This window comes from Choloepus didactylus, chromosome 20 (genome assembly GCF_015220235.1).
Source record: "Choloepus didactylus isolate mChoDid1 chromosome 20, mChoDid1.pri, whole genome shotgun sequence".
Classification (NCBI taxonomy): Eukaryota; Metazoa; Chordata; class Mammalia; order Pilosa; family Megalonychidae; genus Choloepus; species Choloepus didactylus.
In genome coordinates this window covers 23,047,551-23,191,729 of record NC_051326.1, presented here as the reverse complement: position 1 = coordinate 23,191,729, position 144,179 = coordinate 23,047,551, and the positions used below count along the sequence as shown (strand labels likewise).

Sequence of the window (144,179 nt, the reverse complement as noted above, 5' to 3'; positions counted from 1 at the left end):
AATGGATTTGCTTCTTTGGTCATTTGCTTTACTGTTCAGTCATATACCATGTTTTCACTCTAACCGAGGTGGTATCATCTATGTATTTTCAATTTATTAAGCCAGAAGCTAGACTCATACTAACAGTGTGTGCATGGCTAACTAGAGAAGCTGTTCTGTTTATTCTTTTCCTTCCCACAGAACAGATATTTCTCCCACCCCCAACTTTTTTTACTGGTGTCTTGGAAGACTACCAGTCTCAGGATCTATAAACAAGTGCTTTCCTTCAGATAGAGCTTTTATCTCAATTGGACAGAGAAAGATAGATTACTCCCTCGCTGATAAAGGGCTTTTTCAAGATTTTTATGTAACTTCTGCTACGAGTTGGAGAATACTACTCTGGAAAAGGGGGGAAAATATTAAGTCCTTATTGCTGGATATAGAGTTCTATTTTTTCTGAGTAACATGGTGATTACAGATAAAATAACTGAATAAGAAATAATTTGACATCACCACATTGTAGTTGAATTTCATCAAAGGAGAACTGGGCAATCTTCCATGAACCCATGGGATAATCTGCACATGTTGCTTCTTTCCCTAGGGAAGAAAGAGGCTGCTGGAACCAGCTATTCCCGGAAAGTCTATCTGAAGCTGCTGTTTGCTTAAGCATTAGCTTGGCTTATCCTCTCTTCCAACACTGCCACCAACCAATCTGCTTAGAGAAAATCTGAGAAATAACACATCCTGAAGGCCAACTGATTAGCTGTCAAACTGAAACAGGAAAATGTTTTCTAGCCAGGGTTCCCTGTGCTCATCTCTATGCAAAAGCACTGGCACAGCTCTTAATTTCCAGTTACAATGAACAGGATATTAACTGTAGCCATGTTATTTTACATTGGGGTTTTTGCAAGGTCTAGTTATATAATAATAACATACCTAGTCTTGGCTTTTAGATTCTCTTTCTTCAGAGGCCAGATAAATTGAGAGGCAAGGCAGGCAGCTTCCTAGAGCAACAAGCTGTAAGAGGTGACTAACATATCATGAAAATAAGCCATACATATAGTCCCAGTTAGCCTGGGTATAATGTGATTGGTCTCACTAATCTTGAAATAGACAACATTCTGGAGTGGGAAAATACACACACATTTACCCATCTCTTCTGAATATTTTGGCAATGTCTTTGTGCAAAAAAGTAATTAGTTGCCCCAACCAAAATTCTAAAATCAAATAACGTATGGCATAATGATTACTGAAATGAATGGGTTTTTTAATTATCCAAATTTAAACCATTTAAAATACTGCCTAAGATGTCTGATTCAGAAAATCATACACAAGGGCAAATAAGAACTGCAGAATCAAAAAAATTCATCTGCCAATGAAATAAATTAAATAAATGGCTCTAATTCTATGCAATTTTCATTACTGTAAACTAGTTTTTTCCTCTCCCACTAAATAAATGTTAAGAATTGATTTAAAGAATATCAGTTTGATGTGGTATTGAATCACTAGCTTGCTTGGAGTGTTCACATGGTAGTCTTGAGCTAATGTCAGAGCCACTCAAAATTTTTCAGCAGAAAAAAAGAAAAGAAAGGAAGAAAGGAAGGGAGGGAAAGGGAGGGGAGGGGAGGGGACAGAGGGAGGTGGGGAGGAAGGAAACGTAAATGGACCATGTGACCTAGCCATTCCACTCCTGGGTATTTACTCAACAGATTCATACACAAATGTTCATAGCCAGAAACTGGGAACGCCACAACTGTCCATCAGCAGGTGAATGAATAAAGCAATCGTGCCACATCCACACAATGGAATGCTACTCAGCGATAAAAAGGAAAGCACTACTGAGACACACAACAACCTGGATGAGTTTCACAACAATTACGCCAAGTGAAAGAAACCAAACAAAAAGACTACATACTGTAAGATTCTATTTATATAAAATTCTAGAGAATGCAAAACGATTTCTAGTGGCAGAAAGCAGATCAGTGGTTGCTTGAGTAAGGAGTAGGCATGAAGGGATGGAAGGGAAGGATTTACAGGGGGCACAAAGAAAATATCTTGTTCTTCAATAAAACATTCACTTTGAGATTTTTACATACACTGATGATTTTTGCCTGAATCAATTATTACTGTGATGGCTATGAAACGATATGTATTCATTTTATTTTCACTGTCCTCAAGCTCTGCTGAACTCTAGATCCTGACTGAGTCAGTAGTGCTCTGGAGTGCCTCTTGGACCTGTCTTTGCCTCCTGAAGTCTTACTTACCATTTGCAAAAGGCTCAACTTGTAGTTTCAGAGGAAGGGGGCATTCCCAGGAAGAGTGAGAAAGATGTGGGGCTCAGGATGATGCTATCAGATACATTGAACTAATTTCTGTGCCCCCTTATTCTGGTTCCAGAGAAATAAAACAGTTACTAGTGAGACTGATGATATTTTGTGTCACTTGCATCTCAGAGATTTTGTACCTTGTCTTGTATTTGTTCCAAGATCTTATCAGGTTCTCTTTTTCTCTGGACAAATCTAGATCTTCAGCTCTGAAACCAAATTTGGACTCTTGGTTCTGGAACCCCAATTTCTTTAGCAAGTCATTCTCTGGAATCAATCCCAGGGTAAGTGTTGTACTTGAATGCTTTGATGGAAGAGCATAATTGGGAAAAGGTATAGGAGGTCCAGCACCACCTGGCTTCTCTATCTTGAATCTCTGCAGGAGGGTTTTGCCTGTGAGCTTGGCTTGATTCTAAAGCCCGTTCGAGTTCTGTTCTTTTCCGGAATGAGTGTTGAGCTCTTCAATTCTGAAATGAAATCTGGATTCTAAACTCTACAAAATTAATTTCTAAAGCAAGTTTTCGTTTGGTAGCATAACCCGGGTGTTCTAGTTTGCTAATGCTGCCAGAATGCAAAACACCAGAGATAGATTGGCTTTTATAAAAGGGGTTTATTTGGTTACAAAGTTACAGTCTTAAGGCCATAAAACATCCATCAACAAAGGGTACCTTCACTGGAGGATGGCCAGTGGTGTCTGGAAAACCTCTGTTAGCTGGGAAGGCATGTGGCTGGTGTCTGCTCCAAAGTTCTGGGTTCAAAATGGCTTTCTCCCAGGACGTTCCTCTCTAGGCTGCAGTTCCTCAAAAATGTCACTCCTGGTTGCACTTGGGATATTTGTCCTCTCTCAGCTTCTCCAGAGCAAGAGTCTGCTTTCAACGGCCTTCTTCAAAATGTCTCTCATCCACAGCTCCTGTGCTTTCTTCAAAGTGTCCCTCTTGGCTATGGCTCCTCTTCAAAATATCACTCACAGCTGCACTGAGTTCCCTCTGCCCATCAGCTCATTTACATGGCTCCACTGACAAGGCCCACCCTGAATGGGCGGGGCCACGCCTCCATGGAAATTATCTCATCAGAGTTATCACCTACAGTTGGGTGGGGCACATTTCCATGGAATCACTCAAAGAATTACAATCTAATCAACACTGATAACATCTGCCCACACAAGATTACATCAAAGATAATGGCGTTTGGGGGACACAATATATTCAAACTGGCACACAGGGTAAGGATTTTGGTTGAAAGTGTCAATGAGGATTTTCAACTGATCCTCTGTAAATCTGGTGCTTCTGCACCTTTGATGTGCAGCAATCATCTTGTTTGGGGTTGTTCTAGGCCATGTTGAAAGAGATTCCTGGTTGTTCAAACATGTGACTAGGAGTCACAAATAATCCTTTAAGCAGATTCTGGGCTGTTGAGAAACTGCTTATATCACCCTCATCTCCATCTATCATTTCAGAATGAACATAGGTAAGAAAGGGTAAAGTAGTACAAGTCAACAGAGCCTTTTCGTTTGTTTGTTTCAACTAGGCTGGCACCTAGTACAGAGCTTAGCAAATACTAAACATTCAATAAATATGTTTGGCTAAATCTAGGTAACCCTAAACATTTTCAGCTATTCTTGCAATAAATATTTTTAAGTATCTACTAGGTGCCTAGGAACATTTAGAACTTTGATATTATGGATTAATTTAGTAATTTTGATGTATCTAATTGTTAATAAACTATTATATCAATAAATGGTATTCAAAAGTTTTCAGTTTGGGAATCTTGAGGTCCCTTCTCTAAAATGTCATACAACAAAAATAACTCTATCGGCATCACTGGAATAAATTCTTACAACTGCTGTCACAAGAATCGCTGTCACTTTTATTGCCATCACTGCTGGTGCAACAAAAGTGGAGGCATGTAAACATCCCATCCACTCATTTCCCTTTCCAACAGCGTGGCTGGCTCAGAAGAAACTTCCCACCACAAAAATAACTAAACCTTACATAGTTTTTAAATGGATTGCTGGGATTTGTTCTTCCACTTGGATAAAGAAAGCTGAAAAGAATATCATGCCTACTCTTACAGTAAGAAAAAAACGATGAACTATCCATCAAATCATAGCTTTTCTTGAATACATCAAAGAAATGAGGCCACAGGGACACCAATTAACCTGAATTCTAAGGAAAAACAAGACACCTCCAAGGAGAGATGGAATGTGAGCACCGGCTTACTTGTGGCAGAACACAGGAAGAGTGTGGCAAGAAGGGTTCAACTAAAAATTTTAATGAATTATTAAAGGTAGAATGTAGACTAGCATGAGGACACAACCCTGAGTTCACAGCCACAAAGGGAGTTCACATCTACTTGTAGACTCTACGCAGACTCCCTCCAGGTGCTAATAAGAAAGCTGGGGACAGGGCTGAGGCCGTAGAAAACCTCTCTATGAGCACAGGAGGAGACCTAGTGCACCTGGAGAAAGGTAAAAGAAAGTACCTATGCTTGTAGCCAGAGATAGGAGATCATCCTAGACCCAGATCATTAAGCATTACCTCCCACTAAGGGAGAAGCCGGATCCCTGAGAAAGCCTGTCCCTAAAACCAACAGATGGATACAGGCCCTATCACAACGGAGGCAGGATCAGAACAAAGAAATCCCTGTCCCACCACCACCACCAGGATAGCAACCATTAATAATGATTTTTAAAAGAGGTATAAATAATGAACCAATAGTGGAGATAAAGTGATATCATAAAAAAACTTAATTATTCCAAAATCAGGCAGAAATTGAGGTAGGAAAAAAACAAAGAACAGATGGAATAAATGGAAAACAACTAATGATTGAAGAATTTTAATTCAAACATATCAATAACTACATTAATTATAAATGGGCAAAACATATCAGTTAAAATACAGATCATAAGATTAGCATAATTAAAAAGTAAAACCTAACAATTTACTATTCTATAAGAAGCCAACTTGAAACATAAAGACATGGATAGGTTAAAAGTAAAAGGATGGAAAAAGGTGTAGCATGCAAACTTTAATCAAAAGAAAGCTGAAGGGGCTATAATAATATCAGACAACATAGATTTTAGAACAAAGAATATTACCAAGGATAAAGAGGGAAGTTGCATAACGATAAAGGGGTCCATCAGCCAAGAAGTCACAGCATTCCTAAATGTATAGGCACTTAACAACAGAGTTTCAAAATACACAAAGCAAAACTGATAGAACTGAAAGACAAAATAGAAAAATCCACAACTCTTGAGCTCACCCCAAGGTCTAGGAGCTAAACCTGAGATTCTCACATTTAGCTGGGCCTACTGTAGGGGCTGAAGTGGTTCCAGATAAGTAGCACCCCTGGCACATACCTGAAGGTAAAACCAATTCTTTTTGGAGGAAAGCAGACTTGATTTAGACCCTGAGGATTCCAACTGATTGAGATCAATAAAATATGAGCTCACAGTGCAAGACTGTCAAACACATAGATATAAGCTACTATGAATAAAATTGCAGAAACAACAAACAATAACTTAGAATCCCAAGGACTTTAGTATTGGAATTATCAGACACAGAATATAAAATAAATTTATATGAAGAAGGACAAAAATTTGTATAAAAGAGAGATAAAAATGAGCAATGAGCAAGAAACAAAACATATCAAAAATGGGCAAATATTTTTTTAATAAGCAAATATATCTTTAATATTGGATCATTGACAGTAAAGGCTCAATAGATGAGTTAATGGCAGATTCTGTGTAGTTGAAAGAGAATTGGCAAACTCGAGGTTAGATTAGAAAAGGTAACCCTGCTGCAAAGAGAGACAGGGAAGAATGTGCCATGTACCAAGTGGCATGAATGAAAATAAATCTAATTCTAGACACATTTTAGTGAAACTTAAGAACACAAAAGAGAAAAAGATCTTAAATGCTGAAGTAACCGTATTATCTATTGTTCAAACCGAGGAACTTTTTTGGAGTGAAAGAGGACACTCTTAACAATTACCCTAAGACAGCAGACTTATACCCAGATGCAAAGGCACCCTATTAAACACAGTCCATGAGAAATGAAGGTCACCTACAAAGAATGATAATTAGATTGATAGTGGGCTTCTCAGCTTCAGCAATGGAAGCCAAAGGGCTGTTGAATAATATCTAGAAAGTGGTGAGAATAAACAACAATGGACCTAGTATTATGAACTCAGCAAAATTATGTTTCAAGAATAAAGCTGATTGCAGTGGATGGAGGTGGCCTAAGGGAACATCAATTGATGAACGGAATGGTGAACTGTGGTGTAGGCATATAATAGAATATTGAGCAGCTACAAGAAGGGAGAGGTTGTGAGGCATGCAACTAGGTGAATGGATCTTGAGAGCAGCATTTTGAGTGAAATAAGCCAGAAATGAAAAGACAAACATCACAATGCCTCACTAATACAGATTAACTATAATGTGTAAACTCTGAGAATTAGTCTTAGAGCACAGGTTTTCAGGAGAAGGCTTTATTGTAAAGTTCCCTAGATTGTAAGCTCTTACAGCAGTCACATCTGTCCCTGAGTTGTAATGGTTATCTCTAAATTCTGAGATGCTGGGCTCTTTGTGTATAACCTGGATGGTCCTTGGAACTTCGAGTATCTGTGTGACACCTGAGACTCAGAGCTAGGTTCAGCAGCTATGAATGTCAGTATTACCGCACACTGCAGCTGCTAAAAAGGCTGCAAAAGAGTTCAGATTTCAGTTAGAGGTATGAATGAAGCAGATCTGGTTAGGACTAAGGCAAATCAGACTAAAGAGTGAAGGATGATATTGGTTGTGTTTTAAAACTTCAACTTCTGTGTGAGACCAAAGCAAGAGATGTTTATTTGGTGCAAAATCTATATTTTCTGTAGCACGCTAAATAATTTAACTTTGTGGTCAGTTTATTCAAACACTATAATTACAGGGAACTTTGAATAGGGAGTGAGATCTGGTTGGTTTGTACAGGTTAGTGTGAAATCCCAATACGTCCCAAAGTAATTTGGGCAGAGAATAAACACGTATTTGCAAAGCCTCCCTGAGGGACTGAAGGAAACTATGGAAATATTAAACTTCCCCACCTGGGGAATTACTGATATTCTCACAAGCATTGGAAACTACCAATTTAGAAGGTCAAGCCCTTGATCTTGGGGCTTGCCCTTATGAAGCTTCTCACTGCAAAGGAGAGGCCAAGCCTACTTATAATTGCACCTAAGAATCTCCCCCAGAGAACCTCTTTGTCGCTCAGACGTGGCCCCTCTCTCTCTCTCTAAGCCAACTCAGCAGCTAAACTCACTGCTCCCCCCCCCCCAATGTGGGACATGACTCCCAAGGGTGTAAATCTCCCTGGCAATCAATGTGGGACATGACTCCCGGGAATGAGCCTGGACCTGGCATCATGAGATTGAGAAAGCCGTCTTGACCAAAAGGGGGAAGAGAAATGAAACAAAATAAACTTTCAGTGGCTGAGAGATTTCAAATGGAGTCAAGAGGTCATTCTGGAGATTATTCTAACGTGTTAGATATCATTTTTTAGTTTTCAGTGTATTGGAATAGCTAGAAGGAAATACCTGAAACTGTTGAACTGCAACCCAGTAGCCTTGATTTTTGAAGATGACTGTATAACTATGTAGCTTACACGGTGTGACTGTGTGATTGTAGAAACCCTGTGGCTCACACTCCCTTTATCCAGTGTATGGACAGATGGGTAGAAAAATAGGAACAAAAAATTAAATGAATGGGGGAATGGGGGGGATCGTGTGTTTTGGGTGTTCTTCTTTACTTGTATTTTTAATGCATATTTTTATTTTATTTTGGAGTAATGAAAATGCTCAAAAGTTGATTTTGGTGATGAATGCACAACTATATGATGGTATTGTGAACAACTGATTGTACACTGTGGATGACTGTAGGGTATGTGAATATATTTCAATAAAATTCAATTTAAAATAAAATAAAATAAACGAGGCAAAATAGAAAAAAAGAATAAAGCTGAAATTAACACTTTCAGATAAGCAAAAACTGAAACTTTATCTCTAGTGCATCTTCACTAAAGGAACTTCTGAAGGAATTTCGGGGACAGGGGGGAATACCACAGGCACAAAGTGTGGAATATAAGATGGAATGAGTGAACAAAGAAACCAAGAAATGGTAAACATGTGAGTCTAACTAAACATATATCATCTATATCATCTTTATAAAATAATAATGTCTAGCCGAGAGATCACTCTGGTGGGCACTCTTACGCACACTTTAGACAACCTTTTTTAGGTTCTAAAGAATTGGGGTAGCTGGTGGTGGATACCTGAAACTATTAAACTACAACCCAGAACCCATGAATCTCGAAGACAGTTGTATAAAAATGTAGCTTATGAGGGGTGACAGTGGGATTGGGAATGCCATAAGGACCAAACTCCACTTTGTCTAGTTTATGGATCGATGTGTAGAAAAGTAGGGGAAGCAAACAAACAGACAAAGGTACCTAGTGTTCTTTTTTACTTCAATTGCTCTTTTTCACTCTAATTATTATTCTTGTTATTTTTGTGTGTGTGCTAATGTAGGTGTCAGGGATTGATTTAGGTGATGAATGTACAACTATGTAATGGTACTGTAAACAATCGAAAGTACAATTTGTTTTGTATGACTGCGTGGTATGTGAATATATCTCAATAAAATGATGATTAAAAAAAAATAATAATAATAATAATGTCTAACTTGGGTTAAAAAAAAAAGACAAAACTAAATCCAGGACAACAGTATATAAGTGGGAGGAAGTGATCACAAGGAAATGTTCTAAAGCTCTTCTATGATCTTAGAAAGGAAAGAGGCTGATTAACATTAGATGAAATACGTATGGTAAAATACTAAGGGTAACTACTAAAATAAAAGAAATAAAGGGTATAATTCCCAAATCAGTAGAAGAAGTAAAATGGAATAAGAAGAAATTTCAATTAAAAAAAAAGGGACAACAATTAAGGAGTCTGACCATACCAAGTATTAGCAAGATTGTAGAGTTATGGAATTATGAATACATACATTGGGAAAGTATTTGGCATTTTGAGATATGCATTCTAAACAACCCAGCAGTTCCACTCAGGCCTGTACAGTAGAAAAACTTATGTACATATGTAAAGAAACAAGAATGATTTTAGCAGCATTTGTTCATAATATTAAAAATTGGAAATGACCTAAATGTATATCAACTGGAGAATGAATAAATAAATTTTGGATTACCCAAAGGAGTCTTACATAGCAGTAAATGAATGAAAAACAATGACATGCAATAAGATAATATGGATAATGTTAAGGGAAAACAGCAAATCACAAAAGACTACCTCATTGTGATGCCATTTTTATACAGCAACAAAAAAGCAAAACTCAAAAGCAAATTATCTAGGGATATATCCATATTTTTAAAAAGCAAAGATATGGTAAAGATAAGATTCAAGATAATGGTCACCTCTTGGGGAGAAGCAGGGCAATGGGACTACAAAGAAGGCCACAGTTACCTCCCAATTTTGGTGATGTTCTAATTCATAAGTCGGGTCATGGGCATATGAGCCTTCATTTAATGCATCATTACTTATAGATACTTGTATAATCATATATAATATCATACGTAATATATATACATAATTACTTATACATATTCTTTTTATTTATCAGATGTTACCTAAGAATTTTAGGTATTACAAATGCCTCATAAGATTATTTTCATGTAGATTTATTTGGGGTTGAGTGCTAACTCACTTACACCACTTCATAGTTGACTTAATTTCTTGTTATATTCTTAGAGTAATTTAGTTGAGGGTGTAGAATTATAGGAAGTCTTTGTAGAGAAAAGAATGTGTCTCAGGTACTTGACCAACCCTGTGCCAGTCTTCTCCCCAATCCACTGCAGTTTGAAATCTGTGATTTTTTTTTTATCCCATGATCATGGCAACAGTGTAGGCAAGAATTGCCTTTTCTTTTCATCTCCTTATCCTTGTAAATTAATGATTTGATAGTATAATCAGACGGACTACTTTCTTTAGAGTAGGAGCTCTCATTCTTGGCGTGATTGACATTTTGGGTGGGACAATTCTTTGATGTAGGCACTGTCCTGTACAGCGTTAAGATGCTTAGCGGCATCCCTGGCATTTACCACTAGATGTCAGTAGCACGCCCTACCCTCCCACCCCATTCAGAACAATCAAAATGTAGCAGACATTGCAGATGTCCCCTGGGGGTGGCAAAGTCATCCCCTGTGGAGAACCAGTGCTTCAGAGTATTCCTGATGCAGATGACAACTTTAGGTAACCCACGTTAAAATTGTTTTTCATATCTTACTCCACTTTTCTTATCTTCCCAAATAAATTCCTGTTTTGCTCCTTAACGTGAGATCTTAGTTGGCCACCAAAACATGGTTGACTGTATCATCACATTAAAACACTAGCGATAAATGAATCTGGTTTCTTTTGTAAAAGTTTCATTTCATGCAAGAGTTGTGAGTGCAGAGTGAAGAGAAGGCACTGGAACTTCTCTGCATTGTCCTGGTAACAAACCTTAATCTATAGCTGTGGACCAATTCGGGCTTTTGTTAAAACTTTCCCAATTATGGTGTAAATCTCCCTGGCAATCCAGAATATGACTCCCGGGGATGAATCTGGACCCGGCATCGTGGGACTGAGAGCATCTTCTTGACCAAAAGGGGGATGGAAAATGAGACGAAATAGTTTCAGTGGCTGAGAGATTTCAAATGGAGTCGAGAGGTCGCTCTGGTGGACATTCTTATGCACTAGATAGATAACACGTCTTAGGTTTTAATGCATTGGAATAGCTAGAAGTAAATAACTGAAACTACCAAACTCCAACCCAGCAGTCTGGACTCCTGAAGACAATTATATAATAATGTAGATTACAAGGGGTGACAGAGTGATTGTGAAGACCTTGTGGATCAAAGCCCCTTTATCTAGTGTATGGATGAGTAGAAAAATGGGGATAAAAACTAAAGGACAAATGGGGTGGGATGGGGGGATGATTTGGGTGTTCTTTTTTCACTTTTATTTTTTATTCTTGTTCTGGGTCTTTCTGATGTAAGGAAAATGTTCAGAGATAGATTGTGGTGATGAACGCATAACTATGTTATCATACTGTGGACAGTGGATTGTATACCATGGATGATTGTATGGTGTGTGAATGTATTCCAATAAAACTGAATTTAATAAAAAAAAAAAAAAAAAACTTTCCCAATTATATCATGGGGCTTTCAAATAGTATACAGGAAAATTTTTTCCACTTTATCATATAAAACTCTTTGTATATTTAAAATTATTTCTTGGAATGAATGTATCAGAAATGAAATTACTGGCTCAAATTATGAAGAGTATTAGTTCTTGGATGAATTGCCAAATTGTTTTATCAGAAGGTTGTACTAATTCATACATTCATGATCTCTAGTTTGAATTAATACCACTGACTAGAGAACTATACTAAAACAATGAGACTTTTTCCAACTGCTTTGCAGAAATTGGCTTTCTCGATTTTTTGGCATGCTTTCCAATTTCTAGAAACCCTTACTGCTATGATCAAAAGTGAAAAGCTTGTTTTATGGTTTTTGAACTTACACTCTATTAATTGACAGTTATCTGTTGTCTAGGCTTTAAAGTGCTACCAAAAAAAATTGAATCAGATGTATTTATAGAGAGGCATGAGAGTTGTAGTTAAGTTCAGAAATAGAACACTGGTGTAAAGAATCAGTTAAAATATGACATATGCAAATATTATCATTCTTAGTCCACTGTCAGTAGGGTGATGTCAACCAGGGATGTGGCACATCTGATATCATTCCCAAGACAGGAGTGCCACATCTGGATGCTATTGCACCAAAGTCTAAGTAGATCTTACCGTGATGCCTGGAAACTCTCATTCTAAAAACACTGCACATTTCAACCTAAAATCATAGCCTTTTCTCCCGACTCAAGCCACCAATTAAGGCACTTTGGCTCTTTGTTTTCCAAATTCCCTAGAACACATTTGAGAGTTTTGATTCCAAAACTTGGGTTCCAAAGAGTACCCTCCTGAGACACAAGCTACATGAATTAGGAATAATTAGGTTTATAAGAATTTTTAATTCAATAAAGTTCTCCCTTTAAAAAATTATTTTATACAATAAAAAATAAAAATAATAAAATTTTTATTTCATGCCTTCATGATATTCATACAATTATAAGAGAAAAATGAACAGAGAGTTTGAGGTGTCAGCTAAGCCATTAGGCAGAATTAAAACCAAGTCAAAAAAAGCTGAAATCAAGTTTTCAATGGATGAGCCAAATTTTGAAAATCTACACACCCATAATTCAGTTTAATATAGTTAATCCCTGGCTTTACATGACTTAACTAGATACTCCACACCATATTCTTTAAAAACCTTCAGATAGCAATATTTAGGTATAGTGTAAGAGGACTTAATTCTCAAACTTAAAAAAGAAGGGTTGACAAAATTGAGGGGTGGGTTGGAGAGGAGAAAAACACACAACTTTAAAAAAGCACTCAACCATGTATAAGAAACAAACCCAAGAAAAGTCCTTAGATTCTTCATCTGTAAAATGGGGTAGCAATATGTGTTCTGAACCACCTTCTCCACCTGCTTGACCCCATCCCCAACATTTATACACTCAGTAGACCTCAGACTCTAAACTGAAAACAAGAAAACAGATCATCTTGTTTTTTTAAAAACATTAATCCATGTTTAAAATACATCTTCCAAGATATATAGTACTTTTTATAAGAAGGCAAATTCTGGGGGTAAAAAATAGCTGTACCAGCTAACATATTTATGAGCTTTTTCCAGGCATGCATAAATAAATCTTACTGTATTTTTCATGAAGAGAAAATCTGGTCTTATTGAAGTATAGAACCTATTTTTAACACTTTTTAAAAATAGCATTAAATGACACACAAATCAATAAAACAAGATATACCAGAAAGAGGCCCCCTTATACTTCAGAATTTAACACGTGATAATGGAGGCATTGTGAATCATGAGAGAAGCGGGGAATTATTCAGCCCATGGTTTGTGGACACCTGACTTGCAGCTTGGGGAATAAAAATAATTTAGATCATCATCTCACAATACATGCCAAAATAAATTTCTTGAAAAACTAAATTACATTTAGATCATCACCTTACAACATATGTGTGCTGGTTTGAATCTATTATGTACCCCAGAAAAAGCCATGTTCTTTAAAGCAGTCCTGTGGGGGCTGGCCTATTATGGGTGGAATTTTTTGATTAGGTTGCTTCCATGGAGATGTGACCCACCCAACTTTGGGTGAGACCTTTTCATTAGATTATTTCCATGGAGGTGTGACCCCACCCATTCAGGGTGGGTGTTTATTAGTTTATTAGAGTCCTTAAGAGAGCTCAGGGGTCTACACAGTCCCAGACGCTTGGAGGTGCAGAGTGAAAAATGGTTGGAGAGGCTAAGCTAAGAGATGAAGCCCAGAGTTTGCCCCAGAGAAGCTGAGAGGACCCCCAGACACTTAGAGAGAAATGCCCTTGGGAGAACAAGCATGGATACACAGGAGCTGAGAGAGAGAATCTAAGAGAGACAGAATCCCAGAGACATTTTGGAGAAAGCCATTTTGAAACCAGAACCTGGGAGCAAAGGATCAGCAGATACCAACCACGTGCTTTCCCAGCTGACAGAGGTATTCCGGATGTTGCCAGCCTTTCTTCAGTGAAGGTAGCCTTTTGTTGATGCCTTAGTCTGGACACTTCTATGGCCTTAAAACTGTAAATCTGTAACCTAATAAATCCCCTTTATAAAATCCCCTTTATTTAGCATAACAGCAGTTTTAGCAAACCAGAACAATATGCCAAATGAAAATCATAATGAAAACTAGCAGAAAAGGTAAGTTAATATTTATTGAACCTTTCTAAGCTAGAAAGAATGAAAAGGAAAAAACAAAGCCCAAAAGCAAAAATCAGCACATTTGACTGCAATAACAAAACCCAAAATTAAAAGGCAAAGAATAAACAAGAAAAAAAATATTTCTAGCAAGTACAAAAAACAAGAGTAAATATCTTTGCTTGATATAGAACTCATACCCAGCCCATCCCCGTCTACCACCACCACCAAGATAATGCTTAACAGTAAAGCTCAGAGAGAGCTCTGGAGATGTACAATACCAAATCACTAGTAATGGTTCTTATGGGAGCAAGAGTAAGGAGATGCCATGAAGGAGAAAGCTTTCTGTTTTTAATTATATTTTATATGTTTTAATATTTTACAATTAGCATATATTGCTCTTATAATTTTAAAAACATACATTTTTGAGGATAAAATGCAATATCACAATAGATAAATATTCAAAGAACCTAAGGACACAATTCATCAAAAATGAAATATTATTAGTAAACATGGGTAAATGTTTAAACAGTCATAAACAAGGAGAAGCTAATTAAAAACACACTATCATTTTACTTCTATCAAATTAAAGAGTAGTGAAACATAATTCCCAGTGCCGTTATGTAATGATGATGGCGGTAAGGCAACTTGGCAATATATTCAAGAGCTCTATAACTCGTCATTACCTTGACCCAATAATTCCATTTCTGATAAAAACCATTCCAAGAAATAATATTAAATATATAAAGAACTTTATGTAAAAAAAAATAGAAATCATAAATGTCCAACAATATGGGAGTGGTTAAATGCATTATATACATCCATTCAATAAAATACTGGAGAGCCAGTAAAATAATACTTTTTTTAAAAGACTAGCTATCTTGAAGACAATTGCATAACTATGTAGTTTACACAGTGTGACTGTGTGATTGTGAAAACCTTGTGCCTCACAGTCCCTTTATCCAGTGTATGGACAGATGAGTAGAAAAATGGGAACAAAAATTAAATGAAAAATAGGGTGGGATGAGGGGGGTTGGAACGCTTTAAGTGTTCTTTTTTACTTTTATTTTTATTTTTATTTTTATTGTATTTATTTTTTTGGTGTAAGGAAAATGTTCAAAAACTGATTGTGGTGTTGAATGCACAACTATATGATGGTACTGTGAACAGTTGCTTGTATACTGTGGATGATTTTATGGTATGTGAATATGTCTCAACAAAACTAAATTTAAAACAAATAAACCAAAACAAAAAAGATTATCTAACATACTACAGAAATGATCTAGAAGCTGAAATTATGAAAGGAGGAGATCAAGAAGTCAATCTTTTGATTCCAGCTATAGAAGATCTTATAGTCCTGGAAACAGTAGACAGACTGGAAGACTACAGCATAGCAGAAGCCATTCTGACAATGACAGACGAAACTGCAGGTGGAATACCCAGTACAGTTCTGCTCACTACCCTTCAAGAAACATCTGAGAAAGCAGAAAAAGAACCAAAGAAGGGCAGTTCAAGCAACCAAAGGCTGGGTGGAAGGTGCTGCAGTATGAATACTGTACGAATATTTTGGTTCTGGTTTGAAAAGATAAAAGAATGTTATCGAAAACTACATGGAATAATTGAAGTCCCTTCAAGTTTGAAAGTAAGCATTTTAGGACAAATAAAAGGAAGTTCAACTTTGTACTTGTGAAAACTAATCCCTAAATATGAATAGGTTTATATTGATTCATGGGTAATAGGTCCATAATAAATTACTGAAAACTAGGATGTCTGAATATCAAGGAAGACAGCCATCGTCTCTTACAGTGCTTCTGTTGGACTGTCTCAAAATGAATTGGTGGAAAAAGACATGGTTCAATATAAACTTTCTCTTTGGTTGTCTTTTAAAGTCAGTTCCAGTTTTGCTATTATTGGCAAACCTTGCCTATGTTTATTCTCATGCCAGTGCTTTCCATTTAATTGTTTGCTTTGTTGGATTCTGAGTTTATTTACTTGTACACCGCATGTGACTTACACCTTCTTTCCCAGGTAAATTTCAAATATGATTCTTGATATCCAGCTAAGAGGGTCCATCTCTTCTCACCTCTTACCTAGTCAGTATATTCAGCAAACATTTATTGCACTCTTACTGTTGGGCAAAACATTTTACTGGATAATTGGGGAGAGAAAAATAGACATAATTCACTTACTCAATAAATGTCTACTGAGAGCACAATCTAGTGAATCATTACAGTAAGGCCTCATTGTGTTGTTTGAGGTATATTTGTAACAATTATTTTACACCAGTCATATCCTAATGTAATTATAGAACCCAATGTATACTATTGAAGATAAGTAATTTTGTAGGTATCTGCCATTTTTAAGTATCCAGTGTTTCTGTTTGCATCCCATTAATATAAATAATGAAAAATGAGTTGTTTTAATCTGTAATAAACAGATTTATTGTGTAGTGACTATAATATACTAGATTTATATTAAATTGTTAACTGCCTCTTCAAACACGTATTAGAAAGTAATCCTAAAATAAGTATTCAACCTTGCATTAGATATAAAGGAGACTCTCTGGGTGCTGAAATTACTATTTTGAGGCAGACAGAGCCATTATCCCAACTGCCTTAGTATGTTCTATAATTGAGAAAATGTGCACCAGATTATACCTTTTAGGTATTTACATGTACATTTTATAGCGAACATGTTCTGTGTATAGTGAATAAATAACTTTTCTAGTATCACACAAAAAAAGAAAATATAACACCACAGAAAAACTTTTTATGAAAAATCAGAATAAAAACTGTTTGTATACTACAATTATAGCCACATACTTTTAAAAATGACTATATACAGAAGCAAAGAGAGGAACTGATATTAATATGCCAAATGTTACCCAAAAAATTATTGTTCATTTATGTGTGTAAGCTCTAACCATATACCTGACACATAGGAAGTGTTCAATGAACAGTAGTCATTATTATTGTTTTGTTATCATTATTCATGGAACAGAGTGTTTCTTTAATTTTTCTATTTTTTTATTTAATGAGTATGTGTTACTTTAAAATAAAAACTAGTCCTTTTGAAAGATATTAAAAGCTACATGTTAAATGGTGCCTGCATCTGGATATTGGAATTACGAGTAATTTATATATTCTTTTTCTCTTGCCTCCTGTATTTTCTTCTGAATTTCATACAAGAAACACATATTACTCAGAAATTTTAAAGGACTTTTAAGCTTTTTCATTGTGAACACATATATTTAATACATGTGGTTACTTACTGACCTGCATACATTGCTGTTCTTAAATTGACTCTGAGCCAATTTAATGAAATCATATTTACTACAATATGTTAACATTGGTCGAGATAAATGTCCAGGGAAACAAGACACATTTTTGACACTACAGTCTTCTGTCGAGTTTGACATTCTTGTACTAAGCATGCATAAATGTATTGCTTGTGTAATTTTTAAATAATTTAAAAGAAAACCTGAAAAGAAAACAAAAACTGCTTTGTTCTCTGACTAAAATCAGGGCATCCAATACTCTGGTATTAATTCAATAACTACTCAACTACAGTAATCTCAAACTGGTGCAGAGATATGTAGCCTTTAGGATGGAAATTACTGTAGTTGGAAGGTAGTTCAGAAAAAGAGGGGAAAGCCAAGTAGCCAGTTATTTCTTCGTTTTGTTGTCTTGGTAACTAAAGCAGCTGCATGAACTGCTTTCTATTATTTTCCAATCCTGTCACAGAAAGAAAATTTTCAAAGGAGAAAGCAGATGTGCCAAGGGTATAAATAATCTCCATGAACAGACCCAATTAAGATAACATTAGTGGACATGAGGATAAAAACAAATCCAAACAAACAAAAAAAAATAGAAAAATAGAAACCTAAAGCCAAAGATATCATACATTTTGCTCCCTTTATAGAGTAATATGAAAGATTGCAACAGGAAAAAATTCTCTGCAGCTGGAATCTAAGGAGATCCAGGCAATCATGACTTACTCAGAAACCAGTCAGAGTGGGAAAAAGTTTGCTCGGGCCAAAATCACTAATAGAAAGGGAAAAAACCTACATTGGTGAAAGCTCCAAAGAGGAAAGAATATGACTTTATGGGATAAATCCTTCTAGATGGAGTCTGTTTTCAACACCGTGTGTAAATATGAGAGATTAATTCTACCATAAATAACCCAATCAAGAAAACAAACCCTTTGAGCAACATATGCACCTAATATTTCAGAGCCATATCACTATAAGGACACATCACAGAGCACTTGCAAGTATGTACTTTTCTAAAACCAGTCAATTACAATCAATCACATACATTCTATCAATGTCTGTGAAGTGGAAATTTAACTAGAAATAGATTGCTCTCCTTTGAATTAGATATTCAGTTAGTTTCAAGTCAGCTCGACTTGACACAATTGTAAATGTTAACTTTTTTTATTAGACTTTAAGAGGATCTCATTTTCTACTCTTTTTTTCCACTCTCCACATTGTCCAGCACAAATGAATGATTTCTCTTTTAGTAAATCAATAAACTGGCTGGAGAAATGTCAGGGAAGTCTGTTAGTAATTGAAAAGAGACACCCTCAGATTCAAGCAATTCATAGATAGAATTGTTTTCTGGGTAGGCTGTCTTCAAACAAATTTTTTGTTTAAGCTTAGAAAAAAACTCAGGTCATTCTAAGAACAATACTGTTTGATTTACCCTTTCCCTAGGAAGGAGAAGTTTTTGAATTTAATTATAGACTTCTATTTTTCATATTTTTAAAAATAAAGTTTCATTCTGGGAATGCTCAGGAATGACTATGGTTTGTTAATTTCTGGGGGGTATGGTAGGAACAAGTTTGCAGAAATGTAGTTATTTTAGGTTTTTTGTTTTTCTTATTCCCTTATTGGGTTATAGTCTTTATTTCTTTGGGGTAGGGCAGGAACATGTTAGAAGCAATGTAGTTATTTTAGGTTATTTGTTTTTTCTTATTCTTTTGTTTTGGTTTTGTTTGAAATGTTTTTTATTGTTTGTTTTTTAATTTTTTATAAAGTTAAAAAAACAATGAATGAGTGTGAAAAAAAGTAAATGAACAATGGGGGGAGGAGGGATATGGAATGTTTTGGATGTTCTTTTTTATCTAATTTTTATTTTATTTTTTTGGAGTAATGAAAATGTTCAGAGATTGTGGCAATCAATGCACAACTATGAACAACTGTGCACTTTGAAGTTGTATGTTGTGTGGATATATCTCAATAAAATTGCTTTAAAAAAAATAAAGTTTCCAGTTGTTTTCCTTATTACAAAAATATATTATGCTCATTGACTTTTCCTCCCTAAAGAAGGAGGAGGAGGGGAAGAAGGAAGAGAAGGAGGGGAAGGGGAGGAAAGGAGAAAAGAGGAAAAGAGAAATATGAGTTGTGCCAGTCTGAATGTATTATGTCCCCCAAAACGCCATTCTCTTTCATGCAATCGTGTGTGGGCAGACGTATTAGTGTTGATTAGACTGTAATTCTTTGAGTATTTCCATGGAGATGTGACCCACCCAACTGTAGGTGATAATTCTGATTGGATAATTTCCATGGAGGTGTGGCCCTGCCCATTCATCATGGGCCTTGATTAGTTTTCTAGAGCCCTATATAGGCTCAGACAGAAGGAGCAATCTTGCTACAGCCAAGAGGGACGCTTTGAAGAACGCACAGGAGCTGAGAGAGGAGCTGCAGCTTACAGAGACGTCCTGGGAGAAAGGCATTTTGAAACCAGAACTTGGAGCAGACGCCAGCCTCATGCCTTCCCAGCTAACAGAGGTTTTCCGGACGCCATTCGCCATCCTTCAGTGAAGGTACCCCTTTATCTTGGACACTTTATGGCCTTAAGACTGTAACTTTGTAACCAAATAAATCCCCTTTATAAAAGCCAATCCATTTCTGGTATTTTGCTTAATGGCAGCATTAGCAAACTGGAACATGAGTCAAGAAGAAAAAGAAAAGAAAATGAGTACAAGTTTCCAATTGCCAGTTGCCAAGTGACCAATCTTGGCATATGTATATCTAGAGTCTTTTCTTTGCATGTGCAAATTTTTTCACCTAATCATATTATTTTATAACTTTTTGCTCACTTAAATGTATATAGTGTCTTCCTCTTCCTTTTCCGTTTTCTCTTTCTTCTTCTTCATTTGGTTTACAAGTTATTAGATAACTACAAGGGACAGAGCAAAACAAACGTCCATATGGTTTGTATGAGGGGATGGGTTGGGGCAGGGGAAGCTGTGACAGCCCAGCATGCAAGGTGTGACAATCTGAGCAGAATGACGCAGGCACAGGGGGAATGAGGAGCAAACACCAGTTTGGGGTATCAGAACCCAAGCGGTGAGGATGATGTCATCATGCAGAACAGTCTAACGCACCGGGACTCGTGCAGGGAGTTAAATCCCAAGCAGGATGAGGAAGGCATCTTGCAGGGGGTTGGGGCAGCAGAGGTGATGAGAGACGGTCTACATACACAGAGGGGATTAAAATCAAACAAATAAATATGCTGAGGATAATGAGAAACAGTTTTCTTACTGCTAAAGAAGGGAAGTACTAATATGGAAAGGGAGAAGGCTAGAAAGAAACTTTGGGTTTGGGGTTGAAATTGGAGACAGTGTGAATTCATGGTTTTTAATACATATTTGTATTTACAGTTATATATGTATTCCTTAGCTCCAAGAATATCATCTCCCAAAAACAATGAGCACATATCTTGGTTTCTACATAGCATTCTCCCCTAAGAAGTACCGGGGCTCCTTGGAGAAATGGCTTATTCTAGGGCTAGAACAGGAAAAGGACATGATGATCCTGGAACATCTTATTATGCCAGAAAGTAAGGAAGAGCTCAAAGAATGATGGGGATATATCAAAAGAACACAGGGGCCAGTTTGAAAAGGCTCCCACTGGCCAAATATGGGACAAGTGGAATGTCAAATAAATAATGACAGGAGCAGATTATAACCCAATGAATAAAATAGGAATCCATGTGTCCATGTAGATATAAATAAAATATGAACAAATTGAGAGTTTGACAAGAACAAGAAGTCTACATAGTCTCAATGTACATCCCCACAAAGTACTTAAAAATTACAAAACACTAATCAAGTGTCCCAGTAATGAGACAAATCAAAGTTTTATACCACATGATAGGATGCAATGCATCACTTCTGAGATATTCTTGCCAAAGATACATTACCTGAATCCAATCATGAGAAAACACCAGACAAACCCAAAGTGAGAAACATTCTACAAAATAACTGGCCTATAATCCGAAAGTGTCAAAGTCACGAAGACAGGAAAGACTGAGGAAATGTTCCAGAATGAAGGAGACTAACGAGATAAGACATATAACTACAATATGTAATTCTGAAATGGATCCTCTTGCGATAAAGAACCATTATTGGGACAATCAGAAAAAATGATTGAGGTCTGAGGCTTAGATGGTAGTAAGACAGAAATGTTAGTTTCTTGGTTTGATAGTTGTATTGTTGTCGTATAGAAGAGTAGCCTATAACTAACCATGAAACACAAATATGCAGGGATGACAAGACATCACATTGGTAACTTACTCTCAAATGTCCATGGAAAAAGTTTTTATTGTTCTTACAAGTTTTCTATAAGTTTGGGATTGTTTCATAATAAAAAGTTTTTAAAAATTTCAACAGTGCAGTACAAAAAACAGTATTTTCCCAATCAGCAGATATATTAATAATAATGATTGTAAATGGTTTTATACATTGTATGTATATATCATAATTTATTAGACAAATCTATTGTTCAATATTTATAGCCTTTCCAACTTTGCATTATTTCAAACAGTGGTTCATTTATTTTTACTATAGTAACATGTCTGGACATTCCTTAATTATTACCTTAACACAAATTTCTAGAAGTGGAATTACTGGCTCAAAGACATCATTAGATACTTTTGGATACATAAATTGCCAAACTGTTTTCTGAAACACCAAATTCCCTTGCCACAGCAAACCTAGACTGTTATTTTAGGTAAAATGATAGGCCAGTACTCAGTCAAAATTCCCAACTCCTTAAAATGCCCTAGCGGAGCATTTAGCCTCGCGTTTTAGCATTAGACTAGTTGGGGCCATAATCTGGAGAGTTTTTCTCACATTAAATACCTCTTCCTAATATGGAGTTTCCAGGCCAGTCAGATGGTGCTGCTAGTTAGTGCCCTTCAAAATGAAAACTACACATGTGGGCTGAGAATGGACTTGGGAGTCAGACGTATATTTGAATACCAGTTCAACCACTTATTAGCTATTCTACTTTGGAAAAATAACTTATCTGATACATAGCTTTAACCATACTATATGCTTTTTTAAAAATTCTAAGATTAAAATAATTTTTAAAATACAAAATTACTACAGTGTTAGTCCAAGTCCTCTGAGAAGTGGACACTAAAATGGTACTAAATATGCAAAGATTACATCAGGGAAAATACCTGTTAAAGAAAATGGGGAGGGGTCAGTAGAGGCTGGGAAAGTCAACAGACTGTGATGCAAGTCTGACCCCAAGCAAAAGAAAGAGAGAAGGAAAGTTGAGTGGAAATATCCTAGACAGCCATGGCTAAAGTCTAAGGAAACTTTGACAAGGCCTTTAAGGAGCACTCAAGGCACAGTCAGTTGGTAGAGGAGTCCTGCCTTAGTCTACCTGCCTCACTCAGTCATTGACTTGGGGCAGCCTGTGGGAAGCTTGGCTTGGTATAAACGTAGTGATAGATGATAGAGCACAGCACTTTCAGCCCTTGGTCACTTACACTCCCTGAAGTTAGAGGGCTATAGGCACAAGTGCCTGTCCATCACAACCTGGTTTAGTTCCTGCCCTTGCAGGTTTCCAACTGGTAACTGGTAAGCACTGCAAATTTAACCCCATTTGGGGAGTCAGCAGCCGTACTCCGAAGCCAATCCTGCTTCTCAGAAGAAGGAGATAAGGGAATATATTTTTCTTGTCAAGAAAAGATTTGAAAGACTTATAAGAAGAAATTGACAGAATGTTACTGAGGACCAAAAGTGAAGACTAGAATAAATGAAGAAATATACTCTTTCCCTGAATGAAAAAATTCCAATATATGAAAATATCATTTACCCTCAAATTATCTGTCATTCCAATAAAAATACCCATAGAATTGACAAAATTATTCTAATATTCATCTTAAAGAATAAATGGGAAGCAAGAGTTAAGAAAATGTTGAAAATGTTAAATAACAAGGTTCTTGCACTTACAGATACTGAAAATTATAAAATTCTGGTAATTAAAATAGTGTGGTACAGTCACAGAAATAGAGAGATGGAAGTGATTCGAGAGATTAGCAACAGACCTTTGTAAAAAAGAATATTTTGTTTATGATAACCAAGGTTTTCAAATCAGTAATGAGGTAATTGAGTAAATGACATGTAAATCATTACTTGGAAAAATAAAACCAGTTCCTAAATCTCACCAAACACCAAAATAAACTGCAGATGGATTAAAATATTTAATGCAAGGAAAAACACAATAAAATAAAAAATATGTTAGACTACTTCTCTGAAACTAGAATGAATGAAGCCAATCTAAACACTAAAAAAGCAGGAAACCATAACATTAAAGATTGAAATTTATGACTTTGGCAAGTCAAAATAAAAAACACCATAAATGATTCTTGGAAGTTTACATGCACCAGCAATGAACAATCACAAAAGAATTCAAGAAAACAATTCCATTTACAATAGCAACTAAAAGAATCAAATATCTAGGAATAAATTTAACCAAGTAGGAAGTGGACTTATGCATGGAAAATTATAAAATATGTCTTAGGAACTGGTCAAGTAACAGAAAAAAATATAGACAAGGTCCCTGCTCTGGTGCAGTTTACTGTCTGGTAAACCATCAGTGATAAAATAGGGACATTAGGACTCTGGGAACAGAGTGGGGTGGAGTCAGGGAAGGCTTCCCTGAGAAGTGCTACTCAAGTAGCCCGGTGAAGCTGGCAATGGGGAATGCTGAGGCGGAGCAGAGGCAACAGTATACATGAATGCATGAAAATGACAGAAAACAAACCACACTGAGAAAGTGAAAGAATTCAGGGGCAGGGGGAGGTGGCAAAAGATGGGGCCAGGGAGATAGCTGTAAGCCAGGTAACAGCACAAGCAGAAGCCATCAAAAGGTTTTAGGGAGGGAGTGACTACAGTCTTGAAAGATAAATAGGGCCACGATATCAAAAATATGAAGGAGTTTAAGCCTCATGGCTCCATCTTCTCCGTAAAGGGCAATATAATCTGCTCAAAGTGAAGAGAAGGGAGATTAGGTGGGGCACTTGAAAAAAATGACAAAGACTTGAAATAACTGTTGAAAGAAAGGGAAGTGGAGTAGGTGAGAGCCCAAATTGATACTAGCACTTGGAATCTGTTACAACATCAATCTACATATTGCTGTGCTATTCTCCAGCAGTCACCACAATATGCACTGAATAAAAATTATTGAACACCCATTACAAGTTAGTCACAATATCCATACATGGATCCAGGGTTGGTAAATTGTGGAATGGATACAGAGGTAGGAAAAGAGAACAAAGATGTTGAACATCCTTAGAGAGTCTTGTCCCAGGCTTTAACATGGTAAGCAAAGAGTAAGCCCAAGAGAAGGCACATACACTAGGAGAAAAGTGTAGGTGTCAAGCAAATAAAAGGTCTGGGAAGCTAAAAATACAGAGAAGAAAAATGAGGATATTACTGAAAAGAACCAAGAGGGAGTAAGGGCAGTGAAGTTAGGAGGCTGTGTTCAGAGACTGCTATAAAGAGTTTTAAGAATATTGACGTGGAAAGTAGAAAGCAATATAAGGTTGAGTAGAAATCACTGAACTGTGTTCACAGAACTTGAGGCTAGAGTGCTGGAAGATGGGTGTTTTTCTAGACTTCGAAATTGTGATGGAAAACATGAGCTAAGTACCCAGGTTGCCAGTGAGACTTTGAGTTCAGGCCATGGAAGAAAAAGATGGTAAACTCACTTGGTGTGGTACTGCCCTTCTCTACTTTGAGATGCCAACATGATACACTGGGAGAAATATTTAGCTAGAGACCATTCAGAATTAAGAGAAAATAGCCACAAACCCTAATGTTACCTTCTGGCAAAATGTCAGAGGCAATTTCAATTGGCTGGCATCTAAGATAGAGCCAGAGTTCTCTTATTTAGCCACCAGATTTCAAAATTTGGTTTACAATTGTTACCCAATAGAACACCAGAGAACTAAAGACTGGAACAAGTGTACAGATCCTTTTTTATAATGTTGAGACCCAAAGGAGAAAGTGTAACAGCCAAATCAGTCATTTTTGCCAGCTGAAAATTCTTACTTAAAGCTTCACATATTAAAATCAGTGAAATAATGAAAAAAGATATTTAAACCAGCAATCTGTTTATGACCTACACTTTATAAGACAAAAATCATTCTGATCTGTTTAGATTAAATTTTCTACCTTCTTCTGTTCTACAAAGCCAAAAAGAACTCTGTCACTGAGCAATCCTGGCCTACAAAATCACACAATTAGGATGCTACTTTGCATAATTAGGGGACATTAAACAGCACCTTTGGATTTAATGCTCTCTGGAATGCTAATATGGTGCCAATATATCACAGAATGACTGAGGTAAAAGCAGTGAATCTTGGCTAAGGATATCATTGAGGAAATGAATGAAATCAAATTTTGAAAAATTTGAGTATTGGAGAAGGTTTTAAAAATTACCGTTGCCCTTAAAGAATAGCAAAGTAAAAGAACTTGGACATTAATAGATTTTATAGCATTGGTGCCTCATACAGTGTTCTTTGTGACTGCCTTTCTCGTTACTATCTCTAAAACTAGTGCACTAGCTCACCACTAACTTTAAAATTATTCATTTATTCCTAAGTGATTGCGTGTATATTTTACATATACCATAAACAGTAATGTATATAAATTATTCATACTTAACATATTTTTAATTTTCTCCTGTATATAAGTGCATAGTTATAATTTTTTGCGAACAAATCAGCTTTGAATGCTTACTTTCTTAGTTTTAAATGGAAGATATCATGGGTAATAGAAGTTTGCTAAAATTTTTGAAAATAAAACTTGGATTAAAATCTCCTGTGGGCTATTCAGAACCCACTTTTTGGTACATTCTTCCTATTATTGGCAAATAAATACTGCTTTCTCCAGATCTTAAGTGTATCCCCTTTTCACCAGAGCAGGGAGATCATTTTGTTTTCCTTCTCTCAAATGGAAAACAAATCTAGACTTTTGGTGAAAATGACACTGATTCTGGTTGGAGGAGATAATTAAAATAGGATAGTTCTTTCTCTGTAGTCATCCGTCCACAATAGTATAAAACCCTTGCTGGGATAGTGACCTAGTCATCTTTGTAGCTCCCAAGCATTCAGTACTAATTACTGCAAGAGTTCAACGAGTGTTTGTTGGAGAAACTAGTGACTACAGGCGAAACAACAATGTATTTAGGAAAGATAAAAGGCACCAGACTAAACATTAGGCATTATCATTCCCCACTAGGCCGAGAACCGTAATCGAACCCCCTATTTTTTTTTTTTTCTCTTATAAATTTAAGACTGGAGAGTGACTCCCAAGCAGAGCAACCCCGGGATAAGTTTCCTCAAACTCTCCCCGTCCGAGAGGGCTTCCCGCGCACACCCTTAGCCCCTCTTCTTCCCGCCGCTTCCCGAGAGCCCTCCGGAGGCATACAAGAGCGCCCTCTCAAACTTCCTCCCAGCTGGGTCCAGGCACCAGACCTAGGGGAACACCCAGGGACCACCTGCCTTCCCCGGGAACACCCGCCAACCCCGCAACTTCCGAGCACTGTGCGGCGCACCGGCTGCGGCGGTAAACAAGCAGAAAGGCTACTTGCTGCCACGCATGCTCACTGGCTTGACCACGGTCACACTGGAGCGCTCAAGAGTGCAAATCCACTTCTCCACAGTTTTGAGGTGACCTGGAAGAATTGGTGCAAAAACGCCAGCTCCTCAAAGGAGGAAGCGGCCTGGCGATTATTGAGATCAGACCGGAGGCGGCTACTCACAAAACAGGGAAAAATCCTTCCCGATCCACTTGTGTGTGCACCCGTGTGATCTCAGACATGCGCAGTCGCCTCCCCCGCGGCGGCGGCGCTGCCTAAGCCGGAAGGTTCGACGGAGTGAAGCCGGGGCTCCACATCTCCCGGGTCATGTCGGCCCAGGGTGACTGCGAGTTCCTAGTGCAGCGAGCCCGGGAGTTGGTGCAGCAGGACCTGTGGGCAGCGAAGGCATGGCTGATCACGGCCCGCAGCCTCTACCCGGCCGACTTTAACATCCAGGTGAGGTCAGGGCCTTGCGTGCGGCCGCCCTGCGAGGAGTGAGGACCTTCCAGCGCCCGTGCTGCGGCCGGGCTGGCAACTGTGCTAGCCTCTGGGGCTCGGCTGCCGCCGGCCCGGAGCCGCCCTTCTCTTTTTCCCTATTTCTCTCTACCTCCGCCGCCCCTGTTCTCCTACACCTTTGCAAGGCCAACACCTTGAGAGACAGCGGACTCCCCTTATGGTCTCATCTGGTTGGATCGGTGGGGGGGGAGGGGTATGTTCTTAGCTAGCCCAGACAGCACATCGTCGCCACTAGAAAAACGCCATTCGCTCGTTCATTTATAATGGCAGCCATTTGTGAAGCGTCTGCTACTTTTTATACATTATCCCACTTAATCCCGAGGGTCACACAGCCAGCCCTTGCGGGAAGGCTGCCTTGTACGTAGCACTGTGTCACCCTGGTGCTGTACTCTCGGGCCCTCTATTTCACACGGGAGGGTGCTTGGTGAATGCCTGCAGTGTACTAGGACCACCCCCGGGCGAAGGTTAAAGACCCATGGCCCGACTTGTGTTGCAGTACGAGATGTACACCATCGAGCGGAATGCAGAGCGGACGGCCACTGCCGGGAGACTGCTGTACGACATGTGAGTGATGAGGCTTCCCTTCAGCACTTACTGCACTGGATTTCTCAGTGAGGTGTTGTTGCTGTGTGTGGAACTGGGAATTGGGGGAAGATCTTCAAGTTCATCTCCATCTCTGGTACCTCAAGTTTACTTAGTAATAAGTCTAGGCCCTCCATTAACAGCTGACATGCCTTCTGCAGAGGAGTCTTATAATTCTTATGTTTTTTTCTTGTTAAAACTTTTCTATCCATTTTTTTTTCTTTTAGAAATAATCTATGCTTATTGTAAATCAAACAGTAGTGAAGTATAGAGAATAAAAAGTGAAAGTCCCTCCTAAACTTACCAGAATTGAAGTTTTGTGCTTATGTGTATACATATAAACACAATATATGTAAAAGGGTTTGGGAGGGAGTTACAAAAATGAGATTATACTATTCATATTTTTCTGCAGCTTTCTTCACCTACTCTGATAGATCTCTTTCCATGTTAGTATGTAGGTATGTACTTCATTCTTTTTGATTCTGCACAGCATTTTATAACCATGCTTTTTCTTGTAGACATTTAGATGGTTTCCACTTATTTGAAATTACGTTCAGAGTATCAGTAAACAATTTTGTCCTCATATTTGGGTGTTTTTCTCTAGAATAGATAATTTGACATAAATTTGTATAGTCAAAAGGTATGCACATTTAAAATGCTGATTTTAAATTTTGATGCTATCAAGTTGCTCTCCAAAAAAATACTTTTCCAATGTACATTTCTACCACCAGTGTATGAGCTCCCTTTTTCCTACACTCTTGCCAATATTACAGCCTTTTTAAAATTTTCACCAGTGTGTCAGGAAAAACTGACATACTGAGTTTTTAAAATTTGTATTATATTACTAATAAAGTTGAATACCTTTTTATATATTTTCTTTGGCCATTTATATTTTTCTGCGATTTGCCTTTGTTCATTTTTTCTTTTGGGTAATTTGGTTTTTTTTTTTCTTGTTGACTTTTAGGAGTTCTTAACATACTATGGTGGCTTATCTTTTCACTTATAAAAACCTTTAAAGACTTATGAGTACTTTCATTTTTCTTAGTTTTGATTTTTATATCTTTGTTTTGTTTGGGCACATCTAAATTTTCACTTTGAATAAAGAAATATGTGTTTTTCTCCAAATGCTAATGTTCTTACTTTATTTTTTGGATACTGTATAGAATCTGACATTTTAATTTACTGCATTCATTTTAAAAATAGGTTTGTGAATTTCCCAGACCAGCCGGTGGTGTGGAGAGAAATCAGCATTATCACATCAGCATTAAGAAATGACTCACAGGATAAACAAACCCAATTTTTAAGAAGTAAGAATGGAGTGATGTCTTAATGGTCTATAAAATTATCATTTCTGGAATACCAAATTATATACAGTAATTTCACAAAAAAGTCTCTTCTGTGATGTTGGTACCCATATGTATATTTTTGGCAACTAAAGTCTGTACAAATGATGTTGTTTCATCTCAAGCATTTGCTTAGAACCCTTTGAGCTTCCTTATAGGATGTGGAGGAAACTGAAAATATTTTTAACGGGCCTTAGAGTAATCAGAAAGCATCTATAGATTTGGCAGATCTCCATAAAGCAGGATAAAAACTTTGATAAATTTATTGTCTCCTTTCTCTTTAACATTCTTTCTGTGTTGGTTGCTGAAGCCAAAGATTTCAAATTCTGGATCAAAAAGAAAGTGGATGGTTTAGATCATTTCAACTTAAACAAGCACATGCTCTTTATCTCACCCCTGCAGCAAGCAGTGCTGTGACCCTTCAAGTACATCATTCTTGTCTTCTGGATCTAATAAAGCCTCCAAATGTTTAATGGTCATTCAGCAAACATCTTGTGTGAACTATTTCCTGACCCCAAAACCTGCCAGGTTGTAGATGAAACCCAACCACAGTGATTCTTCATGTAATGTTTATAATTCTATACATGAAAATGCCTTACATATACTTTGGTTTCAGGATTTTCTTTCACCTTCCAAAAACTTTAAAAAGTGAAACGTGTTGTGTACAGGTTTATTTGAAACTCTCCCTGGTCGGGTGCAGTGTGAAATGTTACTAAAGGTCACAGAACAATGCTTCAACACGCTGGAACGTTCAGAAATGTTGCTTCTACTTTTGAGGCGCTTCCCCGAAACAGTGGTGCAACATGGGGTAAGATTCGATCCTTTCCTTTCTCTGAAGAGCAAACTGATCATCAACACATCTAACAGTATGGCTAGGAGCCTTGGTGTGGATTATACTAAAGCAGAGATTTTGAGGAGCACTTGATAAGACTGAACTTAAATCAAGAAATCTGTCAATAATGCAAAAAGGACATCACTGTTAAAATGTTTTTAAATTTTTTGTCGTATCAGCAGTAAGAAAACAGTTGCCAAGCTTTGATAGTACTATTTATTCACAACTTGTACAGTGAAGTTTGAAAAAAATCCTTATTCCATTGTGTTCAACAATGCATTTTAATTTAAGTAAGAGCAATATATAGTCTGAAGTCTTAACACATGTTTTTCATGTACATCTGCCCTAAGGACACTTTTTCCTCTACTCCTGCCTCTTCCCTATATCTGTAATAATTACTGAAGGCTGTTGGTAGGATTGTTAAGTGCTAGGTGTCTCTTTTTTACTCCCCAGACATGCTGAGGTTAATAGTTTCCCACTTTACAGATGAGAAAACTGAGTCTTAAATGTATTCAGTAACTTCCCGTAGCCAATAAGTGGTACAGTGAGGATTCAGACCATTAACTCGATTAATTCAAACTCTTTGTCATTCTTTCTCATGCCATTTTTCTGACTTCTGGCATGGCTTCACCTTCTCCAAATCTCCTTATTCGTTACTCTAACATCTAACTTTCTGTGTTACATAATCTTTCACATTGTTTCCCCCTACCTTAAAGCATCCTGTGTAGTTGCAAGGAAGATAATGCGAATGTCTTGGTAGATTTTGATAAGCAGACATTCTACTATGTTAGGGCATAGAGTTTTCAGGAAAGTAGTCCTTAAAACTCATAGTTCTACCCAGCCCAACCCAGGTTGTATATGACCGTCTACTCTTAAGAACTCTCGAAAGGGATAATTTTTGTCTAATACATTTTGATGTAGAGAATAAAGTTAGTTTCTACATTTCTTAGAAAATCTCTGCATCTCTTTTATTACTCTAACTCTAGTTGCAGTGCTTTCCTTAAGTTTCTATAGACATTTTGTTAGCATTTTAATTTTGCTAGTTCACAGGACAATAACCAAGAGAGTAGTCAGGTAGTCAGGTGAATTTGGGATCCCTGCTGAGCTATGTTACTGATGCATTCTTTTGTTTTCTAGTATTTAAAAGGAGAATTTTTTTTCTCAGGAAAACCTAAGTATACAGACTACATAATAAATACAAAAATATCCTGTTTCTTAATGTCATTCTGGTGTCTTAAATTTTAACACATTTTTAAATTATTAATTTTATTTTGAAACAGGTTGGCCTTGGGGAGGCATTATTAGAGGCTGAAACGATCGAAGAACAGGAATCTCCTGTTAACTGCTTTAGAAAATTATTTGGTAAGAAGCTTATATTTTGTTCTATTTACCTTACGGTAAGTAGAATATGCTGGGGTAAGGATCACTTCAGGAATAAGGTGATTTGTGGAAAGCAAAGGTGCTTTTCATATTATGGAATTTAAATTCCCGTTTATTATTTTTTTAATCCAGAAAGCATTTAAACAACTTCTAAAGTTTTGTTATGTAGTATTTTATATGTCCAAAAGAATATGTGTAACCGTCTGTAAGTATGAAGCATAATAACAGACAGACATTGGAACCTACTCCCTGACTTAAGAACTAGAGCTCCGCCAGTAATAGAATATACATGTGTTTCCTCCCTGACTCCAGCCACTGCTGTCTTTCTGCATGGTAATTTTTAAATCAATGTGCCAGAGGGTTTTTCCCCCAATATATTTAAGATACTACATTAAATAAACTCTAAAATAAATTTTGTTTTTGCCAGAACCCTAGGGCACACAATCTAATGGGTTTTTTCTTATTTCTTCCCTTCAACAGTCTGTGATGTCCTTCCTCTAATAATTAACAACCATGATGTTCGCTTGCCTGCCAATTTATTATATAAGTACTTGAACAAAGCAGCTGAATTTTATATCAACTATGTCACTAGGTCTACTCAAATAGAAAATCAGCATCAAGGTAAGTGCACATATCTTGAAATTCCATTTAGACAAACTTTAATAAAATTGCAAATTTAGAAATCCCTCATCATTCTGATTTTTCTCTTTTGAATGCATACCAGTTTGATAGTGTTTCTATAATATGGTACCTACAAAAATATATTGCAAGTAAGAAATGAAATGTTTCTAGACCCAGTTCCACCCCGATTGAAACACTCTACTTGCTGAATTGTAACATTAATGCCTGAACTTCATATATTTACCACGACTCAAAATTCACTTCTACTTATACCAATGGACAGTTGTGGGTCCTTGAACAAAATACATAACCTGTTGGGATTTTAATGGGGGATTAGCCATTTTTCTTTCTCTATCAAGTACCACATAAATAATAAGTAGTAATAAGGTTAATTGTGGGTTACTTTTTTCTCACATCTCAGGTGCCCAAGACACAGCTGATTTGATGTCGCCTAGCAAACGCAGTTCTCAAAAGTACATAATAGAAGGGCTGACTGAAAAGTCGTCCCAGATTGTGGACCCTTGGGAGAGGTTGTTTAAGATTTTGAATGTTGTTGGAATGAGATGTGAATGGCAGATGGATAAAGGAAGACGGTAAAAAATTTGTGTATTTCTAGAGTTGCCTATTAGGTCTTTTGATTGCTTAATCTCAGGATCCTTAAAAAAAAAGCACTTTTTTTTTTAAAGCATATAATGTATAGGTATTCTTTTCATTGGGCAAATGGTGTAACTCTCAGTATTTACTTAAAAAGAGCTTAGTTTCTTACTTTTAAAAAAATTCCTAACTGAAATATGAACTCTTAAGATGAAGTTGGGTTTGGAGCTCTTCTTGACAGTTCAGAGAAAAGAGAAGCTACTTGACGTGTTTATATCATGAAATCTTACTCTGATTCCTGCCCTAATTTGGAAGGGGAAATTTGTCATTCATATGCAGATAATAGAGAATAATTTTACATGCCTAGAGCATATTTGGTAAAAATAATGGTTCTGTCATGGCATTTCTTTAGACCTTTTACTGACAAGCCCAGAGTGAGTGAGTTTTATCATCCTTCATCTTTCAGAAGCTATGGTGATATTTTGCATAGAATGAAGGATCTCTGCAGATACATGAACAACTTTGATAATGAAGCTCATGCAAAATATAAAAACCAAGTGGTTTATTCCACTATGTTGGTCTTCTTTAAGAATGCATTCCAGTATGTCAACAGCATACAGCCATCTCTCTTCCAAGGTTGGTTTAAGAATTTTAGGGGTGTCACAGAATACTAGCCTCAGTAGGGATGGTGAAGAAGATGAAAATGTTTAGTCTAACCATTGTCTTTGGATCCAAATAATTGTGGGTGGTACCAGTCCTTTTTTTAGTTGATAGTGGTTTTTACATAAATATGTTTTCATTACAAATTGCTATATCTAAGGATGTAGTGGTACTGTGAAACTAAATTCAGATATCAATTGCCCTTATTTTGAAAAAGCAGCAGACATAGCAGAATGCTGATGTAGAAGTCACAAAGACCTCACAATAGGTAGAGATACTATTTTATTATAGACATAAGGAGTCTAAACACCCACAATCCTTGACAGTACAACACAGCTCTCCTTTTTGTATATTGCCTTATCACCTTTCACATATGTAAATTTTGTTTGGAATTTGTAATCATAATGTACATGTAATTTTGTAATCTTACCTTTTTTGGTAATTTTATGATTCACAAGCTTTGTAAAAAATTTGCAGATACATAAGAACAAATACAAAGAAGGCAGTGTCATTTGTAATCCACCACAGAGAGAAAATGTCTATTAACAATTTGGTGTATAGCTGTGGTCTTTTTTCCTATACATATATGCTTGTTTGTTTACCTGAGATCACAATGAATATACTTTTTAGTGACTATATGTTCATGTCACAATTTAGTAAACTTCCCCTTGATATTAAGTATTCTTTTCCTTGCTGCATTTCTGAATGTTTGGTTTTCTCCCCCTATCCATGTAGGTCCTAATGCCCCAACCCAAATTCCACTGGTTCTTCTTGAGGACGTATCAAATGTATATGGCGATGTAGAAATTGATCGTAATAAACATATACATAAAAAAAGGAAACTAGCTGAGGGACGAGAAAAAACCATGGTAAGCCTTTGAGATATAATTTTTAATACATTATATTTTTATGGTATGCTAAAGATGAATATTTGTAAAATATGGTTTTGGAGCTACAATGTTATTGTATAAGTCAGTGGTTCTCAATTAGAGCTCTATTTTGCCCCCGAGGGGACATTTGGCAATGTCTGGAATCATATCCGATTATCGCTGCTGGGTGGGGAGGGGTTGCCATTAGCATCTCGTGGTTAGAGCAAGGGATGCTGCTGAACATGTTGCCCTGACAGGACAGCCCCCCGGCAAAGAATTATCCACCCCAAAAGGTCAGTAGTGCCGAGGATGAGACACACTCGTCTAAGTCACTTATCCCTGTTTTGACTGAAAGATATCAATTAAATTTTTAAAAGAAAACAAAAGCAAAACCTGTTGGCCCTCTAAACCAGGGCACAGAGGGTGCTGGGCCTCAGAAGGGAAAGTGCAGAGGCATTCAGGGTAGGGAGTAATTACAACCCACTGGGAGAGTCAGGAAGAGTTTCATGAAGGAGGTCAGCATTTGAAATCAGCCTGGAAGGATGTACAGGGTTTTGTCAGTGGGATTGGAAGTAGATTTTGTCAAGAGAAAACAGTTCCACACACAAGCAGGCAACAGGCTAAAGAACATGAAGAGCCATCAGGCTTCTAATTTGGCCAAGCAGCGAGCCTGTGCAGGACAGTGATTTTCAAGCTTCTTTAACTCAGAGAAACCTTTTCTTCAAAATCTTTAGTGGAAACCCACCATGGAACATGAAAGTAGAGATGCTGTAGTTCAGAAGTTGGCAAACTTTTTCTGTAAAGGACCAGGTAATAAATATCTTAGGCTTTGCAGGCCAAACAGTCTCTCTTGCAACAACTCAGCTCTCGTGTGCCCTCCTCTGCCTCCCCCCCCCCCCATATAAACAAAAAGTGACGTGGCTGTGTTCCAATAAAACTTTAGGCCGGTTTGGCCGCAGGTCATTGTTTGCCAACCTCGGCTCCAGAAGAAATGCCCATGGGGAGCCAGGACCCTCACTCACCCGCTTTTTGTCCCCTCCACTACTTTCAAGTTCCCTTCCCCTCTGCCCTTGAGCCTTTGAGTCATTTTACTGGACCCTGGGCAAGATGAGAAATGTGCCTTAATGAGATCAAATTGATGTCACTGTAGACTCTAGTATAGAGGATGGATTGGAGCAGGGAAGACACAGCCTTTCTGAATGTTTGTAAGGTTATTTACCCTTTTGTTAAAATAAATTATTTTCCTTCAGCACAAAAATGCACATATGCACAGTTCTGCAAATAATCCAAGGGGTTGACCGAAGCTTTGAAGCCCAGCCACCCCAGGTTAAGAACTCTGTGCTAACCGCCTCTCCCGGTTGCCCTCTGTCTTCTCTTTCCTCCTTTCTCGACATTCCCAGGTGGGGGCTAATGATCTTTAGCTCTCCCTTCTGGTTTCTAAGGGTGCATAGTTTATCCAGGTGCCTCACTGTAAAACCACAGCCACTTTTCCCACACAGGTAGGGTAACAGTATATTGGAAGTTTTAACTAAAAATAATGATATATCCTCATAATTCAGTACATAAAATACAGCACCAATCCTTCCATTTCTCTCCCTCTCTACCACTTCCTCCCTGGTTCAAACCATCGTAATGTCTTTCCCAGACAATTGGAATAATCATCTTCTCTGTCTGCTTTCATCCTTGTTCCCTGCAGTCTCTTCTCCACACAGCAGACAGAGTGGTCTTTTTTAAACATAAATCCAACCTCACTCCCCTATTCTGCAATCTCTAACGGCTTCCCATCACACTTAGAGTACAAGTTGAACTCTTCACTTTGGCTTTCAAAGCCCTTCATCATCAGGCTCTTCCGTGCTGCAGACACTTTGGCCTTCTTTGCTCCTCCAGCACTATAAGCCCATTCCTTCCTCATGGCCTTTGCACCTGTTTGCAGTTGTGCGTTGTGACAGGAGTGCTTTTCCCTTAGGTCACTGACAGGCTGGGTCCTTGTCATTTGGATCTCAGCCCGAGTGTTTCTCCCAGTGAAGCCTCTGCTGAAAACCCATCTAACATAGACGTGCAATTTTCTTTTCTTTCCTTTTTTTTTTTTTTTTTTACTTAATCCTCTGCACAGCCCTTATTTCTATTTTTTCTTGTTTGTTTATTATCTGGGTCCTCTCAGTAGAGTACAGTCTCCCTGGGACCAAGAGCCTTGTCTGTCTGGTTTACCACTGTCTCCTGGGGATCTAAGCATGCCTGACCCATGGCAGACAGTCAGCAAACGCTTGTTGAATGAATTAATTCCCGTAATTCCCTCTGGTTTGATGTCTGTGCTGTTTACACTGTTAAATAGCTCAGCCTAGGTATCTAGGCTCTTTAAACTTTCCAGCTTGTCTCTTCCTTGTTTTTTTATCTGCCTTGTGTTCATCTAGCAAGGTCCTATTCTCATTCTCTGGCCTTCTAACTAATTTGGGTTTTCCATGTCTTCTCTTTTTTTTTTTTTTTCCAAATTTCCGTCTTTACTCTCTTAACCGATTTTGTTCTTGTTCTCATTCCATCCCACCCTCTACCCCCACCTCACACGGGTCCAGCCTAGTCTTTTTATCTCATCACAGCAGAGATCACAACCTGATGGCCCATTAGCTCAGGTCACAGATGTGTTTTGTTTGGCTTATACAGTGTTTTATTTTGTTAATATTACAGCATTTAATAATTGGAAGATTTCTCATTATTCAAATTTTGACTTTCCTTTAATAATTGGAATGGCTGACAACCATGGCCCCTAATGGTGACCCATAACTGGAGTTAGGTGGTGGCTATCTACCTCAGATGGGCATACATTCTCCACCCAGCTAAACTCACAGTCACGCAGGATGGTGGAGCTAGGGGGTGTCCTCTCCTGTCCGCAGTATGTCCTGTCCCTCCCAGTCCACACTCAAGTATGTTTCCTGTAGTGAAGATTCTTGCTTCGGAACTTCCCCTCAGAGCTACAGAGTGTACTTTTTCATTCCTCAAACAATTTCTCTCTTAACTAAACTTTACAAACTGCTTGGCATGCTACCCTATTCCCAACACACCTGGGGTTCTTCCTATAAACTCTTAATCTTGTTTTCCATAAGTTGCAACACTAATTAACACACCATTCACATTCGTGTATGATATTAGATTGCCAGTACTTGGCAAGGAACAGGACCCTGATGAAACAGAATACCTAACAGGTAGGTTTAGACTAAGAAAGGGGTCTGATTTGTGTCACTGCTGAGGGAGGGTAAGATTATGGGAGCCAGACAGGGTGAGGTGGGGTTGGGTCCCCTGGCATCAAGGAATAGGGGGAGGGGACTAAGCTCTGAAAACAAGACAGGTGGGTAGTCGGAGGTAGGTGCTAAAAAGATATTGCCTCTTTTGACAGAGATTAGCTTGAGGAATAGAGCTTTTTAGCTAAAAAAAACTTACATATATCTTTTAGTGATCTTAATGGAGTAAAAATCTGCAAGGAGAATTTAATTTGGGTCCTTGAATTAGTAAAATGATCCGGTAGAATGAAAGATTTGAGAAATTCTTGAAAATAAAATAGGGTAAAGCTGTTTTACCTTTACCATTTTTTTTTAGCGAATTGACCATACCCAATGTCATTTATAATTGTTGCCTTTATCTGCAGCCCTCTCTTTTCTTTGAGTTATATTACTTGAGTTAAAGAGCAAGAAAAATAGAAATCTGTATTGTAAAATACAAAGGACACTAATAGATAAGTGCAGACAACTGGATCTCTGACCCGGACACCTTGTGTAGACAGAGAGTGGAGCTTAAAACTAGGGGTTGCTATGGAAGAGGGGTTATATGCAGTAATCAGAAGATAAGTAACAGTCTTTTCCCGACATTATTCCTAGAAGAGTCAGCCTTTAATTGTCTGGAAGCAAATTAAATAATATCACATATTGGAAAATAAACTATAAATCCGTTGCTACTTAAGCTTGTGTCTCTCAATGTAAAAACCAAATTTTTTGCTTTTATCAATTGATTGGAAATTTTAACTGCATAGCTTTGCTCTTAAGCCAGCATAAGCTTAGAATTTACCATCAGAAAAGAAAAACACCTTAATTTTAAAAGTAAAAATTGACTGTGCAAGAGTGAAAAGGTTAAAATTTGTATTAATTTTCAAAACTAAGTTGTTAAATTAAAAAAATGTATTATACCCATGATAGTATCCTTTGATATAAAATCCATATAATCAGAATTTTCAGCAATAAGCATAATAATGTTTCACTATATGACTATATTTATAACTTTGTGTTGCTCATGTTCTTCACATTTCTTAAGCAGAGTTCAGATGACGAAGACTGTTCAGCAAAAGGAAGGAATCGTCACATTGTAGTCAATAAAGCAGAGCTTGCGAACTCAATTGAAGTGTTGGAAAGTTTTAAATTGGCCAGGGAGAGCTGGGAGTTGCTGTATTCCCTAGAATTCCTTGACAAGGGTAAGAATGTGCTTATATTGGTGTGGTGCTGTTTAATTTTTGTATATAAAATCATTATGCTAAAAAAAATTCCTTGTGCTACTTGAACTGTCGAGTCACTGATGGATAATTGAGTTGATTGCAGTTCACACATTTTATAGAATTCTTTTTTGAGCAGGATGCCTATCAATGGAAAATAAGTATTTGCATCTCTGCAAATAGAGATATTTGTATCTCTGGCCTTATTTTTCATTGCTGGGTGTGTTTGTTTTGTGTTTTTAGTTCTTTCCCAATGCTTTGTATCTTTCTTAAGCCATATGTAACTAAGAATACAAAGGGTATTGCTGTTTTTATCTGCATTAACTTGTTTGTCTGAAAAATTCAAATTCCAAACACTAGAGAAACCTTACATTCTTTTGTATATAGACATAAAATTCAGGGGAATTTTATTTTCATACTGTTTAAACTATTGAGTATTTCATCATTATTTGGAAATCATTGGCACTTTGCTAACCAGCGTCTTTTTACTATACTTTAGAATCAAGTCTATTACTTTCCTTTTAGCTAGTGGACAGTCATCCGTTGGCCTCGTTCTTTCACTCTGTCAGTACAGAACCCTTTGTTGGATGTCACATCATATATTCTGAGATAATATAGCATCCTTCAAGTTCTCATTGTTGCATCTAGAATTGTGAACACTTGTGTGATTATTTTGGAGGGCTTTTTCCTTTAGTTATAAATTCACTGTTTTAAAAATGAGTAAAATTCTTAGTGTCATTGTATGTTTATTATTTTAATTGGGTGAAAATACATCAGGACCTTATTCTGGGGAAAACAAAGTATTTTAAAAGATAAATAAGTAATACAGGAAGTGCATTTTGAACAGTTCTTGGCACATGATACATCCTTGGTAAATATTGGTGTCCAATAAAAGTATTGCTGATATGAGTGCTATGTTCTGCCTTTACTCTCCAATTGTTTTAGAAATCAAAATTTCTCCCTTTTTTTTTTTTTTTTTGGTAATTTTTCCCTCTGCTGTTTTCTCTTGTTGGGTTTGTTAGTTTTGTTTTGTGTTTGTATTACATGTTTTCAATAACTTTTTTTTTTTTTTAATTCTTGTTCAGAATTTACACGTATTTGTTTGGCATGGAAGACAGATACTTGGCTTTGGTTAAGAATCTTCCTCACTGATATGATCATCTATCAGGTAAAAAATATGTATCCCACGGACCTGCGTCTGTGCAGGAGAATTATTGTTGCAAACCAGCTATAACATGCAAGATATATTCTGTTCCCTCTGTGGACTAATCCTTGCTCCTTTAGAAATATTCTGTTTTCAATGGCTGGAGGATTATGGTCCACTGCCCTCTCAAAATAACTTCACAATGACAAGGCTGCATCTTCTGTGTTACTTCTGGTATGTCCAGTCATACCCATCTGTAAAAGTAGGATTTTAATTTTTCTGTAAAAGATGTGTACTTGTCAACCCCCTCCTCTCTACTTGTCCTCTGCAATCTGGAATCCGAGCTGCTTGTGCTGATAACTCACCAACGAGATGGAGTTTCCAGCCTTTGTTGAAATGGACAGGTGGATGTTTGCATCCTTCATAGAGGAGAAGTGGTGTTAGTAAAATATTTCTAAAGAGATGGTATGTCCAAAATGTACTTTATCAGAGGGCTGGAGTTATATTGTTTAATCTTAAAATTTAAGACCAGAAAGAAAAATCTTTGTATTTATAAAATGGAATACAGAACCCCAGTCGTTTCAATTCTGTTCCTAAGTCTCCTTTCTCCCCCTCAGCTGAGCAAGCAGAGGTACTTTATGTGTAGTTGCTTGCTAAGTGCCTAGTTAACTCTGAGGTTTTCTTTAAAAATGGCTGTGTTCTTTCCCTCCTTGCTGTTATGTCTTTCTAAGGGTCAATATAAAAAGGCAATAGCCAGCTTGCATCATTTAGCAGCTCTCCAGGGATCACTCCCTCAGCCACAGATCACAGGACAGGGGACCCTGGAGCACCAGAGAGCCCTCATCCAGCTAGCGACCTGCCACTTTGCGCTCGGGGAGTACAGGGTAAGTAAAGCACGCCTCACCCAGGAACCCCCGGTGCACCCACTCCCCAGGGCTTTCTCTGTTTCCTGGAGAGAAGCACCTTTTCTCTTACTTCAGTGCATGTTTACTTGAAATTTGGTCTTCTGCCTAGATTTATTATCTAAGCTGCTGATGAAAATCGCCATGATTTTATTTTATTTCATTTTCCCTTTACTATAGCTTCCCTGAAAGTAGCCTTCAATACTTCTCCAATCCTGTTCTTTGTACCATTGTGTCAGAGGATGATCTTTTTTCACTTTCTTGCCTGGCATCCCTTTAAAGTGAAGTCAGTCCTGTTACACTTGGAAAGAAAAGGCAATTATTAAGTGGAATTGGAGAATTTACATGTAGCATATCCAAACCTCAGACTCTTTCTTTTTAATGAGGTGATGACACCTCATAGGGGTGTTGCAGAAGCAGATTTTATATGAGTCTTTTCCTTCAGGAGATTGTGAGCCCCTCATACTACAAAGTGGGGACTGTGTTTTTTACCTTTGAATCCCTCACAGCATCTAGTACAATGATTTGCACAGAGTGCATACTCAATAAGCAGTTGAATTCAACTGAAATGATAAGCACATAAAATTACATATATATGTAGGTACTATATAAATTCAAGGCCACAACACACAAACTGATTTCTTCTTTTCTCTATATATTAAGTTAATTACCTCATGATTAAAAATCCTGAAATAAGTTTTTAAACTTGAACTCTGAAGTATGATTTATAATTTGCCATAATGATTTTTAGAAAGAAACAGTTGGAGAGCATGTAGAGTATGCAGATTTAAAATTGAGAACACTTTTCTACCATCCTTTATGTAAGTATCAGGTACGTGGATTTTAGTTTTAAATTAATTCCTCCTGATAACATAGAAGAGAGCAACTCTTCCCCCAAGCAGATATAGATACAGATCTTATAGAATTAGATAGCTATACAAAGCGCCACTGTTGTGCATTGTACAAATAAAATAAACTCATAGCCATAATTAAGCTAGGCTCATTCTCTCTGAGGGCTTCAGTTACCACCTCTGAGCTGGTCACCGTTAGGCCTATCAGACTTACCCAATTCGTGAACGTCCAACTGCCTGTCTTCAGTTCAGTCTTGACATGTCTAAATATAAGTTTCCTTAGTTCCTTGGATCTTAGGTACAAAAACGTTTGACTCATAGTTGACCATTAATCTAGCTAATCAATTCTATCTCCTTTAGATTCTTCATATATTGTCTTTGGTATATTGTCCTTTATTTCCATTGCCACTGCCACCCTAAAATCCATGCCCTTTAACTGAGCTTTTTGCCTAAAATCGTTTCTCACCAAGTCTACAATTGATGACCATTGTTTTTTTTAAAAAAAAAAACATTGCTTTCTTCATTCCACTTAATTGAAGTGTTGACTCTCTAGGTGCCCAGTGTTGAACCAGGCACTGGAATGTGGAGTACAAGCAGAGTGTGGGGAATACAGGATCCCTTACTCAGCCGTGAATCACTTGAGTTGGAAAGTATAATTATTTGTATAAGACAGTTTAAAGTCAAATATTAAGTGGTATACCTCAGACGTATGCACAATAGGCATTCATGTAAGGGTGTTTTCACCAGGGTCCATGTAATCCAGGAACGATCTATAGAAAACATTGGCTGGAGGTGAGCACTGATGGGTGGTGGCCATACCTGACTCTGAAGTACAAGTTCTGACCACCACTTGCTAACTTGGAGACCTCACCAGAACTGCCTAACTCCATAGTTCAAATTCGTAGCTGTCAAGTTGCCAGTCTCTAAGCTAGAGCTTCGCAGGCCATGGTTGGGCTCCAGATGTGCTGAAATACGGACCTCTCATCCTGAGCACATCACCTGTGGTCTGGGGTAGCTAGAGCCCCTGGTTGGTTGCTAACAGCTCTGAACAGCCTCTTGCCCTCACCTGTTGTACCATACAAAAATTATTTTCTGGATGTGCCAAGACATGAGAAAGGTCGAGAAACAAGATTTTACAGCTCCAATTCATTGTCTGTAAAATTATAATAATAGGAGAGTCGTGCCTGACACATAGAAAATATTCCCTAAATGTAATATTATTATTATTATTACTAGGGTTTTAATAGGTAGACAGAAGGCAAGTGGTGATGCTTTACTTTTTGTGAATCAGGACCAGTCTGCTTGGTGTGGCATTTGAGGCCTTCCCTAATACTGCTTCTATCCAGTTTCTTATAACTGTATTTCCTAAACCAAACCCTCTGTCTTAGTTTCCAGGGCTGCTAAAGACCACGGACTGGTTGGCTTAGCAGGAATTTATTGTCTCATAGTCAAATCAGCAAGCTGTGTTTTCTCTGAAGTCTGTAGCGTGCTGGTGGTGGCTAGCTGGCTGGCAGTCTGTCTCCTTCAGTCTCCTCTTGCTCAGTCGTCCATCTAGATTTCCTTTCCTTATAAGGCCTCCAGTTCTTGGATTAAGGCCCACCCTGATTCAGTTTGGCCTCATCTAAATAACATCTTCAAAGATCCTGTTTACAAATGAGTCCATACCCACCAGACTGGGGGTTAAGACGAACATGTCTGTGGGGGGCATGATTCAATCCACCCCAAACTCTCCTTCCCCTAAAGTGAATCACCTAACACTCATACACAGCCCTTCCCCACCTCCTCCTCTCCTGCTTTAAAAACCCTCTTTTCTCTTTTCCACACTCCAGATCTTCCCCCTTTTAAGGCTTAGATCAGGGTAACTTCCCTGCCTGGAAGTTTCCCTCTAGTTTGGAGGGAGTAGATAGATAGACTATCTATCTACTGTTTATTCCTCCATATTCTCTTATTTTGTTAATTTTTTCTTTTTTTTTTTGAGTTAGTAAATGTCTTTAAGGCAGGACAGTGACTTCTTTTGGATGCTACTGGGCTGTTAAACACCTTGGTAGAAGTTTAGTTAATACTTGATTAATTTTTTTAGGTCTTATTCTTTGTTTCTTAATAGCAAGAATGGTTATTATTCTGGCAAAGGCTAATACAGAGAATTAACCTTACTGTTACTTTTTCTACATTTGCTGTTGGGGAAAAAATAATGATCACATAAAGAGACTATAGTCTCAAGGCAGAGCTGCAGACTTTGTACAGAAGTTGCTCAATTTTTCTGTTGCATTTGTGTGCTGCAGATATTTTGGTGTTACATTTGATTTGGTTTTGGTTTCAGTTTTAGAAACTTCAGGTTAGTTCCTTTTGGTCTTATCCTCTTTAGATGACATGTGAAAAAGTCCTTGATCTGATGTGCTACATGATACTTCCCATTCAAGATGGAGGCAAATCTCAGGAAGAACCATCAAAAATAAAGCCCAAATTTAGAAAAGGTACAGTGATAAGTTTTATTTTTATTTTGTAAAAAGAAAATAGCTGTACTATCCAAGACTGGGAAGTGTTTTGCAGTTCCTGATAAGATAATACTGTTGTAATCTCAGGGTTTGACAAACTGTATAAAAAGTTAAGTCCTTGCCAAGTTGTCCCTTGGCTCTAATTTTGTAAACATCTGTAAATCTGCATTTCTTCCAAGGACACATTACTTCCTGAGTTTCTTTCTTTGGAGAATATCACTGAACCTCCTAATTGATCTTAATTCAATTTTATTGAGATATATTCACGTACCATGCAGCCATACAAAGCGTACATTCAGTTGTTCACAGTACCATTATATAGTTGTGCATTATCACCAAAATTAATTTTTGAACATTTTCATTACCACACACACAAAAATAATAAGAATAAAAAAGTGAAAAAGAACAATTAAAGTAAAAAAGAACACTGGGTGCCTTTTTTTTTGCCCCATTTATCGACTCATCCATCCATACACTGGACAAAGGGGAATGTGGTCCATATGGCTTTCCCAATCACATTGTCATCCCTCATAAGCTACGTTTTTATACAATCAACTGAACTCCTTTTTCTATCTTTACCAATTACAGAAAAATTGTAGATAATTAGTTAAGAAGTATATCTTAGTGTATTTCCCTGTTTGGTCATTTGGGCTCTACCTCAAGTTGTACATTGCTTGAAAAAACTACATAAATTTATAGTTTGAAATGCTTATGTAAGAAAGGAAAAACTTAGATCACTATCTGTGACCTAAGTTTCCACCTTAAAAGTTAGAAAAAGATAAGCACATAAGTGGAAGGCAGGAAATAGTAAAATTAAGAGTAGAAATCAATGGAATAGAAAACAAAATAGTTAAAGTTATTAAAGCCAAAAGTTAATTCTTTGAAAAAAAAAATAAAATTGATAAACCCCTAACAATATTAATCAAGAAGAAAGTATACACAAATTATCACTATTAGGTATGAAAGATGTCACTGCAGATCCTACTGAAATCTAAAGGATAATTAAAGAATACCTTATGAATAACTTTATGCCAGTAAATTCAACAACTTAGATGAAATGGAAAAATTCCCTGAAAAACAGAACTGACACAAAATAAAGTAGAATATCTGAATGTTTCCTATATCTATCAAAGAAATTGAATTTGTTATCGAAATCCACCCCACAAAGAAAACTCCAGGCCCAAATGGCTACACTGGTGAATTCTGTCAGGCAATTAATGAAGAAATAATACCAGTCCTACATAAATTCTTTCAGAAAATAGTGGAAAAGAGAAAATGTTGCAATTCATTTTAGGAGACCAACATAACCCCAATAACAAAACCAAATAAGGAACATTACAGGAAAAGAAAGTTAAAGAGTGGTATCCATCATGAACATAGATCCAAAATTCTTAACAAAATATTTGCAAATAGAATACAACAGTATATAAGAAGGATAAAATATTATGGCCATGTATCCTGGGAAAGCAAGCATGGTTTACAAAAATCAGTGTAATTCACCACATAAGCAGAATAAATGAGAAAAATATTGTCTTTATGCAGGCAGAATTCAACAACTATTCGTGATAAAAACTCACAGCAAACTAAAAATAGAAGGAAACTTCCCCAACATCGTACTTAACTCTGAAATATCAAATGCTTCTCCCCATAAGATCAAGACCAAGAGAAGGATATCTGTCTCACCACTTCTATTCAATATACTGGAGATCCTAGCTAGTACAATAAGACAAGGAAAAGGAATAAAGGCATAAAGATTGAAAAAGACTGTCTTTATTAACATATTTGGATATATAGAAAATCCTAAAGAATCTCAAAAAAAAAAAAAAAAAAAACCCTACTAAAACTAATAAGTAAATTTTCCAAGACTGTATTTTACAAAAAATTTCAATTCATATAGGCCAGCAATAAGTAATTAGAAAATGAAATTTTTAAAATGCTGTTAGGAGTCAATTTAATATAAAATGTGCAAAACCTCGACATTGAAAATTACAAAACATTCCTGAAAGATTTAAAAGGAGCTTAAAAAAATGGAAAGATAAATCATATTCATATATTGTTAAGATGTCATTTCTCCCAAAATTTATCTATAAATTCAGTGCAATTCCAATCATACCTTTTTGGTAGAAATTGACAAGCTGATTCTAAAATTTATATGGAATTGCAAATAATATAAACTAGCAAGTCTTGAAAAAAATGAAAAAAGAGGACTTAAACTACCTGATAGCAAGACTTAATATAAAGCTACAGTGATCAAGACCATATAATATTGGTATAAGAATGGAGAGTTCAGAAATAGACCCACACTACCTGGTCAGTAATTTTCAGTGAAGGCACCAAAGTAATTGAGTGGTAAAAGGAAAGTCTTTACAACCAATGCTGTAACAAATGGATTTCCATATGGAAGAAAAAAAGAGGGGAGGAACTCAACCTACCTCACATTAGTCACAAAAATTAATTTGAGATGGACATAGACTAAATGGAAAAGCTAAAAAAAAATGGCATTTTTAGAAGAAATAAAATATCTTCACAACTGTTGCTAAGCGGATTTCTTAGGACACTAAGCTTTCTAGAACAAAAAGAATGATAGTTTTGATAATTATTAAAAGCCCTTGTGAGTAAATGGGAGTTTATTATATATTCTCTTTACTTTGTATATGTTTGAAATTGTCCATAATAAAAAAAAAAAGTTTTTAAAAAGAAATAGCCAGGACCCCTTCAAAAATTAGATACCTCTCTAGAACAGAAATAGATCAGGTGAATGAGACTTGACTTACTTGACATCAAGACTTATTTTAAAGCTGTAATAAGAAGATATATAGTATTAGCATAAGGATTGAGTGGCAGAACAGAATAGTGAATGTAGGAACACAGGACATTACAATTCAGTAGAGGAAGGATGGATTTATATAAATGGTACTGGGAGAATTGATTATCCAAATGGAAAAACCAAAATAATTTGATTGGGGTTTTGGTTTGAAGCCATTGCTTACACAAGTTTTCCACAAGTGCATGCACGCACACACACACATATTTATAAATGTTTATTTCAGCATTGTTTATTACAGTGAAAAATTGGAAATCTCATTGTCTACCATTAAGAGAGTAGATAAGTCAATTGTGGTTTCTGTAAACAACTGAAACTTTATAGCAGTGAAAATCAGTGAGCTAGAGCTCCATGTATCCATCTAGATTGATCTCAAACACATGAGGATGAGTGAAAAAAGCACTTGGAGAAAGATACATGCAGTATGGCACCACTTGTAGAGTAGACTGAAAATATACTTTCTCCTCCACCTTTTGGTCAAAATGGCATTCTCAATCCCCCAATGCCAGAGTCAGGCTCATCCCCAGAATCTGTGTCCTACGTCGCCAGGGAGACTCACCCACCTGGGGGTTCCTGTCCCATGTTGGGGAGAGGGTAATGAATTTATTTGCAGATTTAGGCTTAGAGACAGGAAGTCCACATTTGAGCAACAAAAGAGGCTTTCTGGAGGTGACTCCCAGGCATAACCGTAGGTGGGCTGGGCCTCCCCTTTATAACCATATGCTTCACAAGAGCAAGCCTCAAGATCAAGGCCTTGACTTATAAAGTAGGGGGTTCCTAATTTCACATAGCTTATGTTCTATCCATGATAATCAACCAGTATCTCACATTATCATCACTTAGTTGTACAATCCTCATCACTCTCCATTTTAAACAAGTCTCATGACCCAAAACACCCCACAGCTCTTTTTCAGCCCTTAATTATTTGTCCCTAGTATTTGTGTGGTACTAGTAAGGTATTCCTATTATTTATAGTCCCTAGTATGTAATTGGTAGATTTTTCCCACATACCACTCTATTGTCAGCTCTCTGTACCAGTGTCATACCTTAGAAGTATGTCATGCAAGCACCTAACTATATTTGTAGTGCTAATCTGTGGGACACAGGCCTTTAAACAACCCCTTTCAATCCTGTTCGTCTTCAGTGCAGCTCTGATACTTATAATCCTATTAACAATCATTACCCCTATCTATTTCCATACCTTTAAATTCACCCTCATTAACATATCTGAACATACTAGGTTATCATTCCTCCTTCACTAGCTTCTGTCTATTTCTAGGTACTCAGTATTCTACATTATAAGACATTGATTTTATATTTTTCAGGGAGTTCACAGTTGTGGTAACATACAGTATCTCTCCTTTCGTGTCTGACTTATTTCACTCAGCATTATATCTTCAGGGTTCATCCATGTTGCCATATGTTTTAGGACCTTGTTAAAGTTTGCTTTTTAAAACATGTTTTCTTTGATAATAACGTGCATGTTATGGACTTTTGTTAGGTTTGGATCTGAAGCTTCTGCCTTGTACCAGCAAGGCCATTATGCCTTACTGCCTGCATTTAATGTTAGCCTGTTTTAAGGTAAGTTTAAAGCTGATTAGTCTGAACAACTTTTAATTTGAAATATTGTTCTGATCATCTTGGATGACGAGCTGAGAGCCTTGTGAATGAATGTTAGTTTAGTACTTTTAAAGGGCAGGTTGGTGGAGTGGGAAAAGCACATGGGCTAGGAATTAGCAAATATTTACTAAATAACAACCGCTTAGGGCAAAGTTGAGTAGAAACTATCTCCATCCTTGAGGAGTTTACAAATAATAGTAAGACAAATATGCAAATAACCTTTCCCTTTGTAGGGATCAATAAATATTTTAGGAACTAATATACTATTCACAATGTATTAGCTACCAGAAGAAGGTAATACAAACACTGTTTGGTTCGTAGAGGGATGGCCAGTGTATGATAAAGATGTGGTGGCGAAAGCATTTTATTTAGGCTTTAAGATAAACACCAGCAAAGGCACGATAGAGTTGGGCAGGTTAAGAGACACCAGGGTCCTTGGCTGCAGTTAGAGCAGAGCCTTACAGTGGAGAGGATTTTCATGGAGGTTTATGAGCAAGAGAACAACAATGTCGGGTCTCTACTTCAGTGTAGAAATTCCCAGACTTAACCCAGCATCAGAGCCACTTGGGGCACTGGGAACAACTTGTAGTGTGATTTTAGGCAAAGCTGCTCATGTAGAACAAAAAGTCCTCTGGCTGTTTCTGTGGTTCATACCCCAGTGTCCTGCCTTGCTGCCTGTGGCCTTTTTTTCTCTTAACCCCACGTTCTCCTCAAACCCTTCTCTCCTAGAGGACCTCTTGCCCACCTTCCCCTCCCACTGCCCCTTAAAAGAAATATCCAAAGTCTTCTCTCTGTTGTACAGAAATGTCCAGTTTTCTCTAGCCCTTATTCTCAAACTCACATGCTTTGGGTCCTCCGGTGTGTATCTCACTCCTGGGAAAGATGCTCATGGAAACACAGTGACTGCATGAGGGAGCCTGAGGCTTCTCTCACCTTGATCCACCCTCCTTAGAAGGAAGTTGTGAAGTTTAGCAACTTTTTTCCTGCTTTGTTCCTTCTACTCTAATGATCTTTAGCATACATTTTCAAATAACAGCAATTTTTAGGAAGTTATATTTGGTGCATTTTAAATTACACTATGATCTCCTTTTCCTTCTTTGTCTCCTGCAGCTTAGAGCATTCACGGACAGCAGGGATGACATGGCTTTGGGGCACGTGATCGTATTGCTCCAGCAGGAGTGGCCTCGGGGAGAGAATCTTTTCTTGAAAGCCATCAATAAGATTTGCCAACAAGGAAATTTCCAGTATGAGAATTTTTTCAATTACGTTACAAGTATCCTTTTTCTTGTTCTAGCATAACAGAGTCTGATATTTTAGAACGAATATATGGTACAGAAATGAATGAACCATGCTGGGTAGAAATAATAGTTTTAACTAACTACTTATATTTTTAGCCCCTTTTGAGAAAAAAAGAGGAGGAATGGCAGTTCAAAAATGGGGCTTTGTCTTGTGAAAGTCATAAAAGGCTCCAACGAGGAATAGTCAGCAACCTTGTTCCATTTTCCATATCCAGCTGACCTCTAGGAAGGTACCTGAGGTGCCTGACGTAAAAGCCAAGTGGCTGGGTTAGCAACAGAATATGGTAGTTCATTATCCTTCATCTGTCAGAAGAGTGCCTGCCCACTGTGGCCTCCTCGCCTGGGACTTTAGTTGTCCCTCGGGATCAGTTGTTAGGGCACCACGCCACGGCTCTCACAGCTGCCACGGGTACCCACTAAGGATGCTGCCCAGCACGGGAAGTGCTTTCAATGACAGGTAATGCCTTATTTCACCCAGTTTATTAGGCAGAGACCTTTGAATTGAAGGTCATTATACTTTGTTGCTTATCTGGTAACATTGTCCAAGTGCCTAGAGCAATATTTCCTAACCTTTCTTTGGACACAGACACCTTTTGAGGATTTGATGAAAGCTATAGAACTTTTCACCAGAAAAAAAAATGTACTTATGACTCATCTACATTTTGAATAAAATTTGGGGGATTCACAGAAGCCTCCAAAAATCTTTGCACCCTAGGTTTGAAGAAATAGTCACTTCGTTTTTATGAATTTCATATTCTGTAATCCAAAATAATCCCCTCCCCTTCCACCACCTCTTTCTTTCTTAGTAAGCAAACAAAGGCTCTTGCTTTTTTGACCATATAGATCTGTTTATTATATAGATGAGAAGGATGGTGTTCTGATGCCTGTTAGCCTAGCAAATCTTACGTTAAGAATTACCTTTGTGAGGCAGTTTGCTGTGAGAATCATAAAGTTTGGAATCAGACAGACCTGGGTTCAAATAGCAACCTTGCAGTTGTTAGCACGGTGACCATGGGCAAGTCCCTCAGTCACACTGAGCTTCCGGTTCCTCATCTGGAGAACAGGCACCTTGTTTTCGCTATTAACCTGAATCTGGCCTACAGACATTGATATGCTGGAGGAATTCGCCTACTTGAGAACTCAGGAAGGTGGGAAGATCCATCTGGAATTACTACCCAATCAAGGAATGCTGATCAAGTAAGCCTCCTACCTTTGCTCTTCCATGCTCAGTACTTAACCTTTTGCGAGCTTGTAGGAAATTTTTGTTGATTTCTATGCTTTTCAAAAACTTAATAGAAGGAATCCAAATCTGGTCCTCATTTTTCAGAGTAGATTTGGTTCTGGGTATCTTCTGAAAAGCTTGTGTTTTCTTAACTACATTTCTGACTCAACATTGTTGATATAAGGCTATTTCTGTCACTCTGGAAACTTTTTCATTAGACAAAAGTTTCATTCATTGTGTCTTTTCCTTTCCAAAATTTACAGATTGGTTCTTTAAATTTCTGATTGGACATTGAGTGCTTTCGATTAAGAAAAGCTAGGCGTAAGTAAAGTTGTGCTGGATGAGGAAAATTCATTAGGCACAATAAAAGTTTTTTTAATCAACTGTATTATGGATTTAAATATTTAATTGAAGCCCTCCTAAGCAATCCTCATGGCTTACATAGTACAAAGTAAAATAGCCTTGTCAAGTGCCTCAAAGAAAAATCCACCAGCTTCAAGAAATGACGGTGGAGGGTCCAGTCTCAGTCACCCCTTCCACACCCACAGGGTGTTACCGAAAGTTCATCTTGGCCCAGATGAGAACACCAAGTTAGTGACCATTTATGATTTTTAAATAGCTCATAAATCTTGCTTCTATCCCCCAATACTCATTGTAGTTTGGAAAATATATCCTCTTTGCTGTAAGTGCCACGTGTAGTTTTATTTTCATACTCCTTTGCTTCCTGTTTATTTAGCGTGTCTGGAAGTCAGTGTTAGTCGCTGCAAGAGACTGACCCCTGAGTTAGCGGAAAGTGTTGCTAAGCCTGAAAAATTTTTCTTTCTCCCTCAATTGGGGAATAAATGCGTTTTCAGTTGTTTAAAGCAGAAGTCCATCTCTTGTTCTCTGTCTGTGGAATCTTAGAAACATTGAGCTGAGGGGGCGGGGGGAGGGAGTAAGGAATGTTCATTCCAGGTTTCTAAAACCTTAGTAATTTAATGCATAGCAGACATTTATTTTTAGGTCCTGTGAAAACTAGGGTCTTGTAGGATCCACTCCAAAGGATGGAAAGATTAAGTGGATTTCTATTCTTCCTCTTGAAAATGTTATTAAATAGTCTAACCATTTAAAATAAAAGAACAAATGTTCCTATTTTAAAAATTGAAGCGTTTATACCTTATATTACTTAAGCAAGATGTACTAGGCATATTCATCTTCCCGTTTCCATTTACTTCTCTAAGATTATGAATAAATACTATGGGAGAAAAATAGTTGCTTGGTTAAGAAATATTCTTAACAGTGTTTGAGAATAAAGATTACATTTTGATGTGGGTGCCAGGTAACCACTTTTGTGTTTTTTGTTTCTAGGTTTTGAGGCTGGATATACAAATACACCTTTAATAGCTTCTTAGTTTATTCTCTTTTACAGTCACTGTACAAATTATCATGATACAGAGACAGCCTTAGTAGAACCAAACCCCATTTACTTAGAATTAAACCTACCAATGATCTTCACTTAACCTAGCTCATGCCTGACTACTGGTGGGAATGTGAGAGAACAGATTGTCAAAAAATGGACGGTCGAACCTCAGACTTCATCGTACTGAACCATTTTTCTTTTACCAAAGAGTTTTTGTTGCGCTGAACAGTGACATGGGTACATGCAGGCAACCCCTAAGACAAGGAATTAAAGCAAAATGGGGAATTGGAAACCCAGACAATAACTGTAACGCATAGTTGGGGATCAGGTAAGGTTGCCCATTATACCTTTCTAGGCTATTGAAGGATAATTCCCTGCTTTCCCACCTTGGTCAATATAACCTTTCATTCCTTCTGACTTCCTGAAAAGACCATTCAGCCTCTTAGGAAACCTGCCGGTTCAGCGGCTCGGAAGCAGGAATAGGCGTTGTTACCTAGGGGGCTGACCTTGTAGGGACTGGCCCAGTCTTCACTGCCTGAGTCTCAGAATTCATTTGAAATCTGCATTTCACATTCCATTTGCCTCAACTACAGAGGTGGAAGCAAACTGCCTAAGACAGAGAGCTCTTACTGATAGAGGTATGATTCAAATCTCAAAAATAATTATCTCTATTCCTTTTCCCTTTGGGTTCCAACATATTCCCTGAAGCCAGTGCAGAGCTGGTGGGTGGCTGCTGCAGATGAGTGGCAGAGGTGGGCACAGTGTCCGGCTCTCCCCGTGGGGAAGGTCGTAGAGCCCCTGCTAGTGGTGGCCTGCTAGTGGTGGCACCGGGATGCAGCAGGTACAGTACAAACACTGGTGCCCAACCAAGAGGAGGGAGACGCTCTTGACTTGCCACTGGACATTTTGCCCTTACATTTTTAAAAATAGAGATGTTTCTGTGCTGATATTTGCAGTATCTTAGTTGCACTGGACTGGATTACGATGGAAAATGACCTCCTGTGTCTGCTCTGAATAGGGTGGGAAAAAAACAAGTTCTGTGAGGCGATCAATCAGCTAATATGCTAAATCTTTGTTGTTACAGAATTCCGCAAAGCCACCCCACTCTTTTTCACCCCATCTTTTTCTTTTCGCATTTTATTAAATAGCCTAGGGTCTCCTAATACTTTTTGAAATTCAAACTCAGCCTTTCTTTATCAAAGACATTGCCAGCCCTGTAGTCTTCTTGGAACGTTCGGTGCTTAAATCCTGTCAGAGATGGTTACAAAAAGTAACCAGGTCCATTTCTGGGATGGGAGTATTCCTGAGAAGAGCTGGAGATGGAGACAGCTGGATTTGCAAACGTGTCTTCTCAAATGTTCCCCCTTTCCCCACTGCCCTTCAGTTGCATTTCATCGACCTCTTTCCTCCCTGGTTGCTTTTTATGCCAAATCTCAAGGGTGCTGAGCCCCCAGACCAGGAGCCAAAATGCCTCTGGATGTGCACCGGCAGCAGGTGCAGCGAGAGGGCTTGCTAGCTTCTCTCTGGCCTCCTTAAAATCCCAGCTGCAGCCGGTGCTTACTGGAGGTTACCGAGCTTCTGTAGAGTCTGCTTCCAGTCTGTTGCATTTTCTTTGGAGTGTTGTTTTTGCAGTGCAGGGTGAGTTGGTGTGGGTGTTTGAATGCTGCTGTTTGCTGTTTTTTAAAGGCCTTCTAGCCCTCCCCTGGGGTTACTGCAGCAGGAATTCTTACCTGTGCTTCAGCCCAGCATACAGACTGCTGACAGGTACCAAGTGGAAAAACACCTGCTCATAGTGTGCTGTTTTGTCAACATGTTTTACTGCCCATGGTTTTCAGCTCTTTGTTATTCAGTGCCCTTTTTCATGCTTTATTTTTTTAATTTGTTCTGCATTCCTTGGCAAACCATCTGGTTGTAATAGTGTAACATTTCTTATTTTTTTCCATAAGTTGCCAGTGTGTTTGTGTTCGATTTAAAAATCATTATGGAACTTAAAAAAAAAAAAAAGTTGTAAAACTGTATTAGATTAAGTACACATTAGATTAGGTGAACTATGGTTCTCTCATAAAAAAAAAAAAAAAGACATTCAATCAAAAATATTTAAGAATCCTGAAGTTTAAGTAAGTTTTTATTTTTGGATTTTCATATTTAGTGGCCAGTACTAAAGTGGGTTTTTTTGTTTGGTTTGGTTGGGTCTAAATAAGCTTTAGCACAGTTTTTTCTGCCACTAATGTTTTGTTTTTTGTTTTTTGTTTTTTGTTTTCAGTTTGCCTTACTGAATTGAAAATATTTGATAGGATAAAAAGTCTTATCTATTAGCTGTCTTATCCTGTTCTTGACCCACCACAAAAGCTAGCTAATTTTCTTCTTCATCCAAGCTTAGCCAGAGTAACAGAGGCACTGACAGACCTGTAATTGAGCTGTGCTGCTCTTTTTATGTGGAAGTAACACTGCTGAATCACTACCGAACCACCATCAGCAGGATATAACATTGGATTACATTTTTACTAGCATCAAGGGGAGAGTTTGCTTTGAACCATTGATGCCCTTTAGCTTAGTGTCTGCAAACACCAGTAACTTACAGTTGGTCAGAGGGTTGGCTCCAGTTTGGGGTCATAGTCTGGGGCCCAGAAGAGACGCATCATAAAATGATGTGCAGCCATCCCCAGTGGGATTCATGGCCTCTGCCTCACCAATACTGTGCCTGATCGCTGAGTTAACCAGCTGTCTTGACTAGTAATGTCCATGAAGAATGGTGCATTTGCCCCACGGCCCTGCTATTTGTGCAGTTCTTTCTAGTGTCCATGGACATCACAGATATCTGTAATATTTGAATTTTTTTATGTTGCATTGCAACTTTACATGATGACTCCTGTTTTGCTTATTTTATATGCTAGTACAATTTATTTTAAAAAAGAAACATTTTAGAGTGGCTTCAATGGTTTTATTTTGGCCAGTGTATGAAAATCTCATTTTAAATCCCTGTTACTATGTCTGAAGGAAGTTAGGCAGTAGGGGCCGGGAGAATGGAGGTGGCTTCTGTTTGTCTAAATTTACCAAGTCACTGAACTAATTGTTAAAACCCCTTTTCTCTTAGCTGAACTTCATTGATTTTTGGTAGATTTTTCTTTTCCTTAATTTTGATGTCTTAAGTTTCCTGGGATTTCATTTGTGATTTCCTTTTCTAAAGCACAACTTTGGGGGTGTAGTTTGGGACCTCTTGGCATGTGCTCCCACTGACCTTTCCAAAACGTCCAGGTCTCCTCTGCATGCTCAGGATTTCACAAGCCACCACCTCTGCTCTATGGTGACTCTGCCTCTCCCCCCGCCTGTGCCAGACTCTTGTCTCAGGACTCACAGCTTCCCCTGCTTTTTCTCAAACAGACATGAGTCTGGATTGGCTTAGCGCTTAGGAGAGCTGTCTGTTCTGGCATCAGGGGAGACAGATGTCTTCTAACCTGACAGCTGTGCAGAAGTCCCTGGCCTTTCACAGAGCACCAGGGCCACGGGGGAAGCTCAGTGTGGTGATTGGCTCATTCCGGTTTCCCTCCTCCCTACTGCTGCCTCTGGAGAGTCTGCTGGCCTGGCCAGACACAGAGGGCTTTGTGGCCAGTGTGGACTGGTCCCATTTGGCCCGGAGTAACTGAACTATGCAAGAGACAGCAGTAGGAAGACCTAACATCAGAGCTCCAAGTCTTTCTGAGAAGGAATGGGCAGAGGTGTTCTTTGGTTAGGTCTTTCTCTTTCTTTAAAAAAAAAATTTTTTTTTTACATATTTATACTTAGTGATGAGGCAGGCTTTACTGATTAGAGCTTACCCTATTGTAGTGACACTGCCTCTGCTCTATGATGCCGTGCTAACCCCTGGTCTCCTGTGTTTCCCTGTCGCCGCCCTCAGGCACCACACGGTGACGCGGGGCATCACCAAAGGCGTGAAGGAGGACTTCCGCCTGGCCATGGAGCGCCAGGTCTCCCGCTGTGGTGAGAATCTGATGGTGGTGCTGCACAGGTTCTGCATTAACGAGAAGATCTTGCTGCTTCAGACTCTAACCTGACTGAAGATCTTGCTGCCAGAGAGAGCCTGTAGCTGTGTAATTTGAGGGGGAAGACCTAAAGCAGTGATAAATATTGCTGTTACAACTCTTAAGAAGAAAAAGTTCCTCCGAGTTCTAACTCCTTGGTTGCTTCCCGGTAGTTCCCAAGAGTCCAAGAAACTATTTCTATTTTTAAGAGCCATATTTTGTAATTTTTGTTAAACAAAAGCACCAACTCGTTTTATAAATAAAAATCCTAACATTCAGGGTTTTGAAAAAATTATTTTAATGCTTATGAGTTTCTCATCGGGGTGCACTTGTACCCCACTTTTCTAAGCATACTGGCAAGGGGAAAAAGTTCAACAATTGGATTGAGAAGTGAATGTTATTATTGTAGATACTTAAAAAGATAGTAAATATTACATATCAACCCCTTATTCATTCAGGAAGTTTTAATACCAAAAAGCTGCATGCAGAAAACTATCCAGTATTCTCTGTGTTCCCTGAGCCTTGTCCTCTCCCCACGGACTCCTCTTAGAACAGCCACGGTGATGATGGGAAGCTGAAGGAGCAGTGAGTGTGAGTCTGTTACAAAGCCCAGGGGAAGAAATCAAAGGCAGGGAGGGGTGCAGTGGGGGGGGGGCTTGCCCCGCCCCTGCTATGTGACCTCGGGCAGTTTCCCTTCTCTGTGCCCCCAGCTCACTTCTTCAGGGGAAATACCTGAAGAGTCCCTTTCACTCTGTTAGCCATCAGGTTTACTTTTGTCTTCTTGCTGCTGCTGAAGTACATCAGGTAAACAAACAAAACATTTGTTTCCAGGGGCTGCTTAAGAATGAAGTAGCGAAAATGTTCAGTTACTCTGCATGGAAAGTTTTTAAAATCTTTACTAAAAAGACCCTTTTATAGATTCAAATCAATAAAATTGTTTCCTATAGCAGACATCTGATTCACTCAGAGATTATCATCAGCTAGCTCTAAAAGTGTTTACCAGTATAAAATGAATTTTTTATAAATATAGAAGCCTTCCTGTTGGTTTTATCATGGACCACGTTGCCCCTAACAACTTTAAAATTAGACATTCTCTTACTTTCTGGTTTTATAACACCATCCTCAGATCCCTGTTTGGGGACAGCACATATCAAAACAAGACTTTCTAATACCCAAGTGTGCAGGCGCCAGGTAAAAAAGGACCAATCATTTTAGGCAACAGGTTTAATCAGAGGAAAGAGAATGAAGTGATTTCAATTCCGAGTAAAATAAGGAAAGGGCTTTAAGCAGTTTTGATTATACAGACTTGATAGTGGACAAAATACTCAGTGGTGCTACTGTGTGAAGGAACTGTAGGGGAAGGGCCATAGGATATAGTGGGAAATCAGACCCAAGTTTACAGAAGCAGGCAGATCTGACCAATAATCTCCTGGGCAGCACTGTACTGGACAGAACTTGGACAGAAAAGAGGTACCAGTTTAATCAACCAAATGACATCTGGAGTTCAAGCAAATCTTAAAAGAAAAACTGTCAGATAAAATTTAAAACAGCTAGCTGTGAAAATTAGAAAAAATAATTTATTTCTATAGAGGAAGTTCCAATTGGACAGAGTTCTACCAGAACCCAAGATAGTTGTGTATACTGTGGGAAGCCATGTGTGCCCTACAGGGAGCCAGGCCAGCTGTCCTGTTAGTCTTGCATCCAACATTTTGAATGAATTCTAGAAAGGAAAGCCAGCAAGATAATGGCATCTTTTACCTATTGCTGTATTTTGACATACACAATTTGATACAGGGCTTCTGAAGTCCGAGACATTTTGTGACATAATGCAAACATCTAGCATTTCCATCAACTTTGAATTTGGAATGCATGTAGCCTGAAAAAAAACAATGTTTTGGTACTAATGCCCAACAAAAACTAACGACCAAGAGCAAAATGTTGGCCCACTACACTTTTCAATGGTGAAAAAAGTTAAAGATTACACAAATATGCATCTAAAGACAAAGGCCGACAATGTGTTCTCTACCTAATTTCAAAGTTTAAACAAGAGTTGTGTTAAAGATGTCAAAAGCTGGAATTAAAGCAGAAGCTGTGTTACTGATTGAGTCCTACAGATTATATGGCACACTGTGTATCATTTAAAAAAATCTACCCCTAATTTTTATGACTGATACAGACATCTCTTTCTCAAAGGCACTCTGATATATTGAGGGACATCTTTCTAATTCCATCTGTATCCCCATTTATTTGGAAAACAATTACACTAAAGAAAAACAGTATGTTGAAATTACATATAAATTGATGCCCTTTAGATTCAAACCAGATTACTGTACATTTATAAAAGATGTCCTTTATTGGCCTCAGTGAAGAGAGTTTATAAGAGCAACAGTTAATTCTATTATTAATAGGAATTAGGAATAAAAGTAATTATGAATATATAAAATAACAATAACTAATGATTATTAAAATGTGAAAATAGCAAAAAGTATGAAAAATTAATAAATTGTCAAATTATTAATATCCTTTTACTCTGTAGAATAGTATGTTTTACTTCTTTACTTAAACACTCTACTCCTACTTCCCCAGGAGATGCAGTGTGCCATGTATTCGCTGCAGCCACTGCTGGTTGTCTTCCCCATACCAGTTGCCCTCAACCCCAACACACTCCACCCCACACTAACCCCCAGTGCTGTCCAGTGACGCACGTCCCTCCACACAGCCACAGGCTTGGTGAATCCACGTTCCCCTGACCTTGATGGTTTCGGAACAGCCAAGTGAGGTGCTTCTAGCCAAGAAGACATGATGGGGAGGCTGCTGAGAGACTTCTGGGAAAGGTTTCCTGGCTGATAAAGTTATGAGACACACAAAGTAGATGCCCTTTTCTTACATCGAGTGTTATGTCAGCATGAACTTCGAGAATCATGACAGCCATCTCACAACCATGAAATGAGCTGGCTAGAAACAAGCTGATGTGCAGGAGCCAGTTTCACTCAGGATATGTGTTGAGTTTTCCTTATAACTCACCTAATCAGAGTTTCCTGTTTCATATAGCTCAAGACTTCCTGATGTAACATCCAATTTGACAAATGCTAGAGAAATTGGAGAGGCCCACATCTGCTTTAATTGCTGAGATTTCAGATGGCACAGCTACCACCATCCATAATGGCTCGTTGCAAGAGAATGGAGACAGCAAATTTCCTCACAGATGTCTGTCTTCACATGTATTAGCTCCATGAACATTTTCAGGAGGCACTCCTGACATGCTAATTTTATCAGCACTTAAATACTAAAAAAAAAAACCAACTCACCATCGTGTTAATAATTGTTTATTTAGAGACAGCACACAAGGCACTGTGTTTGGTGCCATGAAAAATACACAGATGATCAAGGTGTAATTCTTGCCCTTAACAAGCTCAAGTCTAGCGTGGGAAACTAGACGTGTGCACAAATAACAATCAAAGCAGTAAGCAATAAATGCCTTGAGATTGCTACCAATAAAATATTATTAGAACCCAGAGGAAGAAAATAGTACTTTTGGATAAGAGTAAGAGTTTAGAGAAGGCTCCCTGGAAGTGTGGAGTTTAAAGTGATAGGTCAAATGTACACGGGAAAATTAAGGGGAGAAGGTAATCCAGGAAGATTATAAGGAAAGTCAGATGTAGGAGGTACTAATTTATTAGAGGTCGTGAGGAATCTCACTGAAGTGGTGTAAGAAGGATGGTAAAAGGGGATGGGGAAAGAAAGCTGGAAAGATGGGTTGGGCTCATCTGAGGATGGTTATGTGTGCCAAGCAAAGACATTTCAACTTTAATGGAAGGTATCTGAAGAGGGGTGATTTGACCCAAGCTCTGCTTTATAAAGCTTAATCTGGTAGCAACAAATAGATGACTTTGTGGAGAGAGGCCAGTTTATGATTACAAGATTCTGGACTACAGTAACGAGGTAATGACAATGAGAATGAAAAAGTTAAAGAATTGAGAGGACTGGCAGTGAATGAATATGGAAAAAGGGGGGACAGAGGAAGTAAAGTGGGTGAAAAGGTGACAATTTTTAAACCTAGAGACAGAGGAAACTGAGGAGGAAAATATTTGAATTTGGAGAGGGAGAAAAGGGAAGATGGTGAGCCTGAGATGCTGGTTGGAGGGGTGAGGTGGGCAGGTACCAGGCAGGATGAGGGGCAGGGCAGGAGTCAGAGCTGGGAACAGACTGGGAATTCGTCCATGTAGGTGGCAGTCGAAGCAGTGGAACAGGTTGAGATGGCACCATCTCACCACAGAAGGGTGGTCTAAAGTGCAACCCTATTGTCTCATTTCCCTTAAATATGGAATTCTCACAGAAAATTCATAAGCATGATGATGCATCATATGGAAAGTGCTGTTTCTCTTTGTATGTTCTCCTATCTTAACTCCTGAGAAACTATTTCCACAGTTTTGTGATTGAGAACAGGAAAGGTGCCTCCACTGTGGAGGGTCATTTTGCAAAGATTTACTCCAATAAGAGATTTTTTTTAACTTTTCATTAACATTTTATTTGAAGAATTTTCTATAATAAAAGTATTTTTCTAAGGTTTTCAGAAAAGCTCTTGATGTACCCTACACCTCACCGAGTCTACTAGGAGCTGGAAGAGAACTGAGAGGTCATCTCCAACCCCCTCCTTCCACAGATGATGAAACCGAGGTCCAAACAGGCCAAGGAACTTGCCCAGAGTATTACAAAATGGTGATGGCAAAGCTGGACCCACGAGCAAGGGCAGTGTGCTTTCCTCTGTTAACCCAGCCACATCCCTGGGTACTCAGCCACCAGACAGATGGTTGGAGATGGAAGGATGGAAGGATGGATGGATGGATGGATGGATGGATAATTATAGGCAAGAACGGTTGGGAATAACACATCTATATTTAATTTTTTTTTCAAGCAGGAAAAAGGAGAACATGGCTTCTGATAGAAAGGCATTTTCTGGACCCCTCAATGCGTTGCAGATCTGAAATTAATATCTGGCTTCCTTGAAACATTAAATGACACTTCACTAAAAAATATTGGACTATATTACACATATCACTTTCAGTAAGCTTTATAGACACCATAACAGAAATGATGGTATTCTCTGTTGGCCTGTATATGCATGAAAAGGCAGTTTGCGAGGAAACAAGATCAGTAAGAATCAGACCTTGGGTTGTTTTATCCCTCACAGAAGCAAAATGTCCACAGTCACTCCCTTTTGGAAAGTTAAGTGATATCTCCTTAGAATGAAGTTCCAAAAACATCCATTTACACAGAAGATGGAGAAAAAAGACAAGTACATTCCAAATACGTGAGTCACAAATACATAGGCAGAGTTCTGATGAGCCATGTCACAGTCAACAAGTTTGAGGATGTCAAGCATCTTCTCCAATAATCTGGAAATGCACATCCTATCGATTGTATAACAAATAATTCCCTTTACCAAAGTCTGCTTCGATACTAGCCCCAGGCCCACTAGAGTCCATCAGCAAAACATTTCAGTCACAACTATCAGATTTTCCAAAACACCTTCTTTCTATAGAGAACGTAGGCAATGAGCACCCAGAATGCAGTGGCGACTATGTTCTGTATTAGATGCTCTTTGTGCGACTGGTTATCCCCCAGCTTCCACTGAAAGGGGAAGTAGTTCTTAAAGACCTCATGGCCGACATACACCAGAATAGAATTCATTCCTTAAGGAGAGATACAGAAGACAATCTTTTCCTGAGTCACATCAGGCCATCTATTTTTGAAAACTGACTTTATTTCAGTGAAAACACAAAAAGAATGCACTTAACCTTATTGACTACTGCCAAAAATAAATACGTATTTTAAGTATAAATTAATATCAAAAAATTATTAGACAATATTCATCTTATAACAATGTAGTTCTTGCATACTAAATCTCAAAGGAAAACTGAAATTATTTACATATTTTCTAAATGGAAAACTTGAGGTCCAAAGAATATAAATATTACTAGAATCAAAGGGCTGAAATAAGTCATTGAAATGATCTGGACTATTTCTCTGTCTTCAGGTAAAACTACTCCTGAACCACTTCATTTATTTCTTGATATCCTCTCTTGCTATTTCTTATAATGCATAATCTTTAAGGTAGTGCATTGTTTTAAGAAAAAAAATGTATGCCCCATAGTTTAAGTATTAGAATCTGGATAGTATGTCCTGGATCGTTTCTGATGTTCTACAATTTGGTATTGCCTGAATAAAATGTGAAACAAGGAACCCACAGCCTAGATGGGTAAAAATGGGTGGACTGCTTCCAACAGGCCAAGTGATGTCCCATGAGGCTGGGGCACGTGGCCCTTGCAGTTTTCTTCCCTGGGCCTGCTTCTTGGAAACATGCCCCCAGGGCAGTGGCTCCAGACCCCAGTGCTGAACATGCTCAGCAGCACCCTGGGACTGTGCATTTCAGTCTGCTTGGGCCTGGAGGTGACTTACCTGGGTAATAGAAGGGGGCCCCTGTCCACAGCCCCTTCACATCCACCACAGGGTACAGGATCAGCAGGATGAAAAAGGCAAAAGAACTCAGCGTGGTGACATATGAAATGGACCTGGAAAGAACAGAAAGGGGTGTTTCAGAGCTCAGGAGGAACGCATCGATTTCAACATGATCAATAATCAAAATTAAAATTACACTTTTTTTCTATACCTACCAGAGATTTTTGTTTACTGGAATAAAGCCTTCATTTTCAGAAATTTTTGTCAAAGCCACAGAAATAAGACCCTATAATGGGGGGAAAGGATGTTAAAGATTTTATATATTATTTCAAAGTAGTTGTGTTTCAAGACCAAACAATATAAACTGTTTCGGAAAGACTAAAAATTGCGTCTCATACATTTTTAACTGGAAAACTATTTTTAAGATGTATAGTTAAAAATTATCTCCAAAATTATCTTCAGGATTCCTGTGAGGTAGGGAAGGTGAACTAGTTGATAAATCACAGTGAATCTCTGGAGGAAATATGACTGCAAGGTCAGGAGTAAAATGAACAGTCAACCTGACTCGCAGGCTCTTTTCACCCTGTAAACCGGGAATGTGATGATTTTGAAAACCTGTTGTTATTTGTCCTGTCTTACTGATACGGTTCTCCACGCAGAACCCATACCTCAATTACATTTCTTCATGCATTCCTGGCTGGCTGTTCAATGGCAAACACAGTCATCTATTCAGAAAGGCATTTTCGTAAGAAAATATATCTGACCATTTAGGTGTAAAGATGTGCTCCTCTCTCTCATTCAAGTAAAGAAAGTTACTTTTTGAGATGACATGATAGCTGCTGCACTGGTGTGGATATACATTTTATTTCTTTTTAAATTCACACGTAAGGAAAAGGAACTTTAGTGAGGAACATCAGTTACTTACTAGAACACAACACCAGACAGTGAATCTAATTAGGATGTCTTTGGTCTGATCCTTATAATACAACAGTATTTTTCCTGCCTGGAGAAGAAAACACAGTCTGACCAAGAGAATCACCTAAGATACATTCTTATTTAATATGCATGCCTTGGTTTACTCATTCAACAAACAGATTCATGTGCTGGGCGCGCTGGAGACACTGGGATTGTGAAGGTGAATGGAGCATTACCCCTGGCCTTGACCTGGCCGTGAGACCGAGAGGCACATGGAACCAGAGAGAGGAGGCACCCTTCTCAGGGAAGGAGAGAGACTTCCTAGAGGAGGTGGTGTAGCTGGAGGCTACGATCATGGGTCGGGGGGCTCAGATGGCCAAGGCAGGAAAGGGCATTCCAGGCAAAATGGAACAGCATGCACAGAAACATGCAAAAAAGTGTGGAAAAGCATGGCGTCTCCGAGATGCTGCGGGAAACAGGCTGGGGGATGGGGAAGGGCAATAAAACAGGGTGGGCAGGTAGGCTCCGCAGGTCTCCCTGGAGCATGGGCTCTTCCCACAGGTGATGGGGAGCCAAGGAAGGTGCCAGCTGAGTGTTACAAGGGCCCAGCTCAGAGGGGCTGGTTAGCGGTATGGCAGCAGTATGGCAGATGGACAGAGACAGGGTGGAACTGGAGACAGGTTAAACATTTTTAAAACATTTTAAAATCTGGACTTTGCATAAAAATTAATCTCTGAAAATAATCAAAGGATAATAAGTGTTAATTTATGATAGCTAAAATTGTGAATGTTTTTTATGTGCCATTTCTTAGACCTTCATATGAATTTACTTACTTAAAAAAAAGTTTTTAAAACTTCCTTACTTAGCTAAAGTTCTGTGAGGTTTTTTTGTTTGTTTGTTTTTTAAGAAGAAAAATCTATTTTATTCAGAACTTTAATAATTTTTCATGGGAGATAAACCAAGAATAACCAAAGTCTGTACTGACTCCAGCATAAAAGATGCACAACTTGGAGCCATGTAAAATGTACATGAAAGAAATGTGGCCAGTGACATGCGACTTCTCAATGTTACCAATACCCAAACCAAACCCAAACACATCAACAGTCCAGCAGGGAAATCTTTTATCTAGAAATTGCTGTGCCTCCATTTCTAAGATGAGTCATATAAATAATACAATTTTTTTGCGAATACAGAAATTATAATCCATTATTTAAAGGATGCTGAATTTCAGCAACTTCTGCTTTTATACAATCTGTAGACTATAAACTAAGCATTTCATGAAGCCCATATCACTGAGGAGGATATACTTCCAATTACTTATTTTGTTTTAATGAAATTGCTTTTGAATTAGTTATGAATCAATAATCACAAACCGTGAGAAAAATGTATCCTGATAAAATGAACAAATACCTGGACTCCTAAGAAGGCCATCACGATGGAATTGATGGTTCCCAGGACTCCTTCCGGATCGTAGGCCACCTCGGTGTGGTAAAGCACCTTAGCAAAGCGGGACAAGAGAGCAGCACTGACTGACCATGGAAATGCACGCAAACAACTCTCAGACTAAATACAAATGTGAATGCGTTCCAATAACCAATGTTTTTTGTTTTCACTACTGAAATTCTTGCCAACTTAAGGGAATAAGAGGCAGATACTTCTGGTCAAGGAAGCACAGTGGGTGACCCTTCAGAAAGGAGCGCAGAGCCCGGAGATGAGCCTCGGTCCAGCCGCCGCCGCAACTCCAGCCGACTCGGGAGCCAGCGCCAGGAGCCTCCCAGCAACAGGAGGCACTCCTCGCTGGTTTAAACTATAAGCATACAACCTTCAAAATTCATTTTCAATTTATTCTTTTGGGCCAACCCTATTATAACATCAACAACTTTCTATCCTCTTTTAAGGCATAGAACATTTTTAAAATGTATCTGTATTTTTTCTTGTTGTTACAAAAGGAATGTTATTGTAGAAATCTGGAAGTACACAGTGTAGTGGATGTTGTAGTGTACCACCGGACCCTCCACACTTTCAGGACTAAAGAGTTTGCACCCCCTGTTGCTAGAAGCATTAATGGCACAAAGCTCTCAGCTAAGTCCATCTCCTGGATTTGTCCTTGACTGAAGAGAGCTGCCTCACCAGGGGTCATGTCCCCTGGCTAGGAGCAGCCCACATCCCTGCAGGGATTTCAGGGCCCAATTCCTCAATACACTTCAGAACTCCTCTGAAGGGCCCCTCCAGCTCCGGAACTCCCCGTGGGATTAGGGGAGACCTCTGCAGTCCGAGCTCTCCCTCAGCCCAGCCTGCTCCCTCCATTCACCAACAGGTGTTGATTCCAGAAAGACTCCCTGATAAACTTCCTGCAAAGGAACCCGTGTCTCCCAAGCTGTTGCCCAGAAGTCTGACCTGAGACATGCAGAAAACTACCTGCTACACACTTTATGTAACGCACCCTCACTTTAAAATCCAAAGTAAGGTTAACACACTGCCACATAATGAACATTAAAGCCACTCAAATCAGCCAAGTTTTAAAATAAAAATTAGTCGCCACCACATTTTATTAAATGGCCACAGGGTAAAGTAGGTCAGCTCTATTTCTCTACACTTTAGCGACCCTAAGGGGCAAGTTCCCAGGACAAGCCCATCTCACTCACATTGGAGGAAGGGTGCTGGTAGAGGTGATTATCGCCCAGGAGCAAGCGGTCAACGTAGCCGGCAGCCCCTCCAGTACAATTTGGATATTTCCCCAAGTCTCCAATTCCACCGGGCCCAAGATAACCACTAGGGAAGCAAAAAACATGCATTTACTTAATAAGATGTCAGAAGGGATATACTGGCCACTTAAACAGCCTAAAAAAGAATCTTGGACACATACAAGCCTAAATAATCCCTCTGGCTCCATGAACTCTTACCAATGCTCTTCTGACCTGACTGTTCTACACACTGTTAAAGCAGGAGGCACAATTTCTATTCAAACTAACACTAAAAAAAATCTTGGAGACTCTTCTCTGTACACACACCAGACCCCTCTCCCAATACCAAGGATGGCTCGGAGGAGAAGAAAGAGTGAAAGAGAATTCCCTGACTTGAGGAATTTGAAAGCTCTAAGCCCAGAAACTCTGATTTGGCAGAAAATAATATGCAAAAAGGGATTGCCCAAAGGGCTCACTTACGTGGGGCATCCAGGAACCGGTAAGAAGAATGTCAAGCCCAGCCAAACGCTTTCCAGCATGAGAATGAAGAGCCACTGTGGCCAGCTGAGTGTGATGTCCCGAAGAGAAAAGCAGCTTCTCTCCTAAGAGAGGGGCAAAAAGGAGAGCACGTAGGAACTAAAAGCAAATAGAACTGGAAAGAATAAACAGTGTAAGTATTTGGAAAATTCCCTGGAAAACTTTTCTTGGCCTTTACAGTGGTAACAGTAAAATATACATATACATATTTATTTAGTATGTGTTATGCTATCTTGATGCTCCCTCTCTACGAAATATCACAGTAAAAACATGGTTGAAAAGAAATCAGCGGACAATTCCATTCCTCAGTACATACCCAACAGAATAAAAAACATATGTCCATACAAAAGTTGGGACACAAATGTTCAGAGTAGCATTATTCATAATAGATGAAAAGTGGGAACATATCAAATGTCCATCAACTGATAAATGGATAAATGAAATCTGGCATATGCATACAATGAGACATAATTCTGTCATAAAAAGGAATGAAGTACCAATACATGCCTTAACAGAGAAAAACCTTGGAAACATTAAGCTAAATCAAAGAAACCAGACACAAAAGGCCACATAGTGTATAATTTCACTTATATGAAATGTCTAAAAAGGCAAATATATATATATAGAAAACACAGACTAGTAGCTACCAGGGACTGAGGGAGGGGGTAGTGAGGAGTGACTGCTAATATGTATGGGGTTTCTTTTGGGGGTGGTGAAAATGTTCTGGAATTAGGTAATGGTGATGGATGCACAAGTCTGTGAATACACGAAATACCACTTAATTCTATACTTTAAAAGGGTAGGTTTTATGCTTTGCAAATTATACTTTAACAACAGTTCATTTAAAAAAAGTAGTAGTTAAACTTTTGGAGCTGAAAGAAGAAAGGGTACAGCCCACCCACTCTTGGTGTCCCGCCTCCCACCCAGCCCCTCTCCCAACTATGCAGCCCTGGAAAAGTCTCCAAGAACTCTTGGGTCCCACAGAAGGGATGGAAACCACTGCTCTGATACAGACGTTAACTAAGCTCTACGTTCCCTTGTGCACGTCCACCTCGAGGAAATTTAGAGCCAGACAACACTGACACATTAACAAGGAGGGCAGAGAAGGTAAAGTAACAATAATTTACAGACATCCTCCAAAAATATAAAACTAAGCAATCACTATAGTAAGAATCAAGAGAATGTGGGATTCAAAGATGAATTTGCTAGTTAGAAATACTGAAAGAAGCCAGAAAACAAATAAAACATTTAAAATTTATTGTTAAGTAGGACCTCAAATGGAAGAATTTAAATATTTCCATCTGAATTTTTATCTCTATTAAGAGCAAAAAAATAGCCGCCACCTACATAAACTCAACTCAGATATTTATAGTAGGATAGGAAGGCAATCCCAGATGAGATGACACTATCACACATGTATTGTAAAGAGAAAATACGCAATAGCCAAGTACAGGACTGTCACTCTCCCAGTCCCTACTCTGGCATTTCTCAAATTTTAATCTTTATAGTATTTGTATAGATGCTAAAGTGTTATATGTGAGTTTTTTACGTATCTTGTTTCCATAAGGAAATCTTAAAAATGGCAATTAATGCCCCAAAAGACTCTAGCAAAAGAGACGGTAGTGAGTATCATTTAATGTCCTCAAGAACACCGTTCAGGTAAACTCACTGCCCTCCGCCTTCTGTGGGACATGATTCCCAGGGGTATAAATCCCCCTGGCAACGCACAACATGACTTGTGGGATGAGCCTGGACCCACATCACGGGATTGAGAACATCTTCTTGACAAAAGGGAGAAATGAGATGAAACAAAATAAAGTTTCAATAGCTGAGAGATTTCAAGTAGAGTCAAGAGGTCACTCTGGAGGGTATTTTTATGGCTATATAGACATCCCTTTTTAATTCTTAGTGTGTGGAATGGCTAGAGGGAAATACCTGAAGCTGCAGAACTGCAATCCAGTAACCTTGATTCTTGAAGACGATTGTGTAACTACATTGCTTACACAGTGTGATTGTGAAAACCTTGTGGCTCACACTCCCTTTATCCAGTGTATGGAGAGATGAGTAGAACAATGGGGACAAAAATTAAATGAAAAATACGGTGGGATAGGGGATGGAATGTTTTATATATTCTTTTTTACTTTTATTTTTTTTTTGGAGTAATGAAAATGTTCAAAAATTGATTGTAGCTATGAATGCACAACTATATGATGATACTGTGAACAACTGTACACTGTGGATGATTGTAGGGTATGTGAAGATATCCTAAGAAAACTTTATTAAAAAATCCTTTAACTAAAAGAGTTAAGGAATCTATTGAAGGAAGTACAGAATCGCTTTTCAGACCTGAAAAAGTTCTAAAAACTATACACTAAATTCCAAAATAATTTTTTTCCTCTTTTTTAAAAACAGAGTTTCTCACCGAGGCACAATTTTCAGGCACAGGTTTAGCAAAGAGGAGCTCTAACACAGCAACCACAAAGTAAGTCGCTCCCAGTCTCTGAAGTACACCAGGAATTCGCACCTTATCCCAAGACACTGCAGGATACAGAAATTTTTTGATAAAGTGTTAGCCACACTTTGTTAGCCAACATTCTCATTTCACCCCAAGATAACATTACTTTTTTTCCTAAAGGGGAACACACATCTATATCATACTTAAAGGAGTCTTTTCTAAGTCCTTGGAGACAGAAATAATATGGTCAGGAAACATGGCTCAAACCCAAGTTCTAAGAACAGGCCAATCCCACTCAGTAGGATGGTCAAGAACAAGGCTCAATCTCAAACGGCAAGTGGGCCAGTTGGGAGACTGGAATAAGAAAAAAGTATCTGACTCAGGGGTGAGGCTAGAGCAAGGACTACCCTGAGCCCTAAAGTTCATCTCCTGGCTTTCTCATTAGGAATCTGGATTCAACTGTCAGGGCCACCGGGAAACCCAGCACAGTCTGTCCTCCAGGCTACCGGACTGTCACCATAGGACAGTAGCCCTGTAAAGAGCCTGCTCCCACTGGGAGCAATGGCTCACTTTTTGGAGATCTATCAGATCAACTTTTATGTGACACCTTCCCTGATGATCCCAACTGGAAGTGACCTCTACCTCCTCCTTCTAATGTCTAATCTTACAGTAAAAGTGCTTATTCCTGAGGAATTCATTTGGCTATTCTCGAGATGTGTGTGTCCTCTTCTGCCAATGACACTCTAAGCCTCTAGGGGAGAGTGACCACTGCCTCCCCCGATTCTGATGCTGGTTCCCAGCACAGAGCTTACAACTTTCCCTCTGCTTTCCCATCTCACTGGGCACCACTCCATTCATAATAAATATGCCATTCCCTCCCAGCAACCCAGCTGACTTACAAGTGACGACAAAAGTGGATTACTGAACTATCATATAATAGTAAAAGTTGAAGAAACCAAAGTGGCAGAGGGCAAAGTCTGAGAACCAGGTGATCTGGTCCTTACTTAGCCCTTCACCACATTTAGCATGCTCTGAAGAAAGCACTTCAGTCTCTCTGGGTCTCAGTTTCCTCTTTTGTACACAGATTTCAGGAGTCTTGGAAGCTTCTCCCAGGTCTAAAATTCCATGAAGATAATATAATAATGCCCAGAGTTACATAAGCATTGTATATACTTTTCTAAGGATGATCCTTTTTGTAGGTAATTGAGATGGAAGAATTACATTTCTCTAAAATTTTAACATGCAGTTCAACCTGAATCTAACAGAAGGGGAAAAAAAATACTTACATGGACCAAGGCAATAATTGGGATTCACAATAACAATCCCCATGCAGATTAGCAGGAAACTCCTCCATGCAATCTTCCACAGCAACTTTAATTTTGAGGATCCCCGCTGCAGTATGGAAGTCATTGATAGAAAAATCGAAGACCCCATAATAAATACAAACCTAAAAAAAATTACTATTAATAGGCAGCCATTTCCAATTTTTTTGTCTATATATTATAAACATTTTACAATATACTACATAAGAGAACAACACATGAGTTTTTAAAAGTAGCCAATTATTGAAATAACACCAGGTTAATAGCAGAGAGAAAGAGCAAACATAATCCTATTGGGCTGCGAGGTTTTTTGACAATGCATCTTTAAGTCCTTTTTCGGCAAGAAAATTCTTTAGTATTATATGGAATTCCCAAGGGCAGCCCTATCATTTAGTTATCAGGAAGAAACAATGAAGTTGTTACAATCCAAATAACTTGATATTCACTAACACTCCTTTAAAGTCCTTGAGAAATCAAACATTTCAATAATTTCTAAATTCATTTCATTTCTTGAAAGAAAAATGAAAGGTTTATTTTTGGTTCCTCTCTCATTTGATCTGAGCCACACACCTCTTCCCTTTCCTTTCTTTTACTATACTAAACCACCTCTTTTAGGTTACAGAGATGAAGAGTTTACTTCTACCTTCCTTGATGACCCTGGCTTCCCTTCCTGAAGTCAATCTAACTGGAGAAAAACCTCTCATAACAGGAGCAGGGGCCAAAGCCACTTTCTCTGGAACCTCAGAGAATATACATACATAATTACCAGGTTTTCAGGAATGTAAAACTTCTCCCTACCCAAGTCCTTCTCAAAAAAAAAAAAATAAATAAATAAAATAAAATCCCCCCAAAACCCTGAGTTCCTATTAGCAATGAAAGACAAGGCACCAAAGGCATAAAACAATAGATGGTACTATCTCCTAGTGACAGAGCAAGGCTGCTCAAACATCACAGCAAAAATACATTTCATATCATATAGGAAGTGCTCCTTAACAAGAATAACGAGCCATGTATGATCAGAAGTTTGGATGCTCCTCTATTATTTTAAATTTTAATTTATTACTATCGTTGCCCTGATATATACTTATCAGTAGTTGCTGATACCAATTTATTGTATTTCTTTAAGGAAATGTGATTTTATTCTTGTTTTCAGTATTATTAGAATGTAACTAAATTCAGAATTTATGATTTCCTGTGAAATCATATGAATTCCATCTTCTATGAATTCCAGGATATAGTATATCATATCTACACTAACAACACGTTTTCCTCTATGAAATCATGCTTTTATGCTCACATGTCTTAGGTAAGAACTAAGCCAAGTATAAGAACACACGGACCTTACAACAGCAGAAACCTATGAATAACACATGCCTCTGGCCCCAAACTCAAGGCTAGTCTCTGAGAGAGGCTCCAACACCAGTTAGGAAAAAACAAAGCTGCAGATTAACTACAGAAGAGATAATGGTGGATGAGGGGAAAATCAGTGCCAACTCACCATGGAAACACAAGGTCAGCCACCGTCAGTCCTGCAGAAAAACACAAGTACAAAAATTAAAAAAAATAATAATAGAAGGACTCTGGAATACACAAGTTCCCTAAACCTAAAATGGACTTGACTGCATACTGATACAGAAAGTAAAGTCGCATAGAGAATTTAGAAGAAAACACTGAATTAACACACACAAATACAAAATACAGACACAGATCGATTATTCCCTTGAGGCTCTACAACCAGTCATTGGGCTTGGGGCATTTCCTATGAACATTACTGAGCACCGGAGAATCAAACTAGATGTAGACAGACAAGCCATTATCTCTAAGCAATGCATTAAGAGCAATTCAAAATCCATCTTAAATCAAATACCAAGCCTGGTTCCCAGGCTTTACTCAGAACCACCAGACCAATCCCAGTACAGTGTCACCCAAAGTGGACTGTGAGCTTTAGAAGGTAGAACTCCCAAGTATTCTTTGTAATAAAAAGCATATTTAGATTATGATGAGGATCATTGTTGGGGATTCAATTACGTCCCCCACAGAAGACATGTTCAAGTCTTAATGTGCATTCCTGTGAACTCATTTATTAATAGGACCTCTGGGGATGTTACTATTAGTTAAGGGGTAGATTCATTTGTGAATAGGATTCTCAATGATACTATTTAGATGGGGCCAAATTGAATCAGGGAGGGCCTTAATCCATTTGACGGAAAACCTTATAAAGCGGAAGAAATTCAGACATATTTGGTCAGTAGAAGGCAGAGGTTAGAAGCAGCCAAAGAATGAGACATTGCCAGAGATGGAGGCAGATATGCGAGTCAAGTGACCCAAAGGACTGCAGCAAGCCAGCACAGAGCCTTAAAGCCTCCAGGAGGAATCATGGCCTGCTGAGACCTTCGTTTTAGACTTCTAGCCTCCAAAACCATGAGAGAATAAATTCCCATTGCTTAAGCCAACCAATATGTGGTATTTTTCATGGCAGCCCTGGCAAACTGAGACAATCATTTCAAATCAAATTCTTAACATCTTCTGCAGAACCCCACAGTCCCACAGCCAGAGGCTTTGAGGTTTCATGTTCACTACAGTGAAGCACTAAAGAACCACAGCACACTAAAGGAAGAGCACAATTAAAAAGCTAAAAGAATAATCTAATGGTCATTCTACGGGGCAGGAGTTCAGCAGCTCAGGGGAGGCATGGGGCCCTCATCTCTGTGGCTACGGGGGGGATGCTGAATGATTCTCCTGCCCTGCAGTTCTAGGAAAGGATCTATGTGAGTGATACTATCTTTTGGAAATGTCTTACCATTCCAACTCGCATGTTTAAAATACCAATATTTTCCTCCTCCATAATTAACGAATACCATGAGTATGAGAGCTATCCTATAAAGCAATAAAGAGAATGCTTTCAGGGTTTGCATATGTGACAAAGAATGACCAAGCTGCAAGAAATAACATTTTTACTTACAAGGTACATTTTACTTACAATGCAATAATGCCATTCTACTGGGCAGTTTATGACACAAGATGAGACTTAAAGAGTAAGAAACAATTATTTTCTAATCACTACAATTATAACCATATGTTTAAATTCTGTTGCTAACATTTGTACCATGTCTTAAGGAAAATTTGCAAAGGCAATAAACTGTATAACCTGAAAACAAAGCAAAACATTTCCAATAACTCAATTTCATGCTAATTATTTAAATGTTTTAGATGAGTGAACCATAGCATGAGAGTCAAAGCTGAGGGTTCAAATCTTGGGGCCTTCTCTCCTGTTTGCCATGACCACGATCAAGAGCCTCATTGGTATTCTTGGTTTCCTCATCTATAATTTTACACTTTATTTTCAGAGTTTGGTCCTGGCCTTCGTTCTTCTACCAGAGCTACAAAATACTAGCAATTTACTGTATGACTCTGGAGTTGTGCTATCAAAAGGGCCTGATATTCAAGATGTTTTACTAGCATTGGGAAAGACAAGCACTTTTTCTACCACACTTCGGAGTTTCATTTCTAGACTACACCATCTTGCCATTTGCCCTCTACTGACTGGATGTGGAAGTACAGTTTGTAGTCCCAAGTACAGCCACTTGCCCAAATGCAAATGATTTTAACTCAGAAGAATCTACATATAAGTGGAAAATGGTTTCTGGCCATGTCACACTGCTCCTCTCCATCAACATATTATATTGGCTATCGGGACAGTGTTCAAGAAAGGAGAGGCTGCTGACATTATGGTTACATCCAAGAAATCTTTTTTAATGTAGAAAATAAAAGACGTGTAAAATAATGACCTTAAATTAAAAGTGTGCTTACACATAAAATATTATCCTACAACTACCTATGCCCACCGTGTTACAAGGGAGCCCCCACATACCCCCTGAACGTGTCCACACAGCGGAGGCGGTGCAGTGGTGCAGACGGGCGCCATGTTTCTGATTGGGCATCAACACTGAGAGCGTCTGCCCTGCTTGGAGATCCCAGATCCTTCAGAAAACAAGGGAGAGAGAGATGGCAATTCATAATGCTAAGGAGAAAATTTCATTTTACCATTTTTTTAGGGAAGAAATTATCAGAGCGGAAAGTTAAGATAGTTTTTCTGAGCAATACTTTAATTTGTTTTTGTAAAGATCTAGAGGTTTCATTTTTCACTTTGTTTTTTGTGTATTTTGCTGAGCTTGCCAGTGGCAATGCTGATAAGCAGCCACAAAGAACTTGTCCATAAGTGCATCCAATACAAGAGTAGAAGCAAATGTGTCCAAAAATGAGACTGAATTTATTAACACAAACTTAATGATATATTTAATCATTACAGTCGGCCTTTGGCATTTGTAGATGCCTCTTTTTCTTTTGTTTTAATTTTGATACTCTCTATTAACTGGATCGATTCCATAGTACTTCTCTGCAGTGTGAAAAATGTCTCCAACCTCACAGTACTGCCCAGAGTTCCAAGGGAATGAAGAAGGAAGCTAAGATAAAGGTAGCTATTTATTAAAATACAGGGCACGTGCTCTGCCTTCCACAAAATACGTAAGATTAATTAAACTAAAAATAGTAATTAAACAGGGAACTGGAAACTCCAAATTTAGAAAAGCACCCAGACTATACATGATGCATTCTGATAACTCACAGAATTGATGAGGCGATCAGTTTCTCGAGAATTTATTGCTTTAGAAATCCAATTATTAAAGTCATCCAAACTGTAAATAAATAAAGGCTCAGGTGATTTATTTTCTTTGGCAAAATTTTCAAAATAATTAGATATCATAATAAAATAAATTAATTTAAAGTTTATATTCTGTATGAGGCAAAGAATTAAACATTTTTTTAAGTTTTTAACAAAGCAAAAATAAAAACCAAAGCTTATAGCAGTAGTACTTATAAATGTACAACTTTTACAGCAGTTCCCTCATCAATAAAACACAAAAAATGAAAAGAGTCTTCATTAAAGAATTTTTGTGAGGATTATATGAGATAATTAACCTGGCTGGAATTCTTATTAAGAATGTTATTAAAATTAAAATAGCAAATAATTAAAAACAACCAAATGCTCACATCATTTCACAGGGTGAAATGCAACTATTAAAATAACAAGAATGTGGGCTCTTCCCATACAAAGAAATATGAAACTATCAAATATAAAAGCAAAATTCCAATTTGCATTCTTGATTGTAACAAAATAAAAATGCATGCACACACACTGAGAAAGTTTGAAAGTAAACTTTGAAGCGATTCAAATAATGTTATTTGTCGGGGTTTTTTCCTTTATGGTTGCATTAGTTCAAATGTCCAGATGACATTAAACTGATTTACATGATAACAAAAGATAAATATATTAACTGGGTTTTTTCTTTAAAATGAGATTTCTACTTGGAAAAGAATATTTCAAAAAGTATATCTTAGCTTAGCAAAACAAAATCACCGATTTGTTTTGCACAAACTTTGCCACACTTGAACTATCCAATGCATAGAGCTTTTTCCCTTTTTCTTCTTTTTCTTTTCCCCCTTTGGTCATGGAAAGTTTCAAGCATAAACAAAAGTAGAAAAACTAGTATAATGAACCTCCACATAACCATCACCCAGTTTCAACAAGTATTTACCCATGACCAATTTTATTTCACCCATACTCCCACCCACAGCTCCTCACTCCTTCCTTGGATTGATTGTTTTAAAGAAAATCCCAAATATCATATCATTTCATCCATAAATACTTCAGTATGTATCTCTTTAAAAATAAGGACTTTTCTATTTTTAAATATAACCAGAATAGCATTACCGCATTTTAAAACATTAACAATTGCTTAGTATCATCAAAGAGCCAGTTCAATCTCGCCAACTGTCCCCAAAAAGGCTTTTTTAAACAGTTGAATTGTTCAAATCAGTATCCAAAAGTGATCACACAACCAATGCATATGTTTTTAATTTCTTCTCTTTTCCCCCCACACTACTCAGCTTCCATTTCTAGTTTTTTCAGCACTAATAACATCACCATCACATGAAAAACATTAAAATAGAGAACTCAAAGGAAGGGTAAAAAGGAGAAGTTAAGATTTTTAAAAAACAAAAACACTTAATTCTCTTATACATGCTTGTTCCCCAAGTAAAAAGAAGAGAAATGCTTTACTTGCACTACTTTTTCAGATTCTTTTCTGGGTCAGACTAACCTGAACTCCCCTGAACCACAGGTACACCAGAAAGTGATGGTCAAGGAACAGGACTCTTGCTTTGCCAACAACAATTGCTCACAGGCTGCAAAGGCTGAATCACTTGCAAAGAGGAGTTTCAGTTCCACAGTGAGGTAAGATGGAATTTCCCCTTTTTGCACGTATATGATCTCAGCCATCAATTACTTTAAAAAGTAATGTAATAGGCTCATTCATATTAAAAGCACCAAATAAAAACACCCTAATAAAGCTAAGCAGCACTTGCTGTCATGACAACATGATACCTTAATTCAAAGAAATGAAACTCCTCTGCTAGAATTACACTTGGTCCCTAAAAAGCAGTTAGGTTAAATGTCTGCTTCTACACAGTCATGTTTCTCATACTTGGAATTAAACTATTCCTAGGATGCACAATGGTAGAGCAAAAGTGCATAAACTCCCAAAGTTTCAGGGTATCCCCTAAGGACTAGTTTTGTTTTGTTTTTCACTTTGGATACAGCTCCAGTGAAATCTTGTGATCCTTCCTGAGACCCTAACAGATTGAGCATATGACAATTCAATGCTACTCCTTTTAAAACATTAAAGAACTTTCCTTTGAAAGGTGATAAAACAGACCTGGGTCTATTTTACTTTCTTTTTCTTCTCTATTCTACTAATTCCCTCTCACCAGAATTGCTGCTAACCAGGCAGATGACAGTGGAATACCTCTCCAAGTTGGCTAACCCTAACCAAGGGAAAAGGAATCCACACTAAGATCCAGAAGTGGGCCCCTCATCCTCCACTGTTGCTGGGAGAGACCTGGGAAGCTGGACTAGAGAAGTGGGCTCAGGGCTCAGGGCAAGGGAAGAGAGGCCAGCGTGGCAGCCTCCTTCTAAAATTATCACAGGCCACTTCCACTCAATACGAAGCAGGATGTGAGATTCTTCTAGAAAATAGTATTTCGCATGCATTTCCTTCTACTTTTTCAGCCATGTGGGAGGGATCAAAGGCAAAATCCATCAGATCTAGGTTATCGTTTCCCTGAAGTCGAACTATGACTTACTATATACTGAACCCCAACGACCAGGACTGGACTGGGCACGATGGACACACATTCACCTTTACTTAAACATGGAACAATAGTCATTTGCAGCATGAAAATTAGCCTTCCCAGATACATCATTTCTATGTTCTCCTTTCCTCAGCTGTGCACACTGCTCATCTCTGCTTACCTTAGTAAGAACCTTAGAAAGGATATTGCAATGATGAGTGCTAGACCAACAAGGAACGCAATACTCACAGCTATAAAAAGAAAAGAGAAAACATTTTCACCAAAAATATCATGAGCATCGAAGTTGTCACATCACTACATTTAATCTAATGTACATGACATGATAACTGAAAAAAAAATGAAAAGAAATGAGGGAAAAGCCCTTTGTCCCCATGTTAAATTTCCTATAAAACAACTGAGACCATTCTTCATGAGGGGAGTGCTAATTTTCATTATGAAAAGTATAAAAAATACACAAGAGTAGAATCTTACAATGAACCTATATATATCTATTACTAAGATTCCAGAATTATCAAGATTTTGACACTCTTGCTTCATTTATCAGTACCTCCCTGGACCACTTTTTTTGGCTGAAATATTTTAAAGCAAATCCCAGATATTATGTCATTTCATCTCTACTCCCTTCATCCCTACATGGATCTCTGAAGCAAATGGACCTCATAAAAGACAAATCAACATCATGTACCTCCTGACCCAGGCACTGAGAAGGGCACATCACTTCTGCAATATTCATACCAAATATTGAAAGGGCATAACCCTCCCTAATCATGAGAAAACATCAGGCAGAACTAAATTGAGAAATGGTCTCAAAATCACTAGCCAGTAGTCTTCAAAAGTTTCAAGGTCGTGACAAAGAAAGACTGAGAGATTGTCCTAGATTAAGGAGACTAGGGAAACTTAATAACTAAATGCAGTGTGGCATGCCGGATTGGATCGTGGAACAGAAAAAGGATATTATATGGGATAATTGGGGAAAACTGAATAACATCTGTAGATCACTTAATAGTATTGTATCTGTGTTAAGTAGCTGGTTTTGATAACTTTTCCATGTTTTATATAGTATGGGAGTTTAAAGGAAGATGGGTAAAAGGGTATATGGAAACTCTTCTTTTGCAACTTTTCTGTAAGTCCAAAACTGTTTCAAAATATAAAGTGTTTTTAAAATGGCCCTTTTGTTATATAACCACAATGTCATATAAAATTGACAATAATTCCCTCGTGAACATCTAACACTGAGTCCATATTCAAATTTTCCTGGTTGTCTCAAAAATATATTTTTGCAGTTAGTGTGTTCAAATCAGGATCCAAACAAGGTCCACATTTTGCATTTGCTTGTTATGAATCTTAAGTCTTGTTTAGTCTTAAGCAACCCCCCTGCCCTCTTTTCTCCATGCCACGGACTTGTTTTCAACACTAGGTCAGCTGTCCTGTTAGTATGTCTCACGTTCTAGTTGTGTCTGTATGATTTCTCATGGTGTCATTTAACTTGTTCACCTATCCCCCATACTTTCTGGACTGGGAAATTAGCTTGAAAACTTGACTAGATCCAAGTTTTTTCAGTAAGAATGGGTCATAGGAGGCCATTCCATCACATAGGAGGCATCATCTGTGACTGATCATATGACTCATCAATGTGTTAAGCTGGTGAAAGCCAGAGCCTTTCTTTATAAAGCTTCACTTTTATCAGAAAGTTTCATCTACTTATCATTTCTACCTGAATCAACTATTTCATTAAGTGGTTGAAAAACAGTCTGTCATTCCTGTATAAAAAAAAAAAAAAAAAATTATTAGCAGGAATTCTTCTGTAAAAAAAACTTAACCTCATCAACTACGGCTATTTGGTTATCCTGAAATACAGTTAAAACAGGAAAGGCAGGATAAATGCTTAAATCTTTCCTTTCAATTGATACTTAAAGCATCCTAGTTAGCATCAGGTGTTCTTGTTACCTCCAAAGGCAACCAAAGAATTGTTTTTTATTTTTGTTTTTTCTGGGGGGGGGTCTCTCTCTAGTTTCATGATGTTGTATATTCAATGTGTTTCCACCAATAATATTCATTATTGATTTTGATGCTTAAATTCTCCTACTTTGGCCCCCCTCCTATTGGCTCCTAGGTTCTTTTAGCATGACCCAATAGTCTTCGATAGCTTCCCTGTAAACAGTACTTACTAAAGCCATAGGGATTCATTACCACTCCTTGAAAGACAACATACACAATATTATCTAACATGGTGAGGGGTGGATGGGAGGGGGCTCAGAGTAACAGACAGTCCTCTTTGGAGTTATTAGAGAATGAACAAACAATGTCTCCTTAACCTGGACTATCAGCATAGAACACAGACAGGAAACAATGTACCCTAAATCCTAAAACCTAAATGAGATATATAATCTATAATCCAGGTTTTAAATTACAGAAAGTATCATGGACTGCTCTACTTTACAAACAGCACCCAAAAACTAAAACCTTATAAAATGGACATTAAAAACTCAATAGTGTATGTGCCTAAGAGCCTCCTCCCGAGTGCCTCTTTGTTGCTCAGATGTGGCCCTCTCTCTAGCTAAGCCGACTTGAAAGGCGAAATCACTGCCCTCCCCCCTACATGGGATCAGACACCCAAGGGAGTAAATCTCCCTGGCAATGTGGAATATGACTCCTGGGGAGGATTGTAGATCCAGGATCGTGGGATGGAGAACATCTTCTTGACCAAAAGGGGGATGTGAAAGGAAATGAAATAAGCTTCAGCGGCAGAGAGATTCCAAAAGGAGCCTAGAAGTCACTCTGGTGGGCACTCTTACGCACAATTTAGACAACCATTTTTAGGTTCTAATGATTTGGGGTAGCTGGTGGTAGATACCTGAAACTATCAAACTACAACCCAGAACCCATGAATCTCAAAAGACAATTGTATAAAAATGTAGTTTATGAGGGGTGACAATGGGATTGGGAAAGCCATAAGGACCACACTCCCCTTTGTCTAGTTTATGGATGGATGAGTAGAAAAATAGGGGAAGGAAACAGACAAAGGCACCCAGTGTTCTTTTTTACTTTAATTGCTCTTTTTCACTTTAATTATTATTCTTGTTATTTTTGTGTGTGTGCTAATGAAGGTGTCAGGGATTGGTTTAGGTGATGAATGTACAACTGTGTAATGGTACTGGGAACAATCGAATGTACGATTTGTTTTGTATGACTGTGTGGTATGTGAATGTATCTCAATAAAATGAAGATTTAAAAAAAAAATCAATAGTGTATACATACGAAGGTTACTGTCAATTGGATTCTCATTGACAACTATGTCACAGGCAACTTCGTTGACTCCATTTTGCAGGCGTTTTACCAAGAGAGAATAATTTCCAAATTCCCCAAATTTGTATTCCAGACTACAAAGAATACATAAAATTAAGAATGGTTAGATTAGGAATAAGGAGTTGAATTTTGCTGACGTCATCAAGGCAGAGTGATATGCATTCCTGGGTGGAGACCAGGAAAGGTACAGAAAAATATTTCAAAGGGAGGAAAATGTAAAATCCAAATAGGATAAAAGTAGAGAAAAAATGCAGATTTCAGTTATGTCAACATCAAAAACAAGTACAAACCGACAAACTTCTCTCTCATCCAAGGTATCCATAAGTTGCAGGAAGGATCCATGTTGGGTGCTCACCGCCACAGCTGCAATGCTAGGTTTCCCAGGTTTTCTGCTCCTTGAAACATTTACTAGAACCTGATACAAGCACTACAGAACAAAAGCACAGAAGGTAAACTGTTAGGGGTTTTTGAAAGTTTGTTGATTGTTAGAAGACCCTGGGATGCCTTTTCCTTCATACTTATTTAAAAAAAAACTATTTAAATGTCAACAATTTAGATAAAATTTACCTATAATTTTATATTAAAATAATAACCAGAGGCGGGGCAAGATGGCAGACTGGTGAGCTGTATGTTTTAGTTACTCCTCCAGGAAAGTAGGTAGAAAGCCAGGAACTGCGTGGACTGGACACCACAGAGCAATCTGACTTTGGGCATACTTCATAAAACACTCATGAAAACGTGGAACTGCTGAGATCAGCGAAATCTGTAAGTTTTTGCGGCCAGGGGACCCGCGCCCCTCCCTGCCAGGCTCAGTCCCGGGGGAGGAGGGGCTATCAGCTCCGGGAAGGAGAAGGGAGAACTGCAGTGGCAGCCCTTATGGGAAACTCATTCTGCTGATCCAAACTCCAACCATAGATAGACGGAGACCAGACACCAGAGAATCTGAGAGCAGCCAGCCCAGCAGAGAGGAGACAGGCATAGAAAAAAAACAACAAGAAAAACTCCAAAATAAAAACGGAGGATTTTTGGAGTTCTGGTGAACATAGAAGGGGGAAGGGCAGAGCTCAGGCCCGAGCTCAGGCCCTGAGGTGCATATGCAACTCCTGAAGAAAAGCTGATCTCTCTGCCCTGTGGACCTTTCCTTAATGGCCCTGGTTGCTTTGTCTCTTAGCATTTCAATAACCCATTAGATCTCTGAGGAGGGCCCTTTTCCTTTTTTTTTTTTTTTTTTAATCCTTTTTTCTTTTTCTAAAACAATTACTCTAAGAAGCCCAATACAGAAAGCTTCAAAGACTTGCAATTTGGGTAGGTCAAGTCAAGAGCAGAACTAGGAGAGCTCTGAGACAAAACGCAATAATCCAGTGGCTGAGAAAATCCACTAAACACCACAACTTCCCAAGAAAAGGGGGGTGTCCGCTCACAGCCATCATCCTGGTGGACAGGAAACACTCCTGCCCATTGCCAGCCCCATAGCCCAGAACTGCCCCAGACAACCCAGTGTGACGGAAGTGCTTCAAATAACAGGCACACACCACAAAACTGGGCGTGGACATTAGCCTTCCCTGCAACCTCAGCTGATTGTCCCAGAGTTGGGAAGGTAGAGCAGTGTGAATTAACAAAGCCCCATTCAGCCATCATTTCAGCAGACTGGGAGCCTCCCTACACAGCCCAGCAGCCCAGAACTGCCCTGGGGGGGACAGCACTCACCTGTGTGACATAGCACAGTCATCCCTCAACAGAGGACCAGGGAGTGCACGGCCTGGAAGAGGGGCCCACTTGCAAGTCTCAGGAGCCATACGCCAATACCAAGGACTTGTGGGTCAGTGGCAGAGACAAACTGTGGCAGGACTGAACTGAAGGATTAGACTATTGCAGCAGCTTTAAAACTCTAGGATCACCAGGGAGATTTGATTGTTAGAGCCACCCCCCCCTCCCTGACTGCCCAGAAACACGCCCCATACACAGGGCAGGCAACACCAACTACACATGCAAGCTTGGTACACCAATTGGACCCCACAAGACTCACTCCCCCACTCACCAAAAAGGCTAAGCAGGGGAGAACTGGCTTGTGGAGAACAGGTGGCTCGTGGACGCCACCTGCTGGTTAGTTAGAGAAAGTGTACTCCACGAAGCTGTAGATCTGATAAATTAGAGATAAGGACTTCAATTGGTCTACAAATCCTAAAACAACCCTATCAAGTTCAGCAAATGCCACGAGGCCAAAAACAACAGAAAATTATAAAGCATATGAAAAAACCAGACGATATGGATAACCCAAGCCCAAGCACCCAAAAGATCAGAAGAGACACAGCACCTAGAGCAGCTACTCAAAGAACTAAAGATGAACAATGAGACCATAGTACGGGAGACAAAGGAAATCAAGACGACCCTAGAAGAGCATAAAGAAGACATTGCAAGACTAAATAAAAAAATGGATGATCTTATGGAAATTAAAGAAACTGCTGACCAAATTAAAAAGATTCTGGACACTCATAGTACAAGACTAGAGGAAGTTGAACAACGAATCAGTGACCTCGAAGATGACAGAATGGAAAATGAAAGCATAAAAGAAAGAATGGGGAAAAAAATTGAAAAAATCGAAATGGACCTCAGGGATATGATAGATAATATGAAACGTCCAAATATAAGAGTCATTGGTGTCCCAGAAGGGGAAGAAAAGGGTAAAGGTCTAGGAAGAGTATTCAAAGAAATTGTTGGGGAAAACTTCCCAAATCTTCTAAACAACATAAATACACAAATCATAAATGCTCAGCGAACCCCAAATAGAATAAATCCAAATAAACCCACTCCGAGACATATACTGATCACACTGTCAAACACAGAAGAGAAGGAGCAAGTTCTGAAAGCAGCAAGAGAAAAGCAATTCACCACATACAAAGGAAACAGCATAAGACTAAGTAGTGACTACTCAGCAGCCACCATGGAGGCAAAAAGGCAGTGGCACCATATATTTAAAATTCTGAGTGAGAAAAATTTCCAGCCAAAAATACTTTATCCAGCAAAGCTCTCCTTCAAATTTGAGGGAGAGCTTAAATTTTTCACAGACAAACAAATGCTGAGAGAATTTGTTAACAAGAGACCTGCCCTACTGGAGATACTCAAGGGAGCCCTACAGACAGAGAAACAAAGAAAGGACAGAGAGACTTGGAGAAAGGTTCAGTACTAAAGAGATTCGGTATGGGTACAATAAAGGATATTAATAGACAGAGGGGAAAAATATGACAAACATAAACCAAAGGATAAGATGGCTGATTCAAGAAGTGCCTTCACGGTTATAACGTTGAATGTAAATGGATTAAACTCCCCAATTAAAAGATATAGATTCGCAGAATGGATCAAAAAAAATGAACCATCAATATGTTGCATACAAGAGACTCATCTTAGACACAGGGACACAAAGAAACTGAAAGTGAAAGGATGGAAAAAAATATTTCATGCAAGCTACAGCCAAAAGAAAGCAGGTGTAGCAATATTAATCTCAGATAAAATAGACTTCAAATGCAGGGATGTTTTGAGAGACAAAGAAGGCCACTACGTACTAATAAAAGGGGCAATTCAGCAAGAAGAAATAACAATCGTAAATGTCTATGCACCCAATCAAGGTGCCACAAAATACATGAGAGAAACACTGGCAAAACTAAAGGAAGCAATTGATGTTTCCACAATAATTGTGGGAGACTTCAACACATCACTCTCTCCTATAGATAGATCAACCAGACAGAAGACCAATAAGGAAATTGAAAACCTAAACAATCTGATAAATGAATTAGATTTAACAGACATATACAGGACATTACATCCCAAATCACCAGGATACACATACTTTTCTAGTGCTCATGGAACTTTCTCCAGAATAGATCATATGCTGGGACATAAAACAAGCCTCAATAAATTTAAAAAGATTGAAATTATTCAAAGCACATTCTCTGACCACAATGGAATACAATTAGAAGTCAATAACCATCAGAGACTTAGAAAATTCACAAATACCTGGAGGTTAAACAATACACTCCTAAACAATCAGTGGGTTAAAGAAGAAATAGCAAGAGAAATTGCTAAATATATAGAGACGAATGAAAATGAGAACACAACATACCAAAACCTATGGGATGCAGCAAAAGCAGTGCTAAGGGGGAAATTTATAGCACTAAACGCATATATTAAAAAGGAAGAAAGAGCCAAAATCAAAGAACTAATGGATCAACTGAAGAAGCTAGAAAATGAACAGCAAACCAATCCTAAACCAAGTACAAGAAAAGAAATAACAAGGATTAAAGCAGAAATAAATGACATAGAGAACAAAAAAGCAATAGAGAGGATAAATATCACCAAAAGTTGGTTCTTTGAGAAGATCAACAAGATTGACAAGCCCCTAGCTAGACTGACAAAATCAAAAAGAGAGAAGACCCATATAAACAAAATAATGAATGAAAAAGGTGACATAACTGCAGATCCTGAAGAAATTTAAAAAATTATAAGAGGATATTATGAACGACTGTATGGCAACAAACTGGATAATGCAGAAGAAATGGACAATTTCCTGGAAACATATGAACAACCTAGACTGACCAGAGAAGAAATAAAAGACCTCAACCAACCCATCACAAGCAAAGAGATCCAATCAGTCATCAAAAATCTTCCCACAAATAAATGCCCAGGGCCAGATGGCTTCACAGGGGAATTCCACCAAACTTTCCAGAAAGAACTGACACCAATCTTACTCAAACTCTTTCAAAACACTGAAGAAAATGGAACACTACCTAACTCATTGTATGAAGCTAACATCAATCTAATACCAAAACCAGGCAAAGATGCTACAAAAAAGGAAAACTACCGGCCAATCTCCCTAATGAATATAGATGCAAAAATCCTCAACAAAATACTCGCAAATCGAATCCAAAGACACATTAAAAAAATCATACACCATGACCAAGTGGGGTTCATTCCAGGCATGCAAGGATGGTTCAACATAAGAAAATCAATCAATGTATTACAACACATTAACAAGTCAAAAGGGAAAAATCAATTGATCATCTCAATAGATGCTGAAAAAGCATTTGACAAAATCCAACATCCCTTTTTGATAAAAACACTTCAAAAGGTAGGAATTGAAGGAAACTTCCTCAACATGATAAAGAGCATATATGAAAAACCCACAGCCAGCATAGTACTCAATGGTGAGAGACTGAAAGCCTTCCCTCTAAGATCAGGAACAAGACAAGGATGCCCGCTGTCACCACTGTTATTCAACATTGTGCTGGAAGTGCTAGCCAGGGCAATCCGGCAAGACAAAGAAATAAAAGGCATCCAAATTGGAAAAGAAGAAGTAAAACTGTCATTGTTTGCAGATGATATGATCTTATATCTAGAAAACCCTGAGAAATCGACGATACAGCTACTAGAGCTAATAAACAAATTTAGCAAAGTAGTGGGATACAAGATTAATGCACATAAGTCAGTAATGTTTCTATATGCTAGAAATGAACAAACTGAAGAGACACTCAAGAAGAAGATACCATTTTCAATAGCAACTAAAAAAATCAAGTACCTAGGAATAAACTTAACCAAAGATGTAAAAGACCTATACAAAGAAAACTACATAACTCTACTAAAAGAAATAGAAGGGGACCTTAAAAGATGGAAAAATATTCCATGTTCATGGATAGGAAGGCTAAATGTCATTAAGATGTCAATTCTACCCAAACTCATCTACAGATTCAATGCAATCCCAATCAAAATTCCAACAACCTACTTTGCAGACTTGGAAAAGCTAGTTATCAAATTTATTTGGAAAGGGAAGATGCCTTGAATTGCAAAAGACACTCTAAAAAAGAAAAACGAAGTGGAAGGACTTACACTCCCTGACTTTGAAGCTTATTATAAAGCCACAGTTGCCAAAACAGCATGGTACTGGCACAAACATAGACATATAGATCAATGGACTCGAATTGAGAATTCAGAGATAGACCCTCAGATCTATGGCCGACTGATCTTTGATAAGGCCCCCAAAGTCACCGAACTGAGTCATAATGGTCTTTTCAACAAATGGGGCTGGGAGAGTTGGATATCCATATTCAAAAGAATGAAAGAGGACCCCTACCTCACCCCCTACACAAAAATTAACTCAAAATGGACCAAAGATCTCAACATAAAAGAAAGTACCATAAAACTCCTAGAAGATAATGTAGGAAATCATCTTCAAGACCTTGTATTAGGTGGCCACTTCCTAGACTTTACACCCAAAGCACAAGCAACAAAAGAGAAAATAGATAAATGGGAACTCCTCAAGCTTAGAAGTTTCTGCACCTCAAAGGAATTTCTCAAAAAGATAAAGAGGCAGCCAACTCAATGGGAAAAAATTTTTGGAAACCATGTATCTGACAAAAGACTGATATCTTGCATATATAAAGAAATCCTACAACTCAATGACAATAGTACAGACAGCCCAATTATAAAATGGGCAAAAGATATGAAAAGACAGTTCTCTGAAGAGGAAATACAAATGGCCAAGAAACACATGAAAAAATGTTCAGCTTCACTAGCTATTAGAGAGATGCAAATTAAGACCACAATGAGATACCATCTAACACCGGTTAGAATGGCTGCCATTAAACAAACAGGAAACTACAAATGCCGGAGGGGATGTGGAGAAATTGGAACTCTTATTCATTGTTGGTGGGACTGTATAATGGTTCACCCACTCTGGAAGTCAGTCTGGCAGTTCCTTAGAAAACTAGATATAGAGTTACCATTCGATCCAGCGATTGCACTTCTCGGTATATACCCGGAAGGTCGGAAAGCAGTGACACGAACAGATATCTGCACGCCAATGTTCATAGCAGCATTATTCACAATTGCCAAGAGATGGAAACAACCCAAATGTCCTTGAACAGATGAGTGGATAAATAAAATGTGGTATATACACACGATGGAATACTACGCGGCAGTAAGAAGGAACGATCTCGTGAAACATATGACAACATGGATGAACCTTGAAGACGTAATGCTGAGCGAAATAAGCCAGGCACAAAAAGAGAAATATTATATGCTACCACTAATGTGAACTTTGAAAAATGTAAAACAAATGGTTTATAATGTAGAATGTAGGGGAACTAGCAATAGAGAGCAATTAAGGAAGGGGGAACAATAATCCAAGAAGAACAGATAAGCTATTTAACGTTCTGGGGATGCCCAGGAATGACTATGGTCTGTTAATTTCTGATGGATATAGTAGGAACAAGTTCACAGAAATGTTGCTATATTATGTAACTTTCTTGGGGTAAAGTAGGAACATGTTGGAAGTTAAGCAGTTATCTTAGGTTAGTTGTCTTTTTCTTACTCCCTTGTTATGGTCTCTTTGAAATGTTCTTTTATTGTATGTTTGTTTTCTTTTTAACTTTTTTTTTCATACAGTTGATTTAAAAAAGAAGGGAAAGTTAAAAAAAAAAAAAAGAAAAACAAGGAAGAAAACAGATGTAGTGCCCCCTTGAGGAGCCTGTGGAGAATGCAGGGGTATTCGCCTACCCCACCTCCATGGTTGCTAACATGACTACAGACATAGGGGACTGGTGGTTTGATGGGTTGAGCCCTCTACCATAAGTTTTACCCTTGGGAAGACGGTTGCTGCAACGGAGAGGCTAGGCCTCCCTATGGTTGTGCCTAAGAGCCTCCTCCCGAATGCCTCTTTGTTGCTCAGATGTGGCCCTCTCTCTCTCGCTAAGCCAACTTGAAAGGTGAAATCACTGCCCTCCCCCCTACGTGGGATCAGACACCCAGGGGAGTGAATCTCCCTGGCAATGTGGAATATGACTCCCGGGGAGGAATGTAGACCTGGCATCGTGGGACGGAGAACATCTTGTTGACCAAAAGGGGGATGTGAAAGGAAATGAAATAAGCTTCAGTGGCAGAGAGATTCCAAAACGAGCCGAGAGGTCACTCTGGTGGGCACTCTTACGCACACTTTAGACAACCCTTTTTAGGTTCCAAAGAATTGGGGTAGCTGGTGGTGGATACCTGAAACTATCAAACTACAACCCAGAACCCATGAATCTCAAAGACAGTTGTATAAAAATGTAGCTTATGAGGGGTGACAATGGGATTGGGAAAGCCATAAGGACCACACTCCACTTTGTCTAGTTTATGGATGGATGAGTAGAAAAATAGGGGAAGGAAACAAACAGACAAAGGTACCCAGTGTTCTTTTTTACTTCAATCGCTCTTTTTCACTCTAATTATTATTCTTGTTATTTTTGTGTGTGTGCTAATGAAGGTGTCAGGGATTGATTTAGGTGATGAATGTACAACTATGTAATGGTACTGTAAACAATCGAAAATACGATTTGTTTTGTATGACTGCGTGGTATATGAATACATCTCAATAAAATGAAGATAAAAAAATAAAATTAAATTAAATTAAAAAAAAAAAAAAAAGTGACTAGGCAACTGGACACACCTACTCTGGCAATGATGCACACACCCCGATGTGGAATGTCAGATGTTCATCATTTCAAGACAATGAGAGGGGGCCAGTATGGAAGAAACGTTCTATCACCTACAGAATCAACAACCACACTCCTGACCTGGCGCATGCAGATGTCGACTAAGCCATCCAGAAGGCTTTTCAAGTACAGAGTGATGAAAGATTAATGCAGGCAAAGCTGACGTTATGATCTTTTTTCACATGGTTTTAGCCCATGCTTTTGGACCTGGAGCTGGTACTGGAGGAGATGCACATTTTGATGAGGATGAAATCTGGACTAATAACTCTACAGGCATAAATTTATTTCTTGTTGCGGTTCATGAGACTGGCCATTCTTGGGTCTTGACCATTCCAATGACCCAAGGGCCACAACGTTCGCCACCTATAGCTATGTTGACTCAACACACTTAGCCTCTCTACTATTGACATACATGGCATTCAGTTCCTTTTTGTTCCTCTTTGGAGACCCAGAACAGCACCAACCCAAGCCAGATCCCCACGGTACAGAATTGTCTATCTGTGACCCCAAATTGAGGTTCGATGCTGACACTACAGTTGGAAATAAAATTTTTTTCTTTAAAGACAGGTTCTTCTGGTGGAAGCAAGCTGAGACACCTAAGATCAGTGTTAGTTTAGTTTCTAACTTACAGCCAACTTTGCCACCTGGTATTCAAGCTGCCTATGAAATTGGAGCCAGAAATGAAGCTTTTCTTTTTAAAGATGACAAGTACTGGTTAATCAGCAGTTTAAAAACACATTCAAACTATCCCAGGAGCATACATTCTTTGTGTTTCCCTGACTTGGTGAAAAAAATTGATGCAGCCATTTTCACCTATTTCTCTACAAGACCTACTTCTTCGTAGGTAAGTGGAATTGGAGGTATGATGAGAGGAGACAACTCATGGACCCTGATTATCCCAAACTGAATACCAAAAACTTTCCAGGAATTGGACCTAAAATCGATGCAGTCTTCTACTCCAAAGGACACCACTATTTCTTCCAAGGATCTCACCAACTTGAATATAACATCCTATCCAATCATGTCACCAGAAGGTTGAAAAGCAATAGCAGATTGGGTTGTTAGGACTGGTGTAATTAACGGTGTTTGTCAATTCACTTCAGTTTAATAAGTATTTACTGCATAAGTTTTAAAATTTTGAAAACCCTTAGGATATGGTGACTTGTCAGATTTTACTTGACTCTACTACTGAATTTGCAAATAGAAACATTCAAAGGCCAAGAGAATACCTTCTGGAGAACACTCGTAAGTTGGACTGAGAAATTATAATTAACTTTTGGCTTATCCAAAATTAAATTTTTTTAATTAAAAATTTAAATTTTAATGTAAAAAGAATGTACCCAGAACTTTAAAAATGACAATTATGTAAGTAAAGAATTATGATACCCTTTTACTCTGATGACTTAATATTATAACTTATATAAAAAGGAAAAAAAATTATTCTGCCTTTTTTAGTATATTTAGTACATTCATACAGAATATAAACTTTATTTTATCTTTTACATATTTTCCTTAGACATAATAATCTCCAAGTTCTTTAAAATAAATTGGCATTATTTCTTTCCTAGAACTAGTCTAATCTACTTAGTTAATTCTTATCTGTTTTGGATTTGATTCTTTAATCTGTCACCTATGTCACTGGGTCACAGTTTTGTGCCAATGATTCTGTTTTTTTTTTATCTCAATGATGCTCTTACTTGCCCTACAGCTAATACCCTCATGAAGTAGTATTTTTTCCCTCAACTTGGTTTTCCTTGGATTTTAGACCTTTTTTCAGTCTTTTATATAAAGGACACTTTGCTCATTCTCTGAAGTATATGATTCTTGTGGCTTTACAATTTCAGATATTGCTGATTTTTTTTCAGAATTATTTTATGTCCTTCTTATAAGCCAATAAATCTTTTCTTTACCTTGGGCTACTTTAAAATACATAGAAGAGATTTTCTTTGTTTCATATTATTTTACAGAGATTTTAATGTGCTTAATCAAATAAAGGAGATATCATGTATTGCTCTATCATCTTTTCAGCCAGTACCCAGACTAGAGACTTTTTGCTTGTTTTTTAAAGTTATTTACATTAAACAGGCAGTACACATTAAATTACCTCCTCCCATAATGAAGCTCTCAATCTGGAAATAGGGCATATTTTGTTTTACATGGAAGAATATAACATCTTGTCCTTAAAACACAACAAAGTTTAGAATAGGAGTAAAACCTTCAGATAAAATAAATTCCTTATTATCAGAGGCAGATCCCAGGAATAACTGCCACTGCCTCAACTCGTGCCTCCCTCTGTTCTCACAAAACCTGCCTTTGGGGAACACCCACTTGTCTCACTCTTTCCTTCCTTCTCTGATCCAACAAGAGGGTTATGTATTAAACAAATAAGTAAAATAAAACATGGTCTCTCAATTTGGTTCATCACTGAGAAGTACTTTTTAGAAAGATGAATAGGGAAAAAGAAAGCCAGACATTCTTCCCTGATTACAGTTCTTTCCGATTCTTTCTATAAATAGCTGTTTGTCTCCTTACCTGTAAAACTGAAGTTAATATATGAAGAGCTTCAGGGATGGAAGCATTAAGAATCGTATCGACCTTGCTCAAAAGCAAAACAAAACTGTGCTGAGCGTAATACATACGTGATAACAGCATTCGGAATTCCAGTAGACACTCAAGTTTGTGTCAAGAAGTTCGTTATGAACGAGCAGCAAAGCCTCATCCATCCTCAACTCCACATGCCTTCTGCTGTCTGAGTCTGTTAAGAATTAGAAAGAAAACTTAAAAAAAAAAAAAAAGGCAAATGTTTGCACTCTGGAAACCCCTTTCTGCCCCTCTTGGAGTTCCTTTCATTCAGTACTTTGTGCACATGCCCACACACACACACATACACACACACATCCCCTTTCGCACAACCTCCTGCCTCTACTACAAGGATTCAGTCACATTCAGCAAAAGGACCGTTTAAGGATCAAGTGCTTAAGGTGTGACACGTACTGAATTTAGTTTCCATATATCTTCTAGTTTGGTAATATGACAACCTCATGAGCTAGGTATTTTTCCATTTCACAAATGAAGAAATTAAGGCTGACAAGAATTAGATAATTGCCAATGGCCACAGAGTTATTCAGTGATATCTCTGATTTGAACCCAATTTGTGTGACTGCAGAGCCCAGACTTTTTCCTCTACCTTGTTACTGAGCTCTGATCCCAGCATGGGCGTCATGTGGGAGCAGGTTAGAAATACAGGACCCCAGACCCCTGACACACCATTTGCATGTTAGCAGGGTCCCCTTAGCAGGGTCCCCAAATGATCTGCACACACATTACAGTTAGAGAAGCCCTGTTTCATACCACTTTGGTTTGGAGTTATGAATCTCCTTCAGTTTTAATGGTGGAATTGGGACAGGTTAAGGAGGGAGGCCTCAGTCTGAAGGGCAGAAAGACCCACTGCTCCTGCATTCACATGGATTGGCTTACAGCTCTCCAAATAGTTTATTGGATGCACTTGGGATGACACAGAGACGATGCACATTCTAAAATTATGTCTGCCAACTTGACAGGAAAACAAAGTGAACTGTTATTGGCTAGTTAAAGCAAAGTGGTTCATTTAAACCAAGCGGGCTATTTGTATCGATTATATTATATGAAAGAGGATAGATGAAATTACCCTCTAGTTTCTAGGAAAAAAGAAAAAAAAAAAAGAAAACTATTTAATCACACAATTAGAAAGGTGACAATCTAGCCTCATTTATTTTGTAATATGAAAGCTTCCTTCAGGGCTTCACAGTAACTCATCTGAAGGGTTAACAACTCTGCTAGTAAATTCTTCATTGTAGCCCATCTAAATCTCTCATTTTCAAGCTTATGTTAATTAAACTCTTAGTGAAGGCAAAACACACCAGTACACAACACTTAACAACCCAATAAAATCTCATCATGTTGAATATAGGGGACCTAGAGATAGAAGCTAGTGAAGAGGGAATGATAATCTATTTTGTACAGACATGATAATGAGGGTGAACTTAAAGGTATGGGAATGCACAGGGGTGATGATTGTTCGTTAATGGGATTATAAGCATCAGTGCCACACTGAAGGCAAACACGATCCAAAGTTATTGTTTAAAGGCATGTATTAGCCCTATAAATATAAATAAGTGTTTACATGATATACTTCTAAGGTATGACACTGGTACAAAGAGTTAACAATAGAGTGATATATGGAAAAACTACCCATTACATATTAAAGACTATATTCAATAAGAATACCTTACCAGCACTACACTTTACTAGGGATGAATAATTAGGGGCTGATAAGAGCTCTGGGATGTTTTGTGTTATGACAGTTGTTTAAAATTGAGAGTAATGAAGATTGTACAACTAAGTGAAGATAATGTGAAATACTGATTGGTTATCTTGGACAGAATATATGCTATGTGAAATTAGGAACCCACTACTTAATAAGTTAAGCCCTTGATCTTGAAGCTTACTCTTGCGAAACTTACGGCTGTACAAAGGAGGCTAAGCCTTCCTATAATTATGCCTAAGAGGCACCTCCAGAGAACCTCTTTTGTTGCTCAGATGTGGCCTTTCTCTCTCTAAGCCCAAACCGGCAAATAAATTCATCGCCTTCCCCCCACCCCCATGTGGGACATGACTCCCAGGGGACTCCTACAGTCCCAGGTAATATAAAAAATTACATACCTACCGTATACCAAGCCCCATGCATCACAGTAGGTGCTTCATATATATTATTTCAAGTGACTCAGCAACCCAATCAGAAAGTTACTGATGTGTCTATTTTATGCATGATGAATCTGAGACTTAGAGCGGTCAAGTAACTTGTGTAAAGTCACCCAACTGCTGGGATTCAATTTCAGGTTGGTCTCACCACAGAGCCTGTACACCTAACCTCTATGGCTACCCAGGCTTCTGAGACCTAAGTGTTTCTGTTCTCTAGCAGCATGCCAGTGTTTCACTTTATTTTTCCCCTCACTTTTGGGCCTGAGGGATTTAAAACAGTACCTCTTTATTATTTCCCTTTTGATCAGCAAGTGTAAACATGTTTGCCAAATGTTTACTGTCAGTATCTTCTCTTCATGTGAACTGTTGGAATTCTTACTTATTTAATCACTTTACCTAACTCTACTGAGGTCTTGGTGTTCTTCTTAGGCATTTCTATAATTTCTTTACATGCACAGATATTAAATCCTTTGGCATATCTGCTGTAACTGTTTTAAAATATTTTTCTTTCTCAAGTCACTTGTTCAGTTTTGACTGTTTCCACCGTCAAATTTAAAGTCATTATCTGTTAATCTTGTCCTTTGTAATTTTTCTATACATCATCTCCCTTCACTGTTGGAATCACTACTGTTTATATTTCTATGAGTTAATTTTTAGTCTTTACCTAGGAATTTATTGGTGGGTAGAGTCTATGCTTAGATTTTAAGGGTGAGTTTTAGACTTTGAAAGCTTCTGTCATTATTACTGTTTTATGGGAATGTGCAGCAGCCCTCAATCCTCACTGAATATCAGAATTACCTGGGAAATTTAAACCAACAAAAAATATCAAATTGCTGGCCCCACCCCTGACCAATTAATCAAAATCTCTGCCCAGGTAGCATGAGTTCAAGTGTCCCCAGGAAACGCTAATTTGCAGCCCAGGTGGAAGACCACTGCTAAGGACCTGTGACTGTAAGGGCAGGTGATTTTGACTTTTTTTTTGCACTGTTTGAACTTACTTTTTTAAAAACAGTGAGCATGTACTAGTCACACACACAAAACCCAGTTACTAAGCCTTCAAATGTGACCGCTAAAATGAACCTGATGCTCAGCTTCATGAAAAAGTTGTCAAGTTCCGATTCAGCTGACCCAAGATATGCACGGGCAACAATCAGGGAGTGTTATATACAAAAGGACAACTTCCTCTTTCTCTTCCTGTCTACATTGTCCTGGTGAGGAACTAAACCAAATAAAATCACTTTTCAATAGTGCTATGAGAACTACGTTGTTTGAATATGAAGCCTTCATTTCATTACCAAATATTTAATTCCTGGAACTAGCTCTGTGTTCATGAGAGTACCTCTGCTGGGCATATATTTAAAGACATATTTTACATATATATATACACATTCACACACACATACGTATTTTTTTCTTTCCAAGTCAATGTTGAGTCCTCACATATGAGAATGGACTTCTTAGCAAGACGTTCTCAAGCCCAAACCTGGGCACCAGGTGGCACTAAAGCCCTGGGCTGTCCTGTCAACACTGCTTCCTGAAGGTTTTGGAGGAGTAAAGCTTATGTTTCCCTCATCACACTGAATTATTGTTTACAAACCACTTTTTTTCTAAAATAATTCTCTTTATTAAGTGGTGCTAAACTACAAAGAGAAAAGCACTGGACCGGGCTTGGTCCCTGACAAGCTGCGTGTCTGAGTAGATTATATAACCTCTCTGGGCCTGTTTCCTCAATTATAAAAGAAAAATGTGGCTAAATGGAGGGGGTGGGGACTGCAATATAAAGAATATTCGCCTGAGAAGCTTTTGGAAAATTTATTACATCTCTCTCCTACCTGGGGAGAAGGAGCAGTTTGAACGACACACACAGACACCCAACCCTCCAGCTTCTGATGGGATGAAGGGGACAGAGGGAGGTAGGCGAGTCTCCCCTTCTCAGGTGGAGTCTGACGCTCCTTTAAACGCTGGACTGAATGGGGTTTGCTACACTTGACAGATTCTACAATCCCTGGCCGAAGAATTCCCTAGGGAGGGGAGCGAGAAAATGATTTCTGGCCCTAAAGGTCCTCGTTCCATGGGTCCGAAGGGAGGCCCTGGAATTTCTGTTTTTCACCATTTCCCGGGTGACTTCTGAGACCAAGTGAGAGAAACAGTAGATGAGCTAAGTGCCTCTCCCTCTTCGCCTCACATTACGATCACCCGGGGGCTTTTAAAACCCACCACTGCCCGAAGACCGCCGCGAGGCCCCACCCAGGCCGCGAGGCTGTGAATGGTCAGGGGCACCCTCACTCCGTGGTTCCGACAGCCCAGCGCCCTATAGGGCGCCAGCAAGCCAGCACCGCAACGGCTCCTCCCAACACCTCAGCAGGAAAATTCGCCTAAGGGGAGGCTCGCCCGAGTTATTAAGACCTACTCATGCAGTCAACGCCCTTTTCGCCGCTACCTTCTACTGACTTTTTTATTAGACGTAGAAAACTTACTCCCGAGTTTCGGCCAAGCGCATTGGGAGGCCCTTCCCATCCATCTTCTGACCCTGACAACGTGTTTCGGGTGCCCCGCAACTCCCGCGACCCGGCCCGAGGCAGTGTTCCCGCGCTCCTGGGCTCTCCTGCTCTCCCACCCCGCAGACTGTCGAGGGACTTCATTCCATCCCGCCAAATTCTATGTCACAAGGGCCTTTGGGAACGGATTTCAGTACCGTACCCCCTTCAAGTCCCTCCACACAATACAGCAGACGAGGAGCGGAGGTGAATCAATTACTCTCTTGGTCAGTCCGTCTCATTTACCTTTGCATTTGGTAAGTTACAGCACCCAGAGCTAAGGCATTTTAATATCTAGAGAAAAGTCGTCTAAAAACGCTGCTGGGGGTCCCCAAACCCTCTTCCCGGGTGGGCAGATACGCGGAGTCGCCCGGCACACGCAGCTCCGGGAGCGGCCCGGCGCGGGGCCGCTGCGTCCTCGCCTCCCGCTCTCCGCAAACACAACCGTGCCGCCCGCTTTCTCCACCACTGGCGAGGCCCGCACCACTCCACCCGGACCCCCCACAATTTGAGGGGTGCTGTTTCGATGCTGTTGTCAGTCTTCTTTATTCCACTAATACCCAGTCTCCACTATGCTGATATCTGTGGGGCCTGCAACGGCGGCCAAAATATGTCAAAAACAGGAAGATTTCCGTCTCGGGTGGAGCAGGCAAAATCGAAGTTGAAACCAAAAATCGAATTCCGGAGCATAATTTTTTCAGCGCGCAGGCACGCGCCCAGTCCCGTGCCGTCAGTGGGGCGGCGCCTTGCCCCGAGAAGAAACGATCGCGCAGGGCCGGGAGCTGGGCGCGCCCCCCGCGCCTCCCGCGGGCCCGGCGACCGGAGGAGGCGCAGCGACGCGGGAGCCGCTCGAGGCGGCCTGGAGCCGGGAGCCGGGGCGCGCACTCACCTGGCAGCGGCGCGGACTCGGCGCCGCGCTCCGGAGAAGCGGTGGGGGCCAGCAGCACGGCGCTCAGCACCGACGCGGCCAGCAGCAGCGCGGCCAGCGCCCGACCCGCGCCCGGCGCCCCGCTCATGCTGCCCGCCGCCGCCAACTCCGGCGACCGCTTCCGCCCCGGCGCCGCCTCGGCCGCTGCTCTTTGCCCGCCGCCGCGGCGCCTCTCCCGCCCTGCACACCCGGGCGAGCCGCCGCCACCGCCACAGCCGCGCTCCCCTGCTCGGCGCTTCTCCGCAGCGGACGGCCGCGCGCCCGTCATCGCCTCCCTCTCCGCTGCCGTCACCGCCGCCGCCTGAGTCACGCACGCCGGGGAGGAGGGGGCTGGAGAAGAGCCTGCAGGGGGAGCCGGGAGAGCCGGGGGCGGTGCCGGTACGGGGGAAGGTCCGAGGGGCTGGGCCCTGCCCTGGGGATAGCTTACTAAGAAAAAGATTTTCCCCTCTCCGCGCCGAGGAGAGGCCTCCGCAGGCCAAAAAGAGATTGCTCCGCCGTTCCTCAACACTTCGCTTTGCAAAATTCTGCTAAACTGCATCCAGCAGTTTCCCATCCAAGTGGGTGTTAGCGTACTCTCTCCTGGAAATGTAATGGTAAGCCAGACTGGCAGAGTTCTTGCCTCTAAGGCGTTTACTATCCGGAGCGAAGACACATAGTAATTAGCCACCAAGTGGTTTCTTCACTTTGAAGAACTCTTTGCCAGTCTCTAAGTGAAAGGCACAATCACCCCACAATTCCACTTCTAGCAACATGTCTGGAGAAACTATGACTCTTATAGGGTAACTTGTACACAGTGTTTGTAGCAGCATCGTTCAAAATTGCAAAAACCTGTAAACAAACATTGTTCATCAATTTAAAAATGGATAAATTGTGGCGTATTATACTCCGGTAAAATGATTTAGAACCCCATGTGATAACATGGATGAACCTCAAAAATAAGTCTGAGAGGAAAATGCTAGTCACAGAAGAATAGCTTTGTAATAACATTTATATAAAGTTTAAAGCCAAGCAAAACAATACCATATGTTTAGGAATGCATACATGTGTAAAAGTGTAAAGATGCATGTGGAAAGATAAACACTGAATTCTAATGGGAATAGGGAAGGAGCAGAAAGTGAAGAGATCCAGTTTCACAGGGGGCTTCAAGTGGCTGTTTTATTGCTTAAGTTGGGTATATAGCTATTCCTTACATTGTTTTTTATACTTTTCTAAATATCTGAATTATTTGATAATTTTTGAAGCTACAATACAGTGTGGTAAGTGTTGTGTTAAGAGAAGGACACGATCCTACGGGAGCATTTAACAAGGGTACATAAGCTAGTCAGGGAAGGCTTCCAGAAGGACTGGCACGTAAGCTGAGACCTCAGGGTTGAAAAGAGAAGAAGAGTGTTCCTAGGAGAAAGAACAGCCTTTGCAAAGGCTCAGAAAAAGCACAGCTCAATGAAGGAACTGAAAGAAACCCAGTGTGAATGGAGCAGAGTTCTGTGAAAGGAGGGAGGTGACAGGAGGTGATCTAGATAGTAGACTTCAGTTAGGCATCTTCCTCAGGGCTGGAAGCTGTTGATGAGTTTTAAGGTAGGGAGTAATTTTCAGGAAAGTAACAGTCATGAACTGTTTCACAAATTCAAGTTCAGTCATGAGGTTTTTCTCAAACAAAAGAGGCCCCCCTTCTCCCATGCCAGAAGTTCAGTTTCTCCCTCTTTCCTCTTTGTCTCTTACCCAACTGTTCAAAATCCCAGGAATGGGGGGACACGGGTATCTGAGCGGTCTGCCAAGGCCATTGCCAACCAGACCTCTACTCAGCAGTGGCCCTCCCTGGCCAGCTTTGGCTGGGGCCACACAGGTCACTGGGCAGATGTGTCCTCTCTTCCCTTTTCGAGTACAGCTCTTTCAGCTTTATCGCAACCCTCCATGCACAGGAGAGCCTGGAGTTCTTGTCTCAGAGTGTGTGTGTGCTGTTCCCTCTGCCTGGAACAGTCTTCCCCCAGATACACTTAGGGCTCACTCTCTGACTTCATTCAGGTCTCAGCTTAACCATTACTTCCTCCAAGCAGGCCTTCCCCCATCTCAAATGCATTTCTTCATTCTCTATTTCCTTATCTTGCTTTATCTGCATTGTTTTCTTCATTGTGCCCATTCCTACCTGATATTACAAAGTATATTTTTTGTCTGCTTCCCTTGCACTACAGTGAAACTCCATGAGGGCAAGAAGTTTGTCCCAAGGACAAGAACCTTTATGCTGCACTAATAAGCAGCCACAAAATCTCGGTGGTTTATGCCAATAAAAGCTCAGTTCTTGCTCATACTGTAAGTCCAATCTTCACCTCAAGAGGAGCGTCCACCATTACTGTAGTCGTGGGAAGAAAATGTGGCAAATTTCACAGTAGCTCTTAAAGCTCCTACCAGAAGAGACACCTGTGGCTTCCATTCACATTTCATTAGCCAAAGCAACTTACATGGCCCCATCTGACCAATAAATGCAGAAAAAATATTGGACGAAATTAAACACTTATTCATGGTAAAAACTCTCAGCAAACTAGAAATAGAAAGGAACTTCCTCAATCTGATAAAGAGCATCTATTAAAAACTTACAGGTAACATGATACCTGAAAGACTGAATGCTTCCCCCCTAGGGCAGGAAAAAGGCAAGGGCAGCTGTCCTCACCACTTCTATTCAGCATTGTAGTGGAGGTCCTAGTCAGTGCAATAAGGCAAGAAAAAGAATTAAAAAGCATACAAACTGGCTTTATTCAAAGATGGTGTTCTAGTTTGCTAATGCTGCAGAATGCAAAACACCAGAGATGAATTGGCTTTTATAAAAAGGGGGTTTATTTGGCTACACAGTTACAGTCTTAAGGCCATAAAGTGTCCAAGGTAACACATCAGTAATTGGGTACCTTCACTGGAGGATGGCCAATGGTGTCGGGAAAACCTCTGTTAGCTGGGAAGGCATGTGGCTGGCGTCTGCTCCAAAGTTCTGGTTGCAAAATGGCTTTCTCCCATTTTGAGCAAGCTTGCTCCTCTTCAAAACGTCACTCACAGCTGCACTGAGTTCCTTCTCTTTGAGTCAGCTCATTTATATGGCTCCACTGTTCAAGGCCCACCCTGAATGGGTGGGGCCATGCCGCCATGGGAATATCTCATCAGAGTCATCACCCACATCTGGGTGGGGCACATTCCAAGCAAATCTAATCAGCACCAAAACATCTGCCCCACAAGACTACATCAAAGATAATGGCATTTAGGGGACACAATACATTCAAACTGGCACAGATGGTGTGATTGTATATATGAAAAATCTTAAGGGATTTACAAAAAAAAAAAAAAAAAAAAGCTACTTGAATAAGGTCCAGGATTCGAAATCAATATCAGTTGTGTTTTTTTGTCACCGTTGACATTTAAAAAATAATAGCATTATCATAATGACAGTCACTTCACACAATCCAGGATGTCTATCATTTTAAAAATGGAAAATAACAAGTGTAGGTGAGGATGCCAAGAAATAGGAAACTTAGTATATTGTTGGTGGGAATATAAAATGGTACAGCCACTGTGGAAAAGTTTAGTGGGTTATCAGAAAGTGAAAGAAAAAATTACCATCTGCTCTGGTTTGCTAATGCTGCTGTTATGCAAAATACCAGTAATGGATAAGCTTTTATAAAGGGGGTTTATTCAGTTACAAAGTTACAGTCTAAAGGCCATGAAAATGTCTAAATTAAGGCATCAGCTCAAGAATACCTTCACTGAAGGAAGGCCAATGGTGTCCAGAAAATCTCTGTTAGCTTGGAAGGCACGTGGCTGGCATTTGCTTATCCTGGGTTGTATTCCAGCTCCTCTCTCAGCACCTGTGTGCTCTTCAAATGTTGCTCTTGGGGTGTTTTGCCCTCTCTGAGCATCTCTGACGCATTTCTCTCAACTGCTCTTCTGTCCTTCTGTTTGTGAGCTCTGTAATAGGACTTACAATGATTAAATCAAGACCCACCCTGAATGGGTGGGGTCCATATCTCCATGGAAATAATTTAATCAAATGGGTCACCAACATTTGATTGAGTCATATCTCCATGGAAACAATCAAAGGATTCCAACCTAATCAACACTAATATGTCTGCCCCCACAAGATTGCATTAAAGAATATGGTTTTTGCCAGGACATTATATATCCAAACAAGCATGCCATCTGACCCAGCAATTCCATTCTTAGGTATGTACACAAAAGAATTAAAAACAGGTACTCGGCTATTTGTATACCAATTTTCATGGTGGCATTATTCCCAATAGCCAAAAGGTGGAAGCAACCCAACTGTCCATCAACAGATGAATGGATAAACACAATATGGTATATACATGCAATGGAATACTATTTAGCCATAAAAAGGAATGGGGTTCTGATACATGCGACAACATGGATTAACCTTGAAGGCATCATGTTGAATGAAATAAGCCAGTCGCAAAATGACAGATATTGAATGATCTCACTGATATGAAATACTTAGGATAAGCAAATTCACAGAAACAGAAAGTAGATTACAGGTTACCAGTAGTGGGAGGGGGAAGGATAGGGAGTTATTACTTACTGGGTACAGAGATTCTGTTTGGGATGATGAAAAAGTTTTGGTAATGATTGGTGGTGATGGTAGCACACAATGTGAATGTAATTAATATCACTGAATTGTATACATGAAAGTGGTTAAAAATGTGTTATATATATGTTACCACAATAAAAAAAATTAAAAATAATATCCTTTACAATAGAATAAAAAATTTATATATGGGAACTCTGTATTTTATGGAGGATCTTTCTGTAAATCTACAACTTCTCTAATAATTTTTTTAATCAAATGCTTAGGGACAAATTTAACAAACTAGGCATAAAACGTACACAAGAAACTAAAAAACATCAATGAGTGCAATTTAAAAAAGACTTAAATAGTTAGAGTAATATACTATGTTCAGAGATGGAGGAAGAAACATTACTGTTAAGATGTCAGTTCTCCCCCAAATTTATCTATAGATTTGGTGCAATCCCAGTCAAACATCCAAAATTCTTGGTACAAATTAACACGTTGATTCTAAAACATACATGGAAATGCAAAGGACCTAGAATAGTCCAAGCAATTCTTAAAAAGAAAACCAAAGTTAGAGGGCTTACACTACCTGATTTCAAGATTTACTATAAAGCTATAATAATCAAGAGAGTCTGGTACTGGCATAAGGAAAACAATATAAATCAATAGAAAAGGAGAGAGAACCTAGAGGTAAATCCACATAATTGGGTTTTCACCAAATTGCCAAAGGAAGTTAATGGGGGAGATGATACTCTTTTCAACAAGTGATGCCAGAATAACTGGGGATCCATATCCTTACCTCAAACCATACACAAACTGAACCAAAAAAAAAAAAAAAAAGGTTCATAGACCTAAACATAAAAGCTAACACAATAAAACTACTGGAAGAAAACATAGGAGAAAATCTTCACTAACTTGGGTTAGGCAAATCTTAACAAAGGACACTGCTAAGAAAATGTAAAGGCAAACCACTGAGAAAAGATTTGCAAAACATATATCTGATAACAGACAATTTCAGAATTTATAACAAACTGTTACAATTCAATAGTAACAAGGTAAATGACCCAACTTAAAAATGGGCAAAACATTTGAATGGATTCCTCACCAAAGAAGATATATAAATGGCCAATAAACATAAAATGTTGCTCAGCATCATAAGTCTTTAGAGAAATGTAAATTAAAACTACAAGGAATTAAAAATCACACTAGGAAAAATGAAGATATGGCCCAAAGGAACAAACTTACACTTAAATGAAATACGGGAGTTGAAACAACTAATTAAAATGTTCAAACAAATATGCTAAATCAAATCTATGAGCTGAAGGATATCAAGAAGACACTGGATGACCATAAGGAAGAATTTTTAAGCTCGAAAAAACAAATGGCAGAAATTATGGGAATGAAAAACACAATAGAAGAGATGAAAAACACAAAGGAGATATACAACAACAGATTTGAAGAGGAAGAAGAAAGGATTCATGAACTAGAGGCTAGAGGTCAGGACACCTGAAATCCTACACACAAAAGAACAGATAGAGGAAAAAAATGGAAAAATATGAGAAGCATCTTGTGGAATTGAATGACAACATGAGGCACATGAATATACATGTCATGGATGTCCCAGAAGGAGGAGAAGGGAAAAGGGGCAGAAACAATAACGGGGGAAATAATCACTGAAAATTTCCCATCTCTTATGAAAGACATAAAACTGCAGATCCCAGAAGTGCAGCATACCCCAAAGAGAATAGATCTGATTCAGGCCTACTCCAGACTATCAAATGTCAAAGACAAAGAATTCTGAAAGCAGCGAGAGAAAAGTGATCCATCACATACAAGGGAAGCTCAATAAGACTGTGTGGATTTCTCAGTAAAAATCATGGAGGCGAGAGGGTACTGCTATGATATATTAGACAGTGAAAGAAAAAAAAACTGCCAACCAAGAATTCTATATCAGGCAAAACTGTCCTTCAAAAATGAGGGAGAATTTAAAATATTTTCAGACAGACAGTGAGAGAGTTTGTGAACAAGATACCCACTCCACAAGAAATACTAAAGGGAGCATGTTCCGGTTTGCTAATGCTTTCATTATGCAAAATACCAGAAACGGATTGGCTTTTATAAAGAGGGTTTATTTGGTTACAAAATTACAGTTTTAAGGCCATCAAGTGTTCATGGTAAGGCATCCACAATAGGGTACCTTCACTAGAGAAAAGCCATTAGCATCCAGGAAACCTCTCTTAGCTGGGAAGGCATGTGTCTGACATCTACTGATCCCAGGTTGTGTTCCAGCTCCACTCTCAGCTCCTGTGCATTCTTCAAAGTGTTTCTCTTGGCTGCAGTACCTCCTCTCTCTATGAACACTTTCATAGGACTCCAGTGATTCAATTAAAACCCACCCTGAATGGGCGGGGTAACACCTCCATGGAAATTTCCAATCAAAACCTCACCCACAGTTGATTGAGTCACATCTCCATGGAAACACTCAATCAAAAGTTTCCAACCTAATCAACACAAATATATCTGCTCCCACAAGACTACATCAATGAACATGGCATTTTAGGGGACATAGTACATCCAAACTGGCACAGAGCATTACAGGCAGATAGGAAAATATAGGAAAGAGAGGTTTGGAAGGTTAGGGGCGTGTATGACACCAGAAGGAAAGATAGAAGATAAAGACTGGGACTGTATAACTTAGTGAAACCTAGAGTGGTCAATGATGGTGATTAAATGTACTAAGAATGATTTTACATGAGGAAAAACAAATGAATGCCAACACTGAAAGGTGTTGAAAATAGGATGGTATGGGGGAAAAATACAATCAATGCAAACTAGAGTCTATAGTTAACAATAACATTGTAATATGCTTCCATTAATTGTAACAAAGGCAATATACCAAAGCCAAATGTGTATAAGAGGGGAATAGAAGGTTGCAGTAAGGAATTCCTGGTGGTATTGTTGTATGACCTTTTCATTTCATTCAATTTTAATTTTTTTCTTTTTTTTTTTTGTTCCTCTTTTTTTCCTCCTCTTCCTCTTTCTTTGCAGTAGAAATGGAAATGTCCTGATATAGATTGTGGTGGTAAATGCGTAAGTATGTGATTATACCAGGAATCACTGATTGTTTACTTAGGATGGATTGTATGGTGTGTGAATACAACTGTTTAAAAAATAAACATTGGGATACAAGTGTTGGAGAAAATGTGGAGAGAGATATATACCTATTCACTGTTGGCAGGCAAGTTGAATGGTGCAGCCCTTCAGGAGGCCAGTGTGGTGGTTCCACAGGAAGCTAAGTATGGGACTGCTATATGGTCCTGCTATATTGGGTGTATATTTGGAGGAACTGAGAATGGGGACATGAGTGGACATTTGCCCACTGATGTTTGTGGCAGCAGTATTCACAATTTGCAATGAATGGAGGTGGCCTAAGGATACACTGATTGATAAATGGAATGGTGAACTGTGGTGTACACATACAAGGGAATATTGAGTGGTGGCAAGAAGGACTAAAGCTGTGAGGTATGCAACAAGGTGAGTGGAACTTGAGGACAGTATGTTGAGTGAAATAAGCCAGAAACATTATAACCCTTCACTAGTATGGACTAACAATAATGTGCAAACTCTGAGAATTGAATGTGGGAGCATGGGTTATCTGGGAAAGGCTTATTGTAAAGGTTCCTAGATTGTAAGCTTTACAGCAGTTACATCTATTTATGGTTGCAATGGTCATTTCTAAATTCTGAGAAGCTGAGCTGTTTCTGTGTGACCTGGTCAGTCCCTGGAGCTTCAGGTGTCTGTCTTGGTGCCTGGGACTCAGAGCCAGAGTTTGGCAGCTGTGAGTGTTGACATTGCCCCATGCAGCAACTGTTAAAGAGGCTGAAAAGGAGATCAGACTTCAGTTGGAGATATGAATGAAGGGGACTTGGTTGAGACTGGGGTAGATCAGACTAAAGGGTAGAGGATGATATTGACTGTTTTAAAACATTGGCGTCTGTGTGGGACTAAAGGAAGAGATGTTAATTTGGTGCAAAATCTATGTTATATAGTAAACTATATAATTTAATTTGTATGGGTAGTTTACTCAAATATCATAATTAATGGACCCTTGAACAGGGAGTGAGCTCTGGTTGGTTTGTACAGGTTAGCGTGAAGTCCCAATACATCCCAGATAATTCGGGTAAAGAATAAAAAGTATTTGCAAAGTCCCCTTGAGGGACTGCGGAAAAATGTGAAAATATTAAACTTCCCCACCTGGTGAATTCCTGATATTCTTCCAAGCACTGAGCACTACCAGTTTTGTAAGCTCAGCCCTTGATCCTGGGGCTTGCCCTTAAGAAGCTTTTACTGCAAAAGAGAGGCTAAGCCTACCTATAATTGTACCTGAGAGTCACCCCCAGAGAACCTCTTTTGTTTCTCAGATGTGGCCTCTCTCTCTAAGCCAGCTCAGCAGGTGGACTTGATGCCTTCCCCCATGTGGGACATGACTCCCAGGAGTGTATGTCTCCCTGGCAATGTGGGCTGTGAGTCCTGGGGATGAGCCTGGACCCAGCTTTAGGATTGAGAAAGCCTTCTGAACTAAAGGGGGAAAAAGAAATGAAACAAAGTAAAGTTTCAGGGGCTGAGAAATTTCAAATGGAGTCAAGAGGTCATTCTGGAGGTTATTCTTATGCATTATATAGACGTCCCATTTTAGTTTATTAGAAAAGCTGGAAGGAAATATTTGAAACTGTTGAACTGCAATCCAGTTTCCTTGATTCTTGAAGACAAGTGCATAACTATATAGCTTATATGGCGTGACCATGTGATTGTGAAAACCTTATGGCTCATACTCCCTTTATCCAGTGAATGGACAGATGAGTAGAGAAATGGGGGGGGGGAGTATATGAATAATAGTGGGGAGGGGTATAGAATGTTTTGGGTGTTCTTTTTTGCTTTTATTTTTATTCTTACTTTTACTTTTATTTTTTTGGAGTAATGAAAATGTTAAAAACTTGATTGTGGTGATGAATGTACAATATATGATGATACTGTGAACAACTGTATTCATTTGTTTGATGATTGTCTGGTATGTGAATATATTTAAATAAAAATGCATTTTAAAAAGGCAAAAAAAAAAAAACCTATAGGGAGATATCACTACACACCCACTAGAATGGCTAAAATTAAATGGCCTGATAATAGCAAGTGTTAACAAGGATATAGAGCAACTGGAACTCTTATAAATTCTAGGATGAATGTAAACTGGTACATCCATTTTGGAAAACAGTAGTTTCTTATAAAGTTAAACATATACTTAGTATATGACCATATGTGGGGACCCAGGGCCCAGGCTCCCTTCTCCTCCATAGTGATTCCTACTTGACCAGGACAGATGTTAAATGACATCAGACCTTCCAAGGCAGGGAAAAAATGTAAACAAAGCACTGAAACTCCCCTGATCACTGTCAATAACAAATCTCCACACCTTTGTGTCATGAGACCCTGTCAAAACTCTTTTCTCACACCCTACTTGTCCAAACCCTTATAAACCACCCCCTGGCACCCCCTGCTTTTGCAGAACGCTAACTTCCATCTTTCCCAGCTCACTGCCGCTGTGGAATAAATTATCTCCTGTAAGTAAGCCCTATTAAACTCATGTCTAATTTCATGCCTGGCGTGTTCTTGGTCCTAGAGCTAAGATGGGTTTTGACACCATATGACCTAGCTATTTACCCAAGAGAAATGGAAACATACGCCTATAAAGACTTGCATCCAAATGCTAATGCTATTAATAGCTTTATTCATAACAGCCCCAAACTAGAAACAACTCAAAGGTCCCTTAGCAGGAGAATGAATGAACAAATCATGGTATGTGCATACAATGGAATACTACTCACCAATAAAGAATAAATTACTGGTAGCACACACAAAAAACATAGATGAGCATCAAAAACTTTATGCTGAACAAAAGAAGACAGGCACAAAAGGTTACATACTATAGTGTATTATTCCATTTATATGAAACAATGGAAAAGAAAATCTAATCTAGAGTGACTGAAAGCAGAGAGTCATTTCCTGGGGCCGGGGTGGTGGAAGGACTTATTGTGATGTAACACATAGGAATTTTGGGAAGTCATAGAAATGTTTTGTATCTTATCCATGGGGATGGTGACTTGATATATAAGTGTGTCAAACTCATTGAAATGTATACTTAAAATGGGTTCATTTTATTGTATATAAACAATTCAACAATAAAGTTGAGCTGAAAAAAAAGGAACACTGAAATCTTCCTGGAGATAAAGAATGACTCCCAGGTTTCTGGCTTGGGAGATTGGATGGATGGAGGTACCATTCACAGATGTAGGAAACTAAGAAAAAGCAGATTTGAAGGGAAGAAGAATTATTTGGGACATGTTGAATTTGAGATGTAAAGGCAATTGATTTGAAGGTCTGGAGAGATATCTGGACTAGATATAAATATCTGAAAGAAATCAGCACAGAAATAGCAAAGTGAAGTCTTGGAGGAGGGTAAGATCCCCCAATTAACGTGTGTAGGGCTGAGAACAGACTCTACAGGAGCACCTGAGATGGGCAGGGACTGAAGAAGCCAGAACAGTGAGAGGAAAACTAGGAGAATTTCAAGGAGGGAAGGTCTGAAAATTATCCACTCAATTTAGCTACCAGGTCATTAGTGACAGGGCAGTGGTAGGAGCAAAGGGCAGACTACAGTGAGAAGAGGAGTCAAAGAATTTAAACAAGTGTACACAGTTAGTGTAGATGATCCCTTCAAGAAGTGTAGCTGGGAAGAGGAGGGGGGATCTAAATCACCAGGCAGAGAGAGATGTAGATGAGACGGGTTTTTAACTATTCTTCAGGACAAAGTCAGTTTGCTTAACTAATATAGGAATACCTAAATAGCCAGAATAATAACCCCAAAAAAGTCCATGTCCTAATCCCAGCAAACTGAATATGGCAGGTTACATGACAAGCAGGAACTAAGGTTGCTCATCTGCTGCCTTTAAAACAGGGAGACTAGCCTGGATTATCCAGGGGCCCAGTGTAATCACAAAGGTCCTTAAAAAAGGGAAGAGGGGGGCCAAAGAGACCCAGTGAGAGGGCAGCATGAGGACTCAGCTGAGCATTGCTGGTTGGAAGACGGAAGGAAGGGCCTCCAGCCAAGGGATACAGGCAGCCTCCGGAAGCTGGAAAAGGGCAAGGAAATGGCTTCTCCCCGAGAGCAGCCCTGCTGACACCCTGATTTTAGTCCAGTGAGGCCCATTTCAGTTTCTTACCTCTGCAACTGTGAGAAAATAAACTTGTGTTATTTTAAATCACAATGTTTGTTGTAGTTTGTTGCAGTGGCAATAGGAAACTAATGTGCCAGGTAAGTGAAGAAGTCCTCGTTCATATTACGAAAGCATCTTCAGCTTAAGGATGGCAACCAAGCTTCCTTTATTTTGATGGAGGAGGTTTTTTTTCCTTCAGAATTCCTTTAAATCACTCCCAATATATTTTATTTTTTCCTTGATTTTTTAAAAATTTTTATCAAAGTAATAGATGTACATAGTTTCAGAAGTCCAAATATAACAAAAAATAGCAGTTTCTGTCCCAACTTGCCTCCCTCCAGAGTTCCATTTCTCAGGAGTAGTCATTTTCAATATTTTCAAGCTGTTTCTTCTGGTATTAATCTCCATGTCTAAGGTTATAAGGTTAATTTCTTGGTTTTTCAGTTTTGACATTATCCTCTGGTTTTCTACCCTGCTGGAAACTTCTGGTGCTCCTACTCCCATCTGGGCTAGCCGTGCACGAGGCAGAAGTCCAGAGAACTTCCTTCAACATCACCCTGGGCGTTCCCGCTGCCTCCCTTCTGTGTAGGCTTCCTTGGCTCCTGGATCCTATATCTTCCTCTTTCTCGGGTTACTGCCTTGTTTTGGCAGAGCACATCTTCCACAGCTTTCTAGGAAAGAGTGCTTGCCAAAAAAAAAATCTTCATTCAGGGAAACTATAATTTTAAATTTAAAAATTTTTAAAAAGTCTTTGTTTTGCTTCATTCGTGATTGAAAGTTTAGTTTTAGAATTTTAGGGTGAAATAATTTTCACTCAAAGTTTTTAAAGCATTTCCATATTAATTTCCATTGTTGCTATTTGAAAGGAGAACTATGCTGATTCCCATTCTGGGAAAATATTTACTCTGCAAACTTTTAGCCTCTTCTTTTCTCCCACTGTTGTGAAATTTCATAACGTGCTTTAGAATGCGTCTTTTTCCATTCATTGTGCCAGCCTTGAAATTAATTTTTTTCAGCTTTGAGAAAGTTTGTATATAATTCTTTGATAATTTCCTCTCCTCTATTTTGTTTTCTTTTAGAATTCCTCTTAACCTACTATTTTTTTTAACATGTGACAAATACATTTCTTTTTATTGTTATTAAAGTTTTCTCCAACAAATTCCAATATCTGAAACATTTCCTTTTCTTTGATTCCACTGTTGGCTGTAGTTTGAGACCTGCACACTCCCTTCCCTTTCAGCTCAAAGGGAGCTCCTTTGTATGTAGCCACACACTTGTCATTAGTGTAAACATCAGGCTGTATCTGCTCCCACATCTTAGGATTTAACTCCTTGTCAGGTTCTCTAGGGAAAGCATCAAAAGTAATTCTGTCATGTAGCCTTTCTCTCTCTAAGCCCAACTAGACAAATAAATTCATTATCCTCCCCGCCACAAGGGACATGACTCCCAGGGGAATGAATCTCCCTTGTGATGTGGGACTGGTTCCCAGGAATGAGCCCGGCTCTGGCAGCAAGGGATTGAAAATGCCTACTTGATCAAAAGGGGGAAAAAAAAGAAAGGTAACAAGCTGAGGTCACAGTGGCTGAGAGATCCCAAATAGAGTCGAGAGGCTATCCTGGAGGTTTCTCTTATGCAAGCTCCAGCTAGACATCCCAAATGGCCACAGTATGCCATGCCCTTACCAAAAGTAGTACCCAGATACCTAGGTCCCTACCTGATATTCTATACAAGATGCACTCACTTAAGTTTTACCTTTCAGAAACTTAAATCCACCAGTGTTCCTAAGCCAGACAAGTCCTAAAACTCAAAGGCAATTGCCTCTTTAAGATTAACTATCAGGTGTGGCCTCTTCCCCATACTGTCGACACCCCCTTTCAATATGAACAAGTTAGGGTGCTCACTGCCTGGACATCCCTGAAGATAGAGAAAGACATTGAGAGGAAGGAGCAGCAACAAACAAGATAAGCTGTACCAAAGGTCTATAAATATTGAAACTTTATATAATTATATATGTTTTTTGGATGCTGGGGTATTGGAATGGCTGGAAGGAGGTAAATGACATGGTGAAACTGTAGCCTATAGCATCCGTTGGGATTTGCTCTATAGCTGCTCTTTGAATTGTGCCTTGAAGGTCTTCACCTTTCTGTATATACCTTGCATTGCATCATAAGGAAAGAACTGAAATTGTGGAACTGTAACCCATAACAAGTTTTGAAATTACCTATATGACTGCTTGTTGAGCTATACATCGAGAGATGACACCTTTCTGTATGTATGTTATATTTTACAATAATGGAAATGGATGAAGTTGTGGATCTGGGACCCATGCCATTCTTTGAGATTTGCTCTCTAACTATGATATCGTACATTGAAAGTTATATATGTTATATATGTTAAAGTTCACAATTTTAAAAATGGAAAAAAAAAAGTATTTCTGTCTCCAGGAAGAGATCCATTAGGAGAGCCAAGATTTCAACTGTCTCTGGTGAACTAGCACACAACACCATTGCTTGAGATAGTACTCCCCTCATCTTTGCAGGTTTGAGGTTACAAAGTAAAATCACCATTCAATTTTGCATCTGTTTAAGAGGAACATGATTCACCAGGCTACTGACAACTGTTCTTGGGGCTGTTTCACCCACATCTACTTCTTCTACATACAAAGAATCTGCATCAGGGTGTTTTCTGGCAATGATGATATAACCAATCCTAAGATCCAGAAGGGAAACATCTATTGGCTTAGAATAGGCACTTCCTGCTATTGATTGCTGCTGTTTTTTCTCCTTCTTCTCTTCTTTTTTCCCCAATTTTCTCTTTCACTTTCTTTTCTTCTCCTCTACCTCCATTTATCTTTTTGTTGGCAGCAAAAGACACAGTTGCTGATGTAGACTGTATCACATTTTCAGAAAGTGTAGATTAGCTTGTAGCAGAGTACCAGAAAGGAATGGTATTTGTTTCACTCCATTTTGAGTTTCTGCCTGAATTAGCTCTTGTTTCAGTTCTTCGGTTTCTTTCTTTAGTTTAGCATTTCCAACAAGGAGTTTCTTCTCCTCTCTCAAAATTGCCTGCAAAATTGCTTTCTCCTTAAGAAGAGCAACTTGCTTAAGATATTCAATAATTTGATCTTTCTTTAAAAAAACAAATCTTTATCAAATAAAAAAGCACTTCCAAACAAAACAAAGCTAAGCAATGGGAAAAATAAATATCCTGAAATAATGTCATTCCAATATGCTCCTACCATACCAAAAGAAAATTAATAAACCAGTGTCACACCTGAGCTTTCCCATGTCATTAAGATAACCTTCAATATCTTGTCTGTTCTTATTAGATTATCGTTCCCTCTTAACTGGCTGCTATCTATCTCTAGGTCCCCTATGTTCTGAAATATCAGACACTTATTTTGCATCTTCCACAGAGTTCACATTAGTGGTAACATACAAAATCTCTCCTTTCGTGTCTGGCTTATTTCACTTAGCATTATGTCTTCAAGGTTCATCCATGGTGTCATATGTTTCAGGACCTCGTTCCTTCTTACTGCTGCATAGTATTCCATCGTGTGTATGTACCACGTTTTGTTTATCCACTCATCTGATGAGGGACATTTAGGTTGTTTCCATCTCTTGGTAATTGTGAATAATGCCACTATGAACACGTTGTGCAAATATCTGTTCACGACACTGGTTTCAGATCCTCTGGGTAAATATCGAGACATGAAATTGTTGGATCACAGGGTAACTCAAGATCTAGTTTTCTGAGGAAATGCCAAACTGTATTCCAGAGTGGCTGAACCATTAAACAGTCCCACCAGCAACGAATAAGAGTTCCAACTTCTCCACATCCTCTCCAGCATTTGTAGTTTCCTGTTTGTTTAATGGCAGCCATTCTTATTGGTGTGGGATGATACCTCATTGTGGTCTTGATTCAAATCTCCCTAATAGCTAGTGAAGATGAACATTTTTTCATGTGTTTTTTTAGCCATTTGTGTTTCTTCTTCAGAGAAATGTCTTTTCATATCTTTTGCTCATTTTATAATTGGGCTGTTTGTACTATTGTCATTGAGTTGTAAGATTTCTTTATATATACAAGATATCAGTCTCTTATCAGATACATGGTTTCCAAATACTTTCTCCCATTGAATTGGCTGCCTCTTTATCATTTTGACAAATTCCTTTGAGGTACAGAAGCTTTTAATTCTGAGGAGTTCCCATTTATCTATTTTTTTTCTTTCATTGCTTATGCTTTAGTGTAAGATCTAAGAAGTGACCTCCTAATACTAGGTCTTGAAGATGTTTCCCTAGATTATCTTCTAGGAGTTTTATGGTTCTGTCTCTGATATTGAGATCTTTGATCCATATTGAGTTAATTTTTGTACAGGATGTGAGGTAGGGGTCCTCTTTCATTCTTTCAGATACAGATATCCAGTTCTCCCAGCCTCATTTGTTAAAGAGGCTATTATGTCCCAGTTCAGAGGATTTGGGGCCTTATCATAGACCATATTAGATCTGGCGGTCTATTTACAAATTCTCAATTAGATTCCATTGATCAATATGTCTATCTTTGTGCCAATACCATGCTGTTTTGACTACAGTAGCTTTATAGTAGGCTTCAAAGTCAGGTAGTGTAAGTTCTCCCACTTCGTTTTTCTTTTTTAGAATATTTTTAGCAATTCAAGGCATCTTTCCCTTCCAAATAAATTTGATGACTAGCTTTTCCAAGTCTGCAAAGTAGATTGTTGGAATTTGATGGGAATTGCATTGAATTTATAGATCAGTTTGGGTAGGATTGACATCTTAATGACTTTTAGCCTTCCCATCCATGAACATGGACTATCTCTCCATCTCTTTAGGTCCCCTTTTATTTCTTTTAGTAGAGCTATGTAATTTTCTGTGTAGAGGTCATTTACATCCTTGGTTAAACTTATTCCTAAGTACTTTTTTCATTGCTATTGAGAGTGGAATGTTTTTCTTGAGTGTCTCTTCAGTTATGTCATTTCTACTGTATTGGAACATTACTGACTTATGTGCATTAATCTTATATCCTGCCACTTTGCTGAATTTGTTTATTAGCTCAAGTAGTTGTGTCATCAATTTCTCAGGGTTTTCCAAATATAAGATCATATCATCTGCCAATAATGAGAGTTTTGCTTCTTCCTTTCCAATTTGGTTGCCTTTTATTTCTTTGTCTTGCCAGATTGCCCTGGCTAGCACTTCCAGCACAATGTTGAATAATAGTGCTGAAAGCAGCATCCTTGTCTTGTTCCTGATCTTAGAGGGAAGGCTTTCAGTCTCTCACCATTGAGTACTATGCTGGCTGTGGGTTTTTCATATATGTCCCTTAACATTTTGAGGAAGTTTCCTTCAATTCCTAGTTTTCAAAGTGTTTTTATCAAAAAAAGGATGCTGGATTTTGTTGAATGCTTTTTCAGCATCTATTGAGATGATCATTTGATTTTTCCCTTCTGATTTGTTAATGTGTTATATTACATTGATTGATTTTCTTATGTTGAACCACTCTGGCATGCCTGGGATGAACCCCACTTGGTCAGGGTGTACAATTTTTTTAATGTGTCTTTGAATTCAATTTGCAAGTATTCCCCTGTTGAGAATTTTTGCATCGATATTCATTAAGGAGATTGGCCTATAGTTTTCCTTTCTTGCAACATCTTTATCTAGTTTTGGTATTAGAGTGATGTTGGCCTCATTAAATAGTTAAGTAGTGTTCCATTTTCTTCAATTTTTTGAAAGAATTTAAGTAGGAATGCTATCAGTTCTTTTTGGAAGGCTTAGTAGAATTCCCCTGTGAAGCATCTGGCCTGGGGTTTTATTTGTAGGAAACTTTTTAATAACTGATTGGATCTCTTTACTTGTGATTGATTTTGTTGAAGTCTTCTGTTTGTTCTTGGGTCAGTCTAGGTTGTTCATGTTTCCAGGAAATTATCCATTTCCTCTAAATTATCTAGTTTATTGCCATACAGTTGTTCATAGTATCCTCTTATAATTTTTTTTTTTAATGTCCTCAGGATCCTTAGTAATATCCCCCCTCTGATTTATTGTTCTATTTATTTGGGTCTTCTCTCTTTTTTACTTTGTCAGTCTAGCTAAGGGTTTATTGATCTTGTTGATCTTCTCCAAGAAACAACTTTTGGTTTTATTTATTCTCTGTATTGTTTTTTCCCCCCCACATCATTTATTTCTGCTTTAATCCTTTAATTTAAGGCTGATCTGTCTCTGCACCCTTCTGTTCCTGGCTCTTCAGAATAGCATTGTTGGTTGCCATTTTTGAAAAAAAAATGGCAGAAATTCACAGAAAGTGGACGATAGTTCTCGAGCAGCTTCAGCATGGTGCAGCCTCACCTTAATCTATTATTGATCCTTGGACTGTCTTATCTTTTCTGTACTTTTCATCTCTTCATCATTTTGTTTTTTTCCTAGATTTCTTTAACTTAATCTCTGGGGTTTATTTCCATAATATTTTTAATTTCCAAGAGCCTTTACTTGGTCTCAGAATGTTCTTCTTATAACATTGTTTTCTCTCCCACCTCTTCTATTTTTTAAACTTTTAATTGTGGTTACATAATCTCTCATCTCTTCTTTATTCTGGGGTTTTCACCGTAGTTTGTTTTAGGATTTCTGCTGCCTGCATTCTCTTTCCTTGGAGTTCTTTTTCTATTTGTTTTCATGCTAGAATCTTTTCTCAAGTGTCTGGTTTAAGTGTCTAGTTATCCTAAACTGACCATTTCTATTTAAGGGCCAGGAATTGAAAAGAAAAATGGAAAGTATAGGGTATGTTTGGGACAGTCTTATTTGACTTTTTTTTTTTTTTTTGGTGCAGACTCAGAAGTTTCATGGGAGGACACCCAGAGGCCACAATTTGTAAACCTCTTGTTTGGGGTTAGGTTTCTCTAGAGAGAGATCCTCCAGGCTCCTGACTAGTGGGGAAGAAGAGAGGCTAGTAAGCATGGCTGCTAGCACTGCAGGGGATGAATCTCTGTGTGGTGGGTGGGGATGGAGTGGAAGGTGGGGAAAGATGCATGCTGGGTGCATTACCACATATTATGTAGCTTCAGTTGATCCCTCCATTTTTACTAGAGCACCCCCCCCCCCATGCTATACCTGTTTACTCAAATTTAGTGCTTCTCTGGTTCATTTTCCTCAGAGAGTGCCCCTTTTCCTGTTGAGTAGAGAGAAACAGTATTTTGACTATAAGTAGTTTGCAAGGGGGATCTGGAGTCTAAATGTTCTTTATCGCAACATTCAACCAATTCCTGTGTCTTTCAGCCCCATTTCTTACTTCTACCTTCCAAGGAACCTGGTGTCTCCAGGATTCTGAGGCACAAATGGTCTTGCTTTTTGTTGGCCTGCCCTGATGCAGTTTCCATTTTCTCTGCTCTGCCAAGTTACTTGGTACTCTGCTTTCCATACTACAAAATTTGTTGAGCCTTCTCTTTGCTGTTTATTTCTCTCCAATTTTTTGCCCATATCATTTATACCTGTTTATTTCTTTACTGCCATTTTAATTTGGTTTTAGAAGGGAGTAGAGATATGTGTTCCATCTACAATGTTTAACTAGAAATAAACTGTCTGCTTTTTAAAGGCAAGATAGCACTCAACTGAAAATGTAAATAATAATCTACAATGAAAACAAAAAACCAATTTATTTCATTTTCCAGGAACAAATCATTGTTAATGTGAACTATACATATGCACCATATGCCAGTTTCTTTATGATCAATGTAATATTTTCACCTTACTTAAAAACAGGAATTGTATTACCTAATGGTGATGGAATGAACTTTGACATAGTCTGTAATTATAGGTCCTTAAATAATCCAAATATTTCTGGGGGAAAAAAAAAAAAACCCACTCTGGAATGCCTACTACAGTGACTTGCTGAAAGTCCAAAATGTCTAAGCTGCCTACTTTGACAAAAGAATAAAAATTAACCCTTAAAAGCTTATTCATGAGAAAATCCCAAAATTTGGCAGCTTGAGTTGCTTTTTAACAATGTCATTATTACTTCTTTCAATTTCTTAGAACCCATTTAAAGAACAACTGCCAGACTAAAAACTGTGAGCATAGTCTAGCATAGGCTATAGTTTACATATAACATGGAGAGCTTTTTTCCCTCTGAACAAACAAACAAACCCAAGGTGTTGGTGGGATTCCAGCTAGGCATATAAATAAAGAGGGGGTGCCTTGTGAGCGTCAGAGTTTAAGAATACTGTCCTCTTGAGCTGTCTGCTTAGTTCCAAACTTCTGAATACAGCCTTCTGGGCGATCCTGCTGCCTTCAAGCTCCACCCAGTGGCCACAGGAAGCCTGGCCATCCGAGGGCTTAGATGTGGTCCGCAGCTCTTGAGAGCCAAGGGTCCGCGTCTGTTGGAGGTGACTGATAGCGGTGCCCACTGAGCACACACAATGGGACTTTCCACAGTGACAAAGCAGACCTTCCATTTCATTTGTGATAAAATTTCATTTATGATAAACAGAGGGGACGCTGGAAAGCACTGTGCTGCTAACAGACACTAGTACTTCTCTTAGTAATAAGCCCAGAGGAATAGAACTAAAAATTCATATTATGCCCTCTTCATGTGAAAACTGACACAGTCTATCACATGAAATTAGGAGCAAATGAACCTAACCTTCTTTCCAAAGGGTTAATTCCAGGTAGCAAAATTTTGGCCATTATAAATAAAAACTTTGAACATGGATGTGGTACTGTTACTGACTTCCTTATTAGAATTTTCCTTCCAAATTACACTGCAGATCTCTAAAGAATCTAAATTCATTCATTCTGTGTTTGAACTCATGAAATATTACAAAGGGGCAGGAAAGTATGGTCTCACATTTTCATCTACCCATAAGTAATCAAAAGTCATGTGAGAACAATGATTACTGAAATTCAGCACATTCATTTTTAAACTATAGGGGTGGGGGGATACAGTAAAGGACCTTCCTAAGGAGAGTTGTGTAAGATCAGTTTTCCACCCCCACCCCTCATTTTGGGGACTGCCAGGTGTTCCATCTCTGCTGAGTCATTAACAATGGACTGGAGGTCCCTAGAGGCTTGGAGTATTTTAGTAGCACATGAAATAATGTGAAAGCACATAATAAACCATGCAGTGGGGGGTGGTTTTTTCTAAACACTTGGAATAAGGTAACCAGGAAGAGAACCTTGGTTCCTTGGCAGTGCTTTGAGATTGTCTCACCTCACCTGCTTCTTCCCCGAATAGATACCTGCTGAATGGGAAGCAGCAGGCTAAGTGTGCAATGAATTCCTCATCTAGGTTTTAGTTAGAACTTCACATTCTCTCGTGATTTTGCAGTTCTGTTGATACTGAATTATGCCCACGTACAAACTAAAGACTGAATTCTGACAGTCAAAGGTCCTGTTTGGTGTCTGGCACTGGCATTATAAAGCACCAGAGAGAACTTACAGAGGCACAGTGGAAGCCGGAAATCATTCCCACCAACTCTCCCATTTTACAGATCGCATTTGTCTGCAGCCACATGATTAGTCAGTGGCAGAGCTGGGATTGTAAGTCTGGCCTCCCAGCTCCAAGCGCTGTGCCCTATCCTCTACACCAGCTATACTGGCAATATTTTAAAACAAACTGGTTTGACAGTGACAGCTATCTGTGATCCAAGTGATTCTGATGCACGTTCAAGTTTAGAGGAAGACCAAGTTCACTGCAGAGCATCTTTGCCTCTGAACCTCAGCTTTAACCAACTTACGGTGATAACTAATATGCACAAAATCCATCATCCCCTGCAAATGAGGATAATAGGAAAGGGCTTTTTAAAGGACTCAATCATGCAACTCAAGTGGAAGGATAAGACACTTTCCAATAATTAATGACATGATAATATAAAACGTTCACAATTAATTTTGGACACAGAAAATCCAGAGGACAAATGGAAAGTAAATACGAATTTCACAAGCACCACCCAAAGCAGTAACACAGATATAAAAATGCTCATACTTGCTGTTTTAAATATTTCAGATCCTATCCATTCAAAATTTCAAAGAGCATTCTGTTACAGTTCTCCTTTAGTTCCTTGGAAAGAGGATGGTGACGAAGCTTCATGAAACAATCATTTAGAACAGTAAAGATGACCTAATTAATAACATGTAAAACAGACCATAAATACTCTGATGACCCCATATGTTGATTACCATTTAAAAAATTAGGTAACAAATGTTCTTTGGAGAACTTTCTTTCTTTCTCATGCTGCCACTTAAAAATCTTCCATATATACATTTCTTGCAAACTTATAAATTCAGTTATTAGGGTAGGTGAAGACTCCTTGTGGCTACATTTTTATTACTTCTTTCAGATATTGGTTAGATTCACTGCTTCTCTGCATCTTCACCAGGGAGCAATCAGAATTAGAAGCCAGATTTCAATGAAGTCTGATTTCCATTTACTTTGTAACTTTAGCCAGAGGTAGAACACACTCAAAGTGTGGATGTGGATGTACATGAAGAACCACACAGCTAAAGAGGAAACAAGAAACAAAAAACAAAAACAAAAAAACACACAAAAACAAACAAAACAAAACAAAACAAAAAACCCCTAGACCCAATCAGAAAACTCCACTGTCAGAACAGAATTGCTGTTAATGATTCCATTCCACCCTTATATCCCACCTTTGCTGATTGGCCTGGTTTTCATAGCATTTCTCTTGTCTGAGTCATGGCAGTATCTCTGAGTAAATTCAAAACCTTCTGATAAGTGTCCAGAATCTCCTGAGCAGTGGGTCTTTCTGCAGGATTTTTGCTCTTACATGCCTTATGAATATCAAACAAATGGAATCGGACCATATCACTCCCTTCAATATGTCCCAAAAGAAAACTGGAGACATCAGGAATTTTCCAGATGTCGATCTTCTCGTCGTACGAAGGCATGAGGTCATCGTGAAAAGGCAGGTCCTCTCCGTAGGGCCACAACTGCTCTGGGGCCACGAAATCCCCGTGAAGCTCCCGATGACCACACTTCACAAACGTCCTAGAACTGTGGTTCACCAGGGGCAAGGCATCCAAGTCATTTGCCACAATGCTGAAGTTGCTTGTCAGCAGATACTGGGAGAGCGTCTTAGGCAGGTCGTTGGAGTCACACATGACCCGTGTGCCCAGGGGGCTGCTGTGCAGGTAGCTGATGATGCCGACGTAGTCCATGGCCAGCTGCAACCTGTGCTGCCAGGTGTTCACATTTTGGTACTTTGAAAGGTTTAGTGTTTCTTCCAGGTTGCTCAAGGAACCTAAGGGGTGATATTCAGTAAGAATAGTGTTGTCATCCTCACAATAGCCAAGAAGCATGACAATATGTCTACTTTGCAGAGATTTCAGCATCTGCAGTCCATGGAGAAAATCATCTTTCATCTCCAGACGTGTGAGCCTGGAGAGAGCAACTTTGCGTTCCTTCCACTCAGACAGAAAGACCTGAAAATAAGCCACAGGAGAACATCAAACCTAAAACTTTTACTTAAATTAGTGAGCTGAAAAACAACTCAAGTGTCTTTTAAGTGGTACAGAGGATACAGATATTCATGAGACACAGACCCAGTCCCAGAGTTGCTCTTGGTCTAGTTACAAAGACTGGCTTGTGAACAAACACTCAACATTCAAGGTGGCAAGTGCCACATCAGTGTGCAAAGGCTCAGGGCAGGAGGAGGAAGGAGAAGCTGCCTCTGGTAGTGGGAGAGGATGCTGGAGGCCCCTGGGAGTTGGTCTTGAAGGAGAACAGGAATTGCAGGTGGACCTGGAGCCTTGGAGCATACTCCCTGGAGAGGGGACAGTATGTCTAAAGGCAAACAGATGTCCAGTGCCAAATTACTGCAGTACAAAGGGTGGAGAGAAGAATGAGGGTGGGGGTACTGGAAAAGTGGGTGAGTCCAGATCCTGAAAAATCTATGTAAGTGAGTCGAGGGCCCAGCACATCACACAAAACAATATTACTCATTAATTTTTAAAGTAGCATAATAAACCTCAAGTGGGAATAATTCTACATAAGGAAAGAAGGAAAGCATTGGCACATGTCCTTGTGGTCTGTAAAAACAGGAAATTAAATACTGTACAAATACTAGATCTGTCCAGACTAGTACACAGCTAGCAGCCAACAGAAGAGCAGTTGTACATTACTGCCCTGGATGTCTTATTTTTTATTAGCTGGGAAAGGTTTTCAGGCAACACAGTAATTAAGAAAGAACCTCTAATCTTTTGCTCAAACACCAAAAGGGAGAACAGAAATTACAGAAGAGAAAACCAGCTGGGCAATGAGGAGATTTCTGCCCCAGGCTGGTTCTGCCCCCAGGGAGCTGTTTCTCCTTGGGTTTCTACTTCATTGTTAAAGATTATGGTTTTGCAAAGCAATTTTCTGAATTATTTATCAAGAGACTTTAATATCTAAATCTACTATCTAAATCTAAATATCTTAATCTAAATTCAATATCTAAATCTAAAATTGATCTAATGAAATATATCAATTGAAATTGATCTAATGAAATAGATAAAAAGCTCTAGGAATAAAAATATGGCACTATATATATAAACATAAACTAGAACTTCATCAAAAAATAGGGAGTAGCTAAGATGATACAAACATTCAATGGAATATTATGTAGTCATCAAATATATTTATAGAGCTTATAACATACAAAAGTAATGTTATGAACAAAAAGATACAAATTATCTACACAATATTGTTCCAACTGTACAAAACAAGACAAAATTAAGCTGCATCAAAATCAGGAAATAAACTAATGTTTTAATTGTCTTTATATGGTGGATTCCGGGTGATTTCTTTACTTCAGACATTTGGTATTTTCCAAATTTTCTCTAATGAACATATTTTACAATTTAAAAAAATTTTAATTAAGAAATATTATGTAAAATAGAGGTGGACAAGAGGACTTTGAAGATTTCTTCTGCATCTAAGAAGGGAAGATTACTGTGGGAAAAAACCTAGATAACTACAGTTGATCCTTCACTATGGATCATAGTTTCTATTAAAAAGCCATTTTTGTTCTGGCTGCTACATTCACTAAAGTTTCATGACTAGCTTTTTCTTATTTTTGCATTGAACACATTCTCTCCATAGATTCGTACCACCACTGAATCTGATATTTGATTAGTACAAAACTTTTAATTTTGGGTAAGTTCCATCACTTCCTTGGATCTACCTCCTCATGGTCATTGCAGCATTAGCAGATGGCTTTGGTTTTCTATGCCCATTTTTCACATAAAAACAATGATCTCTTTAGGGAAGCTGCTACCGCGTATTGAACAACAAATGGTGCGAAAGTCTCAAACACTGGCCTCATGATTACCTTCTGAACCCTCATCTATGTTGGATTCATTTTTTTGTGCCTCCCATAAATGAAAGATCATTAAATATTAGTTTTGGGGGTCATTCACCAACATTTCAAACCGCCAATGTTACTTGTTACTCAAGGATTGCTTTAGAATAATTTCCCAGCAATATGTAATTCAGTGGCTTTTTAACACTTTCTGGAACCTTTTTATTTGGACAGAATAGTTAATATACTTGATTTTTTTTTACAAAATTAATCCGTAAATACTTTTCCCCTAAAAATTCAAATACAGAATGATAGAGTATATCACCTCTTCATCAATTTTACTTCCTGATCCAAAGGAAACTTCTGTTTACTATTTGGCTGGTATCTTTCCCTAAGTTTTCCTATTTTTCACATCTTTTAATGCAAACATGTAAAAAAGCATTTGGGTTTGCTTTTGTTTAAATGGAATTATAACATACATACCATATTGCAACTATTTTCAATTTAACTGATGCCTTAGAAATCTTTCCCGTAGGTATATATAGATGTATATATATATATATACCTACGGGATATTGTAAAAACTGCACAATATTTCATAGAATGGGCATACTATTTATGGTGGTATATTTTCAGTAAGGTTTTACAGATGAAAATGTTTGCCTTTAAAATTCAAGTATAATATAGTAAAAATTCATAAAATTTGGAGTAGCTACTGTCAGAATGGATTAGATTCTTTCTCATTGATTAGAATGTAGGTCTATAATTTTGTATAGGCCTTTAATGAGATCTTACATGATCTATTCTTAAAGACTTGATGGACATTTAAATTATTCCCCACTTTTTTCTTATTAAAAACAATGCTACAATGAATAGCCTTATGTTTACATCTTTGTGCATATATGCAAGTATTTCTATAAGCTAAGTAAATAGATGGATTAATGAATGAAGAATATGTGTTGCCATCATGTCTCCAAAAGTCTGTGCCAATGTGCACTTTCACCAAGTGTGAAAGGAAGCCTTACTTTCTATACCTGTAGTCACACTAGATGTTAACAATCTTTCTAGTTTCTGCCAATCTGATAAATGAAAAACATCTTACTGTTGTTACAATTTGTATTTCCCTGTTTACTACTGAGGCTGAGTATATTCATCTTTATTTGCATTTCTGTATTTCCTCTATAGAAAGTTTGTTCATTGTCTTTTTTTTTTTTTTTTTTAAGCAAGTTTCATAAACTTTAATAAAAGAAAAAACACTTCCAAAAATAAATGCCACACAAATGAAATTTTTTTTTAAAAAGTATAAGATACTCAAGGAACAAAATCCTTTACTATCAAAATATACTAAGTATTTAAATCTACTGATGTTGAATGTTCAAATTCAGGGCAAACATAGCTTATAATAATATAGTTAGTAAAAAGTAGTGTTTTTCATGATATGGCTGTTTCAAGACATCACTTGTAACAGTTACATTTTTAAGCCTACATTTTCTGAAACCTCCATTTCACTAATTATTTTACATTCATTTATTAAAATCAATGGCATATTTTCTAGCAACCGGTTAATTTGTGCTTTAATAATAGTGAACCATGGTATAATATTCAAGTCATTTAAATCCTATGTTAATGACTATACCCATCCAGATTTTAGTACATTTATACAGCCATTCCAATAATTAGAAGTTACAACTATCCTTAAAAATGACATTCATTCAAGTTTGATAAGCATGCTAAAGAATAAACAGACGTAATTTTCCCCAAGTTATTAGAACTTTCTTGTTCTTTAAAAGCTGTCATGACAACCTGCTTATTTAAATCATTTTTAGCTGGCAATTTATAAAAACAGAGGGAAGCATTATTTTAGAGTTTTCTTTGTAACTTCTATAGTAAAAAATGAATGTTCTCTTTCAAGCTGCAATGACATTAAAATTCTATTTCAGAAATTCTATATCTAAAAATGTCAAGAAATACAATGTCAGTTATATATGAAGGGGCATTTTAATTAACTGAGCTATTCAGGTTTATAAAGACTTTTCTTCAGTGTTGCTGACTCTGCCTTACTCTCATTCAGTACTTTAGTAAATAATCCATTTTAGATGTGATCCAAGAAAAACCTCAGCTTACTCTAAATTCTCCTCTATAAAAAGGGGTCAATTTAGATCATCTTAAAAACTCTTAATTTAGTTAAGAGATACCCAACTTAAAACAACAAAATTTACATAATTAATGGTGGACAATGCCAAATACAACAAAACTCATTTATACAATTTGGAATTAATCTTCATGCAAAACTTTATACAGAGTTTTGATCCTTATAGATAAAATAACTTTAAATATTTTATCTTAAGTAATCAAAGACAAATAGTAGAAAAAGCATTTTATTTATATGGAAAAGGCTACAATAAGATCTGTAAAAGGTGTCAATATAATATTGCCTATACAGGAAAAAATTCAAATGTGAATAGCAACAAATAAAAGTTACACATCTTCCTACTTAGCAGTGCAATTAATTCACATTGCAATAGTTAAGTCAAGTATAACAAAATCAAAACAAGTGTTTCTCCATAATCAGTATACTGAGAATTACAGTGTAAAGATCATTTCAGGTTTAAGAAATATGCAATCAATCTACAGAATATCCTCAGACAAGGGAGACAGACAGTTAATTCATTTAATTGGTTTTTGTGTTTTTTCAATACTGTTCACAGGAAAAAAGTAATGAGTTGATGTACATGGTAAATAGAATATATTTAGTCTATACAGTAAAAAAATACAAATTATAAAGTGAGCTAACAAAGAATGAAATCTGAATACAGATTTATAAAACTGACATCTTAGCACACACAGTATTTCTCATGTAAAAACACCTAGTTTCAGCAAAAAAATAATTTGGTTGCTTTTCAGCTGCATTGTAGATCTTGAAAGCTGAAGATGCAGATGTCCAGGTCTCTTAAAAACCATAATAAATGTCTTTCTTAATGCATACAAAATAATAAATGCTCTCATCACAGTCTTAAGGGTATTTCTGGAAGTTTGTTTTGTCTTGCTTCAGAAACACATTTAAAATGGGTAAAAATCAAGGGATTTTGTGGTACACTGAAACAGTAAACAGTGCTCAATATACCGCTAATGTTGAAAGAAAAACCTAGATTTTACAGTACTCATATATGAAAAAAAATTCTGAATTTACATTGCATATTTCTGAGTCCATTCTCTTGCGTGTCTGTTGTATTTTTCTTTGTCTGATTTATAGATTTGTGCAATATCTGGTACTAAAGGGTCATCTGGATTAGGATCACAAAGTAAAGAGCATATGGACAATAAAACTTTTGATACTGTCAGAGCTGGTGACCACTGTGACCTCAGGATATCAAGACAAATACTTCCATTACTGTTTATGTTTGGATGGTAAATTTTTGTTGTGAAAGCAATCTTTGGTGGTTTAAAAGGATAGTCTGTCGGAAAATGTACAGTGAGAAAGAAGACTCCACCTTGATATGCACTATCGGGAGTCATCTCCCACAGGTCCAGCGGAACAGTGAGCAGGTGGATCACGTTGCAGATCACTCAGTTCTTTCTGAATCCGCTTCAGCGCCATGGATCAAGGAGGGCGGCGGGGACACCGGCCGGCGGGCGGCGGCTGCGGGGCTTGGGGGCGTGCGGTCGTCGCGGGCTCGGCTCGCTGGCTGCTCGGCTGGTTCAGCCCGGTGGGTCCCCGGCTCGCCGTTCGCTGGCTTGCTCCGGGCGCGGATGCCAGTGCCGTGTGCGCCGGAGCGCGAGGGTGCGCGAGTGTGCCTGTTCATTGTCTTTTATTCAACGTTTCATAGGGTTGTCTTGTACTTATTAATTCCTACGAGCTCTCTCTATATTATCCACAGGATCCTCTTATAAATGTGTAGAAGACAAGATAGAAAACAACTAACTTAGTTTATATGGTCTTTTGTAGCACCAAAAAATTTAACTGTTATGTAGTCTAATCGGTCTTCATTCATTTAACAAGTATTCATTAACAAGTATTTATGTCAGTGAAAAACATGACATAGATCCCTGCCCCATGGCGTTTACATCCTAGTCCAGGTGGCAGACAATAAATACAATAAATAAGAAATGTATAAAGTATACTGGAAAATGAAATGGGCTTTGGAGAAAAATAAAGCAGGGAAATGTTTGTAATTTTAAATGGGTCAGGAAGGCCTCAGACAATGTTTGAGTAAGAACCTGAAGGAAGTAAGGGAATGAACCATGCAGGTATCTGGGGAAACTATATCTGAGGCCAAAAGAACAGCAAGCGCAAGGCTGGGTGGGGAAATGACCACAAGCTCCCCAAATAGCCAGGCCATGGTGGCTGGAGAGGAATGAACAAAAGGAGGTTTGGGGAAGTCAAGGATACACTCAGTGGCCATCTCTCAGCTCTTGCCCATCCGCCTCATTTTCCCCACTTGCCTGTTTGTGTGTGCAGGTGTTTGTTATGTTTCCCCTCTTGCTTGTTTGTGTGCAGGTGGCTGGTATGCTTTTATTTCATAAGAGACTGCAGGAAGCCAGGGAAGACTTTAACTCTTAACTAGACCCAGCTGCTTATCAGGGCACAAAGGTTACTCACTAGTAGAACCCTCACCCCACCCTGGGTGTATAAAAGCTCAGCATTCAGTGCAGGTGCCCCTCATCTTCCATGAGAAGAGAGGTGTATAAGCTGCTGAACAGTTGACTCCCTAGAGGTCAGCAAAGGTGAGCTCTTTTCCTCTGCTTTTTTTGGACACTTTGCATGGTACAAGCAATAAAGTAGTCATTTGCTGGGTGTTTATGTTGTGTCTGAGCCCGCATCCCCACGATGCATAGTGCAGCAACTTGCTCCATAGCGGGGTGTAGAAGGAGAGAGGCTGGGGAGAGGATGCAGATTTTGTAGGGCCTTGTAGTCACTGAAAGGACTCTGGCTTTTACTATAGTGAGGGAGGAAGAGCCACTGGAGGACTTTGAAGAGAGGCATCATACTATTTAATTCATAATTTAATGCGGCATTCTGGCTGCTGTGTTGAGAACAGACTGAAGAGGAAGGGGAATGTGGAAACAGAGCAACCACTGTGGAGCCTTCTGAAAAAATCTAAGTACAAAACGATGGTGTCCTGATGGGGGAATTAAAGGAAATGTGAGGAGTGGTCAAATTCTGGATCTATTCTGAGTATAGACATGGTATAACTTGCTGATGGATTGAGCAAAATGGACAAGGCTCCTGACCTATAGAACCAACATTCAAGAACTCAGAACACCTTTGCCTTGAGAACAATCTCCAGCCAAAGAAACAAAAAATCAATTTAATGACATTTTAGTCACACCTCACTGCAGTAAAACTATAGTACGTGAATTTATCACTCACATTATTAAATCCCATATTTGGATAGGCATGATTTGTAAAGATCCCTAAAATTAAATCTGTGCTCAAAACAACATTTTGTCACCATCAGAACTTTAAAAAAAAAAACATGCCCTTCAAGGCTACAAGCAATTCAAAAAAAGAAACCCCCAAAATGTTCCAAGCAATTGCAACAAGTGGACAACCTCTCAAGGTTGCCTCTTTGAAGGAGACAGAAAGTGACCAGATGTAAGTCTTCTTCTCTACCTGCATCCCTCCCTTGGTGATTTCAAGTACTAATCTTTAAACAGCATCTAGAGTCTATCAAGTCCGAAATTTATAACCCCCACTCAGACCTGGCCCAGAATGCTAGACTTGTCTAGTACATCCAGCCGCCTGGGTGATAGCTCCACCTGGGCATGTAAAAGGGCTTTAAAGTGTCCATCTCATACACACACACAATTGGTTCCTTGCCATCTTCCCCGACTCAGGTAATGACAATTCTATTTTTCCTGCTGCTCAGGCCAAGAACCCAGTAGTCACCCTCTCTTTCTCCGACACCTCATATATAATCTATTAGGAGATCCTTTGGCTCTACCTTTAAAATACATCCAGAACACATTTATTTCTCACCTTATCCACTGCTAACATCCTTGTTAAACTGCCACCATCTCTCATCTGGAATACTGCAAAGGCCTCTTCAACAATTTTGCTACTTCTGTCCATGTCATCTTTCATTCCACTATTCAACAGGGCAGCCAAAATAATCATTTTAATACGTAAATCAGATCACCTCATTCCTCTAATAAAATTTTCCCTTACGGGTTTTAAGCACCACCCACCCCTTACACTCTGATGGTAATGCAGAAGGAAATCGTAACTCACTCTCTTCACAGCTCCTTCCCCAACGCGTTTTAACTGCCTCACTTCTGTTCTCAGCTCCTCACAGGACAGCCACGGGGAGCAGTTCTTCATCTGTCCCATTCTGAAGTGACTAAAGGGACAGTGACTGGGGTCCATGGCAGACTGTTGGGGGGAAATAAAAAAGTGATCGAGGCAGAAGTAGAGGAGTGTATTCATGAGTGCCATTGCGAGCAGCAGCACAATCATGGGAGGGACTTCTCGGTGAGGGAGCCCTTTGTTACTATCCTGGAATTTCTTTTCCATGTTGGTATCTTCTACAATTCCCTAAAACAGAAAATGAAAACAATAAGCCATGATATTGTCAGTTTTTACTTCTATTAAGGTGTAATGACCATGATGGATTGGAGGTGATAACACCTTCTGATGCCCCTTTAAATGAAGGATTTTGTAAGCTTTAGAGCCATGGTGAGAACTAAATAAGATAGTAAATGTTAGGCTCATACCAAATGATCCAAGTTAGCTGGTCCCATAATCACTTTTTATTACAAAGATTTGGATTCAACTACATTAGCTCAGAAAGGAGAAGTTTGTGTCTGATTTTGTCTCACACACAGCAGTTTCCACTGAGTAGACATGCAATAAATATTTTTTAAAAATGAGAGCAAAATGTGTATTTGTTAGCCCAGTGGGGTTGGGATAGAGGATGGTAAAGGAGAGTAGTCAGAGATTAGCTAGAGTAGTAGGTGGGGGCTTCCACACTGAGCCCCCCTGAATGTGACTAAACAGGTTGTTCCTTGAAGGTACGCAAAAGCTATAGTACTATAACTCATAAAATTTTTGGAAATTTCCTATATAACTACTCGTTAAATCATACTTTGAAAGATATTATCTTTTTTCATATATATTTCACAATAAGGAAATAGATGAAACTGTGGAACTGTAACTCATAACATTCTCTGAAATTTGCTCTCTAACTACGTGTTAAATTGCACTTGGAAAGTTATCATTTCTTTCTCTATATATTATATTCTACAATAAAAAATGATTTTTAAACAAAAGGCTACTAAACATTTTTACAAAGCAAAGGCTACTCTTCAGCAGGTGTGCAAGATGGAATTTGGGTGGAAGAGACTGAGGCTGGGAGACTGGTTACTTGGAGGTTCTGGCAATAATCCAGGATAAGAGCTGATAAACACATGAGGAGAATAATAGTGGTGAGAGTGGAAAGATGATGGAGCTGGTCCCAGCGATGTGGGCGGAGCCAGGCATTACCACATGGTTGATGGATGGTGGAGGGGTCGGAGAGGGGAAGACACAGGAAGGAGACTGGGAGCAGGTGTTTGTCACTGACGGTGCTTGGGCAGAGGCCATTTATGAACCAGAATGGAAGTGTGTCAGTACTGTAACAAGTGACATGGTCACACAAATGTGTGCCAGCTGAATGCCAGCACTAGGATGCATGGGGGACACTAATATTGGAACTGACACTGTGCCCCTGCCTCAAAGACCACCAGCATAATGTACACAACCTACTCTCAAATGTTTAACAAATAGCTAGCGAGCAAGCAAGTGAAAGAGGGAGGGAGAGAGAAAGCCAGCAAATGTGGCAAAATGTTAAAATTGGTGAGTCTGTGTATATGGGTGGGGGGTACACTGGAGTTCTCTGTATGAGTTTTGTGATATTTTTGCAACTGTCCTGTAAGTTTGAAATTATGCCAGCTCCATCACTAGCTAGAGTGCATTCAAATTGGTGAGCATGCATGCATGCCTCATCCATGGTTATTGATTTCTAGTATCACTACTGAGCCATCATCTTTCCATTATGCTCTTTAAACACTAATTCTTTCCTACCGACAAGGATATTAACTTATAGAAGTATGCCATAATTTCTGCCATCATTCAAAAAAACTCTCTCCTCACTCCACTTTCCGCTCCAGCTAGTATCCTATTTCTTTCTTTCCTTTGCAGCAAAACTCCTTAACAGAGTATCTCTACTCACCATCTCCATCTCTTTCTCTCACTCGTGGATCCCACTGCTACACCACCGACACCTTATCAAGGTCACCACCAGTGACCTCCACATGGCTAAACACAGTAGTCAATTCACAGTCCTGGTCTTAGTTGACCTCTCAGCAGCATTCGGCATGGCTAATCTCTCCCTCCTCCTTCAAACACTTTCTCTACTTGGTTTCCAGGACTCTGCCTTCTCTGATAGCAGCTTCTCAGACTTCCTGGTTGGTTCCTCTCATCTCTCTGACCTCTAAATGCTGGAGTGGCCCCAGGTTCGACCTTATACCTTTTCTTCTAGTTACCCTCACTCACTGGGTGAGCTCATCCAGCCTCATGTCTTCACATGTCCACAGGCCGAGGGCTCCCTTTCAGGCCCCTCCCCAGAACTCAAGAGCCTCTGACATCTCTATTTGCACATCTGATGGACAACTCAAAAATCGTAGTTACCCTCAACAATAAAAAGACAAATAATTAAAATGCACCGACGTTCATACTGGCATTATTCATAACAGTTATAACCTAAACTTCCATCAGCAGATGAATGAATAAATGAAATGCAGCATATACACACAATGAAATATTATTCAGTCATCAAAAGAAATGCAGTTCTGATACATGCTACTTCATGAATGAACCCTGAAGCTATCATGTTGCATAAAATAACCTAGCACAAAAGGAAAAATATTGTATGATTCCACTTACCAGGGGCAAGGGAAGGTAGGGGAGTGAGGAATTAACGTTTAATGGGTACAGAGTTTCTGTTTGAAGTAAAGGGAAAATTCTAGTAATGAATGGTGGTGAGAATAGTACATTGTGAAAGTGATTAATCCCACTGAATTGTATGCTTGGGAGTAGCTGAGATGGGAAAGTTTATGTTGTATGTATTTTTCCGCAATTTAAAAACAAAAAAAAGAGAGAAGTCTAAAGAGACAATGACAATTAAATGAAATATAGGATCCTGAGCTGGATTAATAATGGAGAAAATGCCCAAAAAGACATTATAGGGCATATAAAAAAATGAAATACAGACTATAAGCTTTATATCAATGTTAAATTTCTTAAAATTGGTAATTGTACATAAGGTACCTATGTAAGTTAATATCCTTGTCGGTAGGAAAGAATTAGTGTTTAAAGAGCATAATGTACACAACCTACTCTCAAATGTTTAACAAATAGCTAGCGAGCAAGCAAGTGAAAGAGGGAGGGAGAGAGAAAGCAAGCAAATGTGGCAAAATGTTAAAATTGGTGAGTCTGTGTATATGGGTGGGGGGTACGCTGGAGTTCTCTGTATGAGTTTTGTAATATTTTTGCAACTGTCCTGTAAGTTTGAAATTATTTAAAAATAAAAAGCTAAAAAAAAAAGACAAAAAACACCCAGCAATTAAAAAATGGGCAAAGGGTTTGAACAGACATTTCTCCAAAGATATACAAATGGCCAAAAAGCACATGAAAAAATGCTCAACTTCATTAGTCATCAAGGAAATGCAAACCAAAACCAGAATGAGATACCACTTTATACTAAGATGATTTTAATTTAAAAGTCAGTTAATAGTAAGTGTTGATAAGGACAAAGAGAAATTAGAATCTTCATATATTGCTGGTTGGAATATAAAATGGTACAGCCACTATGAGACAGTCTGGCAGTTCCTCAAAAGGTTAAATATAGAGTTATCCTATGACCCAGCAATTCTACTCTTCAGTATACCCAAGAGAACTGAAAATATATGTTCCTACAAAAATCTGTACATAGATGTTCAAAGCTGCATTATTCACAATAATCAAATAATGGAAATAACCCAAATGTCCATCAACCGATGAATGGATGTATCTATACAACAGGATTTCATTCAGCCACAAAAAGGAATGAAATTGGTGGTGATAGTTGCACAACACTGTGAATGTAATTAATGCCACTGAATTGCAAACTTAAAAATGGTTAAAACAGCAAATTTTATGTTATGTATATTTTACCAAAAAAAATTAGAAATAAAAAAGAGAATGAAGTACTGACATAGGCTATAACATGATGAACCCTGAAAACATTATGCTAAGCGATAAAAGCCAGACACAAAAGGCCACATGTTGCATGACTACATTTTTTTTTAATCATTTTATTGAGATATATTCACATACCACGCAGTCATACAAAACAAATCGTACTTTCGATTGTTTACAGTACCATTACATAGTTGTACATTCATCACCTAAATCAATCCCTGACACCTTCATTAGCACACACACAAAAATAACAAGAATAATAATTAGAGTGAAAAAGAGCAATTGAAGTAAAAAAGAACACTGGGTACCTTTGTCTGTTTGTTTCCTTCCCCTATTTTTCTACTCATCCATCCATAAACTAGACAAAGTGGAGTGTGGTCCTTATGGCTTTCCCAATCCCACTGTCACCCCTCATAAGCTACATTTTTATACATCTGTCTTCGTGATTCATGGGTTCCGGGTTGTAGTTTGATAGTTTCAGGTATCCACCACCAGCTACCCCAATTCTTTAGAACCTAAAAAGGGTTGTCTAAAGTGTGCGTAAGAGTGCCCACCAGAGTGACCTCTCGGCTCGTTTTGGAATCTCTCTGCCACTGAAGCTTATTTCATTTCCTTTCACATCCCCCTTTTGGTCAACAAGATGTTCTCCGTCCCACGATGCCGGGTCTACATTCCTCCCCGGGAGTCATATTCCACATTGCCAGGGAGATTCACTCCCCTGGGTGTCTGATCCCACGTAGGGGGGAGGGCAGTGATTTCACCTTTCAAGTTGGCTTAGCCAGAGAGAGAGGGCCACATCTGAGCAACAAAGAGGCATTCAGGAGGAGACTCTTAGGCACAAATATAGGGAGGCCTAGCCTCTCCTTTGCAGCAACCGTCTTCCCAAGGTTAAAACTTATGGTAGAGGGCTCAACCCATCAAACCACCAGTCCCCTATGTCTGTGGTCATGTTAGCAACCATGGAGGTGGGGTAGGCGAATACCCCTGCATTCTCCACAGGCTCCTCAAGGGGGCACTACATCATTTTTTTTCCTTGTTTTTCTTTCTTTTTTTTTTTTTTAACTTTCCCTTCTTTTTTAAATCAACTGTATGAAAAAAAAAGTTAAAAAGAAAACAAACATACAATAAAAGAACATTTCCAAGAGACCTAACAAGGGAGTAAGAAAAAGACAACTAACCTAAGATAACTGCTTAACTTCCAACATGTTCCTACTTTACCCCAAGAAAGTTACATAATATAGCAACCTTTCTGTGAACTTGTTCCTACTATATCCATCAGAAATTAACAGACCATAGTCATTTCTGGGCATCCCCAGAACGTTAAAAAGCTTATCTGTTCTTCTTGGATTATTGTTCCCCCTTCCTTAATTACTCTCTACTGCTAGTTCCCCTACATTCTACATTATAAACCATTTGTTTTACATTTTTGTAAGTTCACATTAGTGGTAGCATATAATATTTCTCTTTTTGTGCCTGGCTTATTTCACTCAGCATTATGTCTTCAAGGTTCATCCATGTTGTCATATGTTTCACGAGATCGTTCCTTCTTACTGCTGCGTAGTATTCCATCGTGTGTATATACCACATTTTATTTATCCACTCATCTGTTGAAGGACATTTGGGTTGTTTCCATCTCTTGGCAATTGTGAATAATGCTGCTATGAACATTGGCGTGCAGATATCTGTTCGTGTCACTGCTTTCCGATCTTCCGGGTATATACCGAGAAGTGCAATCGCTGGATCGAATGGTAACTCTATATCTAGTTTTCTAAGGAACTGCCAGACTGACTTCCAGAGTGGCTGAACCATTATACAGTCCCACCAACAGTGAATAAGAGTTCCAATTTCTCCACATCCCCTCCAGCATTTGTAGTTTCCTGTTTGTTTAATGGCAGCCATTCTAACCGGTGTTAGATGGTATCTCATTGTGGTCTTAATTTGCATCTCTCTAATAGCTAGTGAAGCTGAACATTTTTTCATGTGTTTCTTGGACATTTGTATTTGCTCTTCAGAGAACTGTCTTTTCATATCTTTTGCCCATTTTATAATTGGGCTGTCTGTACTATTGTCATTGAGTTGTAGGATTTCTTTGTATATGCAAGATATCAGTCTTTTGTCAGATACATGGTTTCCAAAAATTTTTTCCCATTGAGTTGGCTGCCTCTTTACCTTTTTGAGAAATTCCTTTGAGGTGCAGAAACTTCTAAGCTTGAGGAGTTCCCATTTATCTATTTTCTCTTTTGTTGCTTGTGCTTTGGGTGTAAAGTCTAGGAAGTGGCCGCCTAATACAAGGTCTTGAAGATGTTTTCCTACATTATCTTCTAGGAGTTTTATGGTACTTTCTTTTATATTGAGATCTTTGGTCCATTTTGAGTTAATTTTTGTGTAGGGGGTGAGGCAGGGGTCCTCTTTCATTCTTTTGGATATGGATATCCAACTCTCCCAGCCTCATTTGTTGAAAAGACCATTATGGCTCAGTTCAGTGACTTTGGGGGCCTTATCAAAGATCAGTCGGCCATAGATCTGAGGGTCTATCTCTGAATTCTCAATTCGATTCCATTGATCTATATGTCTATGTTTGTGCCAGTACCATGCTGTTTTGGCAACTGTGGCTTTATAATAAGCTTCAAAGTCAGGGAGTGTAAGTCCTCCCACTTCGTTTTTCTTTTTTAGAGTGTCTTTAGCAATTCGAGGCATCTTCCCTTTCCAAATAAATTTGATAACTAGCTTTTCCAAGTCTGCAAAGTAGGTTGTTGGAATTTTGATTGGGATTGCATTGAATCTGTAGATGAGTTTGGGTAGAATTGACATCTTAATGACATTTAGCCTTCCTATCCATGAACATGGAATATTTTTCCATCTTTTAAGGTCCCCTTCTATTTCTTTTAGTAGAGTTATGTAGTTTTCTTTGTATAGGTCTTTTACATCTTTGGTTAAGTTTATTCCTAGGTACTTGATTTTTTTAGTTGCTATTGAAAATGGTATCTTTTTCTTGAGTGTCTCTTCAGTTTGTTCATTTCTAGCATATAGAAACATTACTGACTTATGTGCATTAATCTTGTATCCTGCTACTTTGCTAAATTTGTTTATTAGCTCTGTAGCTGTATCGTCGATTTCTCAGGGTTTTCTAGATATAAGATCATATCGTCTGCAAACAATGACAGTTTTACTTCTTCTTTTCCAATTTGGATGCCTTTTATTTCTTTGTCTTGCCGGATTGCCCGCATGACTACATTTATATGAAATGTCCACAGCAGGCAAATCCACAGAAAGAGAAAGTAAGTTGACTAGTAGTTGCCAGGGGCTGGGGGAAGGGGTGGATAGGAGGTGACTACTAATGGGTACAGGGCTCCTTTCTGGGGTGACGAAAATGTTTTGGAATTAGATAGCTGTGATGGTTGTATAACTATGAATATACTAAAAACCAATGACTTGTACTCTTTAAAATGGTGATTTTTATATGTGAATTATATCAATTTTTAAAAAATAGCAAAAATATTTCCCAAACTCAGTTCTTGATCCCTGCCCATCCCCACTACCCCCCAAATCTGCTCTTCTCACATTGTTCACAATCTCAGTAAATGGCAACTCCAGCCTCCAGGTACCCAGGCCAGTGAGGGGTCAGGACAGCAGCACAGCTCCCTCTAACCATCAAATTTTAGAATAACTGACTGCTTCAATTCAGTGTAGTTTTTCTCCATTAATAAAGAAAATGCTGCTTTCCTTATCCCTGAAGTCATTAATAGGTGCTCAGCAAACCCTGGTTCAACTGAATTGCTTGAGCTTCACTCAACCTCCTCTCTTTTCTTGAAATGACTGTCACCTGCTCATACCACCAGCTTGGTCTCTCCAGATATACCAACGTTCAGGACAGTCGCTTTCTCATAAAGATTCCAAGCCTGCATCTTAAACACACACACACACACACACACACACACGCACACACTGCCCTGAGCTTCTTTTACCACTGCCTGATTTACTCCCCCCCCCCACACACACACACTGCCCTGAGCTTCTTTTACCACTGCCCGATTCTTGGAAGGTGTTCTTTAAAAAGAGCAGTAAATGACTACCATCTCTAGTCTACAATATTTAAAGTGACCAAGTGTGTGTCTTAACTTGGACCTTAGGTCAAAAGCCAGCAAGCTTTTTCTGTAAAGGCTCAAGCAGTAAATACTGAAGGCTTGAAGCCAAGAGTCAAAATTGAGTTATAAATGCTTCAGTGTGAGTGGCAGCACACTGAGCAGCAGTGCAGGCTATGAGGGTACCAAATACCACTGTCCCAGTTTTTCAATTTGTCCATTGTAGTGCAAAAGCAGCCCCAGACAATATGTAAACAAACAAGTGTTCCAATAAAACTTCATTAATAGGCATGGAAATTTGAATTTCATGTAACTTTCATTTGTCACCAAATATTATACTTCTTTTGTTTTATTGTTTTTAAACATTTGAAAATATGAAAGCATTCCTAGCTCCCAGGCCAGGCAAAAGCAGGTGTCAGGCCACAGTACAGGCCTGTGGGTCATAGTTTGCCAAGCGCTGCCTTAGGTAGTGACATTCCCCTGGGTTTTATCACAGGCCATCTTCTCACTCTACACATACTCTCTACACAACTCATCCATGCACAGGACTTTGGTGACCATTTAAACGCTGATGATTTCCAAGCCTATGCTGTAGCGCAGACCTTTCTCCTAGGCTGTACTCAGCCAACTCTTCATTTGGGCTGCCCATACTGAACTTGGTGTCTCTCTTCGGTCCCCATGGTTTGCTCCTGTGACAGGCACGCAACCCATCCACTTGCTCAAGTTACAAACCAGGGTGGCTTGATTCCTCCTTCCCCCAATCTCCAAACCAACCAATCACGTGTACTGTCAATCTTCTCACCCAAACATCTCTCAGATCTGGTCACGTCTCTCTTTTCTTGCTGCTGCCACCCTTAGCTAGGCCACCAGCATCTCTCACCTGGGCTTCTGCAACAGTTTCCTAAGTGAGCTCCCACTTCTTTCTCTTTTCCAGTCCATTCTTCACACAGCAACTAGAATCTTTATTCTTCCATGACCTATTTCAAGCACAGAGAAAAATGGAGAATAAGATAATGAAAATCCATCCAGCTTTGTCAACTAACTTTGTATCATATTTCTTTCAGATGCTTTTTAAAGAAAAATATTACACATTTGGGTTCTTCCCAAGAAGAATCACTATCCTAAAGTTGCTGAATGTCAACAGTTCTCAAACTGCAGTTCCTGGACCAGCAGTATCCAGCATCTCCTGGGAACTTATGAGAACTGCAAATTCTTGAGCCCAACCCCAGACCTACTGAATCAGAAACTTGGGGGTGGGGCCCCACAATCTGTGCCTTAACAGCCCTCCAGTGATGTGGATGCACACTAAAATTTGAGAACCACTAGCTATACAATTCCTACACATACTTTTTACTTTTACCACTTGAGTATGTGCCTATAAATAACACATAATACATGTATGTTTTCTAACTTTTTAAAGAGGTACCATATATACTATATATAATATAAGGGTATACTGTATATAACCTTTTGCAACTTTTTAAAAAAAATTTTGATTGTGGAATATAACATATATACATAAAAGTGATAATTTCAAAGTGCAATTTAACAAGTAGACAGCAAATTTCAAAGAATGTTATGGGTTACAGTTCCACCATTTCAGTGCTTTCCTTCTAGCTATTCTAATACCCTAGCAACTAAGAGAAAAAAAATTATATAAAGATTCAGTATTCATAATCCTTTGTTAAACTCTGTCTTGTCTGTTGCTACCTCTTCCTCTAGTTTAATCATTTTCCCGATCTTCAGGGATGTCTAAGCATTGACCATCCTAACTTGTTCATGTTGAAAAGGGATGTCGACTTTATGGGAAAAGGGGACAGACACATCTGGTTGATGTTCTTGAAGAGGCTGTTGCCTCTGTGTTTTGGGACTTTTCTGGCATAGGAACACTCTGGGGGATTTAAGTTTCTGAAAAATAAATTTAGTGAGTGAAACTTTTATAGTCTCAGATAGGGACTAGAGTAGTCTTTAGGGTCTTCAGGACTACTGTTGGTTAGGGCTTGTCATACTTGGCCATTTGGGATATCTAGCTGAAGCCTGCATAGAAGTAACCTCCAGGACAACCTCTCAACTCTGTTTGAAATCTCTTAGCCATTGAACGCAACTTGTTTTTCAAAAAGCTCAACATTATATTTTTGAGATTTATCCACATAGCTACACAAAACTCAAGTTCACTTATTTTCAACAGTTTGACTATGCCACAACCAGTGAAAGAAGTTTTATACACATCTCCTTGTACACAAGTGGAAGAATTGCTCTCTGGTATATACAATGTGATCTTTCTAAAGCAAAATTCGACCATCCCTTGCTTAAAAACTTCCCACAACTCCCCAGTGCCCTCAGGATGAAGTCCCAACTCTGACAAAGCCCCTTGAGGTCTGGTCTCTGATCCTTACTGGACCCCTCCTGCACTCTGCACTCCAGCCCCTGAGCGTCCCTCTGTCCCCAAGTCCTCCTGTTTGAGAGGCCCAGGCTCAGTCCTGTGTGCTCCTTATTTCCCTGCACTGTGAGCTCCAGAAGGACCGACTGCCTGTTTGGTTCAACACTGTGTCCCCAGTGCCTGGCATATAGCAGGTACTTGAGAACACACGGCCTGCCTGGTCACCCCAATCTCCTCCCTCTTCATGGCCTCAGCCTCATAAGCTGCTTTCTGCTCCTTGTCCTTTCTGGGTAGCTGCCCAGGATGCCTCTCACCCACCACCTGCTACAATCAGGCCTCTCTACCCCAAACTCATGCCCTTTCTCAAGGCAGCCACCTCCACCCTCCAGCCTCCTTCCAAAGCCCCCCAAACTGTATATGCTTCAGGCCCCACTAGGGGTGGACTCACCTTACATGGGGCCTGAAGCTTATTCCTTTGGGGGCTGTGGTGAGGGGGTATGACTCTTGAAGAAAAGAATACACAATTATGAACAGAAAATTACTAGGTCCCCTCCCAGGGCTTTGGAAGGGATTTATGTGGGTTCAGTCTGGTAGGAGAAATTCAGGCGTTGTTTAAATACACAGGATTTCTGACATTAATAGAAAAAAGTGGGTAACTGGGGGGAAAATTGGCAACCACTGCTCTATATTCACAGCTTAGATTAAAAAAAAAAAAAGAAAAGCAATAACAAACTAATTTTTACCAATTTACAGAATGCCTTATACAACCGAAGAAGAAACTGATCAGTGTCACAAAATCTACAGTAGAAACGCACTTTTGTCAATACAGTACAAAGTACATTAAAACAATTATTTTAAATATTCCGGAATGCTTACTTAGCCTTAGGGTTCTCCAGTAAAGGTAAAGGGTGGAGAAGACAAGGTTACTAAATAAAACGGCTAAATCCTGATTTAAAGAAAAAAAAAAAAAAAAAAAAAGCAAATGATTACACCTAATCCAGAGCACTGCACCTAGAGATGTTAACAACCCTGGCAATATAGAACGCCCGGGAGGAGGACCCGACCGCGTGTCGCAGCGCAGTCGTCGGGCCATTTACTTGTCCAGCTCGGCCGCGGGGCTGGGCGCGAAGGCGGGGGCTGGGCAGGCCGGACGTCCGCCTTCTCGGGTCGGCTCGGCCTCGGGGTTGGACTCCGGGCGAGCCTCAGAGGATGCGGGGCCCGGGGCCGGCCGTCGCCCGCGGCCCGGGTCTGGGCTTGCGGGGAGCGAGGCTGGGCCAAGTGTAGGCCTCGTAGAAAACGCAAGCGCCCTCCGCGCCCTTCTCGCGGTCGCCAGTCCCTCGCCCGCGGCGCTTCCAGCGTGGCGGCCGGGACGGGTTGTTGCACAGGCCGGCCGGGACGGGGACCGCGCCGGCACCCGCGCCCTTCGCGCTTACCTGCCCGCTGCCAGGGTTTCGGCACAAGACCTCCTCAGCGGGCGCGGCCGGAAACGAGTTCCCGCAGGGCGAGCGCGCGAGACTGCCCCCTGCTGTCCGCCTCCCGCCGCGCTCCTGGAGGCCTGACGTTAAAATGGAAAGCCAGGATTTCAGCGCATCCTGATTGTAGCCTAAGTGCATTGATCCCATTTCCTATTCTGGCATCTTCTTTCCGAGCGTGTAGGGACGATTATGTGTTGACTTATTCTTGTTTTAGTCCGAACGCCCAGTCCGGCGCTGGGTGCTGTGGAGAGTTGCTGTAAGATCAAGACTCTTCAAAGGGCTCCCAGTCATTGCAAAGCAGTGGTTTCCAAAGTGTGGTCCCCAGACAAGCAGTATCAGCATCTCCAGGGAATTTGTTAGAAATGTACATTCTCGGCGCCATCCCAGGCCTGCAGAAACATGGAGGCGCCGAGGCAAGGGGGAGGAGGAATTGCAGCCATCTGTCCTGTATTCAGTCGTCCAGGTGAGGATGATGCCACTCAAGGTTGAGAACCACTGTTGCAAAGGAAACTAAGGCGCTTAACCCACAAAGCAATAAGATGGGGAGAGCGCAATCTAAGGGAAGTTCCGAAGGCCTCAACACTTTGGAAAAGTGAGAGGGAAAGGTTGGAACAATGAAAGTCAAGTGGAGCGCGCTAGCGGCCCAACGGACCGAGGCCGAGGAGGACCTGTAGAGGTGGCGGCGGCCAGGGGCAGGAGGATGGTGCAGAAGGAAAACCAGGCGGCGCTGAAGGAGCGGGAGAGCGAGCTCAACTGCAGTCCTGCCGCTGCCAGTTCCGCGGGAGCAACGTTGAAACCGCCGGCAACACCGGCTTCCGGAGCGGACAATCCCACCCCGCGCTGGTAGCAGCGAGGGCCGGGAGGCAGGAGGGGCTGGGAGATTCTTGTGTGGCTTGGTGGAAGGATTTTATGGAAGATCTTCGGTTATGGAACAGAGAAAAGAACTTTTAGAAGGCTCCAGAAATGGAATTAAATTCATACTTGTATGCCCCCAAAGACAACTACAAACAATGTTTTGGCAAGAAATGTATGCAGCGAAGGAAGCTGATTCCAATATGGCTTGGCGTGGCACCGTTACTGGTCCTGTCTATTTAAAATAAAGATCTCACCCTACCTAGCCCAGGCCTGAATTGACGTGGAGAGCCATCACAGATTAGCCATACTAGGTGTGTTCTTGCGTTGTTAGTTACATAAAGTTCATAAATTAGGTAGTACCTCACAGAACTTCTTTGTAAATTAGAACATATGCTGCTTTTCTTTAGGGACTGAAGTGAATGGAAACTCTTATACTTGGAATTAAGTGGTATACACATGTAGCTAATGAAATATTTGGTTACAGAGACCTGACAAAGAAGTGAAGGCAGAGAAGTTTTCTTAAATTATGAAGCAATAAAACTTATGACTCTATATAACTTAAGTGTGTCTTCATAATTATTTTCTGCTGGTGCTGGTAATGAAACAATGTGATGAATAATCAAAATATAATTGAATGACTACCTTGAGATGCCACTGAGTTATTAAAGGTTATATCCTGTGGTATGGAATAGGAGTTTTAAAATTTGTTTAGGAAAAAGTTTGTAACATTTTAAAAGCTTAAAATTTGTAACAAATGTTTTTCCTGTGGTTTTAAAGACAAGGATTTTAAAGCCATCACTTAACCTGGTTCTGAAGAAAGCATTTTTTCTTCCTGACAATAAAATAGTCACACACAGATTTACTTACTTAGGAATTACAGTTGTTCTGAGAAGGAAAGATGAAGACAAAGAAGATGAAGACGACGACGACGAAGAAGACAAAGAAGAAGACGAAGAAGATGAAGAAGAAGACTTTTATCTCTCTCATGTTATAGGAAATAGAAATGCTTTGCGTTCACTAAAAATTGACACTTCTCTGAGAAAAGGCAATTAAAGGAATTGGATGCTTTATTGGCTTAAACATGTTTCTCAAAAAGGATAAGGAACTAATTTGAAAGTGAAAAAAAAAGTCTTATTCTCTGTTGGTTCAAATAAATTAAATGTGTGAAAACTAAAAAAAAAAATTAAAAATAAAAATAAAGTCAAGTATAAGATTATATAAATTTTTGTTTTTTCTCAGTATTATCTAAATATGACATTTAGAAGTAATTATCAAGAGAATAACATGATATGGTTAAAAAAGCTGAGCCTGTACTGGTAATCCAAACAAAGGAAATTAAAATAATTAGAAGCCATCTTTATTCATCAGACTGACAAATAGTAAAAAGGGTAATACCTACTGCTGATACATAGAGTCTAAAAGTTCCCCCACATCTTTTTGAGTGTTAACTGGTATAACCTGTAGCAATTCTGCTTATGTAGGGCCCTAGCAAATCCCATTTTTAGGAATTTATCCTGCAAAAAAAACTGAACCAGTGGACAAAGATGTATATACAAGACATCTTGCTGAAGTGTTGTCGATCAAGGATGTTTATAGTAGGATTAAAAAAAAGAAGAAAAAACACAAACAACTAAGTGTTTAACAATAAGGATTTCTTAAAGAAATTGTTACATCCATGCAGTCATTGAAAATAATGCTGTAAATGC

The 144,179-nt window shown here is 38.9% G+C and overlaps 3 protein-coding genes and 4 pseudogenes across 15 annotated transcripts; 2 read left to right on the top strand and 5 right to left on the bottom strand.

The window, feature by feature from the left end:
* Positions 1-2,428: 2,428 nt before the first annotated feature.
* On the bottom strand, positions 2,429-10,434 carry LOC119516433 (annotated as a pseudogene).
* Positions 10,435-27,284: 16,850 nt separating this feature from the next.
* INTS10 (integrator complex subunit 10) lies at positions 27,285-57,000 on the top strand. Of its 5 annotated transcripts, XM_037812824.1 has the most exons (19): positions 27,398-27,536; positions 28,093-28,160; positions 28,591-28,636; positions 29,382-29,485; positions 30,190-30,329; positions 31,634-31,715; positions 32,214-32,354; positions 32,776-32,947; positions 33,415-33,584; positions 34,344-34,477; positions 38,774-38,930; positions 40,034-40,116; positions 40,824-40,976; positions 44,211-44,319; positions 48,666-48,745; positions 49,895-50,057; positions 51,186-51,279; positions 54,390-54,467; positions 56,599-57,000. In XM_037812824.1, exons 2-19 carry the CDS (start codon positions 28,118-28,120, stop codon positions 56,753-56,755), a joined length of 2,106 nt encoding a protein of 701 aa, XP_037668752.1. In that variant the 5' UTR covers positions 27,398-27,536; positions 28,093-28,117; the 3' UTR covers positions 56,756-57,000. The 5 variants fall into 5 exon arrangements, with proteins under 5 accessions (XP_037668748.1, XP_037668749.1, XP_037668750.1 ...); XM_037812820.1 differs by lacking the exon at positions 28,591-28,636 and having other exon boundaries at positions 27,285-27,536; XM_037812821.1 differs by lacking the exon at positions 28,591-28,636 and having other exon boundaries at positions 27,289-27,536; positions 38,777-38,930.
* A 3,032-nt stretch (positions 57,001-60,032) lies between these two features.
* Positions 60,033-98,779, bottom strand: HGSNAT (heparan-alpha-glucosaminide N-acetyltransferase). 4 transcript variants are annotated; one of them, XM_037813012.1, is made up of 18 exons: positions 98,761-98,779; positions 92,768-92,883; positions 81,900-82,036; positions 81,562-81,683; positions 78,464-78,533; positions 75,719-75,788; positions 74,966-75,075; positions 73,895-73,971; positions 72,593-72,623; positions 71,059-71,219; positions 69,740-69,855; positions 67,261-67,382; positions 66,742-66,868; positions 65,507-65,593; positions 64,107-64,184; positions 63,397-63,467; positions 63,182-63,294; positions 60,033-62,415 (listed from the first exon to the last, which is right to left on the bottom strand). In XM_037813012.1, exons 2-18 carry the CDS (start codon positions 92,849-92,851, stop codon positions 62,234-62,236), a joined length of 1,758 nt encoding a protein of 585 aa, XP_037668940.1. In that variant the 5' UTR covers positions 92,852-92,883; positions 98,761-98,779; the 3' UTR covers positions 60,033-62,233. The 4 variants fall into 4 exon arrangements, with proteins under 4 accessions (XP_037668940.1, XP_037668938.1, XP_037668939.1 ...); XM_037813010.1 differs by lacking the exon at positions 98,761-98,779 and adding an exon at positions 98,295-98,560; XM_037813011.1 differs by lacking the exons at positions 64,107-64,184; positions 98,761-98,779 and adding an exon at positions 98,295-98,560.
* On the bottom strand, positions 98,640-118,617 carry LOC119516432 (annotated as a pseudogene).
* Positions 117,801-141,631, bottom strand: POMK (protein O-mannose kinase). 6 transcript variants are annotated; one of them, XM_037813147.1, is made up of 5 exons: positions 141,577-141,592; positions 140,592-140,646; positions 138,644-138,740; positions 129,695-129,997; positions 117,801-121,606 (listed from the first exon to the last, which is right to left on the bottom strand). In XM_037813147.1, the coding sequence occupies exons 4-5, from the start codon at positions 129,974-129,976 to the stop codon at positions 120,836-120,838; spliced, it is 1,053 nt and encodes a 350-aa protein (XP_037669075.1). In that variant the 5' UTR covers positions 129,977-129,997; positions 138,644-138,740; positions 140,592-140,646; positions 141,577-141,592; the 3' UTR covers positions 117,801-120,835. The 6 variants fall into 6 exon arrangements, with proteins under 6 accessions (XP_037669075.1, XP_037669076.1, XP_037669074.1 ...); XM_037813148.1 differs by lacking the exon at positions 141,577-141,592 and adding an exon at positions 141,241-141,504; XM_037813146.1 differs by lacking the exon at positions 140,592-140,646 and having other exon boundaries at positions 141,577-141,631.
* LOC119516716 lies at positions 125,844-127,257 on the bottom strand (annotated as a pseudogene).
* A 202-nt stretch (positions 141,632-141,833) lies between the features above and the next one.
* On the top strand, positions 141,834-143,004 carry LOC119516717 (annotated as a pseudogene).
* Positions 143,005-144,179: the final 1,175 nt, after the last annotated feature.

What these genes read in the sequence shown, in the direction of transcription:
- POMK (XM_037813146.1), bottom strand. Translation starts at nt 129,976, where the DNA reads ATGGAAAAGAAATTCCAGGATAGTAACAAAGGGCTCCCTCACCGAGAA. An exon ending in GGGAAGGAGCTGTGAAGAGA is followed by an intron (nt 121,607 to 129,694) that starts GTGAGTTACGAT and finishes GCTTATTTTCAG; the next exon opens with GTCTTTCTGTCTGAGTGGAA.
- INTS10 (XM_037812820.1), top strand. Translation starts at nt 27,408, where the DNA reads ATGTCGGCCCAGGGTGACTGCGAGTTCCTAGTGCAGCGAGCCCGGGAG. An exon ending in GGGAGACTGCTGTACGACAT is followed by an intron (nt 28,161 to 29,381) that starts GTGAGTGATGAG and finishes TTTTAAAAATAG; the next exon opens with GTTTGTGAATTTCCCAGACC. An exon ending in ACAAACCCAATTTTTAAGAA is followed by an intron (nt 29,486 to 30,189) that starts GTAAGAATGGAG and finishes TGTTGTGTACAG; the next exon opens with GTTTATTTGAAACTCTCCCT.
- HGSNAT (XM_037813010.1), bottom strand. Translation starts at nt 98,421, where the DNA reads ATGAGCGGGGCGCCGGGCGCGGGTCGGGCGCTGGCCGCGCTGCTGCTG. An exon ending in TCCAATTGACAGTAACCTTC is followed by an intron (nt 78,534 to 81,561) that starts GTATGTATACAC and finishes TTCTTTTTATAG; the next exon opens with CTGTGAGTATTGCGTTCCTT. An exon ending in TAAACATGCGAGTTGGAATG is followed by an intron (nt 72,624 to 73,894) that starts GTAAGACATTTC and finishes GTTTTTCTGCAG; the next exon opens with GACTGACGGTGGCTGACCTT.